This window comes from Glycine soja, chromosome 18, assembly GCF_004193775.1.
Source record: "Glycine soja cultivar W05 chromosome 18, ASM419377v2, whole genome shotgun sequence".
Taxonomy (NCBI): Eukaryota; Viridiplantae; Streptophyta; class Magnoliopsida; order Fabales; family Fabaceae; genus Glycine; species Glycine soja.
Window position 1 is genome coordinate 19,991,769 of NC_041019.1, and position 144,179 is coordinate 20,135,947.

The following is a 144,179-nucleotide window of genomic DNA, read 5'->3' on the forward strand; positions in this document are numbered from 1 at the left end:
AAAAGTGAGAAAACATTAAGGCATTGGACCATTAATGATTTCTTTTATTTTTGAAAGAGGTAACAAAGTTACATATCAATCTTAGGCTTTTTAGAAATCTACACTTAACCAATAAAAGCGGAAAAGACCATTTCAAGGCGTTGGACCTTTGAAAATGGCTTTTTTAGGCGATGATAAAAGTTTGGTTTATGAATTGATTTTAGCCTTAGTTTCACTTTGGTTATTAGTCGATTCGATTAAGAAAGAGAAATCCCAAAGAAAAACGTCCGATTGATTTTTTTGATTTATTTTACTAAAAGATATTTTTTATTATTATATTATTATTTTATCGCTTTTTGGTTTCCAACGTGGTTACGGCATGACCAAACGGTCGGATTTCATTTTAACAGAAATTAACGGATGTTACAATTCAAATGATCGGTGGAAATTTATTTATTTTTTGATTAGGCGAGAAAATGACTTAAGTAAATGACTAAAGCACGTCAAAAGGGGGTACGGAAAGTAAATGAAATGAAAATAAAAGCACGTGAAACAAACGAGGACCACTAAGGGTACATAGAATGAATTGAAAAGTTCGATTTCGGGAACTTACCGATTGAAGACCGAAGAACAACGAAGAACGAACGAAGAACGTCGAAGAACGGTTGAAAATCTTTGCGAAATCACCCACGAAAACATTACTGAAGCGCCTCGGCTTGGATTTTCTTCATGGAAACAATTTTTTTCACTAATTTCAAGTGATCTCGAAATACCAAGAGGGCTGAACATTTTTCTCCTTCACTCCTCCCTCTATTTATAGAAAAATAGGGGAGGAGCTTGCCACCCAGCTCGCCCAGGCGAGCTAGGTTGCTTCCTCTAGAAGCAACCGCCTTCTGGAGGAACATCTTGGAAGGCCCAAGTGGGCTTGGCTGCTATTTGCACCCCCATTTTTACTAAGTACACCCCTTGCCTTTTTTGGTGATTCTTTTTTCGTAAAGTTACGGAAACTTACGAATTTCGTAACGATACTTGTTTTCTTTCCGTAATGTTGCGGAACCTTACGGATTACGTAATCATCCCTTTTTTGCCTTCCGGAACGTTACGAAACTTTACGGATTGCGCACTAACACTTCCTTTTAATTTCCGGCATGTCACGGAACTTCACGGAGTGTGCAACAACGCTTTTCTTTTGGCTTCCGGCATGTCTCGAAACTTCACAAATTGCCTAACGATGGGTGCCAAATACCTCGAAGTGGTCAAACGAGGGTCGCATCCCAACAACGGATGGTCCCCGGACGAAATTAGGGTATGACACTAGTGAATGAAAATGTTTAGGAGTTGAATGATTTTGTGTTATGTGGTTGGAAATAAGAGTTACTTGAATTTCAGGTTTTTTATATATAATAATGAATCATCTTCTTGTCTTGACACCATCCATATTGAAAGTAAAATATAGTAATTCTTATGATGGGTTTTTATGTAATATAGAAGGATTGACTTTACGGTTTTTTTTATTTGTTTTAAGGTATGGACTATATAGAAAAAGAGGCAAATGCAAAGGGTCTTAATTTAACAATTGATTTACTTTTCAATATAAGTTTGACTTTACGGTTTTTTTTAATTGTTTTAAGGTATGATTTTCACTTCATTTTCTTACTCTATTCTCACTTGTAGTGCTGCTGTGTGGGCTGTTTTTATTGAATTTTTAACCTCAAAAATAATTTTGTTAGGTATGAAAATGTAGGGTAACACATATGGTATAGGAAAAACCGATTTTCAGAGTACCTAGAAAATCCAATTAAAGTTTAGGAATGAAATTTGGTGAACTTGGACAGCAAGGGAATTTTGAGTATTAGATTATTTAATTCAGTGATTTTAAGCTTAAAAGTGAACTTTGAACTTGGAAAAACCTTAGGGAAATAGTAAGAAGTGTTAAAATTGATTTATGGCAAAATTACAAGACAATAAATTTAGACCGATAAAATCACTAGAATTGAGCGCTTTGTATTTTGTATTTCTGAATAACATGATTGAGCATGCTCAACATTTATTTCTAAATTACTATTATTTTGAATGAATAAGACTCTGAGAGTGTAAACTATGACACTATTTATCTGTGGTGTGTGAGTTTTATTTTGGTCTGAAATCCTAAGATATCTACTGGATATGAGTAAGATCGGGAGAGTGTGAATTACGACAAATTATATCTACAATGTGTGAAATCTATATTCCGATATATATTGATTATCTTTTCTGTACACACTCTGGGTTGAGTCCAGGGGTGTTTGACCCTTGGCAAACTTTTTGCTATAATTTATGGATGATTGTATTTTAGTCATTATGTTGTTCATGAATAGACGTGTTCTTTTTATTACTTGAGAGATTGAGATTGATTTCTTGAGAGTAGTACATATGTTTGATCATTGCCTCAATTTCTTGTTGTGTGAATGTTTGATTATGTTTGTCATGCGCGACATGAGAGCTACGCACACGATGCGGTGGTAAGAGTGAAAGGATCAAAGGAAGAGTAAGGAATCGAAGGTTCTATGCCATTTGTGAATGGTGAGGTTGCATTGAGAAAGTGGATGATGGATATAGATACACTGGTGTGTAATGGGAAAAGAGGTTCAGAGGACCTAGGGAAATTAGTGAATGGTGACTGCACGACATTTGGTGCACTCATTTGGTGTGGTAAAGTTCACAGGCCTCACTTTGCTATTCCTGATTGGCTTTGAAAGTATACTTTTTGAGTTGGGAGTTGGGGATCGATGTACAATGTATCTATATGTGGCGATCACTCCCGACTAGCATCCACATAAAAATGTAAAACCATCATGACCTGGGAGGCTTAGTGGTAATAGTTGGGTCCTATTGTGAAATAAGTGGGATAGTTATGCGCTTAGGATGCAAAAGTGTTGTTTTCTTAGACAACCACACATAGCGATTAAGTAAATTGTATACTATGATTTTGTTTGTTGTTTGAGGCATGGAGGCCTCACCCCTACAACCAATAACTTTTTAGGAGCAGGTCATGGACTCATGTGGATCAGTAGATATCGCTATAGTTATATGATGGAGGAAAAGGCATGCCTCCACGCACACTTTGGTTACATCTGGTGCCACTTTTTGTTGTTAGATGGGCCCCATATACCACCGATCACTATAGAGGCACACACTACGTATTGCATTCCTTTGAGTGTATTCCTTGGCGCGACATTAACCATGTTATCACTTACCATGCCTACTTGGGATTTGAGCGGCCAAACAACCCATTGCGATTTGTGCGACACTTCTTTGGGCATGATGCAAATGGTAAGGCCACTAGATCTACCTTTTGTTAGGATACGACTTTTGAAGTCTATAAGGATGTGGGAGATTTTATCAATGATTATGATCTCACACCATCCAAGATCACTTTCTATCAAGGTGTCTATGGTGAAGAGATATCCAAGGGAGAGATGGTTTCGTTTGACGAGGAATAGGATTCCTCAGGAGATGAGAGTGACCCTTCTGAGGAATAGGTAGTTTGTGGGTCTTGGGTAGTGACTGCTCTGAGTGTAGGATTCCTTTTCCTTTTTTGATGTATATGTGAGGTGGAAAGATTTCTACACTCAATGTCATGAGATTTTGTTGTACTAATCCTTTTGGTGACACTGTGAAATATTTTAAGGGGCAATGAATATATTTTCTTTCTTGCAAATAGTAGTAATTATTTTAGTACATCTATGTTTAAATATTAAGGGCCAATAAGGCTCAATATGTATGATTATGTATTTCTTTCAGTTTATCATTATTTAATTTCATACAAGTAAATTCTTTATAAGTTGTACTTTATTATAGCATTGGTGAGGGTGGAAGAAAAATGACAATAACTTTCAAAATGACTTTTAAATGCAGAATGCATTTTGACAATACCATTTATTCATGAGCATTTTAATTATATGTGCATGCCTTAATCAAGCGCAATGTATATGTACATGTGTTCCTTCTTTTCCCAAAGAAAAAAAAACTTAAGATACTTTATCAATTTAGAAATATAAACTAAATTTAATGATGTGTATTCCACAAAATATATTATTTAAATGATTTTAAAGCAATATTTTAGAAAAAGTATTTGAGGTGTTACATAAGGGATTTAAGCCACCACCCTACAATGAAATTAGAGTCAAATATTCGAAGCAACAAGTTGAAAAGATTAATGAAACTTTGGAAGAACATGGACGCAGTTGGAAAACAACAAGATGCTATATAATGACGATGGATGAATAGATAGGAGAAGGAGGACTATAATCAAAATTTTGCGAAATAGTCTTAAGGGAACTGCCTTTTTGAAGACTATTGATGCTTTTGAAATATGTAAAACAACAGAAAAAATTGTCAAGATGATGGATGAAGTTGTTGAGGAGGTTAGGGAAGAGAATGCGGTCCAAATTGTATAAGATAATGCTGCAAATTACAAGGTAGCTAGAGATTTGTTGATGTAGAAGAGAAAGGACTTGTATTGGACACCTTGTGAATTGGATTGCATTGATTTGATGTTGGAAGATTTTGAAAAGAAATTACCACTCCATCAAGAGACAATTGCTAGTGGTAAGAAAGAAGATCGCAACCTACATTTATGGAAGAACTACTTTTATTTGCTTATTGCATAATTTTACTAAGAGGGCATATTTGATAAGACCATCAACCACTCATTTTTCAACTTCCTATTTGAGTCTGGGATGTTTGCATGACAACAAGTGATCACTTATTAGGATGTTCACATCCAAGGAGTGGCAATCTAGTCAATTTGTAAAGACTAGAGATGAAAAGCTTGTGAAAATTTTGATTTTAGATAAGGGATTTTGGAAAAATATTTTGCATTGCATGAGAGGTGTTTTCCCTCTAATGAAGGTGTTGCACGTGGTGGATTCAAACAACAAGTCAGCCATGGGATTCATTTAGGAAGAAACTAGCGTTTTGCCCGTGCCGATGCACGGGCTCATACTCCTATTTGAATATTAGCAACACATGAGCAAAGTTCAATAATGATGTTCATTTATATGATCATAATGTGGAGCTATGTTTAGAAAAAGTAACATAAAGTAAGAATTCAAACAAACCTAATGCTATTGTAGATTGTTGGATGGTGTTGTTGTAGTAATAAAAGAGAGGCTGCATAATAAAGAGAGATAAATGAGTTGATTAGATTTGTGGATATAGTTAGTGATCATTTAATAATCATAAGTACGGCAATGGTACTACATACACCAATATTCACCTGAAAAGTAGACATTTAAAATCAATATACTTTAGTGAAGGTGATATAATAACAAACATCCAACAATTGGTTTGGTTATGTGATGCTGCAACATAAAGAAATAAATGTATTATATATGGAAATTTTGTAAATTAAATAATGACATGTTGAAAATGATGTCAAAGGAAAATGTAGTAGGTTGAGAATGTAGGACTTGTAAGTATAACAATTTGGTAAGCATACTTGTTTATAAGTTTGCATGTACTTCTTTGTATACTACATTAATGGTAGTATTTTTTGCAATGCCTTGTTTATCATGAATAAGAATATGTAGTCCTTTTTTACTTTGCACTCGTGAAAGTGCAACATATAGTTGGCCATGACAAAATACTGGGTTTCGCAAATACAATCCAACATGTGCCAAAGATTGTCCTTGAGACTTGTTTATAGTAATATTTGAGATTTCTTAAATGTTAAATATTACTAATATTTAAGAATATATAAAAAAATTAACTTGTATATTTAAGCAAATAACAAATAACCATATAGTCTAGTAATATGGTTCAGATTACAAAGATGGAACATTGTCTGATAAGACTGGTTAATGGAATTACAATTCAAAGTACTATAATAGACACATAATATATTCACGAACAAACAATTATAAAAAAAAAAAAACGTATGAGAGGTCTCATGACGTCAACATGGAAAGTAGTATGTTTGTCCCGTGAGTCATCCATATTTATTGTTAATCATATAATGATAATTTTTTCACTTCCCATAATAATCTTTTGCACCTCAGCAAACATTTAGTCTATTAATCCATATATATACTCTAATAATGTACTTAGTATATTAAGCACTAACCTTTTATAGTTTTCATGCGTCATCCATATTTATTGTTGATCAGTATAATGATAATCTTTTTCACTTCCCGTGCTATAAGAAATATTATAAATATTGTCGTATATTTATTGCGAGGCTATTACACTTCCCATAATTTTTTATATTTATTTTCTTTATTAGAGGTCCCATGACGTCAACATGGAAAGTAGTATGTTTGTCCCGTGAGTCATCCATATTTATTGTTGATCATATAATGATAATCTTTTTCAGTTCCCATGATAATCTTTTGCACCTCAGCAAACATTTAGTCTATTAATCCATATATATACTCTAATAATGTACTTAGTATATTAAGTGCTAACCTTTTACGGTTTCCGTGTGTCATCCATATTTATTGTTGATTAGTATATGATAATCTTTTTCACTTCCCGTGGTAGAAGAAATATTATGAATATTGCTGTATATTTACTGCGAGGCTATGACACTTCCTGTAATCATTGATATTTATTTTCTTTATTAGAGGTTATGTAAAAAAATATTTGAAAGATTAAAAAGATAAACATAAAAAATACTATATAATATGTACCACCACAATTAAATTGTTCTTAGTAACGTATATTTATTTTATTAAATAATAAATATTTTCACACGAAGAAAAATGTTTAAAAATACTTACAGTTACTGTTAATATAAAAAAATAATAATTATATGTATCATAATCATTATCTTTTGCACTTCCCCATTTATGAGTAGACAGGTAGTATTTTGGCATTGGGAAATGGCACCTCAGCAAACATTTAGTCTATTAATCCATATATCTACTCTAATAATGTACTTAGTATATTAAGCGCTAGCCTTTTACACTTGTTGTGCGTCATCCATATTTATTGTTGATCAGTATAATGATAATCTCTTTTTCACTTCTAGAGCTAGAAGAAATATTATGAATATTGTTGTATATTTATTGCTAGGCTATTACACTTCTCGTAATCATTGATATTTATTTTCTTTCTTAGAGGCTATGTAAAAAATATTTGAAAGATTAAAAAGATAAACATAAAAATATACGAAAAGTCAATAAATCTTGTAATAACATATACCATAAGTGAAAAAATCATAAATCTTAATAACATATATTCTTTATCATGTCTATTGTCTTTACTATCTTTCTTTTTAAATCTCTATACTCATGCATTCAAAGAATAGTGCATGTCACGATTTTTCTAGTATTGACGGAGGTCATGAAATTAATCTATGCACATTATTGTTTTTATCATGTTTTTATTATGATATACTGATTTAATTTGAAATAAAAATTAACAAAAATACGAATAAAATATGTTTATTAATTAAACATTAATAAATTGACAATGATTATGCCAAAAACAAATACAAAATTGAAACTGGTTTTAATAATATATTAAAGTTGATAGTGTAATATTTAAAATTGATTGTTAATTATCTATTAATTAGAAATAAGTCAACATCTAAATTATATTTATTTCCATATCCTAACAGAATACTAAAAAATTGAAGTGAAAGCTCAACAAACACATAACACTTTGGGTGGCAATTCCTTTATTTTTTCATACGTGCGGCAGCTTCTTTGTCAACCAATCCAAACAGCCCAAGAAACATTCATTCAAGGGAAACTGAAGCAAATTAAACACAAAAGATAAAAATAATAATAAATGCGGATTGACATTGACGATTTTCAAAGCGAGATTCATTGGAAAATGAAGCAACGAAAACGCAAAAGACATCAAATAATCTCCAAATGAAACAAAGAAAAAGCAAAAGGCATAAAACAATAAATACACATTGACATTGACATTGACGAGAGCGACTCAATAAATGTTGTTGGAGAGATAAATTCATAGGTAAGCGTGCATGGTAAAGAAAGGACAAAAGCCATAAATGCAACGTGACAATAAATGCAATTATGGTTCTTAGAAACATCCATCAAAGGGAAAATGAAGCACATTTAATGCAAAAGAAAAATATAATAAATGTTGCTTGGAAAAAGAAGCAATGAAAACTTAAAAGGCAAAAAAAAAATTGGAAAATGAATAAAAAAATCACAAAAGGCAGAGAACAATAAATGTGAGTTGACAACGCTTGCCTAGGCCTTGTTTGTAGAAGGATAGTTGATAGTTGATTAATCCAATTGCTTCAAGGTTACTTGCTTATTTCAATTATCTTTAGATGTTCTAGTCTGATATAGTTGCTCCAGGAGTTAACATTCTAGTTGTTTGGTCTCCAATTTCTTCCATCAACACCTTAAACTAACCATAACAATACACAACATCAACAATACTTCAGCATAAACGATTGGGAAGCACAAAGATTTAAAAAGACATTTTGAAGACAAAAAATCTTCTGCATAAGTGATATGTGTACCATGAACAAATATGAAAAAAATAAACGAAAGCATACAAAGGTCAGCAGAGAAGATGCGAGAAGATGCGAGGTACATAAAACCACTTAAATAAAAATCGCACAGAGAAGGTAACACATATATACCCACACTACCAAAATCGCACCAACAACATGATAGAAGTGTATTTTTAATTAGTTCATAGAGCTATAAATCATGTAAGAAATTTAGAGTACACTCATAATTTTATAATTTTATTTTTCTTAAATTAAATAAAAGACACGTTATCAATATTTTTTTACCTTTTTTTGTATCATACAATATGTGCACATTTTTAATCATAAAAAAATATGGATGAGAATGGACACTTAATCATGACTTCTTGTTACCCCAAAAACGAAAATGAAGAAAATTAAGAAAAACATCAATAAATAATTGCAGCTTTGGTGTGTTTATGAATAGCTACTCATGGAGTTAAACCATAAAGTAAAGAAACAAAGAAAAAAACATATACTCATGGAGTTTGAGATAAAAATTGCAGTTTTGGTGTGTTTATGAACCGCTACTCATCGAGTTAAACTGTAAAGTAAAGAAATAAAGAAAACAAACCTGCACTCATGGAGTTTTGTGATAAAAATCGCAGCTTTGGTGTGTGTATCAATAACTACTCATCGAGTTAAACCGTAAAGTAAAGAAACAAAGAAAACAAACCTGTACTAATGGAGTTTTGTGATAAAAATCGCAGCTTTGGTGTTTTTATCAAGAACTGCTCATGGAGTTAAACCGTAAAGTAAAGAAACAAAGAAAAAAAAAACCTGTACTCATGGAGTTTGAGATAAAAATCGCAGCTTTGTACCTACACTCATGTAGTTTTGTGATAAAAATCGCCAGCTTTAGTGTGTTTATCAACAACTGCTCATGGAAGAACAATACTCAACCACAGGTAAAATAAGGCTGAGGAACACAAAAAAATTCAATTTTTTGTACTGACAGAACCCAAAAATCAAATACATCACAATGAGCATGTCGGAGAAGGCTCCGGAACACAAAATAAAGGCAGAAAACCCAAAAAAAATTAAGCTTTTATCTTGCAAAGGAAGAATAATACTCAGCCACGGTCAAATAAGGTCGAGGAACACAAAAAAAAAAAATCAATCTTTTGTACCGACAAAACCCAGAAATCAAAGGAGAAATCAAATACATCACAATGAGCACGTTGGAGAAGGCTCAGGAACACAAAATAAAGGCATAACACCCAAAAAAATTTAAGCTTTTGTCTTGCGAAATGTCATAAAACAAAAAAATTTAAACTTTTGTCTTGCGAAAAGTCATAAAACAAAAATTTATGAGTTGGTACTCATCATGGAGGTAAAAAGAAAACGCAAAAGATGGGGAGGGAAATGAAAAAATCTTCAGCCTCTAGGAAATGAAAAAACAAAGGGGGTAAAAAAATGGGGAGGGAAATGCACTGAAATAACAAAAAGCCACAAAAAAACGCTTCAATCATACAAATCATACACAATAGTACACAGAGAAACAAAGAAAACAAACCTGTTTGAGATAAAAATCGAAGCTTTAGTGTCTTCTTCCACCTTCTCTGCACACAATAGCGATTATATTGAGAGAAGTCAGAAAACAAAATAAAAAAATTTAAGCTTTTGTATCGTGAGAAGTCAGAAATGCAAACCTGGAGAGGAACACAAATACGATATCGTTGTTGTTCCGACCAACAAAAATGGAACCAAAACAAAAATGGAACTAAAATAGAATATGGAGAGGAACGAAAATGGAAGATGGAGAGGATGAAAATGTGAGTGTATCATGAAAACCCTTGGAGTTCACTCAGTTCAGAAGCAAATTCAAAATGCAAACTTATTTGGAAAATGCAAACAATTAATGGTGCCACAATTATTTGGAAAACGTATTTGGTGCATCGATAATGGGGCCACAATTAATGCACGGGCAGGTAGAAATGACAAAAATGAAAAAAATGGAAATGCACAAAATAATTAATGCACGTTGCATCGGTCAAAGTGAAATGGAGAAGCGTGAAATGGGCACGTCAACGTGAAATGGAGAAGCGTAAAATGCATCGGTATTCAAACCGCATTAATTATGTTTTTTAATTAAAAATAGGGAATATGGAGAAGCGTGGAATGGGTCATGTCAGCGTGAAACGGAGAAGTGTGAAATACATCGGTATTGGTACTGCATTAATTACGAAGGTACCGGATTAATTACGTTTTTTAATTTAAAAAAACAAAAAAAAAGTATAAACGTAAAAAACTACCACGTAAGCCGATATTGATGTTGACATTTTTGGGCGGGAAAATGGGTTAACCACATAACGACACGTAGGAAAGAGAAGATACAAACTCCATTCAATGGAGTTAGTAAAAGGTAATTAACTAATTATCTTCCATTTTCTAATTTATAATATTATACACATTATTTGGAGATTAATTTATTTATTTGTATCATTCTTAGCTATACTCCTATTTGGGAAATCATTGATGTAGGATGGGAACACCAATTGCATAGGCCTTTGCATGTTGCGGGTTATTATCTTAATCACATGTCGTATTATAATCCTGAATTTAAAGTTGATTATGAAGTGAAGCGTGGAATGTATGCTTGTACAAAAAGGATGGTGGCAGACATTGATGAGTTAGCTAATATTGATGCTTAAATTTAGGATTTCAAGAGCAAATCCAAGTTTTTTGGTAGTTTAGTAGCTCAACGTGCACTTCAAACCAAAGCTCTAGCACAATGGTGGGAGTCTTATGGTGATGATCATCCTAAACTACAAAGGTTCGATATTCGAATATTGAGTTTGACATGTAGTTCACCCGATTGCGAGAGTAATTGGAATACTTTTGAAAGGATGAGAATTTGAATTCATGAACTTTATTTTATAACTCTTTACCTATACCTAGGATAGGACCGATGTGTTAATTAATTTTATAATTATTTAGGTTCACACCAAGAAAAGGAATTGTTTACAGCAAAAGACAATGAATGATGTGGTGTTTGTGATGACTAATTCAAGATTGAACAAGAAGAAGGATGTTAGGAAAGCAAAAGACTTTAACATTGATGATGCTGCTTCTAATGATGAATGGATTGTGGAGAATGAAGAAAATTCAGACCTAAATGCTTTAGATGAAGACATCTTAGTTGAATTGGGAGAAGATGCTAGAGGTGAAGGTGTTGGTGGTGCACCTATGGATGATTTGGAGGTTCCTCCTATTGATGATGATGGTGGTGGAGGAGATGCTATTAATGAGGAGGAAGACTATCTTCATTTAACTTTGAATGATCTTCTAGGCCTAACCTAGTTTGTTTTATTAAGTAATTTCAACTTATTATGAGTTATGTTATGACTTATGAATCTATTTTGAATGACTTTTAACTAGTGATCTATCTAGTCACTAGTGTGTTAGTATTAGTTAATGTAGAAGCAAAGCTTCAAGAAGATTTTGATGATGCCAATAGTCAAGCACATCCAAGACCAACTCAAGAAGATTTTGATTTCAAGAAAGATTTGTCTTCATGGATAATTCAAGTAAACATCAAGCAATCCAAGATATTCAAGTAAGATTGACTAGATAGATTCTTAAGTTAGATTTATAAGTTAGATTTGAAAGCACACAGATTTGGCCAAGTTACTTTTCTTTCAAAACAAATGATTTTAAAGTATCCTCTCTAGTAATCGATTACCAGAGACTGTAATCGATTACCAGAAGTACAAAAGCTTTCTGAAAATCATTTCAAACATTTTTCAAAGGTTTTCAATGTAATCGATTACCAGAAGCTTAAAACATTTAAAATGCCTTCAAAAGATTTTTAAAAGATTTTTTTAACATGTAATCGATTACCAGTTCATGTAATCGATTACTAGTGTTTTAAAAATGTTTTAAAAATGTTTTAAAAGATTTTTGAAACCTTGTAATCGATTACACAAATATTGTAATCGATTACCAGTAACTCTGAACTTAGAAATTCAAATTTTGAATTAAGAGTCACAATTGTTCAAGAAAAATAATTGTGTAATTGATTACACTAAGATTGTAATCGATTACCAGTGAGTAGTTTCGAAAAATATTCCCAACAGTCACATCTTTTCATTTGAATTTTGAATGGCCATCAAAGGCCTATATATATGTGTGACTTGGGAATGAAATTATTTGAGAGTTTTGCTTGTCCAAAATGTTTTATCCTCTCAAGAGATTATGAGAATTTTTCTTGTGCAAAATGTTTTATCCTCTCAAAAGATGATGAGAGTTTTTCATTGCCCAAAATGTCTTATCCTCTCAAAAGATTAAGAGAGTTTTTGAATGCCCAAAAAGTCTTATCCTTTCAAATAATTAAGAGAGTTTTTCACCGAGTTTAAAGTTCTTATCCTCTCAAATACAAATCATCTTATCTTCACAATTCTTTGGCCAAACACTTGTGAAATTCAATAAGGAATTGAGTGCTTCATTGTAACATCTGTCTCTTTCAAGAGAGATCATTTCTTCTTCTTCCTCTTACTTCTGAAAAATGGCAAAGAGATTGAGAGTCTCTTGTTGTAAGGCATATGAACACAAAAGAAGGGATGTCCTTGTGTGTTTCAGAAGTTGTAAAGGATTTGCGAGATAGTGGAACTCCCAAGCGAATTTCTTGGGGACTGGACGTAGGCAACGGACTTTGCCGAACCAGTATAAAAATTGTGTTTGCACTTTCTCTTTCCTTAAATTCTTTTATTTATTGTTGTTTAACATTTACATTCAGATTAATTAATTTGAATCATCATTTAGAAATTCATCTTTAAGGGAACTTGGAACTTGCATTAGAATCAAAGTAGAATTTTTTTTATTTGAGTAAATAGTTTGTAATATCTTAATTCAACTTCCCCTTCTTAAGATATCTGAGGCCACATGTCTAACAGTTAATTTGAACTTATTATAAGTTTTGTTATGAGTTATGAATTTATGCTTTATTAATATTATGAGTTATTCATTTTTTTTCCTGTCTATATTATGTTTTATGTATGTATATGTTTGTAAATATAATTTTTTATATATGCATATAACTCTTATAGTCATGTTATGACCTTCGAGTTACGATCTTGTACTCTTCTTTCGTTTCTCTTACGAGTTACAAGCTTGACAACATTGATCCCCACTACTTTGTTGCGCATGTCGACTCAATACCCATCCCATAATCTCCTAACACACCAACATTACAAAGGTGTTTTCAACCACCAACAAAGGCCCCATGTACCAATTGGAATCCAGATGCAACCCTAATCTTCCATCTCCACTTCATTCCAGCAAAATTTACGGAAATAATATTGTAAAGCTATTTGTTAGGGACAATCTTGTAAATTTCTATACTGGACAGAGTGGTAATTTTCTTTTTCAATTTAAAAATCAATATTATATTCAAAGTATTACCTCCTGAGCATATTACTGATAAGGACTCAACCATCCATTTATTTAATATTATATCCAACGATCCTCATTCAATTTGACCACCATAATTCTTTTATGAACTTGATCACCGCAGAACTTGTCATGAATATATGGTATAAGATAGTATTCACTCTTGCTCTTTTATAGTTCCATGACTTTAAGCTAGACCTCGAGAAGTAAGTTTTTATTTATTAATTTGTAAGATATTCTAAGCACCTAGCTAGCTGAAAAACATTATACAATATTTTTATTAACTGAGACAAATACATATTATAAACAAAACTCTATATATCTTTTTCTTTCTCCTAAATAAGTTGATGCTAAAGAATTGAAAAAAGAAAAATGAACGATCCATGTTAATAAAATATAGCCATCCAGCAAGTTGTAAGGCTTATGTTTATTAGTACTGGCTCTGTGGCGAGTGTTGATTATAACACAGGATCTTTTAAAGTCAGACATTGTTTCCTTGTGTAGCTGTCCAGCTGACATATATTAATAATTCATAACAAAAAAATACGTAGCGCAACATACAATCCCTAGATGGGGCAACTTCCTGTGTTTCTCTGGGATAGAAATTATTAATGAAGAAGAACATGCGCTACATTATACGAATATTTTATAAGATATGATACCATAGAGGCACAGGCAGGTATAATTTTCAGAAAGTCTCCACATATTTACATAAAAATTCAAATTAAAATATATTTAGTTATAAAATCAAGTTACTTTAATTTTTCCTTTTAGACCATTAATTTCTGAGAAACCATTTGAATTTCAACTAGAGAGGGAGGCTAGAAGCAAAATTTAATAGATGACCCTCAAATATGTAATTGCAATTCTCGTACGCGTGTTTTAAAAATAAAAATTATTTTGACACTTTTTTACGCCAAAATAAAAAATAAATTATCCTATTGTATTTATCTAATGTACCCCAGCCACCCGCCTTATACAGATTGACATTAACATCACATTCATTTCATCAATTCGTTGTTCAGCTTCATATGAATTATGAGACATAGACACCAAACCCAAGACCAAATTTATAGGGAAAGTATATCCGATTCATCATGCATAGCAGACAACGGGACCAAATTCCTAGGGTTATTCCCTGTTACGGTTGTTCTAGGAAGGAAGGACCTCGAAGAATAACCAAGGAAGGAGTAGGGAATCCACAAGCAGAATGGATGTCGAACCAGGAACTTTATTGATTAGATTGGAATTTACAGAGAGAGTTTCTTACAAAAGCTGAATGAATACCCCTGCTGGAACTGCTATATATATATATAGCAATTCAGTTACAATGTAACTACTAATGGCTCAAGGTTTGCCACGTGTCTTAAGGCTAACAAACTACTTTTATGATCATGCATCAATCCTCCCTCCTTAAGCTAATCCTTGTCCTCAAGGATTAAAGTTAGGAAACTTCTTCAAATCAAAGAAGAATTCCCAAGTTGCATCCTCTGGCAGAAGATGCTTCCATTTGACAAGTACCTTAGTAACAACCTTGTTTCCTTGCTTGACTGTCATCCTGTCTATAATTACCTCTGGCTCCTTGATTCTTGTTTCTTCATCATTCCTCGGGCAATGAATGGATGTGCTAGCTTCTCCTACAAAACTTCTTCAACTGAGAAACATGAAACACACCGTGGATGAGTGATCCAGCTGGTAATTGGATCTTGTAGGCGACTGATCCAATCTTGTCGATTATAGCATAAGGTCCATAGTATTTTGGAGCTAATTTGGCACTGCTCCTAAACACTACAGAGACTTGTCTATAAGGGAGTAATTTCACAAACACCAAATCTCCAATTTCAAAGGCCTTATCTGGTCTCCTCTTGTCAGCCAGTTGCTTCATTCTTTCTTGTGCCATTTTCATGTGAAACTTGACCATCTTAAGTTGTTCCTCCCTCTTTTGCAGACTTCTATCAACAAGTTCAATCTTGGATTCTCCTAGTAAATAGGATAAGTAAGCTGGGGGTGCTTGACCATACATGATTTCATAGGGACTAGCCTTAATAGTGTTGTGATAGGTAGAGTTATACCACCACTCAGCTAAATGAAGCCATTTGGACCATTGTTTAGGACCATCTGAGCACATACACCTCAGATATGTCTCAATACACCTGTTCACTACCTTTTTCTGCCTATCTGTCTGAGGATGGTAAGCAGTAGAAAGTTGAACTTGAATTCCCTGGTAAGCCATGAAGTCCTTCCAGAATTGGTTGACAAAAATTGAGTCCCTGTCACTTGATATTGAAGTTGGGCAACCATGAAGCTTAAAGACATTATCCATAAATCATTGGGCCACATCAGAAGCATTATATGGGTGTTGTAATGCTATGGAATGAGCAGCCTTGCTCAGCCTGTCAACAACAACAAAGATTACTTGTTTTCCAAAGGAATTGGGAAGACCATCTATGAAGTCCATGGTAATGTGCTGCCAAATCAAATCAGGGACTGGGAGTGGTTGTAGCAACCCAGGAGAGGCAGAATTATCATGCTTACATTGCTGGCAGGTAGTACATTGATGGACAAACCTTTTAACGTCCTTAGACAATCCCTTCCAGTACACCATCGTCTTGACTTTTTTATAAGTGGCATCTTTCCCTGAATGCCCACCACAGGATGAAGAGTGCAACCAATTAAGTATTTCTTTTCTCAATTCAAGATTTTTACCAATGACTAGCTTAACTTTCCTCCTTAATTCTCCACCTAACCAAGAGAAATCCTTATGTGAAGAAGAATCTTTCGTAACTTCAGCAATCAGTTTTTGTAAGGCATCATCACCTTGCCAAGATGCCTTGATTCTCTCTAGTAGATCAGAATTGGGTTGGTGAGTGGAAATAGTAGCTCATTCAACTCTTGAAAGTGCATCAGCAGCTTGGTTCTCACTTCCCTGCTTATATTCAATAATGAAATCAAATTCCATAAGTTTTACAAACCATTTTTGTTGGAAGGCTATGGAAAGTCTATGGTCAAGAATATACTTAAGACTTTTGTGATCAGTTCTGATTACAAACTACTTAGGTAATAGGTAATGCCTCCACTTGTGTACAGCAAACACCACAGCTAGTAACTCCTTCTCATAGGTGGACAAGGAGTGTTGCTGAACATTCAAACTTCTGCTTATAAAGGCTATAGGATGATGATCTTGCATGAGAACAGCTCCTACCCCCGCTCCTGAGGCATCAACCTCCACTATAAAAGTCTTTGTAAAATCAGGTAAGGCCAATACAGGTGTCCGACTTAACTGATCCTTAAGACACTGAAATGCAAGCTTGGCTTCCTCAAACCAAGAAAAACTATCCTTTTTCAACATGTCATTTAGTGGTTTGGCTATGGTGCTATATCTCCGCACAAACCTTCTATAATAGCCTACCAATCCCAAAAACCCTTTCAACTGTTTGGGGGTCTGAGGAAGTGGCCAGTTCCTCACTGCTTCCACTTTAGTAGGGCTAGTAGAGACTCCCTCTCCCGTGATAAAATGTCCTAAGTATTCTACTAAAGTAACTCCAAAGTAGCACTTAGATTTTTTAGCCAACAAGGCATTTGCTCTCATGGTAGACAAGAAGGTTTGTAAATGATGCAAGTGATCCTTCATGCTCTTGCTGTAAATCAGAATGTCGTCAAAAAAGACCAGTAGGAACCTCCTCAAGTATTCTTGAAACACAAAATTCATTAAGCCCTAAAATGTGGCAGGGGCATTGGTTAAGCCAAAAGGCATAACCAAATACTCATAATGCCCTGAATGAGTTTTGAAAGTTGTTTTTATGTACATCTGCCTCTGCCATTCTGACTTGATTATAGCCAGACCTCAAGTCAATTTTGGAAAATACAGTAGAGCCATGTAGCTCATCCAATAGATCATCAACCAAGGGTATAGGGAACCCATCTTTTACTGTACCCTTGTTGAGGTCCCTGTAATCAATGCAAAGCCTCCAACTTCCATCCTTTTTACCAACCAACACTACAAAACTGCTGTAAGGACTACTGTTATTCTGGATAACACCACTATTTAAGTAATCTTGTACCAATTCATCTATTATGTCCTTCTATTGTTTAGAATACATGTATGGTATCTTATTCACAAGGTTAGTTCCTTGCACCAAAGGAATAGTGTGATCATGATCTGACCTTCTAGGTGATAGAGTAGTAGGTACTGCAAACACATCTTCATATTGAAGTAGCAACTTATCAATACTGTCAAGAATTGAGGAAGATGTGGCATGAGTGGACAGGGAATGGAGCAACAATCCTTCTTCAGACTCACATACTTGTAACATAGAAATGTGAACTCCTGCAGCTAGTGTCTTATGTATCCACTGCTTCCTAATTATCTTAATATTTATAGAAGAATTGCCTCTCAAGACATGTCTTTTTCCTTGAGCAGTGAACTCCATGGTTAACTTGTCAAAGTTCCATGTGATATTCCCCAATGTAATAAGCCATTTGATACCAAGAATCATATCACAGTAGCCTAAGGGTAATAGCAAGATATCTGAACTGAATGTAGTGTTCTGTACAAGCCAAGAGAACCCTTTCACCATAGTATTAATCTGCACTCTAGCCCCATGAGCCACAGTGACACTAACATGATCCATATCTTCAATTTTGCACCCTAGCTTCTTGGCTACATGAATATCTAAGAAATTATGGGTGCTCTCACTATCAATGAGAATGTGCAGGGGCTTCTTCCTTACCTGACCAGTGACTCTCAGGGTTTGAAACTTGGCTACTCCAGTTAGGGCATTTACTGAAATCAAGGGTTTCGGATTGGTTTCATGAGGAGGGTTTTCAGTAGGTCCTAGGTCTTCATCAGAGTCAGCATTCTCAGCTATTTCCATGGCATGGATTTGGAGTTTCTTATGAGTTTGGCTATGGACAGGGGTAAAGGGTTCATCACAAAAATAACAAAGACCCTTAGCCCTCCTTTCACTCATATAGGCAGGGGTGAGTTGTTTAGTGGTTTGTGTTGTCGGTTTTATAGGTTCTAAGGTTTTGGGAGGGTTTGGTAAGAGTGGTGGCTTTGTTACAGGGTTGGGTTTGAGGGTTTTAGAGAGTGGTTTGGCTTGCATGCTGATGGCATTGGCATTTTCATACATCTTAGCTAGGGAAAAGGCTTTCATAACAGAGGTTGGTTGGAACATTCTGACCATCATTTGAATCTCCATTTGCAATCCACCAAGAAAACAACTCAATTGATTAGCCTCAGATAAGTCAATTCTCGAAACAATTGCATCGAATTCAGTGTGATAATCAGTAACAGTGCCTTTCTGTCGAAGTCTCATCAACTCAGCCATTGGATCCTCGCAAACTTCACCAAATCTTTCAATCAAGATTTTCGTATAGTCAGTCCATGAGGGCAATTTATTGAGTCCCACATTCTTCACATACGCACTGTGCCATTGGAGAGCTTTGCCTTCAAAATGGACCACAGCCAAGCGCACCTTGTACTCTTCAGGGGTTTGATCCACCGAAAAGAAAGTGTCACACCGGATGATCCAATTCTTGACACCCTTGCCATTGAATCGGGGAAAATTCAAACGTGCGAGCCAAAACCTGATGAGCAAGAATTTTCATGGCATCAAAACATATCCTCGATCGTGCACTGCAATGAAGCTCCAATATCCATGAATCATTCTTCCATTCGCGTATTGAGACGTTCTTCAATTTCACGAATATGTGTTTGATTTCTGGTATTATCAACCATGGCGGAGTCGTAGTTGGAAGGTCGCTGTCTGATACCAATTGTTATGGTTGTTCTAGGAAGGAAGGACCTCGAAGAATAACCAAGGAAGGAGTAGGGAATCCACAAGCAGAATGGATGCCAAACCAGGAATTTTATTGATTAGATTGGAATTTACAGATAGAGAGTTTCTTACAAAAGCTAAATGAATACCCCTGTTTCTAATTCAACTTGAAGGCAGCACTCAAGGATAAATCATGTCTTTTCACAAACCGTCGCGATTGTGTGAAATCGGGAATGCTGCATGCTTAGCTGCCGAGTTGCATTTTTTGTGTTTTAGACTACATGCATATTTTACGAGAAATAATCATATTTAAGTGGGATATGAATAGTTAATTTCAACCACAAAACTTTTTTTATTATTTAAAACAAGTTGCATACCCCAAATTCGAAGTCCAGATTTCTAATTAAACTAAAATAATTCATATTAATTGATTCGCATGTTCTATGAATTTTTTTCTTCAATTTGAATTTATGAATGAAAAAAAGTCCCTCATAATTATCATATTCACATTGTCACCCGTCAAAAATATAATTCATTATTATTTTTTATCAACATTTATTAAAAATATCAAAATTATAAGTAATTTGACTCAATTAATTCTCTCTAATAGCAACAAAAATGTGTCTAGAAAGAACTTAATTTTCAACCGCACAAAAAAAAGACAAATTAGTTTGACGAAACACTAGACACTAGTGTATGAGTACAAAACTACGGGAGACGTAAATATGCAATGCTCCAATATTGTATATATGAAATGAAAATGTTACTCATCCATCTAATTTTTCTTTCATTTCACTTTTATCTCTCCTTTTTTTTCTTCTAATTCTCTCTTCCTTAATTTCTTACCACATCTATTACTTTCAGGGATGAATCCAAAAACCTTACAAGGGGCTGAAATTTTTTTTTCTTCCTTTATATTATTTAAATATTTAACTTTTAATAAATAGTAATTTTTAAAAAATTTATTATTTTTACACATAAAATTGAAACTAATTTTTATATTAAATAATGATAACCTCAATTATTATCTAATAATAACAAACACAAAACTAACTTTACACTAATTATCACTTTAATTATTGTAATAAAATAACAAACACAACTAATTTTACATAGATTTATACTAATTAATATTAGTCATTATTATAATAACAACATATAAAATTAATTTTATACTAATGTATATACACGAAAAGTTCCACAAGAGCAAAAAAGCTCCGGCCTATGTTTGCTCTCACTCTAGATCTATCTTTCATTACTTTGTATTTCTACTTCTTTTCTTTTCGTCTTATCTCTCTTACTTTAAACCTGAGTTCACCTCAAAATAAGAAGTATGAATATGATAACTCTATATGAAACCACCGTACTTAATAGGAGTGGGTAAGCGGGCTGACCCGCCCCGTGTAAGGCCCGTCCGCATAAGTCCGCATTGGCAGTGGACCGGGCCAATCCGCTCCCGCAGGCCTAGTTTTAAAAGAATTTCAATTTTAATAAAAATACAATATAATCAAATTAAGTTCAATACAAATGTAAATAAAATCTCAATAGTTAGTCAATTACATCAATAAAATAAATAAATCATACAAAAACTCAATTCATCATGTTTATAACTTGCAGATCAAGAGTTTCGTGGTTCATTCTCTTATCCCATGATTTTATCATATAATAATAGACAAGTGAAGTGTGATGGGTGTAGTAAGTTTATAAAAACAAAAGTATCTCTGCTACAGAATTGAGAAAAGAGGCATAGAATTTAAGAGTTTAATAACAATGAATCAATCCCAACAAAAATAGGATAAAAACAAATTCTAGAGAAAGAAGAGATATACTTTGCGTGGTGGCACGGTGTGGTGGGCCGAGGCTGTGCCGTTGTGGTGTGTCGTGTGACTGCGTGATTGTTAGTCGCATTTTGTCTTCTTTGTAAGAGAAAGACTCGTATGACATGCGAGTGTGCGTGACTACGTGGTGGAGAGAAACCGTGAGGAGAAAAAGTATTCTTAGTATGTTACAATGATAACTACTAAATATGATATGAGTTATTTTTTATAATAAAAATATATTGAAATATATTTAAAAATATTTATTTAATAATTATTTTTGGCTTAAATGATAACAATTGATATTTTTATTATTTATGACTTGGAGATATGAAAATGATAGATTAAAAGAGAAAAAGATCGAAAAAATATCAAAAAGAAAGATTTTTTTTATCACTTATCTTTTTTATAATAAAAATATATTGAAATATCTTTAAAAATATTTATTTAACAATTATTTTTGGATAAGAATTGATATTTTTATTATTTATGACTTGCAGATATGAACAGGATAGATTAAAAGAGAAAAAATCGAAAAAATATCAAAAAGGAAGATTTTTATTATTTATCACTTATCTTTTTTTATATTAATCTTTTATTTTTCTTATCTTATCTTTTTTATCTTTATCATCTTTTAATTTAAATCTTTTATTTTTATCTTTAAATATTTTATTTTTATCTAATATATATTTCTTTATCTATTATTTTAAAAAAAAGTTTAAAGTAAAAAAAAAGAGAAAATCAAATATAATATAACTGAGTCAGGATTACACAAATCAAACCTAATACAGGCTGCGGACAACCCGTGGAACCCGTGGAACCCGCATGCTAAACCCGCATAGTCCGCGGGTTAAACGGGACGGATCCAAAAATATGATATAACCATGAAACATTTAAAAAAATTGGTCTATAATCCACGCAGACCGCGGGTCCCGCGGACCAGTCCATAGACTTGGACCCGTTTACCCACCCCTAATACTTATTGATATACATTCATATTTCCAATGACTACCTCTTCGAATTTTGAATTGCAAGCATGCGCAGTGTTCTGGCTATATTTGGCATGCTACAGCCAAAACCAAATCAGATGCCTAAGTTAGGAATGGTAACTAAGCTCTTTTGACAAATAAGCAACCTAAATGCGTGTTGAATTATCTTTTTCTCGTTGGTGAGAGTAGAAAGGTATATTCAAAAGCACGATAAGCAAAAAGAAAAAAAAAAAAAAAGACTAGGACCTTTTTTATTTTGTTTTGTTTAGGCCCAGTTAAATATTTTATTGTGTTGAATTTATAGAGAGAAAAGGAGATAAAAAATAAGACCAAATAACTTATCTTTTTATTCATTTTCATCCTTTATTTTTTTAGAAAGTTTATATTAATCATTTATTTTTTAGAATTATTTCAAAATGATGTTTCTGTTAGTTTAAAAATAATGTTGTTAATAATATTTAGATACTAATGCATTTTTATCTTCCACAAAATGAAAAATTCTCAAATTAAAAATCTCAAACTCTAATTATGTTTTTTAATTCAAATCCCAATCAATTTGGGAACTTCTTCTCTGACTCTCACTCATTCAATTCAATTTTCTTCTCTGATGTGAGTTCAAACCAGGAATTGAAGCAATGCATAGAAGATCAAAGAGAGGGGATAGTTTTGTATGTGAACATCTTGCTATACAGCATGGAGGTGATGATGTTCATGACTACGGCGCACAGGTAGAGGTAGCAATGTTCACAACAATGGGCGGAGGGAACATGAAGAAGATCAAAATGAAGATTTGGGTGGTTCGAGAACAAAAAATTTGAAACCATGGGTGAAGGTGGTGACGCTCGCAACAACAACGTTTGCAGATTGTGAGGACCGAAGGAAGTGAAAGAAAGTGACAAATGTGTGAGAAAACTGGAGGAAGGGTGCGACATAAGGATAGGGGAGTTGGAAAAAATGATGGATGTCATGGTTGCGGAAAAGCACGGTGGTTTGGCTTCTAAAGGAGGAAGAAGAGAGAAATTAGGAAGTATACATTTTGTTGCATTTTTTAGCTATTCATATTTTTATATTTCCAATAGAGTCAATTTTAAGTGGATGAAATGATCATTTTGAATCAAATGTTGAAGATAAATGATTAAAGTAAACTTTTTAAAAGATAAAAGATTAAACTAAATCAAAAAAATAAGATAAAGGACAAAATAAGTCATTTAGCCAAAAAAATAAATAAAAATTAAACACACTAAAATTGATATACACAATATGATATAATGTTTTATAAGCATTAATCCTAAATTATAATAATATTAATATTAAATATTGTATTATAATCTTTAAAAAATAAAAAAAATAATAGCTATAAAAGCAAATTGTTTAAGAAATAGTAGAAAATATTTTAAATTTTGCCAAAAAAATCTACATATTATTTGATATTTTTCATATATTTTGCATCATCGTTTCTTGCTAATCACATCACCCTTCCCTTTTATGCACTTTCAAAAAAAAAAAAAATTTCAGAATGTATCAAACTCTTTCATTATTAGAAGGCTAAAATATAATTTTGGTTATCTATTTTTTTATTTCACAATTTTAACTCTCCTATTTTACAATAGAGACATTAGTCTCCCGATTTTTTAAAATTCACAATTTTTGTCCGGTCCTCTATTTAGCCTACATTTATTTCTTACATTTTAATTAATTAAATCATTTATTGATAATATCTTAAATGAATATGTCAAGAATTACCGATTTTTAAAAATTCGGAATAAATGTCTTTATTATAAAATAAAAGATCAAAATTAGAGATTGAACAAAATAAAACAATCAAAGTTGTATTTTAATCTAATTAAAATTCTGAAATATATTAAACACTATTATATAATTAACCAAAAAAGTGATACCAAAGGTAATTTCCCAAGGAGACTAGCACAACGTTAACTTTCGCTAGCTTGGCCTATATACGTTAATGTACATGAAAACCAATATTCTAATTTAAATCCCTTTTCAGATCACATCTTTATGAACTTGTACTTACATTATAGATTGAAAAATGAATCAATTCAAGTAAAACAATTTCATACATTAACCATGTTGGCTCCATCACTGTTGTAACAGGCAACACAAGCTGCGTGTTCTATTATGAGCCAAAATATACTACGAAATTTTATCAATCACAGTAGACAGAAAAAGAAAAATACCAATAACAATGTGTTTTCCAGAATGAGATTGATTGCATGATAATCAGAAAGAACATGGCTAAGTCAGACCATATATGTCATCCCAACTTGGATGATATTGGTGTGAGGTACTCTCATGTTTGCTGTACCTCCTCTGCAGTTCTTTCTGAGGAATGCATAGAAATAATTTATCATCAATTTCTTAAAGAAAAAAGAGTTCTTCTTTGCCCTCACATCCCCATGTCCAAGCAAATAGGTGAATCCTGATTCCATTGCTTCTCTAAGGGCTGAAAGCTCATATTCAAGAGCAGGATCTTCATCTGATGACATGTAACTAGATGGCAATGCTGATGCAACTTCTTGAGAGGTAGAAGAAATTTCTGTTTCTTCCAATTTCTGATCATCAATCAGGGGAATCCTAAGCTCCTCAGCCACGGTACCAACAGGAGCATCAGAATCTCTTGTATTCACTGAGACGTTGTCCATGTCATCACTTGAATTGCCCTCCAACTCCAAGGCTGTTTCTAGAGCTTCCCTTCTCAAGAATTTCTCAAGACTCTCAATAAGAAGCTGCTCAAATGCATGGTGATCTTCCTTCCTAACATCTTTGTAGCCATATCGGGCGACACAACGGAATATGTGGTAATCTTTGGGGCAAACTCGTCGAAATAGAAATCTTTCTTCTTGAGGAACCACACGGACTGAGACATATTTAATGCAGACAAAAACTATAGTAGAGTGAAGAGCTGGAAGGTTCAGCAGGAACTGTAGGAAAATGGAGGGAATGCCCTGGACAAGTTCATTGTATAGCAATCCTATTCCTGGCACTCTTACTGTTCCAAGATTAGAGCCAAGCTCAAGCATTGAGTCCACTGAAACCTTCTCTCTAACTTCACTTTTGTTCTTCAATACACTCCCATAGTTCCATGTGTACATCACTGAGAGGAAAAAGGTAGCAAAGGCAAGTGGAAGCCAGCCACCCTCAATGATTTTGGATAGGACAGAAGACAAGTAAATTAACTCCACTGAACCAAATACAAGAGCGAAAGAAAATGCCAAAAACAAGTTAGTCTGCCAAATTAAAACCATTACAAGGGTCACCAAGGTGGTGCTAACCTTGTTAGAACAAAGGATGAAAGTTTGGAAAAAAGAAAGGAAAAAAAAAAGGGCTTCAAGTCCCACATCGCTCAGGATAAACACTTGAATAGTGTTTCACTCCTTATATAGAGAGAGAGCTCATTTCTTCATTTTTCCTTGCCCCAGTTGAGAAGTATTTCCTCAACTTTTCTTTCTCCCTCCCATATTTCAGCCGATGCATTTCCGACAAACTTCTCCCTCTTTCTTTCTGTCGCTCTAAAACTTCAGTTGGCTATAAAGAGTGACTTTTTAAGTCATATTTTTTGGTTGGCTATAATAGTGACTTTTCAAGTCATATTTTTCGGTTGGCTATTAGAGTGACTTTTCAAGTCATATTTTCGGTTGGCTGTTAGAGTGACTTTTCAAGTCATACAAGAGGGTGTAATTCTAGAAAAGGTTCCCTCAGTGCAGTGAGAATCTTATACAGTGATCTGGGCTGTTTTATCCTGGGGATGTCGTGGTTGATAGTCTGCTTGCACAATTTTTTGGCAGTGTCACGAAACGTCTTAAAGAAAGCGACGTTGTCCGTGACTTAGCCAGTAATTTTTTTCGATTTGCCATAAACTATTGTTACAACAATTTTAAGACGTTTTCGGTTCTGCTATGGCTACCGTAGATATTACTGGCTCGAACAACAATGACCTCAACAAACCTTTTAGGTTTGAAGGGTATCATTTCAAACGTTGGCAACAAAAGATGATGTTTTATTTAACTATGAGAAAAGTTGTCTATGTTTTGAACACTGATATTCCGGTGGTACTTGAGGATGCTGAGAAGGAAGTGAAGGATAAAATGACTATGGAATTAGCTCTTTGGAATGAAAATGATTACCTATGCAAGAATTTCATTCTGAATGGGTTAGCTGATGATCTCTATGATTATTATAGCCCATATAAGTTTGTCAAATTAGTTTGGCTGGCTTTGGAAAAGAAGTATGATACTGAGGAAGCTGGGACTAAAAAGTATGTTGTTAGCCGCTACCTCAAGTATCAAATGACTGATGATAAATCAGTAGAGTCTCAATCCCATGAGATACAGAAAATTGCTCATGATATCATATCAAAGGGTATGGCATTGGATGAGCAATTTCAGGTTGCTGTCATCATAGACAAACTGCCTCCTGGCTGGAAGGATTTCAAAAACCTTCTCAGACACAAGACCAAAGAATTCTCTTTGGAGTCTCTGATCACACATCTGCGCATTGAGGAAGAGGCACGCAGACAAGATCAGAAAGATGAAGTGTTGGTTGTGTCTCACAACAACACTAAAAGGAAGAACACAGGTGCAGTTCTGAAGCCTATTGGCAAAAACTTTAAGAATCAGAACCGCAATGTGAGCAATACCTCCAACCGCAACATTGATGGCATGTTCAAATTTAATCTTGATATTAATAAAGTTTCTCCTTCTGCTTACATGCTGTGTGATTTTAATATCTGGCATTCTAGACTTTGTCATATAAATAGTCGTTGCATATCTAACATGAGTAACTTAGGTTTTATTCCAAAGCTATCTTCAAATCACTTTGAAAAATGTGTTTTTTGTAGTCAATCTAAAATAACTAAGAAATCACTAGTTAAAGAATCTGAGTCATTGGATTTAATACATTCTGGTATATGTGAATTTGATGGAACGTTGACCAGAAATGGAAAACGATATTTTATCACTTTTATTGATGACTGCTCTGATTATACATATGTATATCTTATGAAAGATAAAAGTGAAGCGCTTGACAAGTTTAAGTTATTTGTAATAGAAATTGAAAATCAATTCAATAAGAAAATTAAGAAACTTCGAAGTGATAGAGGCACAGAGTATGATTCCGTTTGTTTAATGAGTTTTATAATTTGCATGGAATCATACATGAGACGACTGCTCCATATTCACCTTAAATGAACGGTAAAGCTGAAAGAAAGAACAGAAATTTTACAGAATTAGTTGTAGCTACTATGTTGAGTTCTAGTGCAACATCTTTTTGGTGGGGCGAAATTTTGTTAACTGTTTGTTATGTGCTAAATAGAATCCCCAAATCAAAAAGCAAGACATCTCCTTATGAGATATTAAAGAAAAGACAACCAAATTTGTCTTATTTGAGAACTTGGGGATGTCTAGCCTATGTAAGGATCCCAGACCCTAAAAGGGTTAAACTTGCAAGTAGAGCCTATGAATGTGTGTTCATTGGTTATGCTATTAATAGCAAAGCGCATAGGTTTTATGACCTAAACGCAAAAGTGATCATAGAGTCAAATGATGCTGATTTTTATGAAAATATATTTCCTTTTAAATTAAGGGATAGTGGGGGTACTTCATCCAGTTATCTTCCTGCTATTAGTAGTGAAAATCTTGCATAACCAGAACCAGATATAGAGCCTCGAAGAAGTAAGAGAGCAAGAATTGCTAAAGATTATGGGCCCGATTATATGGCCTATACATTAGAGGAGGATCCATCAAACCTCCAAGAAGCTTTGTCTTCTTTGGATGCTGACTTGTGGCAAGAAGCCATTAATGGTGAGATGGATTCTTTAGAATCTAACAAGACATGGCATTTAGTAGACTTGCCTCCTGGTTGCAAACCAATTGGTTGTAAATGGATCTTGAAAAAGAAACTAAAACCTGATGGTACTGTGGATAAATACAAGGCTCGCCTTGTAGCCAAGGGTTTTAGGCAAAGAGAGAATGTGGATTTCTTCGACACCTTTTCACCAGTCACTAGAATAACATTTATTCAGGTGCTAATATCTCTTGCAGCTATTCACAGTCTAGTGGTACACCAAATGGATGTTAAAACTGCTTTTTTAAATGGTGAATTGGAAGAGGAAATCTATATGGAACAACCTGAAGGGTTTGTGATTCATGGACAAAAAGATAAAGTCTGCAAGTTAGATAAATCTTTGTATGGTCTAAAACAAGCACCTAAGCAGTGGCATGAAAAGTTTGATAACTTAATAGTCTCGAATGAGTTTAAGGTGAATGGAAGTGACAAATGCATTTACTACAAATCTGTAAATAATATTTGCACTATCATATGTGTATATGTCGATGACCTTCTCATATTTGGTTCAAATATTCATGTAGTGAACGATGTGAAATCATTGTTGTGTAACAACTTTGATATGAAAGACCTCGGAGAAGCAAGTGTAATCCTTGGTATTAAGATTACTAGGTCAAAAGAGGAAATTTCTCTGGATCAATCTCACTACATTGAGAAGATCTTAAAGAAATATGACTACTTTGATTGTAAACCTACTAGTACACCATATGTTCCAAGTGTAAAACTATTTAAGAATACTGGTGAAGGTATACGACAAACTGAGTACGCAAGTATCATTGGCGGCCTTAGGTATGCCACTGATTGTACTAGACCCGACATAACCTATGTTGTGGGATTATTATGCAGGTTTACCAGTAGACCTAGTATGAAGCACTAGCACACTATTGAAATGGTAATGAGGTACCTTAAAAGAACCATAAACCTTGGATTACATTATAAAAGGTTTCCCGTTGTACTTGAAGGATACAGCGATGCAGATTGGCTTTCAGATGATTCCAAAGCAACCAACGGCTATATATTTAGCATAGCTGGTGGGGCTGTTTCTTGGAAGTCAAAGAAACAAACTATCTTAGCTCAGTCCACTATGGAATCTGAGATGATAGCACTAGCAACTGCTAGTGAGGAAGCAAGTTGGCTGAGAAGCTTACTTGCAGAGATTCCTTTATGGGAAAGACCGATACCAACTGTGTTGATCCATTGTGATAGTACCGCGACTATTGCAAAAATTTAGAACCATTATTACAATGGTAAGAAACGACAGATACGTCGTAAGCACAACACTGTTAGAGAATTACTCTCAACAGGAGCTGTTAAAGTGGATCACGTACGCACTGATGATAATTTAGCAGATCCTTTGACAAAAGGATTAGCTAGAGAGAAAGTCCATAACACTTCTAAAAGAATGGGACTATTGACCTTACTATGATGATCATTCATGATGGTAACCCGACCTAAATGACTGGAGATCCTAAGAACTAGGTTCAATGGGTAATAACAAGTTATGAAGTGATATGTGATGAACATGCTGTTATAAGTGAAAGCGGCATGATTCCTGAAGTAACAAGAGGATGAATTATGAAAAAAATTCATAATTCTTAATGAGATCTATACTCTACGTTGAGTGGAGTACCTAGGCTACAGGAGTACTCTTGATAGACTCACCTATGTGAATGTTGAAGTGGGGGCCGCTTCATATGAAATTTTGGGCAAAAATTTCTAGAGCGTTCACTATACCGGGATAGACGTGCATGGCCTTTAACGCACGGACTTTATAGAATACACCTATGAAAAGGTTGTGTGTGGTTTGATGTCGGAGATAGAGTTCAAGACTTTGAGTCACTCTAGTAAAATCTGAATCTTACTCACTATGCAAAGGTTCAAGCTATATGACACCTTTGTTTATGCATAATTTTATGAAATCCTCGAAAATCTTCTTTTCAAATTTCAAGTGGGGGATTGTTAGAACAAAGGATGAAATTTTGGAAAAAAAGAAAGGAAAAAAAAAAGAAAAAAAAGGGCTTCAAGTCCCACATCGCTCAGGATAAACACTTGAATAGTGTTTCACTCCCTATATAGAGAGAGCTCATTTCTTCATTTTTCCTTGCCCCAGTTGAGAAGCATTTCCTCAACTTTTCTTTCTCCCTCCCATATTTCAGCCGATGCATTTCCGACAAACTTCCCCCTCTTTCTTTCTATCGCTCTAAAACTTCAGTTGGCTATAAAGAGTGACTTTTTAAGTCATATTTTTCGGTTGGCTATAATAGTGACTTTTTAATTCATATTTTTCGTCATATTTTTCGGTTGACTATAATAGTGACTTTTCAAGTCATATTTTTCGGTTGGCTATTAGAGTGACTTTTCAAGTCATATTTTCGGTTGGCTGTTAGAGTGACTTTTCAAGTCATATTTTCGGGTGGCTTTAGAGTGACTTTTCAAGTCATACAAGAGGGTGTAATTCTAGAAAAGGTTCCCTCGGTGCAGTGAGAATCTTATACAGTGATCTGGGCTGTTTTATCCTAGGGACATCGTGGTTGATAGTCTGCTTGCACAATTTTTTGGCAGTGCCACGAAACGTCTTAAAGAAAGCGACATTTTCCGTGACTCAGCCAGTAATTTTTTCAGTTTGCCATAAACTATTGTTACCACAAACCATCATGACACCAACTTCAGCAATGCCTGCAACAATGATAATGAAATGCATTTAGTACAGATATGCTACAAATGTTCTTCAGTATAAGGCGTATGTGATGTATGAAACTTTTTAGAAATATAATATAAAACCATTTATGTGTCTTCACCAAGCAACTTAAACTATTGAGATAGTTGGTTAGTACATTGTCCACACTCCAAGCCCAAAGGCATACATGAAGGGGCATGTTAGAAATGTAATATTAAACCATTCATGTGTCTTCACTTTAATTGCTTAAGCTTTTGGAATAGTTAATTCATAACTATATCCAACAACCATTTGGTTATAAATTCATGTCTTTGGATTATGGCCATCAAAATATTTGTGAAGAGTTGGGCTCTATCAAATTATCAATTATAAAAAAGCTCGCAATACTAAGAATCAAAATATTGATTTAAATATTTTTCAACGCATAATACAAATGGAGTGCAATTTGGTTTTTGATATGCAACAATAACCTTTCAAAGCTATTTTCAATCATACTTGTAGCGTATAAGTATTGATGATATTGATAGTCTCCCATACAAGCATTATCTTTCAAGATAAAAATCTTGTTCCCAATCATTTTTACATCCAACACATTTTCCTTCCCATTCTTGTCTACAATAATACTCACTCCATTCTTTCGTCGAACTTTCCATGCGTACTAAAATTTAAATCCGGTAATGTCTAGCTCTTTATTTTTTTTCTAACCTTCTTAGTTTCTTGAAGACATGTGATGCTAATCCTTCTTTGAATCATAGAGTCCACCGCCTCCAAGGACTTACCTGTCAAAGTCTTAAGTACCAAAGCTAACCTAATCAAGCACTCCCCATTTAATTGATGCCGTTCAATTTTACAGGTTAGTCAATGCACAAGGCATACACTGTTTAGTTGGTGTTGTTACATAATTTTTTGCCACATTAAAAATTGAAATCATGGACACCACACAAAAATGAAAATCCAGAATATAAAAATTTGATGAAATAAATCTTGATATAGTTTGATCATTTCATATAAAATGAGAAAAAGGAATACTGTAAGAAATAAATTGAGATGAGGGGCACTAACCATATGCATTTGCAATATCAGTTGTGTTTTGGAAGATGGAAATCACGACTATGCACATGATCATCAAAAACCAGTTGATTATGGGGATGTAAATTTGACCCACATACGGACAAAAATTGTCACTATAAATAAATAATTCGTAGGTAAATGTATGATAGACTTTGTCTTACGGACATTTCTTCCGTCAACTTTGAGGGGTGTATAATGATAGCTAATTGTCTGTCACTATAGGTTTTACCTACTATGTATAGTGTGTAGGTAAAAGTCATTAACTTCTACTTACATCTCCTAACTGTAGGTAAAAGTCTTTAATATGTACCTATCATCTTCAACTGTAGGTAAATATTTAGATCTTAGAGAGAGTTTAGAACATACATAACTGAATGTGGGCAGTGCAGCAATCCAACGATCCTTCCAGCTCCAACTCCAACTAGCTTTGCCTCGTATTAGAGTGACAAGACATCAAGGCCATAATCTAGTACAAGGACCATAAAGATGTCTACAATATCTTCTGCATATATACACAGAATTAGAGTGACAAGACATCAAAATAACTTCCACATATATTTCAGTTAGACATAATTTTATAGTTGTGCTCTTAATTTTATTGATTTATATTTATAAGAAATAAATTTAAATCTAGAAGTATTAGCTAATCGACATTTCCCTAATCAAATTAATCAAGAACAATTTTAGACCCATATAATTAGCATTCAAAATCCAAAATTAGACTACATAAACATAAAAGGAGATTCTACTGTGTGTGCATGTTCATACATAAACATAATTACAGTTCAGATCTGTCTTTCTTTTTGAGTTTTGAAAATAATAATAAACAGTTGTTAAACAAAATAGTTTAGTTTAATAGGCATAACTAAAATGGGAGTATTTACAATTTGTTTAATGACATGATTTTTAAAAAATGATAGCAAGGTGTAAGTCTGATTTTCATATTTAAAAAGAGTATACCATATCCTTGTAGGACATGAGCACAAGTAACCACCTGTAAGTAACCTTCCACATGTACAGATAAAGTTGCGGCTCCAGACAAAATAAGACGTACTCTACCCCCTAAACCTTGCTTTACCTGATCAAGTAGTAAAATCATGATTAGTAAAAAATCCTGTCATACCAAGGGGATGGGGAGTTCAAATTTATAAATTTTAAAACCTTGTCAAACACAATTTTATCTTATAGGAACACACATCAATCAATTTCACCTTGTAAGGTAATAAACAAACATTCAATCCAATCCAATGTGACATAACCTTGAAACTGCAGAAGAAACAGAACTAAAGTTTCAATTTCAATTCAGTCTAGAAAAAAAAAAGGAATAGAAAGCAGTAACCTAGGCCTAAAAATAGAATAAATAAATAAAAACATATATATTAGTATGAAGCTAACCGACAATGGAGTTATCGAAAAATGAAAAATCTGGAGAGAAATAATGCATCAATTTGGGCAATTCCCATCATTTTGGGTAGGCAGTTAATCACAAACAAAGAGATGAATTCACGTCAAAGGGACAAGGTCCCAAAATTAAAAAAATAAAAACAAATTTAATCGAAAATAGTATTAATAAAATAAAGGGGCAACGAGCGAGAAACTATCTTAGTTCATATGGATTTGTAAGTGAATTTAATATGAATTTTATCTTATATTAATTGTCAAACATAATTAATATTAATTTAATATGAATTTGTAAGTGAATTCATATGGGAACAACCTTAGTTCCCTAATATCTTATAGAGGATCCATAACGGTTCATTGCAGGTTTGTCATGATTTCACCTTTACTCAAGAAACTATCTACAAAACAACACTTATTATGAATAAGCAAAGTTGAATAATGTCTTCTTCAAGAAGCCCCCAGAAGAAATCTTTTGTGTCAAACCTGTGTATCAGATAGGGGTTGAGAGTCAATGCATTTTTTTCCCAATTGGGAAGGGGAAGGAAGAAAAATGAAAAAGAAAAGTAAGAAAAATGCTACTCCAATGATCAAGCAATAATTTGCAGAGTAGCTTTGTCCTACTGAAATAATAATTTTACCATCAAGATTATATGATTATGGAAAGATCATCAAAATGTCAACAATCATGAGAATTTTCAAGAGTTTACCTGAGTATACTCTATCAAGCACACGAGGAACAACACAGAAAATAGTTGGTTTTAGTTCCCCAACATCATCAATTAACAATTTGACATCCTACAGTTTAATTATTACATCAAATGTTCATTTCGTAATTATAGAAGGAGCACTTTCATTTCTATTATAAAACTTGTGGATAAAGCATAATAGTACATGAAATGAATAATCCACCACTAGTAAAAATTCATCCCATGAATATATTGCCAACCCAAAACTTTCAACTTCTTGCTTTTGTATAGGGTTAACCTTTCCGAAGCTTACAATTGTTGTAACAAAGACATAAAAATGAATGCTTCTTTATAAAGCACAAGCATTTTAGGAAAGAAAGGAGAGAATCAACAAAACTTACTCTTGAGATACTTTGTTGCATTTGAAAATGTCTTGAATAGCTGAAAAGTTTCAAAACAAATATTTGGGTGAGACTAACTGTTTACAAAAGATTATACACAACTCTAAAATCCTTCCTAACAATTAAACTGCTATAAAACAAAGGGTTTAGATAGGAGAACCTCATGTATCTTCTTCTCTTCTGCAAATGCAATTGAGACCTCTGAATGGCATATAATAAACTCTATAGCCCCAACACCTGTGTCATATGAATGAGAGTGTCAAAGCAACTGAAAATTATAAGTTTAATTTGAAAAATGAATATTTGTACAATGAGATATTCTCCCAGTACAATGCACCATTTGAATTTACTGCATGCAGTAAACTTCAAAAAACATATCATTGTTAGAAAAGTTATCACAATTTTAGGTACGGGACAGGTTTTAGTGTAAGTTCTTTACTTGCATTATTTTAAAAGGACTTTGTTCGTAAATAAGTGGAACTCTCTGCAGAGAGTAGACATTCAATATAAGAAACAAAGCTTCAATCTAGAAATACCTTATTCTCCATTAAGCTCAATAAGGACTACAAAAATCCAACTACCAAAGAAACAATACAGTAGAAATAGAAATAACAATAGATACTCAGCACAAAAAAGAAACAAAAATCAACATATCAACATCTAAATAATACAATAGAAACCTCCAACATATAGAGTGAGCAGAAAAATTAAGATGAAAAAAACTCAGAAGAAAACAAGGGAAGCAAATTCAAAAATAAAATGTACATGCATGCTCATAATCCATTCTGCAGAATTGGCACCATAAATACCACATTTTACACCCTGCAAGTCAGCAATATATGAATTAAGCTAAAATGAACAAATTGTTAGAAACTATAAATATAATCATATGCAAATATGAAATATCAAAATCATATAAAATAAGGATATCCATGTCAAAGAACCAAGCACTTGAACTCACATGACCATGGTTCTGATTCACTCTTGAGCTATTCATGCACATGCAGATAGCCACATTACCAAGAATATATGGTGTTTGAATTTTGTCAGTGGCATGAAAGCATGTAAATTACACGTAAATGTTGGCTGTAACTTGTAAACAATGAACACGTAAACAACCCAACATGTACTGTGAATCCAAGAATTTGGAATAACATAATAATACTACTGAAACAATTATGAAAAAAATGCTTCATTTTCTGGTAAGAAAGACACAACTGACTTACTTTTCCATAACCACAGCTGCGGATAGAATTCCCAATTTTATATGTGTTTATTTATGTGGCCTTTTGATATTGAGTAAGAGTGAGTAGATTTGGTGAGGCATGAAGTCCAACTTAATTTCTGAAACTAACAACTGACAATGACAACTTTACCTATGATCCACTTAATTGTTTTTATTGGCAAACAAAATTATTAATATAAATAGAAGGGTACCCGGGGTATCAATGAGAAGTACATGAACAAATAAATTATACAATCAACCCCATATATATGCATTGACATGGTCGATTCTGAATTTTTTTTGCCCTGAACAGACTAAAAAAATTATGTCCTCATAATCATTCAAATATTATCTACACGAAATTACTATAATAATGTAACCAGTTTCCCTGCACCATGTTATGCCTGCCAACACCCCGAGATAAATTTATTGCAACATATATAACTGTATTCAATCATTATTTTCCTCATTATATGATCCACTTAATTAAATGAATCAACATATGGAGGAGTTAATAACTTACTGTTTTCTTTTCTTTCTTTTTTTTTTTGTTCTGTTATGCCATATTAGTTAGAGTTTATGCTTGGCTAGATTCGGTTATTGATCTACCTACGGATAATGGACATTTTATATCATGTTGGATTCAACAGGGGCATGAAAGCCAAAGTGGTATGGCATATGTTATGGACTTATTTATGGTTTGATGTAAATATTGGATACTTATCAATGTACGAGACTAAAGCTTTCTGCTAGATTCAATCTCCATTAATTAGGGTTGCAATATCTGTATTCCTCTTAACTAGTTGACCAAAACAATTGATTATATATAGAGGCTTCCCAAAATTGATAAGTATCCCCCCTATTAATCCACGAATTTGATAATTTAAGTATGTTTCAGGTCTCACAACTTAAAACAATAAACTCTCGGTTTTACCATTTTTATCACCAAAATCACGAAAACAGAAGGTAAAATAAAAATAATGTGTTAATTATTAATCAAAACATATCATTTAAATAAAACAAACCAAAATTAATCTCCCCTGATTTTTCACTCTCCGTACTGTCAAACAAAAGCAGAGAACCTTCTTATTAACACAGTCAAATATTTTAAAGCGAGCTCCTTTATGCTTTATACCATGACATAATAAAGATTAGTATCAAACTACAACGAATCAAGCATTAAGTTAAGGGCGAAGAAGCTTAATATCTTGGTGATAATTGGCATACAGAATACTTTATAAGTTAACCAAATTAAAAAACTGATAATTTAAGTATGTTTCAACTACCTTGCAATTTTTGCTCATGATTGGCCAAGAGGTCTGCCTATCTACAACCTCTTCCTGGATGTAGTAGTCTAGTCTGGCATGATTTTGTTGGTGCCAGTAGTGTTTTGTTACTTGTTAGTGATGTTTTGGCCTCCAATGCAGTAAAAAATAAAAAATAAATAACAATGGAAGTATTCATGACAAGTATTCTCCCAAGCAAATACTGCATAATGATATCGAGAATGCATGACAACACGAGGAAGCACCACACGAGAATGCATGACAAGTATTCCCACTAGTTTTATATTATTAGTTTTTTCAATAATGTCATTTTTTATTAACTGTATTTAACTTCTATTTTTTATTATTTAAAAAATTTAGAGAGGCACAGACTTCCCCTAGTTTATACGAAAGTGACCACTAATAATTATTATTATCATACTAAGAATTTGGGGAAAATAATCATGACTCAAACTCATACTTTATGAGACTTACATCATTAAAAAAATAAAAATAAAAGTTGATCTTAAAGGACAAAAGGCAGTTCATACCTGATTATGCTGTCTTTTCCTTTTATCTCTAAAATGAGCAAAGGCATGTGGATCAAAACCAAGAACATGCATAACCTGAAAAAATGATCAAATATGATGAACAATGCCACATATTGCCTCTCATGCATCTCTATATATAATTATATATTACAAACCTCATGTATCAGAGTAGCTGAAAGCAAAGTCTCTGCCTCGACAGAATTTAGCACATATCCAATTTTAGAAACCACGGTGCCTAGATTGTTTTTTACTCTGATGGAGGGGATTTCATCATGTCCTGTTTCATCACATTTTACAATATTTCAGACCTCAAATTCTTTTTCACTTTTCAATAAGAATAAAATAAAGTCTGAGTCTCATATACAAACCAACAAACAACAACAAATTCTTATCTAACTAGGTCAGCTACATGGATCATAGGACACCATTGACACGGTTATAAACAAAAGTTTCAGGAATTAAATTAAACCTGAGTCTCATATAATTTAGCAAAATAAATTATACCTGAATTTCTACAAGGATGAGGGAGTATGAATAGGCAAAGGCTATGTCACCAAGAGCTTGCATGGTTCTCCAAACTTTTTCAGTTTGTGTCACGGTACCAACTGTTATCCCGGTTAGGCTTCCCCTGACTCCTCTATTTTCTGTTACATGGTTAATTCAAGTCAGATTTCTTACTAGTGATTGAAGATGAACAAATATCATCATGATGGACATGTGAATAGCATGAATTCATACCAATAACTTTTCCAATACCAAGGCCTAGCCCAATAGTGGAGTATGTGAAGGACATGACAGCAGCTACAATGGAGAGCCACCACAATTGATCGAAGCCCGGAATTTGTGAGAAAATAATTTCCACTATACCAAATGAAATCATGTACATGTTACTGTTCATATCGTCGATTCCATCTCTCCGCCATTTCCATCTCCGTCATCGTCGCCTCCGCCGCGCTCCTCTCCGATTCCGATGGCGACGGAGGAACGAATCCACTGTACGAGGGTGCGGAGCGCACCGCTCGCAAGGCGACGGACCCCTGCGACCGGATCTTCCAACACGCGAAGTGTACCGGTGTCGCCGCTGCGGTCGGTGCTGTCCTCGGTGAACCACGAGGTCCGCTCCGACTTCGAGATTCGTGTCACGGCACTACTTGCGGAAGTGAACACCCTTTCTAAAAATATGAGATTTTACCTATACTAAACATGGGAAATTATATATATTTAACATAGAATTAATTATATTCATAACTAAGAGTGCTCCGTAGGTATAAGTTATTAGAAATTTTACCTATAGTAAATATTGGTAAGTATAAGTTCTTTTATTTTTACTTACACCAAACATAGATAAGTATAAGTCATTTTGTTTTTACCTACATTAAACACATGTAGGTATAAGTTTATTTGAGTTCTACCTACACTAAATTATGTCTGTAGGTAAAAATGTTTGTAGCTACATGGAAAATTTCTTGTAGTGTTGAGGTGTGAATTATCTTGAGCCTGGGGAAGCATCCCAAAGCCATAGATTGCTTTATGCATGAAAATGTAGCAGATATCATTGCTTGGCTGGCAATCATAGCAGCAAGTGTGGCAATCACAAACATTGGCCAGAAGAGACTCTCTGATTCACACAGAGCACAAACAGCAGGTACCAACACAATTACTACAAGTTTGCTTCACACAAAGCACAAACTTAGGACTATAGTTTTAAGGACATTGACTTTAAGAATAAACACAAGCAGTCACAGTCATTGTGTCAGAAAATATCACCTGGAACAGACTTGTAGAATACACTTGCATAAGAACTTGGGTTCTTCGTCAAAAAAGCAGCTTGGCCCATATAAGCGAGTAGGAGATAGGGAAATACCACACAAGTGAAGGCAATTTGTTTAAGCGATTATACAAAGGTTCAAGAAAGGAACTTTAAATAATCATACTAAATTTATGTTTTTCTCTTTGAAAATAAACGATTTAAGGATTCACAAACTTGTATTGCTAGCCCAGATATGCAAACATTGCTTCTGCACCTATGAGGAATATACAAGAAAGTTATATAATTTTTTGACACCTAGTCCTAAAGGGATAAACTTCTCATTGAGATGACAAGAATATATTACTTGTATTCTGAATGACTATAAAAAGACACGTAGTTTCGGGATAGTTTCCTAATCATGTGTAAAAAGACAACGTAGAGCGAGCTAATTAGTTGAAGTGAGAAATCTTGCATTCACTCATTGTAAAAGAATTCGTATTTTGCAATTTTTTTATGGTTTATTAATTATGTATACTGTAAGTAGCTGAACCAACTCTTATCAAATGTCTCAAGTTCATTCTTGGAGATATGTGGAGACTTTGGTCATAAAAAGTTATATTTTTCCTGAAAGAAAGAAGCAGCCACCAAAAGAATATCCATCTAATGATCTAAAGCTAATATGTGAAAGAAGTTTTCCTGTATTTCCAATATCTGAAAGAAACAGAAAGTGACTTGTATTTCCAATATCTATTATTTCTTTTATTTGTCCAGAAAAAAAAAATCTTAAAAAACAAAGGAAAATATACCTACCTGTACCAAATTCATCTATTTGATCCTGCAGACCACTTATGGCAGGCATCACTACATCAAAGAAGCACCATGGTTATACAGAAGTTACGCCACAAGAAAAATTTTCTTCACATCAGCTCTACTTTAATAGGATAAACAAGAGGAATGTTTGTATGTTATCTGAGAGGGACTTCTATTATACATTAGCTCATACAATGAGTATGAAAAATTTAGCTCAAGTGACAAATGCTTGTGATCAAACTTCATTACAGCATTGATCATATGATAAAAATAAAAAAACTTACAACAGAAGTTCAGGTCAAAAAGTTGCTTGCTTATGTACCTGCTATTGCTGGGGTTAGAATACCATCTCCAATAACCATGGAGGCTGTTTTACTACTGTAGGCTCCTTTTGCAAACTATTTATTAAAAGGGGGTTGTTTTCAAACTATTTATCGGGGGGTCTATTTTTATTTGCATTGCGCCAAAGGCAGGGGCGCAATTCAACGGGGAGATAACATGTGACATTGAGTTGTTGTGCCAACAGTTTTGCGCAATGGGTTGCTACACTTGCAGTGGTGCAATCACTTTTGGTCAAACTTTTGACAGCGTGTGTACTTGACCAACTTTGCGCAAAGGGTTGTCAGTGCTTCTGCGTTGAATGTGAAAAATTTGCTATTATCATGTGGGAATAATATAGCTGTCAATGAATTAAAAGTTCAAAGATTTGCAACAAATTTAGATGAAGATTTTGGCGATGATGAATAGAGTTTTTTTTATAAAATAATAAAAATAAATAAATAGAATAAATAATAAGTTGTACGTACTCTAGCTATAAATAGAGACGTGTTAGGTCATTTTTCACACTGACGATGTCTCCCCTTACTCTCAATTTCGTTTATCTCTCTCCTCCTTCCAAAACCCTATCTTTTTCTCGCATACCACCAAACCTATCTCATAAAAATGATGATCTTGGACTCATTCACCGTTGGATGGTCGTGAAATTTAAGCACCAGGTTTGAAACTCAATTCCGAGCCTTCTCACCGTTGGGAATTATAAAACAATGTCGAAGCTAATAGAAATACCCTTCGCATTGTAACTTTTTCTTCCCCGCAGAAACCCAGAACTGTCTCGGTAAAACTATGATCCCGAACTCGTTAACTGTTGGATTGTGCTGAAATTTTGATATGTGGTTCGTGATTTAATTTCGCACACCTTCACCGTTGGAATTTACAAAAGAATGGTTATGAACAGAGAAAGATACATCGCATGTAGGACCATGAAATAGAGGCTTTAATCTCTTCTCCTTCTCTCTAACATTTGGGAATCCTAACAGAGCAATCGGAGGAAGAACTCTAGAGAGCACAAAAAATGTCACAATTGATAACGGAGAAAGCTTGAGTGACTACATCGAGGTAAGGGATGAGTTATTCACAATTGAGGATTAGTGAGAATATGTGTAAGAATCCTTAGAGTATCAATTGGAATGAGTTTTGGGGTGTTTCCGTAATTTTTTATTTTATCCTTATAATTATAACTGTGAATTATATATGTTTGATGAACCAGTTGATGTCCCAATGAGAAATTACTGTGTGAAATTGATGTGTTCTTGTGTTGAGTGTGAACCCTTAAAAAAATTGAGCTTTTTTTATTAATGTAAATTATATTTTAAATAATATTATTCAATGACTTATTTTATACAAATTATTATCTTGTTCTAATTTTTTCCACGACGATGATCAACATGTTATGTGTATATATTTATTGTAATACTAAAATAATAAATTAAAGAAAGTTGTAAGGTTAATGTCTAGTGATAATTTCTTTTCATGTAATATTAAATTAATTGTTATAAAAATTCTTTTGATTAAAAATAATATAGTTTGATTTACTAGTGTATATATATATATATGTTTTGTGTCATGCAAATATGATTACTATGTGATGTGTATATGAGTTATGAGGTGTAATAAATTATTATAATGACATTATAATATTATTATGGAGATTGAGTAGTACAAAGTGGAATGTGTCAATTTGCGATATACATGTAACCATGAGATGATTGATTGTCACATTATGAGATGTTAAATTGTGGGCATGATATTTGGTTGTGAATAAGTGTGTGTGTTTAACACTTATGTGACAATAATTATGTTGTGAGTTGTGAATTAGACAATAACCCGATCAGTGTTGATATTGAGAAAATATTTATGGTCAGTGTTAAAGAGAAAGTGTAGGTTTCCTATTTAGGAACCAGTGTTAAATTGTAGCGCAATGTGTTGAACGTGTTTAAAACACGAGTGTGAGGTTATGGGTATTGTATAATTCATGAACAGTTTCTATAAATTGAATTTGTGATGAATTGTGGAATAACATGTTGCTTTGAGATTATAATATTGTTATTGAGATTGAGTATAAGTACAAAGTTGAATTTGTGTTAATCTGTGATATACATGTAAACATGTAATGATGGATTATGATATTATGAGATGTGAAATTGTGAATAAGTTTTATTTGTGAATAAGTGTGTGGTTAACACTTGATGTGACATTACTTGTGGTGTGAGCTGTGAATTATACAATAACCTGACCAGTGTTATCTTGAGAAAAGTGTTGATGCACAGTGTTAAAGAAAAAATGTAGGTTTCCCATTTTGAAACCAACGTTAAAGAGAAAATGTAGGTTTTCTATTTAGGAACCAGTGTTAAATTGTAGCGCAATGTGTTAAGCATGTTTAAAACACTAGTGTGAGGTTGTGGGTATTTTATAATTCATGAGTAATGTCTGCATGCAAAAAATTATTTTAGGGGTTGGACCTGAATCAGGAGGGAGAGGCCCTGACGTACTCTTCGGAGTGTAGGCCGTGGGGTAAATACACCCAGTTTGAGTATTCCTTTAAGCTTGTATCGATCTCACTTGGTTGGAGCATTCTTGTAAAACAGCGTAACCCTGACTGGTCTCCCTATGATTTTACTTAGTGAGAGTAACCTGACATACTCATGTTGTGGTGTGTATCTTGTTGTGTACTCCTAAGCGCCCCAGGGTGGTTTTTCACTGACATGATACCACATTGTATATAGGGTTGAGTTTTAACATAACTGTTGCATACGCTTGCTAATTGTTTATTATGAAATTGATGTGTTATTATGTCTTAATCGGAGTGTGTGATTCATGTGTAATGTGATTGATGATTGAAAAGTGAATTTTAAATGACAAAGTGGTGGAATTACGTGAGTTATGTTTAAGTAAGTTGTATCTCATTTGTATGATATGTATATCTAGTTGTCTTGTTTCTTTATTAGTTAGGAATGTGATAACTCACTCCCTATGTGTTGTTTGTGTTTGGATCCTATGATGATCTTGAACTTTGTGGAACAGATGATTAGGTAAATTGCTTTAAGGAACCTTGTGCTGAAGGACGTCGGGACACAATGCTCTGATAGGATGTATTGGGATATAGATTTTTATATTAATTGTATGAAGTCTTAGGCGGCCTTATTTGAGTCGAGATGACTATATATATTTATTTGGACAAGTTTGAATATGATGTAAAAGAAAGTGAATGTGAATCTTTTACCCTGTTGAAAGGATTTTATTTAAATGTGTTTTAAAAACTTTTAATTAATTATGATTTCTTTTTCTTTTATTAGTACATATATGTATGGGGTAGAGGGTGCCATATCATTTATTTTTAAAGTCCCTTCCAATTCTGGAGTAGGCAGTTTGAGCGTAAAACTAGAGATATGTTCATCAGCTTGTTGACAATTTGGAAGCAGGCTCACATTTGCATACCTGCAAATCAGCGAGTATAGTGTAAACGTTCCTCCTACAGTTGAACCATTAATGTATGGAAATTGTGAATTACAGCAAGTATGAAATGAACCAAAGCAAAATAATTTTGAGGGGGAAAGTGAATCTCTTACCTTCTTCGCTGTCATTTGCTTTGAGGACTACAAAAACATATTTCGCTAATGGAATAAGTGATATTGTAGACATTACTAATGATAATGCCCCCAAGATATCATCATTTGATCCAATTGGAACCTTGCTGAAGACATCAACAAAAACATATAGAGGACTTGTTCCTATGTCACCATATACCACACCAAGAGTCTTAAATGCCAATGCAATAGTGGGCCAGAGGGAAAGGTCCTGATTCACATAAGCACAAAAGATTAAGAAGAGGGAAGTGGCCCTCTAGTATACCACACCATGGTGAAGTTGAAGTTAGTTCTGTTGAGTTCTTATTAAAAGTGATAATATTAAGATAGCAATAACAACATAAAACAAAACTCTTAACATCAATAAAAAAAATGACAAAACTTAGATGCAGTTTCATAAGTGTTTTTGGTGTTTTCCGATCAGAATTTGAATTTCACCTCGGTAATCAATATAAAAATGATTCCTTTAAAGGTCAATATAGATGAGGTAAAACTTCAGTCCTAATACCACCAAAAGCACCTAAAAATTGTATCTATATTTTGTCCTAATAAAAAAAAACCTCATCAGACCATGAATATTTGATAACACATTAAAAATTAAGAATTTAAGCAACACCTAGAACATTCAAAGTACCATTATTTCAGGCAAAAATGTAAAAAAGAAATGAAACCAAATGACAACAATTTACTAACCTTGGAGTGGTGAGCACGAGTTCCAGCAATCTCCATGGCTTCAACATCAAATGAGTCAATCCTATTGGGCTTCTTGGCAAGCCTTCTCCTGATTCAGCCATACCCTTCTCTACCATCATCATGCTTTGACCACATAGGAACCTCATCCCAGTCCATTTCACTTCCATCAACCCACCTTGACTTGTTGCTCCCACCACTGCTACTTCTACCCAACAACAACAATCTGTATGAGTTATAAGGATTGGTAATCCGTATAACTCATATAGATTGACAATCTGTATGTGTTTTACGGATTGTTAATCCATATATTTATGTTTTTATTTTTTTTATTTTATTGATTAATAAAATAATAATAGAATTAATTTTGTATAAATAAAAAGAAATAAATTATTTTGTTGTAAATTTTCTTTTTAATAAAGAAATATTGTTGTATATTTTTTATGTCTTTATATTCAATTAATTATATTTGTTTTTTGAAGTTGCTTTTTAAAAAAATTAACAATTTTTTTTATTTAAAAATGAATGTATAAATATTATTGTTATTTCTTTATTTGTAAAATGTAAGTCGTTTATTTATATTTGCTATGTAAATAGTTTATTTATATTTGCCATGTAAGTAAATTATTTTTTTTATTCATATAGTGGTGTATATTTTAGTACACTCATAGTATTAAATATTTATATAAATAGTGGTTGGAAGTATAAAATAATTTTTTTTTTGTTTTGTTTTTAAAAATAAAAAGATGTTGTGTTAGTAATTTGTTAAAAAATGAAATAGTCATTTGTTAGAAATCAAAACCAAAATCATACTTATATTTTGGTCATTATTTTAAATTTACTTCATTAGTGTTGTCAAATTTATATATTTGGAAAAAAAAAATCCATATTCATTTAGAATTTATAAAAGTGATAAAAAAAAAATTTAAAAATATTTTTTTATTTAAGAATTATAAAATAGTAATTGATTGTATTATTGTTTGAATGATGACTTAAGTTTTTATGATTGTTTAAATGTGCAAATTATGGTTAGAACTAAATGTTTGGGTCAGGGCTTTAAGCAGAGTTATAGGAAGAGCCCTAGGGAGAGAAGTAAGTCGTGATTCAGATGAAGCTGTCCAACGGCGAAGGCCCACAGCATCTGCACGTAGGCAACTGGAAGCTGCACCTGTTGCTGAGGATGTTCAGCTTGTGGATCATGCAGCTGACAAGGTACATGAACAGCTTGAAGAAGCAACTGATGATGATGTAGTTACTGATGTTGAGGGTTTTCTAGGCGAGTCCCACGACACATCAGTTTTGATTGGCTATGTTCATCATGTTGCAATAATTGTTTGGAATTGAGAGGTATTTATATTTTTAAATAAATAAATTTTTTCGTAAGTATTTGTTATTATTATTGAAATGATTTAAATTTTGATTTTCAGAAATGTCCTGAGTTGAAGTTATCCTTCCATGGAAGGAAGTTTGAGAAATTTGGCAGGCCTGCTCCAAAGATTGAAGGCTCAGTGGCTGCCACAGGATTAAGTCCTCTAATCGCATGTTCGTTAGACATTAGCGATCGGGGACTTATATCTGCTTTTGCAGAGAGGTGACATAAGGAAGCTAGTAATTTCTACCTTCATGTAAGAGAGGTGACTATCACCCTCAATGATGTGGCATCGTTGTTTCATTTTCCCATTACAGGTGTCTTCCATAGCTTCGAGGCTCTTCATATGGACGAAGCAGTGTTGTTGTTAGTTGAATTGCTTGAAGTTAGTTTAGAAGAAACAAGAGCTGAGACAGTACAATGCCATGGGGCATATCTACGGCTATCATGGTTGCGAGACATTTATCGTAACAAATGTGATGCAGCACAGTGAACTGTAACAGCTCGAGCATATTTCTTGCATCTAGTAAGTTACACACTCTTTGCTAACAAGAATGTCACACACGTGCATATGTTCTTGGATGTCTTTCATGACCTCAACCAGAGTGGAAACTATGCATAGGGGGTTTCCGCCCTAGTTCATATGTATGAGAATTTGAATGATGCGTCTAAGAGCAGTGCCAGGCAACTTGCAAGATATATCACACTTTTACAAATAATTATAATTTAATTTAATTTTTTATTTTTGTTATATATTTTATGTTGAGTATTGTTTTGATTTTTTTTGTTTTCAAAATATGTGCAGTGTTGGATTTATGAACATTTTCCTTTTGTACTTCGTGTATTGCTGCTGAAGATTATCATGAGAGGAAACCACATGTCTGTCGTTGGAAGTCTAGGAAGGCATTACTAGTGTCAACGTATCATAAGCGACTGGATAGAATGGTGTCTAATGTTGCGTACTGGATTCCTTATGGGGACCACCGTGCATTTAGAGAATTTGAACTGATTTCTTTGTTTTCCAAACATATCCAATGGGGTCCATCTATTGTCATACACCGACTAGAGAGGGTTGTGTCACAATTTGGGTATGTGCAGACCATTCCTCCACACCCTGCTGCTTCAACGTTATGCATATAAGATATTGATGATAGATGTATTCAGTTTTCTGAATACCTTGCACCGATGGGTCAGATATGTGTTGTGCCTGGACAGTGTGCAACAAATTACATGGAGTGATTCTACATGATTTCTCATCCCTTCATGAGTCTGGCACAGCCTGGGGATCCTCCTAGACATCCACCCATGTTGCACAATGACACATTTGTTGAACCAAATATTCCTCAGCACCTAGTGGCAACAACGACTATGGACAAATTACCTGCATATGTAGATGCACCTGTTCATGTAGAGCATCCTCGACATGTAGTGGTAAAATATATTTTGAATTGACTCTGTTACTCATTTTATTTGAACATGAATTAAGTATAAACCTTTTCCATTGTTGTCAATGTCATATGAGGCTTGCCAACCAATAGCTGAAGGTTAGAACGGTTGATCAACCTAAGGATAGTCACAGAAGGTACATAAGCATACACTATTACGGAAGACTGCCTAAGGATCGCTACAGGTGTGACTATGGAACACAATATATATGTGCAGTCGTGATGAAGGCGACGTATGGAAGACGCATGAAGATCTTTAGGATTTATTAGGTTTTATATGATTTTTGTATGCAATATAACTAGACAATGTTTATTATTTAATTTTATTCGAGAACCTTTTATTTATTTTTGTAACTAGATAATGTTTATTATTTAATAACTCTTGTAACCCTAGGTCGTGAATTAAACCATAAACCCTAATTAGTCGCTTACCATTAAACAATAAGTAAACCATAAACCCTAATCAATGACCTACAACTAAACTCAACGTATTGTAGTAATCGTAAACCCTCCTTAGTCAAATAATTTTTTCATTAAAACAAGAAAACATAAATAATTGTACACCATTTAAAAGTTAACTATAATAGATAATTATGTGAATGTCCAATGAAACATGTGTATATTATTGTATTACATGACAATTTTATAAGTAACTAAATGTTCAATCCTCACCTAAATCAACAAAGTTTATTTTCAACCTCGACAAATTTGTGTACTATTGCATTCTACTAATATATGGTGTAGGCCACTGCTTTGCCTCATGATGACAATGTGTAGACCATAACAAAACTACTGGTGGTAATGGACAACGGTCTCTTAGAAATGCCTATTACATATGGATATACACAGTAAAATTATCATAAGACTATTTAATACATAAATTACACAAACAAAATTATAACGCTTTTACTTGAACAAAATTATTACCATACACATGACCGATACATATTATGCGATGCACTGAACAATCTCTTGGTGGTTCACTTCTAAGAGGAAAAAAACGTCATGCTTTGTTGGAGAGACAGAGAAACAAGGATGACATTATACCTTGATATGATCATATATCCCATGTCGATTATATTCATCCATTTATTTATGGTAACCTGCACATAACAATTTTTATTAGATTTATTTAAAGCAAAATTATTCCATCAAAATGTAACAAAAAACTTATATATCATGAATAATCTATCAACAAGTAGCAACCGCTTTAATTTCTCAAATTTGTCTATGTCACCAAGCAGGTTGATATACTCATCAGACCATTTTGCAAGTTCTTTAAGCAAATGGTTGCGCACCAAAGACCATGAATCTTCACCCATACCTAACAAGGTAGCAATTGCACAATATCCACAGTTACCATCAACTTTGACATCAACAATGTTTTCAATGGAATCATGAATGCATGGATGAAATTGATCCAACATCGGCATGGTCCTTTTAGGTTTTGCTTGCTCAGATGATGATGCACTATGTTTGACTGAAGAATTACTATTTTACACAGAATATAAATCATTAACATACTCCCAGTAAGACGGATCATACTTTGTTGATCTTTGATGCTTGGTCATCGGTTTCTTATGAGCACCTTTTGTTTTGACCTTTTCTGGAGAAGCACACATAGAGTTTAGATTAGGGTAGGTAATTTCCCGAAGTTTACTCTTTAGAGTAACTTTTCCATATACATCAAATTCTTCAAACTGCTTGGATATGGTTTCCATCTCTTTGGTTATGCTTACTTCGGGCTCAGATAACCCTTGTCTGAAAAACTTAGCCTCCGCCAAAACATATGGATTACACCTAGAGGTATGCCACCAAAAACATATCTAGCTAGCTCGCATGCACAAGAAAGACCATGAATAGTTCTCATTACACATCCACAACAAGAACTGTCAATACCAACATAACTCACACGCTCATACTCAGCATCAATTTGGTTTAAAACATACCTTAATACCATGTCAAGTAATTTTTGTGTAAGGTAACTTTAAAAATATGTCCAACCACATGTCTACTTGTCTCAAAAGATGCCTTAATTTCAGTGTGTGTAGCGTGATCATGTTGTTCATGGCTTCCCAAACACTACATAGGTCTCCAAGGCTATTTTGTAGTAGTCTTTTTAAGACCCGATGACCAGATTCAACCTTGCATATGAAATACACAAAAAAAAAACAAAAACAACTATTTTTATCCATTAAATCCTAAACCATAAACAACAAAAAAACTTTACAATTTTCATACTTGTTGGTTGTTGTGTTTCCTAAATGCATGACCTTATTCGTCCAGGCTTTAACAAATCTTTCTTTGTGGGGAATTATCCATGTTTGGTTGACATAGTCAACAAACATTGATCATGGTGAACAAGCAATTTCAAACTTCTTAAGGCACTCATTGAACTCTTCCTCAGAAGAACAATTAACCAAACTCCCCCAGGCTTCCATGACATAATCCCATACATTTTTTTTTACCAAACAAGGATTTACATTTTGCCTTCACATTCTTATCAATGTGAAACCGACACAACAAGTTGGTACACTCAAGGAATACATTTTTCACTACATTCATCAATGCTAGATCTCTGTCGATAACAATAACTCCAAGGAGAGCATCATATATGAGAAAAAGACATCGAAACCATTCTAGAACCCAAACAACATTATTTAGATGTTCTCCCTTCAAATAGGCAAAAGTAGCAGAGAATGTCATCCCTGTTGGTGTAACACCATCAATGTTAAGTAATGAGAGTCTGTACCTGTTTGTTTTGTAAGTACTATCTATCAAAAATACCAAATTACAGGCATTGCATAGCTTAACTGCATCAGGATGACTCCAAAAGATATCACGTGCAACATCTTCATCCTTCAATCTATGGCAATCAATTTACTAATCTCGTTCAAGAAGCTTCATTAGTTGTTGTCTTTTAGTATTATTGTCTCTTATGGAAGAATGATATGCATTTCTTGCATTGTATACTTGTTTGATTGTTGTATAATTATTGACATTGTGCTCCTTCAACGTTAGCAGAATATTTCTTGGTTTCACCATTGACTTTGTCATATCAGTAATAATAATCTTTTCATCCTTAGTCAATCGACCAACGTATGGATGTCCAATTAATGACTTGACCAATTCATGATTGTGACTCCCACATATTAACTTCATCATCCATCATTCGCCTCCAACCACTGGTTTCCCGCGAAACTTAAAGGGACACCCTCATTTTCTACTACCAGTAATTGTTCTTACCAAATCTTTCTTCCTGACTCTATACTGACCACTCCTTTCACAACCAATTAAGACAAATAATGTCCTTTCTCTCATATTAGTATTTGTGTCTGACCTCATAATCACTGCTACAAAAGCAATTTCGTAAGCAACAACTCGAGCCCTATTCAAAATATTATCATAGGTAGCAAACACCTACAATGCAATCCAGACATCTTTAGTCTTCAAGGGACATTCATTAACTTACTTTAACAACAAAAATTAATTTTAATACCTTATAAGATTTGAAGACATCAGAACAATCAACATGTTCTAATTTCACACCAGGTTCGTCTTCATTTTCTACATTCATATCAACTTCTTCAGACATTATACTGTCAAGCATCCAGTGATCTTCATCCATCTTAACAAAATATTGAAAAATTTCAATGACAAATAAACGACACCTAACCACAATATACATATACTATCGCGCAATATTTTTTTTACTACATTTAATTATATAATACATTAAAATTAATAACCATATATATATTAAAAAACCAACAAAATCAAGTTCTTGTGTTGGATCGAGTGGCCTCAGAATAATTAAGAAGGGGGGTTGAATTAGTTATTCCTAAAACTTTACCAATTAAAAAATTACTCTTTTAAGGCTTTTACTAAATTGTTAAGAGAATATGGAGTAGAAGAGAAACTTAACAGAAAGTAAAAGCGAAAATTAAATGCACAGCGGAAAGTAAAAGAGTAAGGAAGAAGGAAACAAACACACAAGAGTTTTTATACTGATTCGGCAACAACTCGTGCCTACCTCCAGTCCCCAAGCGACCTGCGGTCCTTGAGATTTCTTTCAACCTTTTAAAAAACCTTTTACAAGCAAAGATCCACAAGGGATGTACCCTCCCTTGTTCTCTTTGAAACCCTAGTGGATGTACCCTCCACTAGAACTAATCCACAAGAGATGTACCCTCTCTTGTTCTCAGTCAAACCCAAGTAGATGTATCCTCTACTTGTACCACAAAGGATGTACCCTCCAATGTGTTAAGACAAAGATCTCAAGCTGTTAAACCTTTGATACTTTGTGAATAAGGATACAAAAGAATTCTCAGGCGGTTAAACCTTTGAACGCTTTTGTATTAGGGAATGAGAAGAATCAAAAGAATTCTCAGACTGTGTCGTTTTGAATTCTTTAACAAGGGAGAAGGGAGACACAAAAGAATTCAGGCGGTTAGTCCCTTGTTCTTTTGAAAAAGAGAGAAGAGAGACACAAAAAGAATTCAGGCGGTTAGTCCTTGGCAAATTCTTTTTGGCAAAGGGAGAAGAGAATGAAAAGATGAATAGCACAAGTTTTCAAGGTTTAGAAAACCAGAAAACTTCATAAAGCTTTTGGTATAAAGAAGAAGAAGTTCAAAGAGATTCAAGGCTTGTAAAGGATTGTAAGAGATTGATTGAAAATGCAAAACAAAGCCTTGCTTTTATAGACTCTTCATGTCTGGTCAAGAAGGCCATTCAGAAGAGTTATAATTTTTAGAAAAACTTAAAACCCATTTGAAAAAGTCAAAACCTTTTTGAAGAGTTACATCTTTAGATTTTTCAGAAACAAACACTGGTAATCGATTACCAAATAAGTGTAATCGATTACACGAAGCTTTTGAGTGAAAGGATGTGACTCTTCACATTTAAATTTGAATTTCAATGTTCAAGGGCACTGGTAATCGATTACCAAAACATTGTAATCGATTACAGCCTTTTGAAAATATTTGGAACGTTGTAAATTCAGTTTGAAAACTTTTTCAAACACATTTTGCTCTGGTAATCGATTACAACAATATGGTAATCGATTACCAGAGAGTAAAAACTCTTTGGTAAAGGTTTTGTCAAAAACTCATGTGCTATTCAAAGTTTTGAAAAACTTTTTAATACTTATCTTGATTGAGTCCTTTCTTTATTCTTGAATCTTGAGTCTTGAATCTTAATCTTGATTCTTGAGATCTTGAATCTTAAATCTTGATTCTTGATTGTAGACTTTCTTCTTGAGTCTTGAATTCTTCTTGATTCTTGAACTCTTGACTTGTTCTTTGATTCACTTGAGTTGGTCTTTGATCTTTGAGCTTTTTGTTCATCACCTTTGTCATCATCTTTTGTTGTTGTTATCATCAAAACATCTTTGAATCACATTCACCATGAAGCCTTGCTTCTACATCTTGAACTTAAAATTGATAACCATATAATACATAAAAATTGCTAAAATTATTGAACTTAATTGTAATTTATCAGATTATAAGCACTTATAACAACCAATTTTAAAGTATCACGACTCAAATAAATTATAAGTCTAAATTATTTTACAATATTTAATAACACTTCCAAAATATAAAAAAAAATATTTACAGATGGTTAATCAGTAAGTTATATAAAACTTACCAATTATTAATCCATATATATTATATAACTTATGGATTCATAATCCTTAATTTTTATACACAAAAATAAAAACTATATCGAATAGAAGTTGCAATTTACTTTCACCGTTAACAACCACATCAACCACCACCACAATCATTACTTGTCGATGTAGCTTTGTAAGACTTTCAGCTCGACTAAAGCAGACACAATGGACCTCTCCTCTCACGGGAATGAATGAATGCGACGAAACCAACATAATTAATTAGTGAAGAAGGTGAAAGAAAAAGGTAAAAAGGAAGAACTACCAGGGGTATTTATGGAATATGAAAATATTGCTGGCTGCACAAGCAGAATGCTGGGTGCACAATGCAATCAGCTCAAAATGCAAGCGTGAAGCGTTGAAGCGTAAGAGCAAATTATAAATAAAATAATAGAATTTCTAGGGCTTTAGAACTCTCCATTTTCTCTTCCGATCATCCAGAATCCTCGAGAATTCTTTTTGTTGAACTCACTTCTCTCTTGTTCGCCACGCACTCTTGTCTCTGCAAGTGTAAGGATTCAGGTTCATTCATTTCTCCAACACTCTTTTTCATCCATGCTATTAAAAAAAAAATTAAATCTTCAGAGGTTTTCCACGCTACTTCAACTGATTTTTCTTTCACTTATTGATTCAGTTTTTTTAATTTTTAGGTAGTTGATGATTTTTTTGGTTTTGTTTTAAATTTGTATAGAGTGATTCTGGTTCTGGAATTGATTTAAAAAAAAAACATTTTCAGTTTAGAAACAATTAAAATAACTGTTAAAATATTGGTTTTATGACTTGCAAGTTGCTGATTTCAATTAAGTGATTAATTGTTCGTAAATTGGACTTTTATAAACAATAACTCCTTTCTAGAAGAAAAAAAATCTTTCCTAAAAGCTAGATCATTTCACAGCCTTGAATATGAGATGAGGAGTTCATGTACTTCTGTGGATTGGCAATGATATGTTCTGTAGGTGCCAAGGTCCCTTCTTTTGTTATTTAGTCATTGGAATTTACAATATGTTGAATTTTGTTTGTGGTGTTTCTTTTTTCATGACTTGTTTTGTTCTATGTATGGTTTGTTGGTTGCATGTCTTATTTTGATGTTTGGTCATAAATGCAGTGTCTGGGTTGCTCGTAGACCACCAGGATATGCATTTATTGAGTTTGATGATCGGAGGGATGCACTTGATGCAATTCAGGCCTTGGATGGTAAGTATGCATTACTATTTTATCAATCTGTCATTATTTATCCGTGTTTGCCATCCATGTTAAGCAATTGCCCTTGTGCCTTTTTTTTTTTTGCATTTTCTAAATTTTGTATTAGCATTGATGTTTGGGTTTCGTATAGGAAAAAATGGTTGGCGTGTAGAGCTTTCTCATAATTCCAAGGGTGGTGGCCGAGGAGGGCGTGGGCGTGGAGGTGAAGACACAAAATGCTATGAATGTGGTGAACCTGGACACTTTGCTCGGGAGTGTCGATTGCGCATTGGATCACGTGGCCTTGGAAGTGGAAGGAGGCGAAGTCCAAGTCCTTATCGGCGTCGTAGAAGTCCAAGTTATGGGTATGATCGCAGGTGTGTTTGTTATATGCACATGCTATATACATGAATTAAAAAACTATGCATTTTAAATATCTTAGCCTTTTAGATTTTCCCTTTTTTTTATTGTTTGGACTTTGGATCGAATACCAGAATATAGAAATGTGCTTGGTATGTAAAGCAATGGAATCGGGACAGAAAGTCGTCCATTAAGTATTTGCATGACTCAACCTGCTAAACTAGCTCAAGGTTGAAGAATCAAATGGCATTGCATCATATCATTTTTTTCAAAATTTTCATATCCCTAGCTTTTGTTCTTATAAATTTGATCTTTGTTGAGATGCTTGTGATTGTTTTCCCGTTATGTGGACAACCATTCTCTCTTTGTGACTGTTGTAATGTGGATTGATATTCACCCTCTTTGTAGTCAATTTTTTAGCGTGTATATCTATCTCTCTATCTCTACCTCCTTCTCTCTATCTCTCTCTCTCTCTTTATATATATATATATATATATATATATATATATATATATATTGCCTAACTTAAAATTCTCTCTTCTTGGAGTTATCTAATTGTCTTCAGTATGTGTATATTATTGTTATTTTGTCATGGCGTTCTGACTGAAAAGTATATTCATAAGCTAAAGTAATTCAAACTAACTACTTAGTGACTAGAGATCTCAATCTGAATATGGATGTGACTGCTGATCAAATTGACTTTCATGGTATATAAAATTCCAGTCTTCATTTTTCAAAATGCATGCTGAGTCTTTTGGACATATGTCACTTTCTACTAGTAATTCCTTTGATAGTTTATTTATCTTCTCATGTTTTCTTTTGGATTTGCTTTATTTTATCAGGAGTTACAGCCCTCGTGGGAGAAGATCTCCAAGACGACGTAGCATATCGCTTCCCCGGGGTCGCAGCTATAGCAGGTCCCCTCCATATCGTCCTTCTCGCCATGATTCACCTTATGCCAATGTGTATGTTTATGTTCAACTCAGTTGTTCTTAACTATGAGTTAAATGAATGACATCATAACTTAGTACCCATATTAATTTAAATTCTTATTATTTCTTTTTTTTACCGTGATTAAAATCAGAATGTGAACGGAGCACGGGCTGATTGCTGAACAATTATTAGGAAGTTCTCTCTGCTATAAGTGTAGTTCCTCTGGGATTGGTTGAGCATACCACAGACATGTTAGTTCTGTTGATGTCATGACAATGGGTATTGTTAAGAACTTGGCTTTTGACAAAACTACATAGTGTTGTAGCTGCCAAAAGGGTGCGTTGGACACTGTTTTGTGTCAGCTGTGTCTTCAGCTTACTGAAACCTGAAGGTTGCTTCAGTCTTCCCTTCTTTATGTAGCAAGTTATGTTAATTGTTTGTTCTTAGTCATACTATTTCTAATCCACTAGGGTAATTTTGATATATTTGCATTAAAGGTGCCTAAAATGTTCATGTTTCTTTGTTTTGAGGTGTGATTATCGGCCAAAACAGCATCGTTTCACCACTTACTACATCTTGTCTGCTTCTCTGCTTCATGCCCCCACAATCGTCTCATCTTGTTGCTTCTGCATATAAGTTGACTAAAGGTTCGATGTCAACAAGTTGGTTGCATATGACCTTTTTGCTTACTGTTCAGGAAAGAATGCTACATATGCATCCTACTTATGATTTGGAGGAGTCTAAAGGTGGATGGATAAATGTAGTCATTGGCTTGCTGCATCTTTGTGAAATTAAGTTAAATTGGGGTTCCTTTAGCGAGTAACTGCGTGTAGTGTCTGCTTCACACCATTCTATATAGTTATATTGATGGTTGCTGCTTCTAATTGTCTGCATTTGATTAAAATGCTACTTGTTTCATCCGTGGTCTCTGGTATATGCTTGCCGTTTGGGAGCAATGGTCATCATCTTGGTTGTGTAGGACACTGTATTGTGTATCCTCCTTCGGCAAAATCACCTGTTGATCTATGATCTCTGAGGACTGGGACTAGAAAGAGTGATTCCATTTAACCAATTGAGTACTCGCCAAATGTTTTTCATTCTCCACTTGCTGCTCTTTGGTCTGTGTCCACAGTTTCCTCATGTGGCTGATTAACTTTTGCATGCTTCTGTATGGAATTGTGTGTCATCTTCAGCTACTGGAATCCGTGTCACTTTGTCTCCAATCTGAAGTTTTGTTTTGCTAAATATCGTCCGCTCCTAATCAAGTGTATTAACTCTGGTTGATTGGCAGCATTGGTTGCATTAGATATTTGAATTTGAGGAATTCATTGCTTCTTGCCCTTGTTTTAGAATGTGAGTTAAGTGTTGCCACTGGCATTTAGCTCCACTAAGATTAGTTGATTTTGATCTGGTTAATTATGTTTTAAGAATTAAGTACTGTTTTTTTTTGTGCAAAAGAAGTATTGACTTGGGATTGACTAAATGAGAAAACTAAAATGTGGAAATGATTTTTGTTTTTTCTATATATCAAATCTGGTTTATTTTTATTTTATTTTATTTGATATGAGGCCTCTTTGTCCTGCCTGAACTACATGTTCCACCTGTTAGGGTAAAAATTATAATTGTTAAATTACTGTTGTGAAGACTATCTTAATTCTGTTGAAGTGTTGATTTTTTAATTTTGGTATTTTTCTTTGCACCAAAAAGGTTTCGTTGAAGTGGTTTGATATAGGATTTAGGTGGGATGTTTTGGAGAATAAATGTCGCGATTTCGACGAATAGGATAGAGTATAAAATAAGTTCAACTTTACTGTCAAGCCTTTTTATTTTCTTTGATATTAGAGATACAGGAGGTGGGATTTACCTCATTTTTTGTCTAATCTATTAATCACACAAATGAGTTATAGTTATGCAACTTTACAAAGAGAATACTCCAAAGGTTTGATAGTAAAGTTGAGCTCATTCATGGTATTAGTTATGACTTATGAATTTTAGTTTGCAATTTAAATGAGGTAGCGTTTATAAACACGACGTGAATTTCTTACTGAAAGGTATATAAAATATGATTACAATTTGTCTACACCTATATTTTCATAATATTAATTATTTATAAAAAATATATTTGAAGTAAAATTTTAAATGCTTGTTAGCCTCATTTTAACACTTTGTTTTTATATTTTAATATTTAGTTATTGCACTTTAATTTTATGTATTTAATAATTGTAATTTGAATTATATTTACTGTAAATAATTTTAAAAAATAAAATTCAATACATTATACAACTTTAGATTTTTATGTATTAAACAAACTTCTTAAGTATTGTCTCATATGATAAATAGAGTAATAACGTTGAAAATATTTAATTTAAAAATTCTATATGCATTATTAGAAAATACATGCAGGTTTGGAAACACATGTGATTTTTGATTTAGGATAAAAGAAATGATTTAGATTCCGTTTTGAAATTTGATCCAATTCAATCTAAATAAAATTTCCATACAGATATATAAATCTATGATAAAACATATTTACTAAGATAATTTTTAACTCTTTGAGTAAAGATATATAAATGTAATTATTAAGTTGTGGAATTTATTTTTAATAATCTATTTTTATATCATGTTAATAGTCTATGTTTGAAGATTATACAACTATTAACTATATAATGACTTATAAATGAGATATATGACATTTTTAATTGTTTTCTCCATATTTATTATATATTTTATTATTTATTTGATACTTCAATAAATAAAATAAAAGTAAGATTACAACCAAAACATATCTAATCTAAATCACTTGAATTTGATTGGATTGGTTGATTATCATATTTAAATTTTAAACCTAATTGCTCAAATTATTAAATAAGAAAACTGAAATGATCCAATAAGATGAGTTTTCTTTTCAAATCTTGGGGACATTTGGTAGGGAAAAAAAATTTCATATATGAATCATGATACCTAGAAATGAAACAATATGTTTGGTTGGCCATAAATGGTCTTGGAAAAGTTTCTTGGAAATAAAAATATAAATGATATTTTTATCACATACTTTAATTATTTATCCTATTAAATAATCTAATAAGAGTGGCATGATATTTTTACTTGTAGTAAAAGAAAATTTTATCTTGAAAAATTAAGGGTGTGTTCGGTTTGTATTTTTATTTTCTGAAAATTGTTTTTATTTTTAAAAGATTAGAATTTTGAAAACATGTTTGGTTTGACTTTTTATTTCCTGCTTTCAGAAAATAAAAACATTCCTTGTCACCGCGTATGTGAAGGAAAGGTATTTTTAAATTTGATGAGGTTCCTATTTTCAACTGAAAACGAGATTTTATTATTTTCATTTTTTGGTTCGTTTAAGAAAATATTTTTATTGAAAATGTTTTTAAAAGTCCAACCAAACACATTTTCATCACCATTTTCTATTTCCAGTAAAAAAAATGAAAACAGAAAACAACCAAACCAAACACCCCCTAAGATTCCCACCTTCCTGCACAACAAAGTTTTCATGGGAGACTGCTTAGAAAACATTCTCAAGAATTTTATTTTTGAAAATAGATATCAAACATGAGAAAAAAAATTCCTAATTTAAGGTTCTCAGTAAACTGAAAATTTCTCCACTACCAACTGCCCCTTAATATGCTCTAAGGTAGTATTTTGTAAAAAAGGAAAATTTTTAAACAATAAATAATTTTTTATTTGGATATTTTAACATAATAGAAGATGGAGCTAAAGCGAAAAAGACACAAATAATTAGTATTTTTTTGTGTGAAGAAAATAATTAGTACGATTGATTATTTAACACATTAATCATACTTTTCTTCTCTTGTATTTTTATCTCTCCAGCTAGAGTATATCCTATTGTTCAAGAATAAGAGAAAATTCAAATAGGATAATTTTAGTAAAGGGGGATTTTTTTTTTCTTCTTTTCGGCATTACATTTCATTTCTACTTTCTTGACAATGTCAACATTCATAGGACAAAGTCAATGGAACGAAAGAATTGTCTTATGTCTGTTTACACATCTCACCATTCAATGTGTGTGTGTGTTTTTTATATTTTATATATTAAAATAAAATTATTAAATATTAAAATTAATAAATGGTCAAGTCTCATCCAGTTGGAGAGGATCTTTTTCCTATCTTCTATTGTCATAAGTCAACTCTTCTCCCTTCTTTATCTCCAATAGAGCACAAACATAAGAAAACACTGGTTTCTATAGATCTTTAGGGAGTGCCATAATCTTCACCTTGTAAATTTCACTGTTCTTAGAAGTGAAGAGACATGGAGAGTGAAAGCAATAAGTCTAAGCAGAAGCAGAAGCTAGAAGTATATGATATCCTCTGGGAATCTGTTGTGATCTATTTCAGAAACCTCAACTTCATCATCTTCACCTTTCTCACTTCTATTCCTCTCTTTTGTATCATGGTTTACTTTGAAATTTTCCTCCAAGAACTCCTGGTTGAAACCTCAAATATTGTTAACCTGCCACATGAATCACATGATGACTCCACAGTCTTCACTGACTACGACTTCATCGACTATCGCTACAGCTACAGGCCAGATCTTATCATAGACAGATTCAACAAGGACTATGTCCTGAAGTTGATTCTAACTGGATTCATTTACATGGTGCCACTCTATGTCTTAGAGTTTGTGTCAGCAATTGTTACTATAGCTTTGGCTTCAAAGTTGCATTCAAAAGAGAAGAAAATGACTCTTAAGGAGATGGTTCAGAAACCCTTTGACCTATCAAAATTGAGAGGCTCATTTGTCACTTCTGTCTATGTTCTCTTCTTGACAACTACTCACCAGCTTGGATTACTGTTTATAGTTCTAAATTACCATGTTTACTTGAAGGACTCGAGTTTTTACTTGTTGTTCGCGGTAATTTGCAGCGCAGCATTCGCAAAGGTTTTAAGGATGTATTTGGAGTGGAGTGCTATGTGGAACATGAGTCTTGTGATGTCGGTGTTGGAGGGGATATATGGTGTTGATGCATTAGCAGTGTCGGCTTATTTCAGCAGAGGATGCCACAGGAGGGGGCTCTTTTTGATGCTGATTTTCTTTGCTTGGGGACATCTTTTGAGGCTTTCATGCTACCATATTGGAGGCTATGAGCAAGGAAATGCAATTTTTGTACAAGTTGGCTTGTACTGCATGGTAAATCCGCTGAAATGGGTGGCCTGCATGATCTATGCCCATGATTGCAAGGAGAGGAAGTTGGAAAAGAAAGCTGATGAGGAATCAGGCAAAGATGTTAAGAATGGTTCGTGAATGAGAAGTGGTTGCTGTGCACAAAAATAAGGGAGTCACTATGAGTACAGAACAAGGATCAAGATAGCTAGCTGGTTAAGCAACCTTTTAAGATGATTAATCGATAAATGCTATCTTCTACTTTGTTATAACTGTATTATTTCAATCAGCTCAGCTTAACTATGAAAAATGTTTTCTTTTACATTGTGATTAGTCAGTTACGAAGTAGTATATATAGCATGCTTTTTTGTTGCTTCCCGGTGAATGAATGCAGAGATTATCCAGGCAATATGAAGAAACTAGATTATTCCAGAAAAGCAAGTTTTCCAAAGAATCCACTAAAATTACAATAGTTTATTTAGAAAGGGTATGTGATTTACACGATCCCCAAATTCCCATTTTCCCCTCATCATTCTTTAACGAGAAAAACTGGAAGTAAGCATAGATATATGGTATTCTAAGAAGAAAGGTTGCATCTATGGATGAAGTAGCAAAGCATTACCCTTGTTATTCTTATGTATGAAGCCTAGATACAGGATACAACACAGATACGGGGATACGACAATTTTTTTGTAATTATGAATACTACACCTCTTGGATACATTAATAAAAAATTATATATGGATGTAAAATAAAATGCAATAGTGTTGGTGTTAAGATGCAATTATGCAAATGCTCGAGTGTTGTTAAAACACTACAAATATGCAAATTCTGTTTTAGCAAACATTACAAACACTTATCGGAAAAATAAATCCCTTCATCAAAAGAATGCCCAGAACTGCTGAAAAGGAGTTGTCATGCTTGGAGAAGAGGGGTATGTCTGGTTTTTGTTTATATTTTGAGAAGAGAAAAAGAATTATGTTTTGTGTATGTCTCGACCTTTTTTTTTATTTTAAAAATCTTAAAGTTAAAACAATAAAATTAAGAAAAGACTCAAAAGTGGCTTAAGCCGTATCGGAAACAGCTTGAGCCATATCAGAATTGTGTCTAGTCATCTTGAGCTGTATAGGAGCCGTATTCCAAGCATGTCCTGCATTTTTCTTAAAATTTTTTTTTTTAAAAAAAATTGAATACCTTTTGTACACGGGTATGACACCCATATCAGTGTCTGACACGGGTATGACACCCATATGCTTCCATTTTTGAAGTATCGGGACTTCATAGTTCTTATCTATGCTACAGTGTTTATTTGTGCTTCCCAGGTTGATGATGTTTCCTTTAATCAATGAAGACAAAGGCTTTAAATTTCTGACATCAAATTGATAGTGATCAGCATTCAAAGTTGATTTAATCATGCCAAGGCCCCTCTCCAACTTATTAATAAGAATATAATGATAGATTACAAAACAAGTAATTTTTGGCTTGATAATGATAATTGCTATCACTTCTGAACCCCATTTAGGTTTGCCTAGACTTTTAATCCCATTGCTAATTTTAATCAAAGCACAGTCCAGTCAGCTGGTTTTTCGTATTGTTAGAACCAATCACGCCAAATGCATTCAAAACACAAGGCAGATCATAATAATGCATTTAAATTTCAAAACACACAAGAAACAACAATTTGCATTAAACAAAATTTTCCTAAACAGATATTCATAGTTCCACATTGTTAAATGTGTTTATGAGGAAAGTCACTGACAACTGAATCCATCAATTATACCTTTATCACCTAAAACTCATTTCCAGAAATAAACGTTAATATTCAATGCCAAATTTAATCTGACTTATTCCATAGCTCATTGATAGATGGACCAATACAGAAAGGATGAATGTTGGACTTCTACAACAGCCACATGAGCTCCTTCAAAGGTTTAGAAAATCTTCTTAATTTGCTTTAGAACCAATCTTCCTCTTTGCAAACGACGGCAAGCAGAAAGCTGCGGTATGAATCTGGAATTAAAGGAAAAGATAGACATTTAGATAGGAATTAATTGTCCAGTAAAGAAAGGGAAGAATGCAAAATCTCAAACAGAAGATGGTTGGGGCAGCACACCTCAGAGTTGTAAAATTTCAGCGGTCTTACTGACTTCTGACTCTCATTTTCATCTATGGGATTCACTGGATGCTTGAAATCAACAGGTGGTCCCTCAGTTGAGCAAAGCATAAAACCAATCATCCCACTGAAACGAAAAACAAAAGCAACGTAAACATGGATAATCATCATATACATTCAACATCCTTACAGAAAAGCACATTATACAATATTGTCATATGAAAAATGCTAGCAACACACTCTCTAACACACTATTTTAAACACACCCTTTACTATTGGTTGAAATTTATTGGAAATCACAAATTTTGACAGATCTCACTTCTATTTAATGACTACCTCTCATGATTTTTTTATTTTTTAATAAATTTAACCAATAGTAGGGTGTGTTAGAAGAGTATGTCCGAGAGTGTGTTGGTGGCTCTCCTTACTGTCATATACAATCAACAACCTTCCCTCCCGGAGTATGCAAAAAGAGAAAGTTAAACTGCCTTGTTTATGAGGGGATTTTAATTTCAAATAATCATTTTCTGGAAGAATTAATATAAACCTATAACATGTAATGAATTCATATAAGAAAACAGATTTAAAATAAATTGAAAAAACATACCTTGGGTATGTAGGAACAGTAGTCCAAGCATAGTTGACAGAGCCTTTAAAAATCTGGCAACAATTAGCCACAATGTCCTCAATTATATCCATATGAAGCCATATGCTTTCTGCCTGAGTGCACACAACTCCACCTGGACGAAGAGCCTTTGCAACTGACGAAAAGAAGGGCTTTTCAAAAAGCTCTTGAGCAGGACCTTAAGGATACCAAATGTAACATTCCTTTATCAAACAGTTTTATTTTTATATCACAGAAGAGAAGGAAACTATAAAATGGTATACCAATAGGATCGGATGAATCCACTATAACAGCATCATAAGTTCCTTCAGGAACTTCCTTCAGAAATGCAACTCCTAGACCATTGTGAGAAAACCCATCATGAGATAGCTTTTCCACAAAAAGCAAAATGTTTTAGGAAAAAAATATTAGAATGATTGATCATACCATCACCAATATGAAGTGTCACACGAGGATCATCATACCCAACAGCTACATCAGGGAAGTATTGTTTGGAGACCTGCAAGACTTAAATTTTGATATTGCTACTTGAAACCTCTGAGCACTAGAAAGTAGACCTTTTAGGCCAACTTAAAAAGAACAAAACATCTATAAGCAATTTACTTAAGTAGATAAAGAGAAGAATTGATTATATGAGTAACATAATAGCCTGTCAGCAATATAATCTAGCTTTGGTTAGAGAAGAGTAAAATTTGGTGTGCCTTACTCACATCAACAACCATCTTGTCAATTTCACAAATGTCTATCTTTTCAACTGAAGAATGGTGTGCTACTTCTCGTATGACCCCTCCATCACCTCCACCGATAACCAAAACCTAAAAAGGAAAATTACAGGGAGAAAAAGTATATAAACTTGAAGACTAAACATACAATCCAGACATATAACATGCAATCTAGACATATGGCAAAAGTAAAACCTTTTTGGGGTTTGGAATAGAGCAAAGAGGAAGATGAGTGATCATTTCTTGGTAGGCACATTCATCCCTTTCTGTTAGCTGAATTACTCCATCTAAAACAAGAACCTTGCCATATGTTGATGACTACAGAAGACATCACAGCAGAGGATTGACAATAAAGATAGGAAATGAAAAAGAGAAAATTGTAACAATAACTTCATAATTTACTGGGAGGGCGAGCCCTGGTGCAGCGGTAAAGTTGTGCCTTGGTGACTTATTGGTCATGGGTTTGAATCCGGAAACAGCCTCTTTGCATATGCAAGGGTAAGGCTGCGTACAATATCCCTCCCCCATACCTTCGCATAGCGAAGAGCCTCTGGGCAATGGGGTACGAAGTTTTTGAGGGCGAACCCTGGTGCAGCGGTAAAGTTGTGCCTTGGTGACTTGTTGGTCATGGGTTCGAATCCGGAAACAGCCTCTTTGCATATGCGAGGGTAAGGCTGCGTACAACATCCCTCCCCCATACCTTTGCATAGCGAAGAGCCTCTGGACAATGGGGTACGAAGTTTTTTTAACTTCATAATTTACTGGAACCTCACGTACCTGGAAGACCATGACATTCTGGTATTCAGACTTTCCTTGAAACAAAATCTTTTCCACCTTCAAGGAGTGAGCCTCTCCTGCAAAATTACAACCATATTTTAATTCGCATGCATTATTACAAAAGACAAACCCAGATATTCCGAGTTTATCCAACAAAGACAGATCATTGCTTTGGTTTTAGAAACCAATAATGCCATAAGATGTACTTAAAGATAATTTGATGAGCTACCTTCGTTACTAACAAACAAGATGCATCTTCAGCCAATGTGTAACAAGACTACTAGACCAAACACAATCGTCCCAAAGTTAGCATGACATCCAAGACAAAAGAATATAAGAAAAAGAAATGTCTTATACTGTTACTCATACAACGAAATTTTATGTTTCTATCTCTCTTCATCACATCATTTATTACATCTCATACTTCTCTCTCTTTTCTCTCTTAGTTGTATAATTAGTTGAACAAATAACATTTCATTAAGAAAAATAAGTTCTTTTTCTTTTCCTAGGTAGGCATGCACTTTACTAGCCGAAATAGGTAAGATAACAATTGCATCTAAGTTATTTAAAAGTAAGTTCTGACTTCTCATGAACTCAGAAGAGAAATTGGGACAGAGCAAAGAACTCGGAAGGATCAATCCCAAAAATGATAATTGGTGAAGTATGATTAAAAGAGGAAAAATGTCTTGAAAGGACTGAGATTAGATCTTTCCTGTGATGGCATATGGTACCTGCCCATTTAAATTTATGAAGTACTTGTTTTTGCTCATTCCTTTTCTATTTAGACACCCATTTATAAAAATAGCCAAGCATCAAAATAAAAATATCGGAATAAATATATATTTTTATATGAATGTAGCTTTTTAAAGCTAGAGATTCACTTTAGAAGATAAAGTATAAAGTTAAAAGTGTTGATTGGAAGAACAGATACAATGATAAAATTAAGGCAAGTAGGATAAACAATGAAATTGCTAAAATCAACTCCATTGATTTTTCAATGATGGTTACGACTTTTTGTACTTTACCAAGTGGATGCTTACTGCACTTTAGAGGAATCAATTCCCTTTAATCCAAACATCGTTCACTTTTGTTTTTAAACAAATACCTGAAGATCTCAGAGGATTGACATTAAGTAGAGCAATCCCGATGAGGCAACAACATTGACATATAGGAAGAAGATAAATAGCAACTCAACTTCCAAGGGGAATTCATTCCAACTGTGAATTTTCTTATATTCCCATAAATTTCATATAAGAACACTCTGGTTATCAACTTTTAGTCTTAAAATAGCGCCAGAACATCTAGCAGAATTTACTCAGCACCACAGTGAGCTAAGCTACGAAATTTCAGATGTAAAAGTAAAAAAAACAAAGAAAACCAAAACTCTACAAGTCAATTACAAATAACCATAAATAAAAAAAAATCATTGCTCCATGAGAGCAATTGTAAGAAGCTTGCAACAAATATATGTACACATCTGCTGGTAATGAACATGGCTATGGTAAAAACAGAACTCATCAGAGACCCAAATTTGAAAGAAATCAAGAAAAGACACGTGAACCATAAAAACCAAACAGATAATCAAATTCGAATCTCTTCACACAGAGACAAACCTCATAAGAGGAGGAAAACATACATAAATTAACACGAGTTTAGTTTTCTACACACACACACAAACTAACAAGTTAAAAAAATTGATTTCCTTTACCAGCAACAAGAACACAAGGAAAAGACACAACTTTTGGAAGCAACAAAAAAAAAAGGATAAGGTAAAAAGATAACTAACCAGGCCACATTGAACTAATTTCAGAGAACCACCCAGGAATCACAGATGATAAACCGTTACTAAGAGGGTCTTTGCCACCCTCCACATCCATGGAAACAGAGACCTCATTTTCTTCATCATCATCTCTCTGCCTCTTCACTGGGGACTCAACGACGCTCTCATCAGCCATAGCCTAACCTCTCTCTCTCTCTCTCTTTCTCTCTCTCTCTCTCTCACACACACACACACAACACACACACGGTGAGAACAATTTTTCAAGTAGCACTCTGTTTGGCTGTTCTCGGCTTCGTGAGATATTATTTGGGAAACGGAATAGCATAAAGGGCAAAAGGGTGTGGGCCACGTGGGAATATAGAAAGGAACCTGCTTTTTAGGGTGTGTGTTTTGTAGGGTGCTGTGGTTTGGGATTGGTGTTTTGAGAGAGTGTGATTGGGTTGCCAGACACGGCCTTAAGATATGCATGTTACGTGTTTTCTCGTCAAGTACAAGTGAAAGTGATGGGGGAATCACAATTTAGGTTTCTTTGGAATTAGGGGACTTCTTTTGTATGTCGTCCGGCAAATTTACGTGGGAGGGTTGGTTTTAGAAACTTTTTACTGAATAGGGTCTGATTTATAAGAAATTACGGGGGGGGGGGGGGGGTTTGTTTTTTACGTGGGTGCCGCCATTGACACCGACGGGAAGCTTGAACCGCCAGTGGCAATGGCGGGATAGGGGCTGACTAGGAGAGAGGGGGAGGGGTGCCGCCAGCAGCAATGGCGGGATGGGGTAAAACAGGAGAGAGAGAAGTGTCCCGCCCTTGGAGATGGCGGGATAGGAGAGATGCAGGCAGTACCGCCGCTGGTGGTTGCGGGACAGGGGGAGAGAGGATCCCGCCAGCTCGAAAGGCGGGATAGGCTCTGCACAAAACCAGCTATCTTCACGTGATATTTGAAGATACTATTTGAAGATTCAAAAGACTTATTGACTCACTCTTTTCACTTTTAAATAGTAAAGATGCAAAAGACTTTCTTAAGTTCCCCACCTGACTTAATTGCTGTCATCGCAGTCAACAATATTAATGGTGTTGGGTTTACGGTATGGAATGAGAGAATTGCGTTAATTAAACTGTACACGTTGCAATATATACTAACTTGGAGATATTTAAAACCTATTGCTTACGAAGGATGTGTTTGAATTTCTTGTAGAAATTTTTTAAAAGTTGGAGTTATGTTTAGTTGCTTTTGAAAAGTATGTTTGAGAGTAGATTTTTTTTTTGTTTAATTCAGTTTGTGAAAAGTAAGATTTATAATATTTTTATAAATTCAAGACAAATAAGACTTATAATACTTTTATAAAATTCAGTTTGTAAACTTAAATTTACTAATCCAAACATGCAAGACGATACTTAATTATTATGCTATGCTATGAGAGAAAAAAAAATGCTGAGTGTTAGAAAAATATTTTAAAAATTATTTGAATCTTCAAATATCATAGTATCTTCTTTGCCGACGTACCGTTATTTATTTATCTTCAAAGAACATGGAAAACAAAAAAAATATACTCTTTCATGCACAAATTAAATAATTTTTTTCTCATTTTGATTTATCTTTTTAGTTTTAATTTTTTTTATAATTTTGAACACATTTTTTATTCTTGTTTCTATACAACTAAACAAGAAGAGAACAATACTAATTTTCTTATCTTTTATTTCTTTCTTATCATACAATTTGAAAAAAAAAAGGATTTATATATTTTGCAGGCGGTACCGCCAACAGTGGTTGCGGGACAGGGGGAGAGAGAGGCTTGTGTTTGTGTGGGTTATGTGTGTGTGGGTTACGTGAATGAATGAAGGATTGCACCTTTTTCTGAAAAGCCTGCACACCTATGTTCACGTGAATGAATGAAGCACCTTGCAAGCAATAGCTTTCAGAGGTTCTGAAAAGGCTGCATATATAGCATGTTAACGTTAAAAAAAAATTTGAACGTTGGGGGTGGGGTTTAAGTTTTGGGCTATAAAAAAAATGTTGAAGTCATTATTCTTTACGTTTTACGTTTACACAGCTTCCTTAGTTTGCTTTCTCTTTCTTTCTTCTTCTGGAGTTTGAGAGATTATTGTGTTTGTGTTGTTGTGTGCATTCATCTTTCAAGTGTGCTTCAAGTGTGCTTCAAGTGTGATTCAAGTGTGCTTCAAGTGCCCTTAAATTCCTGGTATGTATTTTCAAAGTAAATATACTAATATATATTATAAGTTTAAGTTAGTTAGTATTATAAGTTAGTTAGTATGTAAATAGTAGGTTAGTTATTATTAACAAAAGTTCTAAGTTTAAATTAGTTTGTATGAGTAGCTATTGTGTTATTATTTTTTACTTATTAATAAATATTCCAATATTAGGTTAGTTAGTATGAAAATATTATTTGGTTAGTTAGAATTAAAATTTTATTTAGTTATTCTTATTGTATATATTGTTAGATGTTATTTGGTTATTGTGTATAATATTTTAGTATTAGTAGTAATTGTTATTTGGTTAGTTAGAATTAAAATTTTATTTAGTTATTGTTATTGTATATATTGTTAGATGTTATTTGATTATTGTATATAATATTTTAGTATTATTAGTAGTAATTACAGCATAGCATAGCATAGAATATTATTATTAATTTTTTTTATCAAAGAATGAGAATTTTATTATGAATTCTAGAAATATCTGTAAAATAAAATATATTCTAACTCAAGAAATATAAAATTTTTTAAAATAATTATTCTTTCTTATCAACTTGTTTCAATTATTTTTGTAAATTTATTTTATTTGTGTACTACATATATAATTAATTGTATTCTTAATTATTCGTAGAATTAAAATATATGATGCAGGGGTTGACAAACTAATTATTCTTATGAGTTTTAAATAAGAAATTATTTTATAACTTAATCTCTAGTAAAAAAAATTGTATGAGTAAGTATAATTGAAAATAATATTATATATTTGTTTAGTTAGTATAAAAATATTACGTGTATATATATTTAGTTGTTGTGTATACTCTTAAATTTTATACATGTGATATTAGTTTTGTAGTATTAGGTATATATTTAGACGGATGATAGTTTAGTCTAATAAATATATATACATGGATGATACTTTAGGATCAAATAAGTAATATTAGATTTTTTAGTATTAGGCACAAGTTAATATTATCTTTAGGTATATATTTATAAATTTTAGACACACCTAAATTTTTAGTTTTTGTAATATTAAATATTTGACACTTAAATAAATAATTGTAATATTAGACACTTCACACACGTAAATCTATCTTTTTAGTATTATAATTTTGTATTTTAAATAAATGAGATCATAATTTAATATTATTTGAGTTAATTATTATTTAGTTAGAATGATATATATATTATTTGTTAGTTTTAATTTGTACGTTATTATTATTTGTTTTAGAAAATTTAAGTGATTAAATATATGATACATTGTACATTATTATTATTATTTTTGTATATATATTATTGAAAAGATTTTTTGCATTTCAATATTTGTTTGTATTATAAATAATTTGTTAGTCTATATTTTATTCAATTATTTATTTGTTAATTGTAGAAAAAAAATTACTAATAAATTAAAGTTTTCTTCACATATATTTTAATTTATGTATAGAATATATTAAAAATTGCCGAGTTTGATTTTTTACAAATTTATTGTTATATATTTAAAGTTTACTAATAAATTAAAGTTTTCTTCACATGTATTATATTTTATTTTGCAGCAGCAATGGCATCTTCATCATCATCTTCATCACACATTAACATTAAATCTGGCCCCATCGATACTGATGTATTATGGATGCAACCTAAGCATGTTTCAGAACATGTTTGGAATGGGGAAGAAGAAAGGAAATTGCATATCAGACGAGCTGTCCCCACGTATCAAGGGGAAGAACAAATTCCAGAACAAATTTTTCCTTTTCTTCAACAATCTGGTTTCGGGTGGATTATCAAGATGGGTTTCTTAAAAATAAATGCCTCACTAATTAGTGCTCTGATAGAAAGATGGAGGCCGGAAACACATACGTTTCACATGAGATGCGGAGAGTGTACTATCACTCTACAAGACGTCTCTGTGTTGTTAGGTATAAGTGTGGATGGTTTACCATTAATCGGTCCAACAAATCTTGATTGGGCTGATTTATGTGAGGAATTATTGGGAGTCAGACCACAAGAAGGTGAAATTAAAGGTAGTGTAGTTAAATTAAGTTGGCTGGCTCACCATTTTGATCAAATTAATAATGACGACGACGAAGAACAAGTGCGAAGGTTTGCCCGTGCATGGATACTGAGATTTATTAGAGGTGTCTTGTTCGTTGACAAAACTAGTAACAGAGTTTCGGTAAGGTACCTTCAATTTTTACGTGACTTTGAAGAATGTGGTAGATATGCATGGGGAGCTGCCGTACTTAGTTTTCTATACAGAGAGATGTGCAGTGCCACCGATTATAAAACTAAATCAATCGGAGGTATGTGCATCTTACTACAATTGTGGGCATGGGAACGATGTCCCACCTTGGCTCCAAAGAGGACTCCTTCCCACATAGAAAATACACCACTAGGGCACAGGTCAGTCATTTTTAACAGCGTCTTTCATTTTAATAGAATAAATGGTTTTAGGGTATATTAAATTTTATTCTTTGTAGGTGGCTGCGACGTGGAAACCAACATATCGGCAATGATGATGTGAAAGTTTTTCGTCGCAAGTTCGATATTATGAAACGTCATGAGGTAAGAACCATGCTATTGTATTTGTAAAATAAAAAATTATATGTCTTATTTTACTACAATGTTCACAACTATGTTGTTATATGCAGTTTGTGTGGGAGCCTTACCCATCAACCGTTATGTCATTCTTGCCTCCCGTTTGTTTAGTCGGAAGTCTCGCGTGGTACGCGGTGGTGCCACTAATTTGTTTCCAAGTTATTGAGTGGCACCAACCGGACAGAGTCTTGAGACAATTTGGGATGCAACAACCAGTTCCAGAGTCTCCTTCACAACCCCTAAACATTCATGGCATAACATTAAAGGGGAAACATGACGAAAATTGGGGGCAATTGTTCGCCCCAATGATTCAGCAGTGGAATAATCGGCATGCATTTAGGGTCGACGCTTATCCCCGACAAGAAGGCCTATTGAGTTTTAACTCGGACTACATGGTCTGGTATAGGCGAAAGACAAAGATGTTTGTTGACCCAGAAAATGCAAAGACGGCTACATTGGTATTTTTTACTTTTTTTTCAAATTTTAAGTTGAACTTTTATTTAATGATGGCCATTAATTTTGTTACCGTTACAAATGCAGGGTGAAGTTGCAGAGGCATTACAATACATGGTGTCTCCTCAAGGGAGGAAAACATGCACATTTGATGATCTCGTGCCTTATGTGGAAAAAATTACAATTTTATCCGAAGAGCAAGAGAGAGTCACTGAGCCAGTGTCACATGGTCCCGCATCAGAGCGTCAATTTCCCGCACAACAGTTTCACATGCTTCAGTCAAGTATTGAAACTCAGGGGATAGACAGAAGAAGGGACACTGTTGAAGCGGAAGAATATTCCCAACAAATGGCGGAGCGTGGCCATGGAATGTATTACACGCCACAAACATTTGCTGAGTATCCGACACAGATGTATCAGTATCCTTTTCAGGGTCATGACACTGATACTTCTGCAACCCAGCAATCGTTCGGTGGTTTTGTGGAAACACAAGCTCAATTTTCATGGCCCACAATGACCCCTTCACAGCAATATCATGGGCCAATTCCAACACCTAATGCCCCGTTAGGAACACAATGGAATGTACCGGGACAAATACCTAATACAGGTGACTTATTCGGTGTTGATTTGCGTAACGCATTTTCTGCGGAGGCTGACGAAGAAGAAGCGAGGAGGCATCGGGGCAGAAGAAATCCTGATCGCCAAGCACGAAGATGGGATCGACCATGTGGCACATCCTCACGGCATCACGGACACCAAAATGAATGATTTGCATGTCTCTGTTGATTAAGGCTTTGTTGTATATTTGTAATTTGACATTCATGGCGTAATGTATGATATTCAGTTTATTAAGGCTTACTTATGGATAGAATTTATGTCGCGTATCAAACTATAATAATCAATGAACCCTAAACCAAATAACAAAGGTAGCCAAAGGGAAAAAACTAATGTTTCTAAGTAACGATGAATTTCAATGTGAACTAAACCCTAACCCATAAAACATAAAAAGTATCCCATAACCCTTAAATATGAAACACTAACCCTAACCTATAAAATATAACCACTTAGCCCTCAATTGTTCCGAACTAAACCCTAATCCTAAAATAAAAACATAACCCTAACCCCTAAACATTAGCACTAACCCAAAAATGTTCAGCACTAAACCCTAACCAAAAAATAAAAATAACATAAACCTCACCCATAAAAATTAGTCCAAAACCCTGCAATTTTCATAACTAAACCCTAACCCTAAAATAAAATAACTAAGCCTAACCCTATAAAATAAAAAGTAAACCCTAACAATAAAATACAAAACCTAACCCTAACCCCATAAACATTAGTCATAACCCTAAAATGTTCAGAACTAAACCCTAACGCTTAAACCAAAAAACTAACCCTATCCATAAAATATTAGAACTAAACCCTTACCCCTAACAAATAAGAAGTAACCCCTAACCACTAAAAAATAAGAAGTAACCCTAACCCTTCAAATTCAAAAACATAACCCTAGACCTAAACTAAAAAAAATAGCCCTAACCCATAACATATAAGAAGTAACCCCTAACCCCTAAAAAAAATAAGAACTAACCCTAACCCTTCAATTTTAAAAAACTTAGCCGTAATCCCATAGTTCTAAACACTAAAACCTAAGGCTTAGACCCTAAACACTAAACCAAAATACTTAGACACTAAACCATAATGACTAAGTCCATAGTTTGTCATTGTAGATAGTTAAAAAAACTAAGGTAGACAAAATACTTACACACTAACGTTTCTAACTAACGATCAACACCAATGTCACTCAACCTCGATTGATCCACTCCATTTATTTCAACTTCTAAATGTAATTTTATTTCATTAGAAGCACATATTCAACAAAAAGTAACTGACGATTTCATTGAAGACCAACAAGTAAATACATTGAACAAAACCTAAAGCAATACAAGATCTTCATGTAACATACATAAATCAATTAAATGAATTACTCCCACGGTCAGATTGCATTGGACATCGACGCCTATTGTGCCCTTCAGCTCCACATCTACTACATTTTTGTCGGTGGTCAGATGGTTCGACCCAATCCATCTCATTCCTTATCCTTGTTGATTTTGGCCGACCTTTCGCACGAATTGTAGTTGGGTCAGGGATTAGTGTCCATGCCTCATCAGAAGGAGGAATTGCCGCTTCATTCCCAAGAGGCCACCACTGTGCGGAGTATGCTTTTAAGATGTGTTCATTGGTGTAAACAACATCTATATATTGGTAGTAGTTCATGCTCACATAACCACAAGCTGCAATAATGTGTGAACATGGATAGTGAAGCACAGAATACCTTCCGCATTGACAATAATGGCCATTCAAGTTAACTGCCCATTTTTGTCCGCCACGTTGCGTGATAGGATTGAAGGTCTCCTCTACTTCAAACCTTGTCGAGTGGATATCGTACACACGAACGATGTGCGAACAAGCTTGTTCTTGATTTTTCCTAAGTTCTGTAACAAGCTTAGAACAATAAACTTGGCCTTCTCTTAATTGTCTTTGGGCTTGGCGACCACGATCAACAAAGTACTTTCGGCACCTACTATATGTTGACTTGACCAACGCTGTTATTGGAATGCTGCGACAATCTTTCAACACCTTATTGACACATTCTGATAGGTTGGTTGTCATGTGACCATATCGTCGTCCAGATGTATCGTAAGCCATGCTCCATTTTTCCTTTGAAATGCGATCAATCCATCTTGCTATGACTGGACTCAGTTGACGAAATTTTTCTAAGTTTTGATCAAACACATGCTTGCAAGGAGTGTACGCTGCATCAAATTTTTTATCATCAAAAGTTGTACGTAGACATCAAACTCAAATTAAATTAATGTATAAAATCAACCTTACCCAATTTCTTGAACATCTCTTTTTGTTTCGCGTTGTTGAATTTGCGATTGAAATTGCTGGCTATGTGTCGGACGCAGTACACATGATAACCGTGGGGAGGTTGCCAACCAAGATGTTCGTTAGCGACAGCAGACTTTATACTCGCGTGACGATCAGATATTAGACAAATTCCATTCTTATCTGTGACGTGTTCACGCAAGTGGGCCAAAAACCATGACCATGCTGTTAGCGTCTCGCCTTCGACCACGGCGAATGCTAGAGGAAGAACACCACCATTTCCATCTTGCGATGTGGCCATTAACAGGGTCCCACGGTATTTGCCGTATAAATGTGTGCCGTCAACTTGTATGATTGGCTTACAGTACTTAAAAGCCTCTTTGCATTGACCAAATGTCCAAAATACTCGTTGAAACTGACGATGTTCGCGACTTACCCTATTACCAACAATAAAATCGTCATGTAGTATTTGAAAGTAAGAGCCAGGAGAATGATTTTGCATGTGTGTTAGCCATGACGAGAGTTTCGCATACGACTCTTCCCAATCGCCATATTCAATTGCAATCGCCTTTTGTTTGGCCATCCAAGCTTTTCTGTATGAAACCTTATAGGAAAATTCACTATTTATCCTTTCTTGAATCAAAGAAATTTTTATTGATGGATCTTCTCTGATCATGCCTGTAATTCAAATACTAAAATAAAATTACAAATTAAAATAACAAATAACACAAAAGTAGGATAATATGAACATAAAAAACGTACCTACTATGCAAGTCGCAATTAAATTTGAATCAAGCTTCTCATGGTCTTGTGTCATAGTCATATTTAGACATGTGTGCGGTCCACCCCATTGTGTCACTTTCCATGCATCAGTTTTTTTGGATAAAATTGCCCTCATATAAAAAGGGCAAGGAGACTCTTCGGTGTTGTTGGGACAACAAACGATATATTTGTGTGATTTCGTTTCAACAACCTTAAAAGTTTGATGCACCTTCATCACATATTGTTTCAGTGCATTTTTTACCGCATCTTTACTGTCAAAATCCATGCCAACATACAATTCTTGTCCAACATTAAAAGTCGTTGGCATGTCCAGACCACAAATGTCCTCCTCGTCCGGATGACTCCAATTGATATTATTATAATGCATAGCATCATTCCAAAATGGATTTTGAATTTGTGGTACACCTAATAATTTAAAAAAAAAATCATGTCAACAAACTACTCCTATTTAGTTACCATTAAATACAATTCTCATAAAAAGATAGATGTATTCAACTAATTTTGTATTTCACAAACATTTACCTTCGGTTGGGTGAACAATTGAAACTGGTTCAACGATGTCAGTGACTTCATCGTCTGTATCAGATATTCCATCATCACTATCATCTTCATTGAACGACTCTTCAACGTATGAGTTAGATGCAAGGTAATCGTCATCATCATCATCTTCATCATCATGTAAATTACTTATATTTCTTGGCAGTTCCGATTCATGATGAGATACATTACGTCCACATGACGTAACAGAATTTGCAGCATGAAACATCGAACCACCAGCAACATCCTTTTCTACGTACAATTCTAAAACTGACATTTGTTGTTGTTGTTGAAAACTTTCGATCATAGTTTCAATATCTTCGTCATCACAAATTTGCAATGCAACATATTTTCCTGAAACTAAAAATCTACAACTTATAGTAGAAATAATTTCATTATTTTCTAACTTTACCTTATCTCCAATTTTTTTTTTCAAAGCATTGAAACTAATTCCGCGTTTAATCTGAATGGCCTTTTTACTGCCTTCAAATATTACACCATCACTGTCTTCATATACTCTTCCATTGAAATACAACACTGTAATAATTGAATCCATGATATACCTACATCATCAAAATTAATAATAATTAATCATAACAATAGGAGTTTTAAAATAAATAATTACTCATACTAATTTTATAATAAAAATTCTAATTAAAAAAATTAATTCACTTAAACTTTGCCTTCAAATATTAGTCTAACAAATAAAATCATTACTTCAATTAAATATCAAATATTTATTTGCTTCCTCTATTAAACTTAAACTTCACATTCATACTTTATTCTAAAAAAAAGTACTCTAATTAAATAATTTATGGAAAATTCCAATTTTTTTCAAAAAAATTCCAGACAAACACAAAATGGAAGGGTTATAAATGAAAGGATTACACTTAAAAAAAAATTTCAGACAAACACAAAATGGAAGGGTTATAAATGAAAGGATTACACTTAAAAAAATTTCAGACGAAACATGGCCAACACGCCTAGGCGCCCCCATATTTGTATCTTCGAAGTCGTTTTTCAGTACTAATTAACGAGAAGAACTTACTTAACTCAAATGACATATATTCGGTAATGAAGGATATATCATATATATATACATATGACAAAATTAGTAGGAAAGTATACTATCTATATATAGGAATGGAGGACACAGATAAATAAGGCGTAATTTTTCCTCCATCTCTACTTAATAGTCTCAATGGTTAATTAATTAAATTACATGCGTGTATATGTAAGGCAAAAAATACTCGGTGAACAACTAATTTAAAACTTAGTGAGACAAGGAGATAAAAGAAATATATACAATTCAAGTATAATAACTAATATGATATATGTGATAAAAACAAAGAGATACAAAATTAGTGAGTGTTAAAGAATTAATTCAACTATATTTTTTAATTTTCTGCACTAGTGATTGCTTGGAGAGAAAAAATATTCACCTACTATTTTTCGAAAATTGGACAAGTATTAGACCTGATCTAGTATAAAATAATCTAAAAATCCAAGTAAACTTCTTTTATGATTATTAAAAATCAATAAATTACTAATAAATATAGTCACGAAAAATTGTTATTCCCATGTTAGTAAATTTAAATGACGGGACTTTTAAAATTGGTAATATTTTTCTTATTGTTTTTATAATTAAAATTACAATTTCTTTTTGTTAACTTATATTAAATTTTATTACAAGTAAAATAATACTTCTTACTCAGACCAAACAACAAAATACTTAAGAAATAGCATGTAATTATTTTTTGTCTTAAATTAAATTATATGTCAAATAATAATTCAGACGCAAAAACCATTAACAAAAAGGCTTACAAATAATTACTACTAATATTTTTTAAATTTAAAATGTAATTTACAAAATTAATAGACTTAAATTTGAGCTTCAAATTTCATTCTAACCATAATATATGTTACTTCAAAATAAAAAATTTGTACATCATAGATAAACAAAATGATAGAAAACTTTAATTAAATAAATATAAAACATCCTTACTTACTATAGAATCAAACTTCAAAACTGCTTCTTCCTCTTTCACAATACTCTCTTCGGTCTCAAATCTATGCAAGTGCAGAGTGTGATTCAAGTTTGCTCTATTTAAAGAATTTTTTTAGCAAAAAGCAAGGTACACCATTATTAAAGTAACTCTGTATGGAAGTCACCTCCTACATGCGTAGCTGATGCGCAGCTGATTAAGCTGTCATGCATGCATGTCATTTATGATTTCTCTATCCAATACAGTGCCCTATTCTCCTCCCTAGTCTGCATAGAAAAAAAATTTCAATGCATGTGAACCGTAACTGCATCAGGCTTGAGTCTCCTCATTGAGCATCAATTCCAAGCTTCAGTCCCATCAAATTTAGTGGAGTGGTTTAAAATTATTATTATTATATAGAGAACTGTATGTTTGATTTATGGGAAAAAAAGTATAAGAAGAGAAAAATAAGGAAGGAAAAGGAATACAAAATATATAAATCCTTTTTTTTTTTCAAATTGTATGATAAGAAAGAAATAAAAGATAAGAAAATTAGTATTGTTCTCTTCTTGTTTAGTTGTATAGAAATAAGAATAAAAAATGTGTTCAAAATTATAAAAAAAATTAAAACTAAAAAGATAAATCAAAATGAGAAAAAAATTATTTAATTTGTGCATGAAAGAGTATATTTTTTTTGTTTTCCATGTTCTTTGAAGATAAATAAATAACGGTACGTCGGCAAAGAAGATACTATGATATTTGAAGATTCAAATAATTTTTAAAATATTTTTCTAATACTCAGCATTTTTTTTTCTCTCATAGCATAGCATAATAATTAAGTATCGTCTTGCATGTTTGGATTAGTAAATTTAAGTTTACAAACTGAATTTTATAAAAGTATTATAAGTCTTATTTGTCTTGAATTTATAAAAATATTATAAATCTTACTTTTCACAAACTGAATTAAACAAAAAAAAAAATCTACTCTCAAACATACTTTTCAAAAGCAACTAAACATAACTCCAACTTTTAAAAAATTTCTACAAGAAATTCAAACACATCCTTCGTAAGCAATAGGTTTTAAATATCTCCAAGTTAGTATATATTGCAACGTGTACAGTTTAATTAACGCAATTCTCTCATTCCATACCGTAAACCCAACACCATTAATATTGTTGACTGCGATGACAGCAATTAAGTCAGGTGGGGAACTTAAGAAAGTCTTTTGCATCTTTACTATTTAAAAGTGAAAAGAGTGAGTCAATAAGTCTTTTGAATCTTCAAATAGTATCTTCAAATATCACGTGAAGATAGCTGGTTTTGTGCAGAGCCTATCCCGCCTTTCGAGTTGGCGGGATCCTCTCTCCCCTGCATCTCTCCTATCCCGCCATCTCCAAGGGCGGGACACTTCTCTCTCTCCTGTTTTACCCCATCCCGCCATTGCTGCTGGCGGCACCCCTCCCCCTCTCTCCTAGTCAGCCCCTATCCCGCCATTGCCACTGGCGGTTCAAGCTTCCCGCCGGTGTCAATGGCGGCACCCACGTAGAAAACAAACCCCCCCCCCCCCCCGTAATTTCTTATAAATCAGACCCTATTCAGTAAAAAGTTTCTAAAACCAACCCTCCCACGTAAATTTGCCTATGTCTTCCCTTCTGTTTTGCTTAATGCTAGTTTCACCATATCTTTGTCTCCCTCCTTAGTGCTTATCCATTCATTTAAAAATAGGACAAAACTTAGAGAATACTTTTTATGGTTTTTGTCTGTTTAAATATATATTTTTCCATCAAATTTAGGTTATTTTTATTTTTGGATCTCCAAATTAATTATTTTTAGTCTTACAATTTTTAAAAAATATTCTTAGTTTCTAGTATGGTAAAAAAGATCACAAATTATACATTTAATTTGTCAAAAATTAGTCAGGGGACTAAAGACAACATTTTTCGAAATTGAAGTACTAAAAATAAATATATTTATATTTAAAGTTTTCAGTAAAACTTGAAGTTTTATGTATCCTCTTTTTATTTTACAAAAGTTGCCATTTGAAAAAATAATCACACTGTTTTCTTTCTCTGTTGATTTATAAATGAGATTAATTACTTTTTGATGGATTATGTTGAGACACGAAGAACTCTAATGTGTATGTATTGCCGAGTTCTCTTGATTTGTGTTTCATCAAATGTGTTCACAAATTGTTTGAATTGGAATTCGAGTTCTGTAGCAAGAACAATTACGATTAAGGGAGAGTTACTAGAAACTAACTTATCTAATGGTATTTATCAATTTTTAGTAAACTTTACATATGTAAGCTTTAGTTGTTTGAAAAATATTTAAATAATTTAAATTCCGCTTCTCTAAAAAAATTAGAGTCAACTTTAATTTCTTTTAAAAAAAGTCAATTCAGTTATGTAGAAACAAAAAAGTTATAAATGTATGATATTTTAAGAGTTTAATGATAATTAACTAGTCATCATCCAATCATAAATTATTATTAATCTAACTTTAAAAGTTAATTATTATAAAAGTTAACAAACTTAACCTATATAATAGATTAATAGATTGTGAATAATAGATTAATAGATTGTGAATGGATAATAGTATATAATTATTTTATACTTTCACCTGAACTTATTTAAGTTGATGTTTTAAAAGAATAATTTGGATCATTAATATATTATTTTAAGAAATTAAATTGTTACATATTTATTTTTTGTTAAATATATTTTTAGTTCTTGTAATTTAACTTATTTTTTAATTTTTGTAAATTATCTTTATTTTATTTTTTGTCTTTAAAGTGATTTAAATAGCATTTTAAATACTATCTAAATTGCCTTGAGTTCAAAAAATAAAACAAATATAACTTCTAACCACTATATTTTTTCAAAGATGAAAAGTGAAAAAGTGTTAAATTAGAACAACTAGAAAGATATTTAAGTCTTTATTTGTTTTAGAGATAATTAGTATTAAAAATAAACTAAATGACTAAAATATATTCCATATTTAAACTTTTAAGGGACGACTTAATAACTATTTTTTCTTTTCTTTAAATATTATATTAAATTGAGTAGTTTTTTTCAGAGAACATATTGTATGCTTACTTTAAAAGTTGTGAGTATAATTCTCCAGCTACAACATCAAGAGTTGTTTTGGGTATAGAAACAAAAAATTTCCCCCTTCAAAGAATCATACGTATGGAAATGTAATCTTATGATCTCATTCACCAGTATGTGTTGGTTACCTGGTTTGAGTGGATAGTTTAAATCTTTTAAACGGGTGATCTTAATTTATTATTATATTCGTGTATGTAAAATAAATACTGTTAAGATTTCACTTTAAACCTTTAGTCATATATATATATATTTTATAAATCAAATTGCACTTAACATTTCTGAGGTTTTTGAGATTGTACTCACACTCCATATTTTTTAAACATCTATAGTGACATTTCTTATAATTATTTAGGTATAAGGTATAATGCGCATCGTAGATAACAAAGGACATAAGTATAATACATTTTAAATAATTAAGGTGGTTTAATGTAAGAATAAAAAAAAGGAGGAATATCAGAAAAAGTTTGACAAAACCTCGTAAGATATTTCTCTATTTTATACATTAATTAGTTTTTCATGACGCATCCAAATTATCGCGATCTAAATGCCTCATCATCAATTCATTTTTAATGATTTATAACAGTAACAAAGCTTATAATTGAAGAAGTTGACTCTTTGGACAAAATAGATATTTTTAGATTTCTTTTCACTTTTAGGACAAAGAATAAATATTAATGTAAAGATAAAGTAACGCTTGTCCCAAAGAAGAATTTGCAATGTACCTATTAAAAATAAAGTAACTTAAAGCATGGATTGAAATTTTTTATTTAAATAAGTTTATTGGTAAATTAGTATTTAAACTCATGTTGGTAATTTTGATATTTTATAAATAATTTTAAAACAATAAAAAAATATAAAGCATGGATTGTAAAAAAATATAAAGTAACTTAAAGCATGGATTGAAAATGTTACAAGTAGAGAAGACGGGTTACAAGAAGTAAGCGCACAGCAAAGCGAGGAGAGACCCAAAAGGAAAACGAAGCCTCCAACGTACATTGAAGACTACGTATGAAGGCTGAAAGTGTGAAGGTTCATGCATGGGAATAGGAACGCGTAACTACTTCTGTTAGGGTATCGGGAATTTTCTAGATTCAGTTAGAAGGGGAGGGTAGTTACTAAAGTCTGTTAGAGCTCAACTAAAGGAAGTATAAAAGCTTGTAATTGTTCATACATAAAATAACAAGCAATTCAAACGCAATTTCCTTTCTCTTCTTATTTTCTTCTTCTATCGCGGAGGTCCTTGGTCCTCGAAGTCCAAGTCACAACATTGGTGCTTTCATTGAGCATCAATGGCGGAAGCTACACGCTCTAGGGTTTTAGCAGACAGATTGGAAGACGCCATTGCCAAGCTATCAGCATCTCAGCTAGCAATGAACGCGAAGATTGATGATCTCCTGCAAAGAATGACACATCTCAAAGCTACTCAGCAGCAACTGCAAGCTTCACCATCTTCTTCGGCAGGACAAACACCAACTGTGGCTGGTTCCACTCATCGTCTGAAGCTTGACGTTCCGAGATTTGATGGCTCAGACCCGACGGGTTGGACCTTCAAAATAACTCAATTTTTTGAGTATCACAACACACCAGATCATGAGAGGTTGACGATTGCATCGTTCTACATGGAAGGGGCCGTGTTGGCGTGGTTCCAATGGATGCACCGCAACGCTCAACTATCGTCGTGGTCAGCATTCTTACACGCGCTACACACTCGATTTGCTTCATCAACTTACGAAGATCCTACGGGATTGTTATGCAAGTTGCAACAACGATCATCGGTGAACGCTTACTTGACGGAATTCGAGTCATTAGCTAACCGCATCGTCGGAATACCTGCTCAATTTGTTTTAAGTTGTTCTGTTTCAGGGTTATTGCTGGCGATTCGCCGTGAGGTGCAGGTTTTGCAACCAGTATCACTGGTTCAGGCAGTAGCATACGCGAGACTACAGGAAGACAAATTGTTAGATGCGAGAAGATCATCTTCACAATGTTTCCCAGCCTCAACGGTAGCATCACGATCACCGTCAAGCACTTCGACGCCACCATTACTACCTACACCACATAAAATGCTAAGTCCCTCGATTCCGTTCAAACGCCTCTCACCGGAGGAACTGGAACGACGTCGAGAAAAAGGATTATGCTTCCATTGTGATGAGAAATTTTCACGAGGCCACAAGTGTTCATCATCACTATTCCTGTTGATAGCAGATAACGATGAATCGATACCTGACGAAGGGAGGAACCCAAAATTACCACCAGAATCACCAGAATTACCCCCTGAGTCACCTCCTGCTCAACTCAGTCTACATGCATTATCGGGGCACTCAGCCCCCGAGACTCTACGAATGAAAGGCACTATCAATGATCTCCATGTTAGCATCTTAATCGATGGAGGAAGTACTCACAATTTCCTCCATCATCGGGTAGTCGCAGCTCTGAAGCTTCCCACGCAAGACATAGTTCCACTATGGGTCACAGTAGGGAATGGTGATGAAATCAGATGCCAACAACGATGCGGCGAGGTCATGGTGCAAATCCAGCGACACTCATTTACGATAGATTTTCATATCCTTCCACTTTGCGGTGCTGACGTAGTATTGGGAGAACAGTGGTTGAAGACACTAGGCCCAATACTCACTGACTACACTTCATTAAACATGAAGTTCATCACGAGGAGGCAAGCTCATTGAACTAAAAGGATATCGTGAGAGGGATCTCGAACAGGTAACACCTTCGCAGCTTCGTCGTTTACTTCACACAAATCCAACTAGCTCATTCTTCCATATACGCCTGGAAAATCAAACTCCACTTCAACCCACAACTCATATGACTCCGGAAATTGCATCCTTGCTTACCAAGTATTCTTCATTGTTTCAACCCCCAACAACCTTACCTCCATCACGATCCACAGATCACTCCATAACTCAACTCCCAAACACAGTCCCCGTCAATGTTAAACCCTACAGATACCCCTACTTTCAGAAATAAGAAATAGAGGATCAGGTTAACGCCATGTTAGAAAAAGGGTTCATTCAACCAAGCTCAAGTCCCTTTTCATCTCCAGTGTTATTGGTAAAGAAAAAGGATGGAGGGTGGTGCTTTTGTGTGGATTATAGAGCACTGAATGCGGTTACGGTGAGGGATCGTTTTCCAATTCCCACGGTAGACGAACTGTTGGACGAGCTAGGAGGAGCGCGGTGGTTTTCGAAGCTTGATTTGATGCACGACTATCATCAAATCCTGATGCGAGAAGCAGACATTAGCTAAACAGCATTCCGGACACATCAAGGGCATTACGAGTTTCGAGTAATGCCCTTTGGCCTTTGTAATGCACCCTCATCGTTCCAATCAACAATGAACGAGCTGTTCCGGCCGTGCCTGTGAAAGTATATCATCGTTTTTTTCGATGATATATTAATCTATAGCAAAACTATCTCAGATCATCTTCTTCACTTGGAGAGCGCCTTTCGAATTCTAGTGGCAGGTCAGTTCTCATTAAAACTCTCCAAATGCATGTTTCCTCAAGAAAAGTTGGAGTATCTGGGACATGTGGTAGCTAGTGATGGAGTTCGACCGGTGCCGGAAAAGATTCAGACCATTCACGAATGGCCAATATCGAAGACCCCAAAAGCACTACGAGGGTTTTTGGGTCTCGCCGGATTTTATAGGCGATTCATCAAGGGATACTCAACCCTCGCAGCACCCCTTACGAAGCTACTATGCCATACGCAGTTTCAGTGGTCCACTGCAGCTACTGAAGCATTCCAGAAGCTTAAGGAGGCACTGATGGCAGCTCCCATTTTGGCATTGCCTAACTTTCACATACCATTTATTGTGGAGACCGACGCGTTAGGGTTAGGGATGGGAGTCGTGCTTACACAAGAAGGACATCCTATCTCCTTCTTCAGTAAGCAATTCTGCACAAAGTTGATGAACGCGTCTACCTATGTCCGTGAACTTGCCACCATAACCGCCGCCGTCAAGAAGTGGCAGCAGTATTTGCTGGGTCACAAGTTTATCATCGTAACGGATCACCGGAGTTTAAGGGAGCTCATGGACCAAACCGTGCAGATGCCGGAGCAGCACCGCTACTTGGCACGATTACTAGGATACGACTTTACGATCCAATATAGAGCAGGACGCGCCAACATAGTTGTAGATGCCTTGTCAAGAATCCATGAAGAATCACCTGCATCACTCTCTTTAATCTCGATGCCTCAATTCAAATTTCTCGAAGACCTGCATAAAGAAATAGCATCTAACCCAGCTTTCGTGGAGTTATCTCGTAAGATTCACGATGATCCTGAAGCACACCCAAAGTACACATTCACTAATGATCTCATCCTACACAAGGGTCGAATCTGGATTCCCTCGAACTCCTCCTTCACTAAGTTGTTACTCGAGGAATTCCACCAATCTCCAACAGGTGGTCACATGGGGGTTCAAAAAAACGCTTCATCGCTTACAAGAAAACTTTACATGGGATTCCATTAGAACGGATACTCGTGCCTTCATCGCAGGATGCTTAACATGCCAATGTACCAAATATGATAACAAGAAACCAACTGGATTGTTAAGCCCACTACTGATACCGGTGCAGCCATGGGAAGATTTGTCCATGGACTTTATCGTAGGCTTACCTACTTACAAGGGCCACACATGTATCTTTATCGTCGTCGATAGGTTTTCAAAAGGGTTGCGTCTGGGGATGTTGCCCACTCAACACAATGCAAGAACAGTAGCAAGCTTATTCATGGATATTGTAGGACGTTTACACGGGATGCCACGAAGCATTGTCTCGGATCGTGATCCCTTATTCGTGAGTAAATTCTGGAAGGAGCTCTTTTCTCTCAGTGGGACAAAGCTCTGCCTCAGCTCCGCTTATCACCCACAATTCGATGGGCAAACCGAGGTTGCAAACCGCATCATCGAACAATATTTGAGAGCATTTGTTCATCAAAACCCTTCGCAATGGGGGCACTATTTGCTGTGGGCCGAATGGTCCTACAATACATCTTGCCACTCAGCCACCGGCGTCACGCCGTTTGAAGTAACCTTCGGCAGGAAACCACCCAATTTCCCTCATTATGTCACAGGAACTGCCAAGGTCGACGCTGTTGACGATATGCTCAGTCAAAAGGAGAAAGTGTTTGCTTTGCTTCGTCGGAAGCTAACTAAAGCTCAGACACGTATGAAGGAAGTGGCAGATAAACATCGCCGTGAACTAGAGTTTGCTGTCGGTGATTGGGTATTGGTGAAGTTGCGGCCTCAGCGTCAGACTTTAGTTTCCGATACCACTTACTCGAAGCTCACCAAGAGGTATTATGGGCCTTTTCGAATCACGGCTAGAATGGGCAAGGTAGCTTACCAGTTACAGCTCCCCATTCATTCGCGCATCCACAATGTTTTCCACATTTCGCTCCTCAAACCCTATGTCACTGGAGAACCACCACATGTCTCTGCTGAACTTCCCCCGACAGCTATAGACAATGACCCAGTCGTTGCACCATTAGCTATCATCGCGTCCAAACTCATTCCGTCGGAACGGGGACCTACACGCATGGTCTTGGTGCAGTGGAAGGATTTACCACTCGAGGAAGCATCATGGGAGGAATGGTCCAGCTTCAAAGCCTTACACCACCTTGAGGACAAGGTGTTATTTGAAGGAGAGGGGAGTGTTACAAGTAGAGAAGAGGGGTTACAAGAAGTAAGCGCACAGCAGAGCGAGGAGAGGCCCAAAAGGAAAACAAAGCCTCCAACGTACATGAAAGACTATGTATGAAGGCTGAAAGTGTGAAGGTTCATGCATGGGAATAGGAACGCGTAACTACTTCTGTTAGGGTATCGGGAATGTTCTAGATTCAGTTAGAAGGGGAGGGTAGTTACTAAAGTGAGTTAGAGCTCAACTAAAGGAAATATAAAAGCTTGTAATTGTTCATACATAAAATAACAAGCAATTCAAACGCAATTTCCTTTCTCTTCTTATTTTCTTCTTCTATCGCGGAGGTCCTTGGTCCTCGAAGTCCAATGTGTAAATTAGTATTTAAACTCATACAATGTGTGTTGGTAATTTTGATATTTTATAAATAATTTTAAAACAATATAAAAATATAAAAATGATTTACGTTAAAATTCAAATAAAAATATTAAAAGCGATAAGGAGATTTTTTAATTTATTAAATAATTTTTGTATATTATTATTTTTTATAAATCACATTTGCTCATTGAACTTGAACTTGAGACTTCTAGTTAAGTTAGAATAGTCTCGTGTCAATTAAAAAATAGAGCCTGAAAACGGAAATACAAGAGAGAATGGGAGTGTGGTGGTAAACCAAGTGATACCACCAAAACCACTAGATTTTGATGGTGATGGGGACAAAGTGAAACTATCATTTAAGGATAAGGTTGTTAGCATTGCGTCTTTGACCATCAATCCGAGAGATCTATTGAAGGATGGGATGATGTAGTTGGAGCTTAAAGGAGGGGGATTGTCTGTTCCCAAAATTCACAATTACACCTACTGGTTTTGATCAACTTTGCACACCTTGGAAGAAATATTTGGTTATCAAATTGTTGGGAAAGAATATAGTGTTTATGTTGATGAAGGAGAAGTTACGTAATGTTTGGAAGCTTCAAAGAGGATTTGATTTGATTGATGTTTTGCATGTTTATTTTATGGTTAGATTTGATGTGGAAGCAGATAAGGAAAAGGTGATGAGTGGTGGTCCATGGAAGATTTTCAACCACTATTTGGCGGTCTGCCTCTGGTCCCTGGAGTTTGTTGCTTCAAAAGCATAGGTGGATAGGACATTGGTTTAGATTCACTTCCATGGTTTGGGTTTGGTGTACTATGATCCAAGTGTTTTATTAACTCTGGCCTCTGTTGTAGGGACACCTATTAGAGTGTATACGAACACTGTCAACATGGATGGTGGTAGATTCGCTTGCGTTTATGTTGAGATTGATTTGAGTGTTCCTGTGGTGGGCAAGTTCTTCTTGAATGGTGCTTGGTATCATGTGGAATACGAATGACTTCAATTGTTGAATGCATCATGTGGTTGTTATAAGCATGTCACTAGAGACTGGCCCAAAGTTGTTAGTGTTATCTCAGAGTGTCTACAACGAGGGAAGTGGTGGTGAATGCAATTGTTGCTCAACCGCAATCTTAGGGTTTTATTTTGGAGCCTTAATCTTTTGGATCTAATTTTGTGCCAGTGATAACGAATGTCGAATAGTTCTAAAACAAATAAAATTAGGATTAATTTCGTAGGACAAGAATAACCTAGGTTAACTCAGAGATACAATTCAATTTGATTCCAACTTCAATCCACTTATATACAACAGGGGAAATTAATTTCAACAAACAATTTGCAGACAATAAACGAAAATTGCAAAAACACAAATAGAAATGCAAAAAATGTAGAAACTGATAGAGTTTATGAATTAGGTCGTGAAATAGATTCAAGCATCAATCCAATTCACCAAACTAAACAATTTGAGTTATCATGGTTCTACATATAATGATCATATTGTGAAAATTTAGTCAATGTCATTAGAGGTAGTTTAGTCTTTAATCCCTAAATTCATTGAAATCACAAATTAGATTTAAATATCATCCAAACAATCTGTGATTAAATTTAAAATCAGGAAATAAATCCATAACCTAATTTATTTTCAATCCTAAGCACATTCATAATCATGAAAATCGAAAATAGGATTAAAGAAGAAGATGAACATTCACATAGAATTTGAAATACTAAACCAAAACTCAAATTCAACCTTGCTTGGACAAGATCCTTGGATTGATTGATTGTTTAGCCTTCCATGATTATCACCAGTGGAAGAGCAACAAAATTTGTGCAAGAAAGGAGAAGAGAAGAGTCGAAAGGAGGAAGAAAATGAAGAACAATTGAGAGAAAAAGAGAGAGAAGAGTTTGATCCTAAAACTTGCACAACAAGATTCTAAGTTCTATTTTTGTACAAAATAAAGTAACTGATTAACTAACTAACTACACTAATATATATAGTGAATAATCAGAAGGAAAGGATGGGCCTTGATTAGGTCCATCTAATCTATCTAATCAAACTAATTACACAAAGCAAAACCCAATTTCACAACCTAAAATTCTAGTGTAGAGGCTCTGACTTCCAAGCCTAATATGAACCTCAAAATGGCCGAACTGACCCAAGCTTATTTGTGCCAAAATTTTATATCTTTTTCTTATCTTTTGAGGGACTACTCATATGCTATATTTGGATTTCCATAGTTTCCTATAGGCCCCACACAAGGTAGATAGGTCAAGTAAGTATGAAATCCAAAAATAAGTAACAATTATCAATTTAGCCCAATTATTTGCCTAAGACCAAAACTGAGTTAAGGCAAGAAAATAAGAGTCAAAGAGATTTCAACTAAGCTAAGAAGAATATGAAAATACTAAACTAAAAAGGCTCAATCAGCCAGCTTATAGAGAGTGAATGATTGTGAAGCAAAGATCATAGATAAATAAGATAATAATTTTGACAAAAATCTTGAAGTATTCTTGATTCTATCTTGAATATCTTGAAGTATATGTGAACACATACATGGTAACTCATTACTTATCTCAATTATTTTAGCATATTAATATAATTTTGACAAAAATCTAATCATCTCAAATATATAAAAATGGATAAACATACAATAAATGTATTCATACAAGAGAGAAAAAACTTATAAAAATCAAACAAGATAATAAATCATCCTCACATTATAATAGAAGCATATGTGCATAAATAACAAATAAGTCATAAGTCATCAAAACACAAATCATTTGTCTAAGTTAGAAAGAGTCTTTGGTTAGTGGTTTTGTGAAGATGTCTGCAAGTTGGTTTTTAGTATCTACAAATTTTAAGAATACAATCACCTTTTTCCTAAGACTAAGTGCTAATTGACTATCAACACTTACCAAGATGAGTTCTTATTAACATAGATTGTTTCATCGCATCAAAATGATTTTATTTGAAATAAAATATAATAATTTTGAAAAACATAAAAATATTTTGAACAATCAATCAAGTAATTCAAACATATCAGACAAGAATTATACAAGGATTGAAGGATATAGATCACATGCATTATCAAACATTCAAATTTGTTATAGATAATTTAAAAAACTTAGAAAGTTCAAAGAACTCAATCAATCATGTAATCATTATTTTCTCTGAAACCTACATGTGCAATATCTTTATCATGCTCATGCTTGATAACACATTTTTTAGAATAAAAAAGATACTTTATATATGAAAATTCTTATATAAAAATAAATAAATATAATATAATGGATTTTGAAAAACTTTATGAATGAACCTTAAGCAAGTAATTCTCATGTCATATTAAAAAATATGCAAGAATCATACAAGAGATATAAAATCATACATAACCATTCATAAATGACTAATCACATATTACATAAAAAATAATGCATAATTATTTTAAAAATATATATTATCAAAATAATCAACATAACTTTTATATATAAAAAATCGTAATAGCTTTCAAGAACAATCAATCATCAATCATTTCAAATTAATTAAATTTAATTAACAATCAACTAACTATGCATAATACTTTAAAAAATTTCAAATTTTTTAAATTTCAATTTTAAATTTCAAATTTCAAATATCAAATTTTCAAATATTAAATTTTAAATTTCAAATTTTAACTTCCAACTTCCAATAACTTCCAAATTTTAATTTTGAAACTTCCAATAACTTCCTAATTTTAATTTTCAAATTCTAAAAAGTTGGACACAATTACAAAAAAAAAAAATCAATCATGTATATTAAAATTCTTTTAAATTAAATATAGTTAATTAATCATGATAAATTTTAACATAATCAAATAATTTTGGACTTATCTTCAATTCTGTTCTACTGTAATCAATTACACATAGTGGTAATTGATTACCAGAGAATTTAAATTCTAAATTTTAAGTATCAAATAACAATCATCATCACATATCATGGTAATTATTTACTTAATTCAATAATTCTATCATGTCAAAACAAACAAAACATAAGCAATTCAAGCATTAATCAATTCAAACAAAATTCAATTAATCATATATATTACAAATTAAAACTAAATATAATTAACTAAACATTGTAAACACAATCAAACAATTATTTTCAATTAGGCACAAAAATAACTTAACTGAAAATACTAATCATACCTTAATTCATAGAGATGGCTTAGATGTTACCTCTTTTGAGATTTTACTAATATTGTTGTCGCCTTATGTAACATGACCATTTTTCTGAACATCCACTGTCGATGTACCACTTCTTCCTTACAAATTCTTCTTTGTTGTTTTCATGAGATTTTGTCATGAGACAAAAGTTGACTTGGTCTTCACCATGATCTTGGAATAACCTGTTCCTGAAAACACTTTTGAAAAACAAAGAATCTAAAGAGGCCATTAATCTTGAAGTTGTTAGACTTTCTACAAGAAACCTGCTCTGATACCACTTGTTGGATCGAGTGGCCTCAGAATAATTAAAAGGGGGGGGGGGTTGAATTAATTATTCCTAAACCTTTACCAATTAAAAATTACTCTTTTAAGGCTTTTACTAAATTGTTAAGAGAATGAGAGTAGAAGAGAAACTTAACAGAAAGTAAAAGCGGAAATTAAATGCACAGCGGAAAGTAAAAGAGTAGGGAAGAAGGAAACAAACACACAAGAGTTTTTATATTGGTTCGGCAACAACCCGTGCCTACATCCAGTCCCCAAGCGACCTGCGGTCCTTGAGATTTCTTTCAACCTTGTAAAAATCCATTTACAAGCAAAGATCCACAAGGGATGTACCCTCCCTTGTTCTCTTTGAACCTAGTGGATGTACCCTCCACTAGAACTGATCCACAAGAGATGTACCCTCTCTTGTTCTCAGTCAAACCCAAGTAGATGTACCCTCTACTTGTACCACATAGGATGTACCCTCCAATGTGTTGAGACAAAGATCTCAGGCTGTTAAACCTTTGATACTTTGTGAATGCGGATACAAAAGAATTCTCAGGCGGTTAGTCCTTTGAATACTTTTGTATAAGGGAATGGGAAGAATCAAAAGAATTCTCAGACTGTGTCGTTTTGAATTCTTTGACAAGGGAGAAGGGAGACACAAAAGAATTCAGGCGGTTAGTCCTTTGTTCTTTTGGAAAAGGGAGAAGAGAGTCACAAAAAGAATTCAGGCGGTTAATCCTTGGCGAATTCTTTTTGGCAAAGGGAGAAGAGAATGAAAAGATGAATAGCACAAGTTTTCAAGGTTTAGAAAACCAGAAAACTTCAGAAAGCTTTTGGTACAAAGAAGAAGAAGAAGTTCAAAGAGATTCAAGGCTTGTAAAGGATTGTAAGAGATTGATTGGAAAAGTATTCAAGATTGAATGAATTAATTGAATTTGCAAAACAAAACCTTGCTTTTATAGACTCTTCGTGTCTGGTCAAGAAGACCATTTAGAAGAGTTATAACTTTTAGAAAAACTTAAAACCAATTTGAAAAAGTCAAAACCTTTTTGAAGAGTTACATCTTTTGATTTATTCAGAAACAGTCACTGGTAATCGATTACCAAATAAGTCTAATCGATTACACAAAGCTTTTGTGTGAAAGGATGTGACTCTTCACATTTGAATTTGAATTTCAACGTTCAAAGGCACTGGTAATCGATTACCAAAACATTGTAATCGATTACAACTTTTTGAAAATAATTGGAACGTTGTAAATTCAATTTGAAAACTTTTTCAAAACAATTTTGCTGCTGGTAATCGATTACAACAATCTGGTAATCGATTACCAGAGAGTAAAAACTCTTTGGTAAAGGGTTTTGTCAAAAACTCATGTGCTATTCAAAGTTTTGAAAAACTTTTTAATACTTATCTTGATTGAGTCTTCTCTTCATTCTTGAATCTTGAGTCTTGAATCTTGATCTTGATTCTTGAGATCTTGAACCTTGAATCTTGATTCTTGAGATCTTGAACCTTGAATCTTGATTCTTGATTCTAGGCTTTCTTCTTGAGTCTTGAATTCTTCTTGATTCTTTTCTTGAACTCTTGAATTGTTCTTGATTCACTTGAGTTGTTCTTTGATTGATCTTTGAGCTTTTTGTCATCACCTTTGTCATCATCTTTTGTTATCATCATTGTTATCATCAAAACACCTTTGAATCACTTTGATTCACCATGAAGCTTTGCTTCTACATGAGGTTCTCCACCACCTTGGCAAGCTCGCCTTTCTCCACCTCCATGCCCTCCACCTGGCCAACCAAGTCCTTTTTCTCCTTCTACAAATCCTTACAGCGTTTGAACAATTCATCACCATCCAACCTGTGTGCAACAACTTTGCCAAAACATTGCCAACCTTGGAAGACAGATGGTGGTTCGACTTTACAGTTAGGGCGCTCCACTCTCTAGACAATGTGAGCAGTAGCCTTCCATTTGGCGACCTATGCCTCCATGGATGCCACCTTGCCCAGAGCCTTTTGGTGCCTTAGTCCATTCTATTCAAGGATTGCCAGACTCCACTAAAGAAAAACCTTAGCAGAATTCATGGCATGTTGGACCCCAGCTGACCGAATCAAATTTTTATCAAAGGCCAACACAAAGCCAATCAAGGTCTTTTGTTCAGGCTTATACCTCATACCCCACAGAGAATAAGCATTGTTGGAGGAATAGATGTGATCCAACGACACATGAGGGTGAAAAGAGGAGGAAGGGGACTTCACAGTCAACATGGTCGTGGAAGGAACCGGTGGAGCTGAAGAGGGAGGAGGCGACATCTCTGGAGCACCCATGGTCATCACACCGACACTCAATAAGGGTGCTACGACAGTGGATGAAGGAGCCACAACATGACTAACTGAAGTGGTTGGTGTATCAACTCAAGCAATAGGAACAACCTCCTTAGTAGGGGCGGCAGAAGGAGGTAAAGGAGCAGAAATAGAAGCAACAAGAGGAGAAAAGGCAAAAGCAATAGAAGGAACGACAGGAGCAGTAACAGTAGGGGCACAAATTTCGATCAACTGGGGATGTGTCAACCCTACAACATGCCTCAGGGCACGAAGGCTTAAGGGGGCCCTCGACTTCTTACGGCCCGACACCCCAACATCGTTATCTCGTTTCCTCTTAGCCAAAATAAAGGAAGGGGCATTGAGGGTGACCTCAGGAGTAGCAACAACATGGCCAACCTCAACAACAAGTTGACCCCCTTCTCCAGCAGTAGGAGCAACAACAGATAGTGGCACGATCCCATTGGTAGGTCCGACCTGCTTCATAAGGGGCATCCAAAGGAAGTCACCCATAATACCAGCAAGACAAACAATAAAAATACAACAAAGGTAAATTCAAGCCACAATGCAATTCAGACACAAAGAAGGAAGACAAGGAAAAAATGTTCACCATCCAAGGCAAGGAGAGGATCACTCGCCAAAGGAAGAGATAAAATGGCCTGCGCATCCAGCGAGGCTGGCAGCTGCTCCAGAATAGCCTTATCAACCCTCTCCACATGAGTCAACAGATCCTCATCAAATGACTTGAACCTAGTGCCTCCACTAATACAACACAAAACCCCCCACCCTCTCCGAGGAAGAGGATTCGCTATAGAAGGAACCGTGGCGAGTATGCACTGAGAAGGAACTGCCAACGGAAATGACCTCTAGGCCGATCAAGGGTTACTGAATCTAACCCCTGGAATTGTTGCCACCCATGTTGATGACGGAGTCAGACAGAAAGGAAGACATGATCAGAGAAGGAATACCTTGAAGGATTGAAGAAGAAAAGGAATCGCAAGAAGCAAGCACAAAAGCAAAGAGATTTAAAGAAAGGAAAGACATAAATTCGAAGTGACGGTGGTGACAAATCAAACATCCACTCAATTTAAAGAAGGGACAAACTCTTAGGTAAGTGGCTGGAGCTGAAGTGATGCCCTATTTTTTTGCACCACACTGTAGCCCCATGCACTACATCTCTAGTACATGACCAATCCACGAGTTACACGTATGCAAGAGTATTGCGCGTTCATCGCACATGCCTGTAACAACAGACGGAACATAATGTTTTTCTTCAATGCACTCTCCAACGGTCAAAAGAGGGCAAAGTTGTCAAATACACAGACTTCCCTCACCTGACACGTCAGACCTCTCCTGCAAAACCAAAAGCATGTCCTCCCCGAACAATTAGAAAAAAGTAGCTTGGACAACACTTGTCCAGGCTCGGCGGCTTGGCAAGCCTGCCAGACCTACAATTCTCACACCTATCGAGGTTACCTCTCTCGACACCGGGCAACACTAATCCACAGTCAAGGGCCCAACAAACTCACGACCCTCCTACTTGTCAAGGCTACTACCCCAAACATTAGACAAACTCCCTCAACGCGGGATAATCTCCTTCGACATTGGACAACCTCTTTTGCCTGCAAGCATTCTCAAAGCTTGGGGGCTTATATACTGTCCACGGTACACCAAATACACGTGCCATGCTACGTGGCACTCCGAGACACACGTCAACCCTCCATGGCAGCCCTGGCATAGGAGCATGAACACCCAACCCTTAGCAGTCTGGCTCCCCAACCAATAGGTTATCTCTAACCTCTTATTATTTGAATATATTGTCATCGCTTTATCTCTTGGCAAGTATTCAATTATCTACAAGGCTACAAATTTTCGGTAACTAGCAATTATCTCTAAGCCACCATTATCTACTGGCTATTATCTACAAGCCAGTAATTATCTGCAACGGTTGTTACGTCACCGTAACAACCCTTATCAACAAGGACCTCTTGTCCAGCCAATGTGCGAAGTCTAAGAGCCCACCTTAGCGATGTCCACCATGACATGTGTCAACTTTGGATTTTGGTAAGTGCACATATAAATGCTAATATTTAAAAGAAAACTTAAAGATTTTAAGAAATCATCTTTTATATGTTTATTCTCGTCTTTAATTTGCTTTATCTCTGAAAAGAAAAAGAAAAAGAATTAGTCTATAGAAAAATTGAAAAAGAATTTGAATACGAAAACAAATCCATAAAAAGGATAAACTGTATCTATTAATCCCTCACCCTATTTGTGAAAAGCAATACAACATCATGAATTTTTTTATTTTTATAGAAGAAAAGGATAAAAGTAAAATGTTTTTACCAAAAATAAAAAAAAGTCTCACTAAAACACAAAGATTAACTAAAAATCCTAAATCATATATACTTTTTAAAAAAACCCACGACTCTAGTTTATGTAGAGGAAGACATCTCAATTGTTTCACTGAATTGATTATGCAAATGAAAAAAGAAATTTAAACGCCAAAAAAAGAATATAAAAGGTTTACGTGAGAAGAAATAACATACATAATTTGTGTTACTTTATCACGTATACATCATACATGTAAAAGTAGTTTCCAATCACTTTTTTTTATTGTTTCATCAATAATATAGAAGAAAAAAAGAAATCAATATAACAATAAAAAGTATAGAAGAGGATACAAGGAGAAGAAACATATCATACTTGTTTTTTCTTCTAAATTCTATATACAATCACTGTATAGTTTTTGTAGAGGAGAATAGCAATAAAGAATTGTTCAAAAAAATTACAAAAGCAAGAAAAATAACCTCACTTTGTACTGTCCAAGACCAACATAATCTATGTGGCATCCTACGTGTCACTTAGAGACACGTGTCCACCCTCCACGTCAGCCCTGAGCATGAACACCTGACCCTTAGCAGCCAGGCTCCCCGACCAACAGGTTATCTCTAACCTACTCATATTTGAATGTATTCAAATATATTATCTATTGGCAGGTATTAAATTATCTATAATGCTACATTATCTACAAGGTACGATTATCTTCTACCTTTATCTATAATTCAAATATTTACCTCTAACATTTTCTCTAAGCTCTTGGCTATTATCTATAAGTCGGGAATTATATACAGGGCTACAATAACCCTTATAAACAAGGATCAACATCCTCGCTCAACTACTATAAATACAGGTTCCATCAAACCCATTTACACGACCTGCTCACACACTCAACACACGGCAACAAGCATGCGCCTCTCTCTCTCTCTTTCGCTCATACGAGCACCATTATAGCATATACTTGCTTTACTCTCCTCACACATATTCTTAATTAAGCATTGGAGTCCTTTGTTTTGCAGGTTCCCCCTCCTATCAAAGGCACCTCTCCAAGCCGACGTGTGAAGTTCGGGATCTCACTTAACCACGTCCACCCTAACGTGTCATGGTTCCAGATTTTGGTAAAGAACATTTGGTGCACACCATGGGGTCGTGGTAAAACATATCCCGTGGCCTCTCATCAATCTTCTTACATCCATCCATGGTTAACACTCGGTCTGGCCTCATACGTGAACCCCCCTCACAGACTCCCATGCTCGTCCGACAACTATGATAGACACAGACACTCTACAGCAACTCCAAAACCACATCGCAGAGATGAGGTGACACCACTAGGAAAAGTTAACAAAGTTAAAAGCTAACCATGACTTGCTAGAGGCTGGTGTCAGATGTCCTCAAGTGGAGGAGCAGTCCGCTCACACCTTGCCTAAACGCATCCAAGGGGAATCACACCCCCAACCCATAGGCAACATTGCAGACGACCTAAGTCTCTCCCACATGCACTGTCCAATGGCGCAGACTGTCTGTTGACATCCTTTTGTCAACAACATTATGGAGGCAGACATACCCTTGGGGTGGAAACCACTCAACCTCGAGCGATATGATGGGACAACAAATCTAGACAAGCATTTGGACACCTTCCTGACACAGGTGAACCTCTACACTAATGACGATGCGATTCTATATCATGTCTTCTCCTACCTCCCTCAAGGGAGCAACATTGACCTGGTACGGTGGACTTCCACCTAGGTCCATAGACAGCTTTAACACCCTCGTCGAACGATTCAGTGCACAGTATGCCACTAGTTGGTCTCACCCTATGACCCCGACTGCCTTGGCCAGTCTGCGACAAGCAGGCGACGAGTCCTTCATAAAGTTCATGGATAGATTTGGATGCATAGTCGTCCAGATCAGAAATCTCAACCTTGAGGTAACATTGTATTCCATGCTCCTTTCCTTATGCCTCGACAAGTTCGCAGATAGTTTGTGCAAAAAACCACCCGGTAGCATGGATGAATTGCGGGAACAATCTAAGGGCTACATCTAGATGGAAGAAATGTACAAATTCTAGAATAAAGTCCACCAAGTTGGACAGAAGTGTGAAAACTGTGAAGCAAACGCCAAGGCCGGACAAGAGGCACAAGCCAAACAAGCGCCAGCCTCTCTCCAAAGGGATCGAGTACAAGCGTTAGACACCCCTAATGGCCAATCACACCATGATTCTAGAGGAAGCATTCAAAATAGAGGTACCCATCTGGCTACCCCAAACGAAACCTCCAAGGCTGGGGTCAAACACAACCAAGTATTGTAGGTATCACCGTGGTATCGAACACAACATTGAAGACTGTTGGGCCCTGAAGGACAAGATCGAAGAACATATACAAGCTGGGTGATGCAATCCTACCCCGCAAGGGCATTGGATAGAAGACTCCAAGTAGATTGGACCAGAGATGCAAGAGAAGGCCCTAGGGTTCTCATGAACCTTAGGGTAGATTTCGGGCCCATAGGCTAAGTATGAGCCCACTTATCTTTGTACATATTAGATTAAGGTTTCATTATTTTGGGCCTTGTATTTAGGGCTCCATAATGTAGGTAGGGTACCCTAGAAATGTAGGATTTTTCAACCCTTGTATTTTAGGGCACCTAGACTAGTTTTTGTATTAGGGGTAATTTTGTAATTTCACATGCATTAAGTGAATATTTGATGTGTGTGTTGGAAAATAAATTTAATTGAATTGGGAGAAGCCCAATCCAATTAAATTTTAGAGGGGGAGGTGAGAATTTGCTTGCTACACCCAATTGCCACATCATATAATCACACTTTGTGCATGTCCTTCATGCTTTACATGCTTCATGACACCTAAGCACACTTAGTGGAGAATCTTGGACTTGATCTTGGATTAGTGGGCTGAACCATAACTAAAATTCACTAATCATAATTTGAAATTTTGGCTCCAAAATTTGGCTCCACAAATTCAATTTCAAATCCATCTGAAATTTGAATAGAAATTCAAATTTCCCTCCATTTTCCAATCCCATTGAAGCTGAGACAACATTCTCAAACTTGTAAAACCAAGAGATTTCATTTTTAAAACTCTTGGTTGGAAGAGAGAGAGTTATCACAAGTTGTTCATGAAGCTTTGGAGTTTTCGGCCACCCAAGACATCACCACTAAACTTCATACTTGTGTGAACGAGATTGGCATTTGGGGTAGATAGATTCAATCACATTTTAGAAGGGACATCAATGCACGAAAATTGGAAATGGAAACATGGAGGCAGTGAGATGATCCTCCCTCAAGTGCATATTATTTGGAATTGGAAAATCATTTGGATTCTTTACTTGATCAAGAAGAGCAATTCTAGAAGCAAAGGGCCAAAGTATATTGGCTTCGTGATGGAGATTCCAATACTAGCTTTTTTCATATGACAACAAATGCAAGAAAGAAAAAGAATTTGATCACTCATCTCCTTGATTATGATATTGGAGATTTAGTTCACACTTTTGAAGGCCTTTGTGACGTTACCAGTTGTTATTTCACTACACTCTTCATTGGACAAAATATTGATATGGAAGCCACCATTTCTCACGCCGAGAAGAAAATTGGTGATGATGATAATTGCTCCTTGCTAGCTCTTTTTCTTATTGAAGAATTCAAATTTTTTATCTCCCATATGCGCAATGACAAGTCTCTCGATCCAAATGGACTTAATCCAACATTTTACAAGAAATTCTAGGATGATCTTGGTGATGATATTTTTTCAACAGCAACAATGTGGCTTAATCAAGGCATTTTCCCTTTAAATTTAAACAATACTGATATTGTTTTAATTCCTAAAAAAGCAATCCCTCATCTATGCTTGATTTAAGGCCTCTCTCCTTATGTAATGCCCTATATAAAATTGTCTCCAAAGTTCTTGCTAACACGCTCAATCTCCTTTTATCAAAATGGATATCCCAGGAACAAACTCCTTTAATTGAAAAGAGATCCAATCTAGATAATGTTCTGATTACCATGGAAATTGTCCATCACATGAAATGCAAAACACAAGGAAGATTTAGAGAACTTGCCATGAAGATAAACATTAGCAAGGCGTTTGACTAGGTAGAATGGAAATATTTGCTTGCTGTCTTACTGAAATTAGGCTTTGATCCTAAATGGTCAGATGAATGGTGATGTGCATTACAATGGTAGATTTTAACATTATGGTCAATGATGATGTTGTTGGTCCTATGACTCCTAAGAAAGGCTTAAAGCAGGGTGACCCACTATCATCCTACCTATTTATTCTATGTATGTAGGGCTTATCATCTCTCTTGAAGAAAGCTGGAACCAAATGAGACATCTATGGTACTGAGGTGCGCAGAGGAGCCCTAATCCTCTCACACCTTTTATTTGTTAATGATTGTTTTCTCTTTTGCATGGCTATTGAGGGTAAATTCAAGTGCTCCAAACCATTTTGTCATCTTTTGAAAAAGCTTTTGGCCTTGTAGTAAACTACACCTACTCAGAAGCCTTCTACAATAGACATACCCCCCCCAATCCATTAAAACCCATATTTCCAATTTTCTAAGTGTTTCTAAATGCTTGGGAACTGGAAAATACTTTGAGCTACCATCCGTGATTGAAAAAAGAAAGAAGGTCATTTTTGATTATCTGTAGGATTTAATATGCAAGAGAATCAATCACTGATCCACCAAACATCTATCCAAAGGAGAAAGAGAGGTCCTTATCAAATCTGTTGCTCAAGCAATCCCTTCCTATTGCATGAGTACCTTCCTTTTACCCTCTTCCTTGGGAGATGATAATAAGAAAATAACTAATTCTTTCTAGTGGGATTAAAAAAAATTGCGAAAGGTATCAACTGGAACAAATTATCTATGAGGAAAGAGTATGGTGGATTAGGATTTCATCATCGCTATGGCTTTAATTTGGCCATGCTAGGAAAGCAAGGTTGAAATTTTTTCACCAGTCAAGATGCTATAGTAACTAAATTATTTAAAGCTAAATGTTTTCCCAATGAGGATTTCTTGAAAGCTAAATTGGGTCATAACCCAAGCTTCACATGGTGAAGCATCTATTCTTCATAAGTGGTGGTTAAACAAGGGCTTAGGTGGAGAATGAAATGATTAATGCTTGGAATTAATCTTGGCTACGCTCTGGTGACAATCCTTATGCCCAAAGCACTCTAATTGAGGGCCTGAAAGATTTAAGAGTCAGTGAGCTCATTAATCCTACAACAAATTCTTGGAATCAAAGATCATAGAGGACATTTTTTATGACAGAAATGCTGAGATTATTTGTGGCATGCCTTTACACTTTACATCCAACGATGATGAGTTGATTTGGAACTCTAGTAGAAATGGAGATTACTTAGTTAAATCTGACTACTACCTCACCATGGAACATATCATTGATAGTGCTAATTTGCATGTTTTTGGGGATTGGAATTTAGTTTGGAAACTCAACATCTCATAAGATAAAGATATTTCCTTGGAGAGTTCTTAGAGATTGTATCCCTACTAGGACGATACTAGTTACCAAAGGTGTGCAATGCCCCATCACATATCCTCATTGCACAACTAATCCAGAATCTCCATGGCACATCTTCTTTGGTTATCCCTCACCATTCAAGTGTCGCATTCTTGTTGTTGGACCAACATCAACCTAATTATAACAAATTATGAAAGCCTCAATGATTTCATCTTCACAATCCTTCGAACTTTAGAGGTAGCACAAATTACAAATGTTGTGGTTACTCTTTGGTGCTTGTGGCAGCATAGAAATGACAGTTTCGAACAATAAGACTAAGCCTCCTCAACTATCCCTTACTTTGTCATATACCTACATTTGTCAATGGCAAGTAGCCCACAAAAAGCTTCCTTCCTCAAATGCTCATTACGCTCTGTATATTAGCTCCACCACTCCACACTAGACGAAGCCTGTGATTGTGTTCACAATGTGTAACATTGACACATTTGTCTTCATTGAAGCTCGATAATTCTTTCTGGGTGTTTGTATTTGAAACTCCAATGGATGTCAATTGGAACATCTCATGGGCGCGGCTCCATCTCTCCAGCAGAAGCAGAAGCCTTAAGTTTACTTACAACAATCCTTTGGGTCTTGCAAATGGGTCTCACGCATGTGATTTTTGAAGTGGATTGTAAACAATTGTTTAATAGCATTCACTCAAACCATATAGATAAGTTTGAGTTTGGTTGTATTGCCAATTCATATAAACATCACCTCAACCTTATTAGCAACTCTTCTTTGAGTTTGGTTAGCTAGCAAGCAAATCAAGTCACTCATCACCTCTCGCGGGGGTCTAGATTGTTTGCTAGTTCACATTTCTTTCATTTCATCCCTGATTGTATCAATCATTAGATTTTTAATGAAATGATATAAATCTTATCCTTTAAAAAACTCTTCAAAAATTACATTTGAAAACCAAAAACTAAAAAGTCGTAACCACCCCAAACAAGCCTAAGGCTTTGTGGGTTAAAGCTAAGAAGATAATATTTAATATTTAATATTTGATATCTTATTTCATAGCATTTGAGCTCTATGCAAACTTTAGAATTACCATTCCAACTCCTGTGGTTTCTTAAGACAATTAAATATTTCCAAAATTAGGGGCATATGTAGTTGCAACTTGCAAAGGACAACACGGGAGTAAAGAGTAGTAGAGACAAAATTTAAAAGTTTATAAAAAGTGAAGCGAATTGGAGAAGGTGAACCATAAGGAAAAATAATTAGGAGAAAGATAATAAAACATGGAAAAACTCTTGGATAGATGGGTATAATGGAAAAGAATTTCAGTGATAAAGTCTACTCATCAAACACAGGAACAGAAATGCCATTAACACTCCCTCATTACTAGCTATCCTAACCTCCTTACATGTTATTATGTGTTATGATGAAAATTTCTCATACAACAAAAAATTGTTTCTTTTATGTATGAGAAAGAAATACACAAGGAAAACTTATTTCCTTTGTTAAGATTTTATACACAATAAAACCTTATGGACTAGGATGTGTGAAATCATAATACACAATGAAAACAAATTTTCATTGTATTTAGGAGTCTATAAACACAATGGAAATTGATTTTCATTGTATATTATGATATTGAGCCCCCTAATCAGGGATGAAGCGAGGTTTGACTAATCAGGGGACCAATTATAAAACTAAAGTTTCCAATAAATATATAAAAACATCAAATTTCATAAAAAAATTACAATTACATATTTTTTAAAATAATCTGAAAATATAGAAGATACATTTATATGTAAGAAGATTTTTTCCTCGTAAAGATTGAATATTGCAAATGTTAATCATCATTTCATATGTCATAAGAATTTTCATGAATTTGTAATAAAAAGTGATATCTAATTTATCAATATATTTTATGACTTTTTAATAAAAATATAAATGACAATGAAATTTTTAATTAATATGTCATTAAAAATTACTTCATTAAATTCCCCTTTTTTCATAAGTAAAAAGGAACATTTAATGAAATAAATTTTGAAATAGTGGCATAATTTTGAAATGTGGACATATTGAAATATTTCTTAAGTAAAACTAACTGCATAAAAAGTTTGCAAATTTTTGCATCAAAACACCATTAATTTGAAAAAGATTACAATCAAAAATCATATTCTTCGGATATTTAAAATTGAAGAGAAATCATATCTAGGAAGAGTATGGCTTATTCGCTATTACAGTTTAAGCCAAATTTAGTCGTGGTAGTGATTTCCCCTGGGTTGTGGGTTTGACATTAGCAAGTTTGGCAGTTGCAATGATTCCATTGAATTTTAGATCTATGTCACTAAGCACAATGTAACATCCCAATTTTTCGTAAATAAATTTAAAAAGCTTTTTAGTAAAAATAAATAAATAAATAAATATAGAGCAAATAATAGGCTGAGTACCCTAGGTATAAAGAGTTATGTTAAGTCAGTTGTCTCCTTTTGGTCTCATTTTCGTTTTTCCCCTTCTCCTCTCAAAACTCTTTCTTTTTCCCGCAGCCCACCAAACCAGTCTCAGAAAAACGACGATCTCAAACCCGTTCACCGTTGGATCGTCGTGAAATTTGAGTATCATGTTCGCAACCCAATTCCGAACATATTAACCGTTGGGAATTTCAAAATCATATCTGATCTTAGAGGAAAACCCTTCGCATTGTAGCATTTTAATTTCCCGCAGAAACCCAAAAATTGTCTCGGTAAAACTACGATCCCGATTTCGTTAGCCGTTGGATTTCCATGAAATTTGGATATTTTGTTCGAAATTCAATTCCGCACGCTTCCACCGTTGGAATTTGCGAAATAATATTCGTGGAGGGAGAAAAAGGAATCGCATGAAGACAGTGCAAGTGGAGGTTTCAATCTCTTCTCCGTCTCTCTAACGTTTGGGAATTCTATCGGAGCAGTCGGAGGAATAATTGAAATAATTTCAGGGAACCACTAGAGATGTTGCTATCACTTGCTGAAGACACGTGAGTCCGCTCAGAGGTAAGGGATGAGTTATTCACAGTTGGGGATTAGTGAGAACATGTGTAGGGATCCTTAGAGGATTAAATTGGGATTTTATTTTGGGATGTTTGTTAAATTGCAATTTTTCCTTTATGATTATAAATAAAATATTGATGTCCTGATGAAAATTGCTTGATAAATTGTGCTCTTGATATTTGTATATTTGGACCTATGATTTGGATATAATTGTGTAATATTATTTGAGGGGTTTTAGTCCTCATGTTGTGATAGTCTTTTATATAAATTGTTATATTGAGGATATGAAATGATAATTCAAATTGTGAGTATGTGATGAATTGTAGAATAACATGTTGCTTTGAGATTATAATATTGTTATTGAGATTGAGTATAAGTGTAAAGTTGAACATGTGCTAATTTGTGAGATACGTGTAAACATGTGATGGTGGATTGTGACACTATGAGATGTGAAATTGTGAATGAGTTCTAGTTGTGGATAAGTGTGTAGTTAACACTTGATGTGAAATTACTTGTGTTGTAAGCTATGAATTGTACAATACCCGACCAGCGTTATCTTGAGAAAAGCGTTGATGCGCAGTGTTAAAGAGAAAATGTAGGTTTCCTATTTAGGAACCAGTGTTAAATCGTAGCGCAATTGTATTGAACGTGTTTAAAACACGAGTGTCAGGTCGTGGGTATTGTATAATTCATGAGCAGTGTCTGCATGCAAAAAATTATTTTAGGGGTTGGACCTGAATCAGGAGGGAGAGGCCCTGACGGACTCTTCGGAGTGTAGGCCTTGGGGGTCACTGGGTTTGAGTGCTCCTTTAAGCCTATGCTGATCTCATATGGTTGGAGCATTCTCGCAAAACATCGTGACCCTGACTGGTCTCCCTATGATCTTACTTAGTGAGAGTGGCCTGACAAACCCATTGTGTGGTGTGTCTTGTTATGTACTCCTAAGCGCCCCAGGGTGGTTTTTCACTGACATGGTACCACATTGCATATAGGATTGAGTCTTAGCATAACTATTGCATATGCTTGCTAATTGATGTGTTATTATATCTTGATCGAAGTATGGGATTCTTGTGTAATGTGATTGATAATTGAAAAGTGAATTTTGAATGACGAAGTGGTGAAGTTACGTGAGCTATGTTTAAGCAAGTGGTATCTCATTTATATAATATGTATATTTAATTGTCTTGTTTCTCTATTAGCTAGGAATGTGATAACTCACTCCCTGTGTGTTGTTGTGTTTGGATCCTGTGATGATCTTGAACTTATGTTCGGGGGAGCAGATGAATAGGTGGATGACTATGAAGAACCTCATGCTAGAGGACACGGGAACACAACGCTCTGATAGGATGTGACATTAGGATATAGGTTCTATATTAATTGTATGAAGCTTAGACGACCTTGTTGAGTCGAGCATACTTTATTATTTATTTGGACAAGTTTGAATATGATGCAGAAGAAAATGAATGTGAGCCTTTTTCCCCTTTGAAACACTTGTTTAAAAAAAATGTTTTAACAATACTTTTAATTAATATTTGAATTTTTTTTATTCCTTATTAGTATATATGTGAGGGGTAGAGGGTGTCACACACAACATCTTCACATGGTACATCATTACTACAAACCAGGACAACTCCTTCTTGAGTTGCAGAAGTTCCAATGATATTTTTGAATGTAACCTTTCTTATTTTAATTTTTTTTGGACTCTACAATCACAAAACATAAATGAAGAAGAAAAATAGTTAGAGGAATTTTTTAACAATAAATGATATATTGTTATTTATCTTTTCAGGCAAGCATTTTGTTTTACAATTATTGAGCTACCAAAATATCCATGTTTATTAACTTGTATTGAAATGGTCAAGAGTGATTTTAGTTAAATATTTGGTTGGTGCATTGATTCCATGGACAATACTCTTTATCTATAATAATAGGGTTCATAACATTAACCATTTTGATGTCCTTAAAATGCATATCAATCATTGTAGTAGTTCCTGGAGTACCATGCCAGATCTTGATCCTCACACCATTTCCTGTGTTGTTTAGTGTTCAATTTTTTACTATAAAACATTCAACAAGTTATTCATTTGGATACTTTCCAAATCTTCAAACACTAATACCATGTCGTGGGCCACATGTAACATTTAAGACATTGATTTTGTTTGCTACCATTACCCAAAGAGATGCAATCATCACCAATGGCAATATTAGTGTTAGTAATATTCACTTGAGTTGATCTTCCAATGTGAATTTCATTTCTGTTCAGGCTAGTTGCTGGTGCAATAATGTTGAAGTTTGTAAATGTAATATTATTGCATCCCAAAACATTGACATGAAATATTTTTACTATCCTTTGATGTTATGTCTTGGATAATCATACTATTAAGGAAGTCAAAACCAAAATTTTACAAAAAGAAATAAATAAATTATAAGAAATTCAATTTATACATTAAAACATTAGTTAAAATAAGTTGAAACACTTGTCTCTTTTTTTTTCCTCCCTTGTCATCTTATTTAAAATGACATATCTATAAAAATAACTCATAATTAGGAAAGGAAAATATTTTTTAAATTACGTGTCATTTTTTAATTGAAAGGTACAAGAAAAGATAGGAAAAAAGTATTAAGTAATTTCAAATCCTTGATAATAGTATTAATTGAAAAATTGAAAAATGGACACATTATTTACCATGGAAAGCTTCTTGCAATGCTTGTTTTTTCCATAATTATTCTAACTCCATGCAATTGCACCTTGACCATCAAAAGTTCCCCTACCAGACAAGGTAAAGAAATTAACATAAGTAAATTTAACCCATTGAGCATCTCCATTTAGGTGGCTTGGGTCTTGTGGCACTCGAATTATTCTATCAACTTAAACCTCAATATGAGGCACACAAGGCCCTTTAAGTTCTATTTGTTTTAACTTGTATATGCCTCTAGGAATCACAACTTTGCTTTAGATTGTTGATGCACATGCATCATGCCAAGCATTTTTCAAAGTCTAAAGGGAAACAACAAATTATACATGAAATTGTACAAGAATAAGAGCTTAACTAATTATAAATCCAATTTATTAATTATAATCTTAGATCTAAATTTTTATCCTTATAAATATATTTTATTTTTCAAGATAATAATTTTAGTTCTCATATATTTTAAATTTTAAAAAAAAATTATATGATGTGGTGTGTAATTAAAATTATGAAGACTAAAATTAAAAAATCAAAATCAAACAAAATCATGTTTACATGACTAAAGATATATTTATCTAATTTTACATCAAAAAAACATTTTAACATTATGAAAACTCTATATGTAAGGTATTACTTGAGTTATATTCCCATTAGGTGTTGCTCTATATTTTGATATATCAAATACCTGAGGTTGAGCTTTGAAAAAACAAGCAAGCAATAACAATAAAGCAAATGTGGTCATTTTCAATTGCAAATTCGTTTTGATGCTCTATGCTTTTTTGGCATTTTCCTAACTTGCTTGATAAAATGTATATAAATGATGAAATATTAGTTGGTATAACAATGCCAAAGCTTTAGGAGGTATGTGAATGGTATATAAAGATTTTTATCTAATTATAAACTTGGTTTTAGTTGGAACAAACTTTTTTTAAGGGTTTACCACGCGGATAATATATTCTACAAAATTAAACATCTAGTAGCTGTTATGTCTAAAAGCTTGTATTACAATCCCATGTAGCTATTAATGCAATCCTCCCAAGGAGGGGACCTATCACCAGAGCCATGGCTAAGAGACTCCAAGAAGATTGGGCCAGAGATGCAAGAGAAGACCCTAGGGTTCTCATGAGCCTTAGGGTAGATTTTAGGCCCATGGGCTAAGTATGAGCTTACTTATCTTTGTACATATTAGATTAGAGTTTCATTATTGTTGGACATTGTATTTAGAGCTCCATAGTGTAGGGAGGGTACCCTAGTAATGTAGGATTTTTCAATCCTTGTATTTTAGGGCACCTAGACTAGTTTTTGTATTAGGGGTAGTTTTGTAATTTCACATGCATTAAGTGCACTATTTGACGTGTGTGCGTGTTGGGAGAGAAATTTAATTGAATTGGGAGAAGCATAATCCAATTAAATTTTGGATCATCCTAAGGGGGAGGTGAACATTTGCTTGCTACACCTCATTGCCACATCATATAGTCACACTTTGTGAATGTCTTTCATGTTTTACATGTCTCATGACACCTAAGCACAATTAGTGGAGAATCTTGGATTAGTGGGCTGAACCATAGCTAAAATTCAGTAATCATAATTAGTGAAATTTTGGCTCCAAATTTGGCTCCACAAATTCAAATTCAAATTCCCTTCCAATTTTGTGACACTTAGGCTATAAATAGAGGTCTTGTGTGTGCATTTTTTCAACTTTAATCATTTGAGAAATTACACTTCAAAGTTCATACCTCAATTGAGGCACAAAATTTTGTGCTTCTTATCTCTTTCTTCCTCCACTCATCTTCTCATACCTTCAAGCTCTTATCCATGGCTTCCTATGGTGGTGAGCTTGTTCTTGACTCATCTTCTCCTTGAAGTAGCATCTCCAATCACCTTTCCTTCTTCTCCATTCTGTTGCCATTGATATTCAAGAAACAAAGGACCCCATTGATGAAGAAGATCCAAGGCCTACAAGCTCCAGATGGAGCTACATCAGCTATGCAAAAGAGTCTTCATTTGGTTGAACTTGACCTTTCATGCTATTTAAGTTTCCTACTTTGCTATTTACTAAAATTATTGATCAATTCTCAATGGATATTAATAAATAAAATAGATCCCTCTTATATATGGCTATTTTAATATTTTTTTTAAACTAAAAGTTATTTTAGTGTAAACTTATATATATATATATATGAGATTTGCTAATGCACTCACACTCCTTTTTTAAAAACCAACCTCTATTGTTTTTTTAAATTAATTTATTTTAAGGTTAATATAGTAAATCACACTTTTAAACTTTGTTGTTCTCTTCTTATTAACTGTAATTTTTCTCTCTCTGTCTTTGTATTTAGCCATTACAATTAATAATTTAAACTTCATCATTCTCTCTCTTCAAACTTGATAATCACCAAATCTCACCCATTAAAATTAATAAATCTAATGGTTATAATTATTTTACTTAAAAATTTAGAAAGTGGAATAAGTGGGTCGTGTGATTTTTTTTTCTTTCTCAATAGATTTTTCTTCTCTTTCATGGTTTTTCCCATAGTTTTTCATTGTTCTTCTTTTGCATAAATTAAAGGAATTTTTCTTTATAGTCATCTCATTAAATATGTTTGCACAATTTACAAATTATGTCAATGATTTGTTTGATCCTAATTCATGAATGAATAAAAATATACATGTTGATTGAATATGAATTTACAACACGTGCGACTTTAAGAACCCCAATGCACATAAAGACATGCTAAAATCCTCCTTCATTAGCTATGGACATCATCATGGATGATACTGATTTCCTTGACTTCTTCGACCATATTACAACACCATTACCTTTAACAAAAATGATGTTTGTGACTATAACATATGGCCCCCTTTTGTCAATCAGGAATCCCTCCTTGTTGGTGTTAACAAATCTTATTCAAACCATTCTTGAGAAGTTGTTGTTGGATGATTTGTCATTATGTTCCTCATCAGAAGCAGAGAATGAGCTAGATGGTTGTTGGATTTCCCCTGTAGTTACTTTTTGGTCCAATCTTTATACAAATATGTTCAAGGGAAATCCGATTCGCCGGAAAGCACACCGAATCGTCAAGTATTTAAAATTAAAACGGATGAATCCAAGTATCGAACTCAGGGAACTAGTATTAAACAGGGTTAAATTCAAAAATAAGGCATTCTTGAAAGAAACATTCATAATTGATGGTTTAGAACAAAATTAAACTAAGTCTAGGCTAAAAACAGTAAAATGCAAGCAGTAGGTAAAAGTGTTGGGTCTTTCTAACAAACAAGTTGATGTATATAAAGATGTTTCTCTAATCAATTATGCTTTGTGTTCTATGTTGTTGCCTAAATTACTAAACCTCGATCCCTAGTTAGGCTAAATCAATCCAAGCTTCGTCCTCAGATCCCTCTTGTTGGACTAGGCTTAATTTAGATAGCCCTTGTAGGTTTAGACTAACTTAAACTTAGCTTCATCCTCGGATCCCTCTTGTTGGACTAGGCTCAGCTTAAATAGCTTACGAAAGTTTAGCCTAATTTAACCTAAGCTTCGTCCTAAGATCCCTCTTGTTGGACTAGACTTAGACCAAACAACATTATTGTAACATCATATTTAAAACCAAAACTTAATCCGTAGATCCCTCATTTAAGACTAAGTTTCAATCCTACATCAATCAAGTTCTAAGGCAACAATACATTTTCCAATGCTAAAGTCACCTAACTATGCACACAAATGGGTGATCAGACCAAGAGCATATAGAATTTAAGCACTGAAAGAAGCATTGAACACAATAAACATAATCAATTAGATATTAAAGTAATTACATTAGTTGTTCTTTAGAAATCCCCAGCAAGGGTATTTAGCCAGCCATTACAGAAAAACCCTAATAATAATTATATTAAGAGTAGAGAATATCTGCTCCTTACGCAAGAAGGGGGATCCCTCCTCTTTTTCTCTGCATCTCACAATCACTCTGCAACTCACTAATCTCTCTCTAATTACAAAACCTAGGTTTCTCTGCAAAAGTTGTTCCTCTTTCGGCCTCTAGAGCTTTATTCCCGAAATAGGCACTGTTGTGTGCTCTGGGATCCTCTACAAAGGTTCTCTGTGTAAAAATGTACCCTAATTTTGCACAAGACAGGCTTTAAATAGGCTCTGAATCTGCGACGTTGCACTTAGCGCCACCCTCGCGCTTAGCGCGAGTAAATGGATTTGAGCTTAGCTCCAGTCGTGTGCTGAGCCTGGCTGAAGACACCCGCTGCGCTTAGCGCACTGATCTCGCGCTTAACGCGCGACCTTGATATTGATGCTCTACCAGATTCTTCTGCCACGCTAAGCACGTTGAAGCTGTGCTTAGCGATGGATGCGCGCTTAGCCCAACTGTTGAGCTGAGCTCAACTGTCACTTTTAGCACTTCATGACTTAACCTCTTTTTAACCTGAAATTGCACAGATTTCATCATTAAATCCAATGGAAATATTCTAGAGACGGCTCTAACAATAAAACAAGATTTATTTACAAACTCCTACAAAAATAACCATAAATGGGGAACTATACAAGTGTTGGAAAATGTTTTCTATACAGAAGTAAATCGCATAAGATGACTAACAAACTCCCCCAAATTTACAGTTTTGCTTGTCCTCAAGCAAAGAAAGAACAGTTCACTTGTCCTTAAGTGACAAACTACACTAGTCACTAAAAAAAATGGTGTTTGCTTCACAGAGAAATTCAACCATATGAACTGAATATTTTGGAATGCTTCAATCAATTGCTTTTCACAAACATGCGGCTTTTCAAAGATAGGAACATACGCATTAGAGTCGCAACTGAAATAAGCTAGTAAGAATGACAGAAATCAAGGAAGGATCATCAACCAAAACCTCACATTCATTGTTTCACTCAAGCTCAAGTGTTTAGGCTCATTCCATCATAAACAACTAACACAATTCCCAACCTTTGCATTTCATCTCATATCATACAACAATGAATCCGAAGGACTTTCTAGGCTTCTAATGGGGTTAGGCTGCCAACAATTCATGGGTTTTCTAGGATTCAAAAGCTTAAGTTCTAGGAGAGCATTCATCCTTAGAATAACCTTCACTTTTTCATTCATTCCTACCCCATACATGCCTTTTATTTAGGCACTCAGCTTTCATTCATCGAATTACAACATACACACTTATTAATTTCATTTGTACTTACAATTTTTTTTTAACACATATATAGAAACATTATGTGTCTATAAAGAAATAGTGTGTGTATGCTATTTACTTTGACCATTTCAATTCTTACCTAGAGTCTCCCCCAAATTTGGAACAAATTTACCTTGATAATTGCTCCCTCAAATTTGGGACAAATTTGCTTTGAACCAAGCTTCTGTGGATGATGCTCTCCTACAACTTAAGACAAGGTAGTAGGAGATAACACTGTATAGGCTCAGGGTTCAACAAATCAACAATTCATTCAGCTCAAACTAGGTGCAAGGGATAAATCATTCAAGCACGTGGTCAGATTTTTGGCTAAGTGGCTATCACAATCAAACATGGCCTTCATCATCCTCAATTTCTTGCATTCAGTCCATACTTCAGAGATTCACGCTAAAATTAGTACTAAATGATAGTCGTTTCTCTCAAAATTTAAGGATCACACTCTCACTGGGATACGGTTAATGCATTCCTTCACAATCAATTTGACAAATTGACTAACATTTTCAGTCATACTTCCAATCGCATGCTCATTCTCTTCTAATGACTGCAAGCTTGATCAAAACAAACATCTAATCATTCCAATCCACTCAATTCATACATTTGCTCAATCAAATCATTGTCAAACACTCATTTCATACAAAACAATCCACTGCATATCATTTTCAACCAGTTCACTATTCAACAAGCTTTTTGTACAAGTAATCAAACAACTACACTAGAACTGAAATTTAAATAACTGAAATTTAAAGAACTGAAACATAAAGACTGAAATTTAAATGACTGAACATAAATCATAAAATAACTGAAACAACCTAAATTGTTCAAAATGAAAAAATTTAAATGTCCTGCTCCTGTGATTGCTCCTGGGCATGCTCATTGAGATCTAACACTTGAGCAGTTGGTGAATCCTGAGAGATAAGCTGCTCTAGCTCAGATGCTGGTGCAGATGGCATGGAATCATCAGGTATGGGTGCTGGAGATGGCTCTGGAATCTGGTCTGTGGAAGTCCCCTTCTCCTGAGCCATGTGTACATCTGCTTCAAAAGGAGAAGGTTGGTCTCCTAGCCAAGCCATCTACGCATCAAACTCATCCATGCTCATGATGGATGGCAAGCCCAAGCCCTGAAGGCTCTGCATGATAATGGACTGCCCCCTGTGTAAGCTCTGGAGCATGGAATGAAACATCTGTGGTGTAAATAAAAAATCTGAAGGTCCTGCAGATAAAGGAGTTGGAAGTGGTATCTAAGTAGATGTAGGAGGAATAGTTGGAGTCTGAATGGGAGGTGCTGGAGCTGTGGAAGAAGAAGGAGTTGTTGTCTCTGGTGTTGCTGAAGTAGTGGGGACCTCTGATCTCTTACCCCTGGCCTTCCTTGGCCCTCTAAATGACATTGTTGGATCATCAAGATTCCAATAGTTCTTCTAGATGTATGCCAAGTTAATGGTGGAGCTCAAGCTCTCCAGGGATCTAGAATCTGATTGGACTCCTCTAGCCTTGCACAGAGCTGTGATCAAGGCAGGGAATCCAAGTCTGGATGAATCATGTTGTGCAGTAATAGAGATTTGGTGGGAGATGAGGTACCCCACATTCATATCCATCTTCATAATGATGCCATAAATTAATTTGGCTCTGTCTAAGGTGACATCAGATGTATGGGAGGTAGGAATCAGGTTAGAGAAGGAAAGAACGCTCCATGTCTGAGCTAAAGTGGTCATGTTCTTCCTTAATATCTTCAAAGTCTGACCATCAACGTTTAGCTTGAATCCCCTCCCTGGGATACAAAGCTTAGCAGCCAACTCCTGAGGATCAGGCCTCAGGAGTGCAAACCTGGAATAAGCACACAAATTTTCCCCCTCTTCCAGAATTACAAGGGTCTTCAGGAAGGTGTTCAAAGTATCCTCATCAAATTTCACCAAGTGACCTCTCACCCTCACCTGCTTAGGTGATTTATCCTCGGGGTCATAGAGGTTAGCATAAAATTCCTTCACAATAGCGACATCTATGTTGTCGTCAGTAAAACTAGTCAGCTCCTCATCCCAGTGTCTTCTCTCGAGTTCCTCCTTGAACTCATCAAACTTAGTGTAATATACTATGACATTCCTCTCTGGAAGCAATTTTCTAGGCACAATTATATCAGTGTATCACTCCCGAGCTTCTTGAGAGGTGAATCTAGATCGATCATATCTGACTTGGGAAGGTGTAGAGGGAGCCTTCCTTTTCTTAGATGCCATCTACAAAATATAAGGTAAAACACAAAAGATTAGCATAGGTTATTTTCAACAAAAACAGAAAAATAAAACTAAAATTTTGACTAGGCGCTTAGCGCAGCAGGCTGGGCTTAGCACGTCTTCTAAATTTTACTCATGGGCTAATCGTAGCAGACTCCCGCTTAGCCTAAAGACATAGAAAATATTTTTCTGCAGATTAGGCTTAGTGTGGCAAGCTAGGCTTAGCCTAAGTCTACAATTTTCAAAACATAAGAGAGTCTAGGCTTAGCGCAACATGGCGCGCTTAGCTCAGCCACACCAGAATAACACTCAGGCTTAGCGCACAGGGCACGGTTAGCCTAACTACAAAAACTCAAAAATAGTGAGAGAGTTGAGCTTAGCGCAGCATGGCGCGCTTAGCTCAACCTCCTCGACACACAACAAAGGCTTAGCGCAGCAGCTGTGCTTAGCCTTATTCAAAGGACTAACTACAAAAGCAAAGTGGTGCTTAGCCGAACAGGTCAAGCTTAGCACTGAACAAAAAGTTTCAAAAATCTTAATGTCTGAACACTAGGCCCGCTTAGTGGGATCATCATTTTCATTCATCAGTAGGGATGAATGCACTTAGCGCGACATGGTCCGCTTAGCGCAATCATCTAGAAATCCAAAATTTTAACAGTTGCGATGAATAGGCTTAGCGCAGTAGGCGCGCTTAGCGCGTTCATCGCAATTTCCAAATAGAACCATAGGGGTCTTCACCCCTTTCAGCTACATTGCCCCTAATGGGCTTCTAAGTTACCTAAAATCCTAGAATGCCTAACCCTAAAACTAAAAACCTTAACATCATTACTAACTAAGAAAGCAAGAAATCGTCTATCCTAAGGTTTGAAAAATCAGAATGCAAAGGAACAATGCAGGAGAACTTACTTGGATTATGTTTGTGCAAGGAAATGAGGCATGCAGATGAAATGTATTATTTGGAAGCAAGAAAACGCAGTAACAGAGGTAGAGGTAAATTTGGGGTATCACCCAAGGTACCTCAGCCTTTGGTTTTTAAAAACTGAAATTCGTATGGCGCGCTTAGTGCAGAGCTGCACTTAGCGTGCCCACATGACGTTTGAGTTTCAAACCCAAGCGCTTAGCCTAACCTTGCGCTATGCCCAACTTGAAGTTGTAAAGTCCAGTGAGCATCTGGGGCTTAGCGCAGCAGGCTGCGCTTAGCGTTTTCTGCAACACAAAATTTTCTGCAATATTCCCTTAGCCTAAGATGTGAGGCTTAGCGTGCCATCAGGCTTCAACTTACAGAGAGTAGTTCAGGCTTAGCGAAACAGGCGCGCTAAGCGCACTTCCAAGAATTCAAAAATAGTAAGAGATTAGTGCTTAGCGCATTCTGCTCCACTAAGCCCAACTTAAAAGCTCAAATTACAGAATAAATCTGGGGCTTAGCTCTAGATAGCGCGCTTAGCACTGCTACAATAAAATTTCTCCAAATAAAAAGTGGCGCTTAGCGCATCATCCACACTAAGCCCACTGATTAAGGTTCAATTACAATGAAGATGTTGGGCTTAGCGTAGTGATGTGCGCTTAGCTAAACTATTCAGCCAACCAATCAAGGGTCTCTGCACTTAGTGCAAGCATGTTCAGCTTAGCGCGTGAAGACTGAGCGCTTAGCACAAGGATTGCGCTTAGCGGATAGACAATTGCAAAAAAATTTCCAAGTCTTTTTCTGTCTAACTTTTCACACAAGCTTAAAACCCCTTGTTCATTACTAAACAAGCTGATAATTAATCACAATCACAAGCAAGGTATCCTAACTACATGCAAGAGATAACAATGAAAAATAGAAAAGGGAAAGAAAAGTTGGGTTGTCTCCCAGTAAGCACTTTTTTAACGTCACTAGCTTGACACATCATCCTGTTATCCAGGATCCAACAAAGTTCCTACTTCAAGGACCTTCTTCTCGAGCCTCCTTTCCTCCATCACATGCACTTTCAGACAGACATTTTGGCTAGGTGGATCTTTGTCTTCATGGAACAATTCAAAGTTGATCTTCTGATCTTCTATGACCATCTGTAGCATCTTCTTTCCCATGTCTACCACACAGCTTGCAGTAGACATGAATGGGAGGCCAAGAATGAGAGGAATGTCAACATCCTTTTCTATATCTATGACAACAAAATCAGCTGGAAATATAAGGTGATTAACCTTCACCAAAACATCTTCAATGACTCCATATGGCCTTGTGATGGAGCGGTCAGCTAACTAAAGGGTCATGCGTGTGGGCATTATTTCCAGCTCTCCAAGTCACCGACACATGGAGAGAGGCATTAAATTTATACTAGCTCCCAAGTCTATGAGAGCTTTGCCTATAGCAACCTCACCGGTAGAACACGATATTGTGACAACTCCAGGATCTTTGTGCTTGGGTGGAAGGATGCGTTGAATAACAACACTACAGTTACCTTCCACAACAGTTCTGTCACTATGGATGTACCGGTTCTTCTTGGTTACATATCCTTCAAAAATTTGGCAGAGGGGCATTTGCTGAAGTGCTTCTCCAAAAGGCAAAGTAATTTCCAATTTCTTGAAGATATCAAGAAATCTGGCCAAATGTCGCTCATTATCTTTTCGGGAGGGTACCAACGGATAAGGTACCTCCTTGCATTCAATAAGAGTTGCCTCTTCCTTCTTTTCTATGTTGGCATCACTCTTGCCTTTCTTCTTCTCAATCTCAACAACCTTCTCTTTTTGTTTTTCATTTTTCTACTTTTTTTCTTTTTCTTCTTCTTCTTTTATTTCTTCATCTTTTTCTTTTTCTTTTTCTTCCTTCTTCTTTATTCTATCTTGATAGTCTCTTATTGGTGTCTCTTCTTCTTCATCACCTTCTGCTTCCTCAACACTTTCTTCAAGCTCAACTAAATCATCAACTGGTTCCAGTGCCGGTTCATCAGCTAGCTATTGTTTAAATCCCTCCACCTTCTAATCAGCTCTATTTTCTCAACTTGAATAACCATTTTGCTTCTAGTCATCACAGCTTTGCACTCTTCCTTAGGATTTTTCTCTGTGTTTGCTGTAAAACTGCTGGATGGTCTTTCAGCTAACTACTTCACAAGCTGGCCCACCTGAACTTCTAGATTCTTAATTGCAGACTCCGTGCTCTTTTGGTTAGACATTGACACTTGCATAAATTGAGCTAGAGTCTCTTCCAACTTTGTGGTTCGGTCATAGAGACTTGGCATCTGCTGTTGTGGCCTTGTAGATGAACCGCCTTGGTCTCTGTTGAATTGGTTATCAGGGTGATTTTGTCACTGTCTCTATTGTTGATACTGCTGGTTGTTTTGAAATCCTAGAAATCCACTTGTATTGAAATTGCCTCTGGGCTGGTTGTTTTGAAATCCTAGAAATCCACTTGTTTTGAAACCCTAGCTACACACCCCCTATGATGCAAACTATGCAAGAAATAGAGTAGAACAAAAAAAACACAAGCAGAGGATGTATTACATTGGACCTTGTCTGATATCTTAGGCAAGTAAGAAGTGGAACTTCATTGCTTTATCTATAATTGAAGCTGAATATGTGTCTATTGCCTGTTATTGCTCACAATTTTTATGGGTAAAGTATCAGTTAGAAGATTACTCTAGTTTTGAAAACAATATTCTTGTATATTGCAACAATACTAGTGCAATCAATTTATCTAAAAATCCCATACAACATTCAAAGGCAAAGCATACTGAGATAAAATATCATTTCATTCGTGATTATGTGCAAAAAGGTGTTTTTGATATAAAGTTTGTAGACATAGATCATCCATGGGTTGATATCGTTACTAAGCCTTTGTTTAAAGATCGCTTTGTTTGTATTAGGGAACATTTAAATATGGTTAGTTTATCAAACAAATGATGTATGTCATATTGTCTAAGACAATGCCATCTCTTGATATTCTTTCATTAATTTGTTTGAACTAATGTGTGTTCAAGTGTATAGACAGAAGGGGAAACATGTTTGCAAAGGCAAAACCTTTTAGTTTCCTTTTGAAAACATGGTTCGCCATTCTTTTTCATTTCTCTCTTTTGTTTCAAAAGCCTATAAAAGGCAAAGGCGAGCAATCAGAAAGACTCTTTTGAAAACTTGAACTCTTATAAAACTCTTGTACTTTTTACTTGTGTTTAAGAATTTGATTATTCAAAAAATCTCTTTTCTCTCAAAAAGTTTGAATCTTTGTGAACAATGACCCCAAAGAAGAGTGAAAATGTTAGGATTCTTGCTATCAACAACATTGAAGAAACTATAAGACGGCCTAAAGGAGGGTTTGGTTTTTAACAAAGACTGGCAGAAGGATACAACCGAGGAAATGGTGGAAATCATACTATATGGAAAGCCACGTCCAAAAACCACTAACAAGAAAGCTTTAGTCAGCTTCTTGAGGATTGTGAACCTCATATATATGTGTAGACTCATCCATAGCTTTCTGTTTAACATAGTGATGCCCAGACTGGGATCAAGAGACTATGTTAGTGATAAGGACATATGTTGCATGTATAAGGTGATAGTGAATGGGAAGGTGAAACCTTCTACTCAGTCTGAACCTAGCCAACCCAGACTCAAACTACCAACCAAAAGAAAAGACGCACCTGCACATCATCTGACCCTAAACCCTTAGACCAAACCAAGAAACCCAAAAACAACCACCATCTAACCCCAAACGTATAGATCTTAAAACAACCTAAAAAATGAAAGAACCAGACTCTAAGTCTGAACCTAAATCTCTACCCCTACCAAAGAGACCAACCATAAAAATCAAACACCTTCATCCTTAACCTCAACCTACACCTATCTCGCCACCCAAACCTGCCTTACCATCCAATACACAAGAATCTTATGTTGAGATTCTTGATACCCTAACTCCCCAAACCTCACTCTATTTAGCACTTCCACCATAGACTCCCCAACATTCACCTAAACCATCTTCTCCCTCCAAGAGCAAGAAAGAAGTTTTTGCATTGGCTAAGGTGACGAAGAAGTCGTTTGCGAAGTCCAGGAAGAAGGCCAAGATAGACAAGACTCTTGAGCGAAAGGATGCTATAAAAGAGGAAAATGATATCATTGTTTTTGTGGAAGCTATATCTATGGAAGAACATAAGAAAAAGTAAGCTAAAGATGCAAGGTTGGGTGCCTTGGCAAGAAAGGTTTCTGAAGAAATTCCAGAAGATGTTTTTTTTTGGAGTCTCTAAAGGCATTGCCTATTTAGGAGGTTCAGAGGAAGCAACAGAAAAGGCTATCATGGTTGATGTTGATGGTGAGCTAGTGCCTGAGGAAGTGATTGTTGAATCAATCTAGGAACAATCTAAACTCGAATCCAAGCAAGCTAAAAGGGAAGAGCTTAAGAGAATTCAATTTTTTGTTGAGCATGGAGCCGAATTGATTGATGTGGATGTTGCTACAAGGCAAGTAAAGGTTGAAGTGGCTATCATTCCTGAAGACTCAGACCCAAAAGAGAAAAAAGTTCTCTAAGAAGCTATGGTCCGATCTGCTATAGAAGCTTCTCTTAATGAATACGAGGATAACATCATTGAGACAAACCCTAGTGTTGCACCTATTAGACCCAAACCAATATTTGAATATGATGAAAGGGTAGTCAAAGTTGTACTTTCTGAAGCCACATATGCATACAAGATCAAAACTTTTGAAGCTATTTATTGACCACCAATATTTGATAATGTAGAAGAAGTACAAATTAGTTTGGGACAAAGGAAACTATTGTACGCAATTGAAAAACCTATCAAACCAACAAATCTCTTTGCTAAACTTGATTGTCGCCTGATGAGGTGAGATCAGTAGCAAGCCACTGAGTAGCTACTTCCCTCAAGGTCTTTGCCTTTACCACCACCTCCAAGAGTTGTTCCTGTTGAGTCCGATGTGAATGTCAAATACTACCCTGGCTTCAGAGGACATAAAGTGCTTGAGTGGCAGACTTGTAACATAGTCTGGAAAAACAAGTTGATTTTGGGACTCATACTCTTTATCTAGAGATGCAACCATTGGAGCTTGAAAAGCTCAATCTCACCAAGCTATGGAAGGCAATTTTTTCAGGTATTGATCATTTCTTTTATCCATCTTATGATACCTTTCCTGAAGAAGAAGAGTACGCCTTTAGTGTCTATGGCGATAAGGAACTAGTAATCAAGGAGTTCCCTTCAAGACAAACTACTACTCCCAACCCTAATAGTCTGATCTTTTATAAACAAAAAGGTGTATTCTCTTGGTTCAAGCATCTGGAAAAGTAGAGAGGTTGCATCTACTGAAATGTTTTTCTCTACTCCCTTGGATCTACAACAGTTGATGAGACTCCTGTGTACCTTCAATGTTGTTCTTCCTTGGGATTGCACCAAGTCTGCAGAGACTTTTCAGATAGAGGAGATTCAGTTGGAGGCACCTGAAAAAAGTCTAAATTTTAAAGACTGAGAGCACTCAGACTATGACCCTGAGTTAAGAATGAAGTTGCCTACCTATAGAGAAAAGATCAAATCAAGGTAAACATATTTTCAAAGAATTTAAAGGCTCAACACTCGCATGCCTTTCTTGTTGGGGTCACAATTATCTTGCTTGACTACTTTAGAGACTTATTTTCAGATAGCCATTGATAAGCCTATTCTGCATCAAAAGGCCAATTTCTACAAAGGCAAAGAGTTGATGATTGAAGATGATGAAGATGTTTCACCAATCAAATTCGTAAAAGCTCAACCTAGTCATCTTTTCAAGCATGAGCTTGAAGCTTTTCAATAGAAGTCTGAGCTCACCAATCTAGGTTGGTATGCCATGAAGAGGTTTTACATACTCAGGGAATGTTGCTCTAGTTTGGAACCTATTGAGAAGCACCCTACAAATACATTTAACTATGAAGTTGGCAAAACTATCAGACCATGAATCATACGTGCTTTACTCAAGAAACTCTTTTCAACATGGCCTATACATGGAAAAGGAAATTATATGCTATGTCTAATCACACCTTCTTTTTTATGGTGTCTTGCCATCCTCCAAATTCTTCTTCATACACCATGTGGATCCTATCATTGAAGAAATTGAATATAAGGCTGAAGTTACTTCTCACTGAAGTTGCTTGAAGTTAAACTAGCAAGAACCTAAGAAGCCCTTGCTCAAGCCTTGTAGGATCGTGCTTATGCTGAGAAGGAAGCTCACAAATGGTTCCTAATTAGGGACTACTTCTATAAGAAGACAATTGGTTGGAAACCTCTTTGTCCTTTAACGCCACCTGGTAGCCATATTCATTTATCATCTGATACAGATGATTATGGTGATGAGTTTCATAGGAAGCTTGATGAAGAAGTTGCCAAACAAAAGACGAAGAAAAAGTAAAAGGCTAAAGCTTAACATCATTTAAGAGGGAGTAAGAAAGTATGAAGAAAACACTAGTTTTGGGGGAGTTCTTATGGTTATTTATGTTATTTCTTCCTTGAAACACATCTTCTTGATGTGAAAACCTTTACATGAATAAAATGAGATGTTTTATGTTATCTATTTAGACTTTATCTCAAAGGCCTATGATGCATTATGATATGCTTTTATTATATATTGTCTACATTTGATAAGACTAACTAGCGCTTTAATGCAATATCTTATAAATCTACCTTTATCTTTTAAATTTGTGTTTGTTTGACATCATCAAAAAGAGGGAGATTGTTAAGTCAAAATATATTTGTGTCATAAGACGAATCAAGACCCTAAATTATTTTGATTAGATGTAAAAAATACAAAGGTTAAAACCTAAGTCTTATGCACTATCACAACATGCCTTGCCAAATCTACGTCTGATGTTTCAGACGATAGCTGATAAATCACTTTTTGAGTTATATTTTGTGTCATTTTGCTTGCATTTTCTTGGAAGAACTCACATTTGGACACTAATTTTGAATTTCAAAAGTACACCCACTCAACTAAACGAAAGAGTTGGAAATTGCATGATTTTATGAAGATTTGAAGACTCTGAACTTGATCACCACTATCGTACATTTACCATGGCCATGGTAAAAAAACACGACCACAATAAGATGATAACAATCCTCTTGAACAACGTCAACAATCTGACAACAGTTGTGGTAAATTCACCATGGTCGGGATCAATTCATAAGGGTCGTGGTCAACCATGAGGGTCGTAGTCAATCCATGAGAGTCCATATCTTCAGTGTCACTTTTGACCATAGCCGTGGTAGATTTTACCACGACCATAGTGCGTCTTTTCAGACTAATATCTTTAGGAAGCTATATGCTATATATAGGTATCTCAACTTTGTAAAAAAATCTTTAGTTCACTTTTATCTTTTTATGAATTTGAAAGAACTTTGAGGGCTTTTGAGAATTGTGAAGCATGAACAACACCGTGAGGACGGATCGTGATCATTATTCTTGCCTTATTGGTATGTCTATATTTATTTTGTATAGGATTGCTAGTTTTGCTTTGATCATGAGTGGTTAGTCCCCTTAATTCGAGGGCTATAATGTAATTGTTCAATTTTACCCTTCTCTCTGTTCTTAATGGAATTCCTCATCATTTTATTTTAATTAATTCTCTTCCTTATCTTTATTGTTTATTTAGAACTGGTCATTCTAATACTTAATCGACTGCATAGTAGTGATCATCTTCATGTAATTTGTAGATCTAGGTAGAGAATATTTTACTCCAAATTGCATGATCAAACTGTTTAGGTAATCTCTGATAGATTAGTTAATATTTAATTGATCATCCCTAGAATTAATTATATCCTTTGACTTAAATTGATAGATCCATGATCATTGGGGTATTGATTTAAGAAAAAGAGCATCCTCTAACCTTGATCATAAGCTTTGGTTGATTTTGGAAATAGATAATTAACTGGGGAAGGAATTTCATTGGGATTGGGATTGAGGGAAAATTGGTACTAGTGAATCATAACCCCTAGTCACTCTTATCATCACTTAAATCTCTCTTTGCATTAGTTTATTTGTTTTTTTTTCAAAAAACCAAAATCCTAAAAATATTTAAATCCTCTTTTTAATATCCACAACTGTTAGTTTAATAAACTTGACTAATTAGGAATATTACTAGTCCTTTAGGTTCAATATTCGGACTTTCGAGTCCACTGTTATTGCTACGTAGGGTACATTTGCCCTTGTGCAAGTCTTATATATTTTACACAAGTTTCTAGCGTTGTTGCCAGGAAATATTTGTGGAATTTTGAATGAGTTTAATTTTGTTAAATCAAACAATTTTGTTTATAGAAATTATTTTATTATTTATTTAATTTTTTTTTATTTTTATTTTATTCTTTTATTTCTCGTTGCACTTGATCTTCTCCTCTGTTTTGTAGTGCATGCAAATCAGGTTCCAATATCCACCATTACAATTTGAACTTGATATTGACAAGTTAATCCATAAACTTCGTACAGAGATTCGTGAAGAGAGAGAAATAGAAATGGTAGCTAATGAGGCTCAAACACTTATGGACTACCCCACCCCTACCTTGAGGGAAACCAATACCATCTAACTGCTTGAGCTACCTATATATGTTGGAGAATAACATGTTTAGTGGTGCTACCCATGAAGATTCAATGTAGCACCTAAGGAAGTTCATCAAGTTGACCAACACGATGAGACAAAACCGTGTTCTGGCAGAATACATTAGACTTTATCCCTTTTCCTTCTCTCTTAGGCACAAGACTAGTTGTGTTCATTGCCAAAGAATAATATCACTACATGGAACCAGTGCATAATTACCTTTTTAAAGAGATATTTCTTTCCCATGAAGATGGATTAGTACATTAGGGACATTGAGAACTTTGTGCAAAAGGAGTAAGAGAGCTTACTTGAAATTTGGGAAAGATTGGAAGAGATGATTAGAAGCTGCCAACATCATGACTTTTCTCAACAAAGGTCAATTTACATTTTATTTGGTGGAGTATTTCACATAATATGACAAGTTTAGATGCTTCTTGTGGGGGTAACCTCATGTTAAAACCCCATGTTGATGCCATTAGGATCATTGAAGATATGTGTTCTAACCCCTATCGCAACTCAGGGGATATGAGGATTATGAAGAGAGGCATCAACCAAGTGGAGAAAAATGATTCTCAAACTGAATTGGGAAAGCAGATGTAATCTCTAACATTGAAGATTGAGACACTCATGAGAGCTCAAGCTCAAGTCCTCATCACTACATCTCCATTCCCAACCTAGGATAGATGTAGGATTATGCATTGGCCAAGAGAATACACTATTGATGACAAGCTAGCTACAACCATGGATGAGATCAACTTTGTTGGGGGAGGAAACATGTTTTATAATTAGTACCCCAACAATTTCAATCAAGGACAAGGCTTCAGACAGAATAAAGGAATGTATAGGTCTCAACCTATGCAAAATCAGAGGCCCGGACAAAAGGAGAAGACTACCCACTCTTCAAGAAACCATGCTTCAATATATGACCTAGAATGATCAAAGAATGAAGCAGATGGAGTCTCAACTGACCAACATACAATCTTTCTTGTCACAAAGGCAACTGGACAACCTCCCTTCACAACCTAAACCAAATCCTAAGAAGGAGGATGTCAATGTTGTGATGACTAGAAGCAAGAGGATTCAAGAGGACTTCGAGGAGAAGGAAGGTCTTTTCCAAAAGCTACAGATGACATCCTTACTGAGAAGAACCAAACACTTAAGAAAGTTGTGGTTCCTACTTATAGGAATCCAGAGCCAAAGAAGGAAGGGGATGAAAAGAAGGAGATACTGACATCTCCGTAGGTAAGTCTACCCTTTCCTCATAGAGTTATTAATGACTAGCAAGATGTGCAATTTAGAAAATTTCTTGAGGTTATGAGTAAAGTGCATATCAACCTCCCTTTTGTTGATAGTCTTAAATTTGAGTTTTGTCAAGTTTGGAGGGAGAACTTTTTTTTAGGAGGGGGGGAGGGGGAGTTTAATGTCACTTTTGGTCCATTATGTTTCATAGTTATTTTGCTTTGGTACATTAAGTTATAAAAATTATATTATGATCCTTTATGTTTTCGAAATGTATCATTTTGGTCCTTTTTTCAATTTTCCATTAGAAACGTCAGTATTCTGTTAACTTTTAAATTTTAAGATGATTTAATATCACTTTTGTTTCATTATGTTTCACAGTTGTTTTACTTTGGTACATTATGTTTTAAAATTTTCATTTTGATCATTTATATTTTCGAAATGTATCATTTTTGTCCTTTTTTTATTGTTGTCTCACCTAACGACAACAATTATCTCATCGTTGTTGCTGATAGCAGCATGTTGACGAATGCGAAGAAGAAGACTGACAACACTCAATTGTGGATGAGGCGACACTATGTAAAGTTAATTATTCTGTTTCACAAATGTTTCAACACTAAAGTTTGGTCCATTGTGTTTTGCATATGTTTCACTTTAATGCATTAAGTTTTAAAAGTTTTTTTTCTGTTCCTTTGTGTTTTTTGAAAAATATCATTTTGGTCCTTTTTAAAATTTAAAAGTTAACCAACCCTAACGTTTTTAATGAAAAATTTAAAAAAAAAGACCAAAATGATATATTTCGAAAATATAAAGGATCAAAATAAAAATTTTAAAACTTTACGTATCAAAACAAAATATCTACCAAACAAATGAATCAAAAATAACATTAAGTTTTTTTCTTTTTATAATAAAAAATTTAAGTAGTTGGATTCCAAATTCCAAGGATTATCATGGACACAATAGACCTATAGACTTTTCGAGCACTTATAATTTATAAATGATATTTACAAATTAAAATCTTCACATTATATTAATCTTGTCATTTATAATAATAAGATTGTTTATAATAGTTAAAGTTTAATTTTGGACTTGATCACATCTACGGGATTAAATATAATTAGAGGATTAAATGTGTTAATAATTTTAAAGAAAATCAAAATTAAAATTAAAGATAAATAAAAAGACTAAAAATATAATTTTATCTAAAAAATAAATAAATCATTCTTATCGCGTGGGCTGACAAACAGTAACACATGTTTGATCATGCGTTTTTATAAAATGGAAATGAGTTAGTGAAGAGAGAGAAGAGGAACACTGACATGGCTTCTTCACTCAGAATTTCAAGACTCATCTCTCGCTCCTTTTCTTCTACCTCCTTCTTTTCACGAGGTAGAGATGCATGTGTACTTTGAGATGGTGGTCTCATCATTTTCCTATGTTATAAAACAATAATTAAGTGATTTGTTTCTCTTTTTTGTTGATTTCCATTTTTTTTTCTTGAACCGATTTTTTTCTGGGTTTGGTTTCGTTGATGATTGCTTGAAATAAAAGGATGACCAATTGGAAAAAGGGTGGGATCCAGAAATTTTTTTGTGTACGGATTAGTTCATTCAATGCTTGGTAGCTGTCAACCACTACATGTCTGGTTGTCCTATGTTTTCTTAGTTGTACTTATAGATTCTCTCGTTTTTCACCTATTATTTTGTGTTTCTTGTTGAGTGTGACCATGTGAAAGCTATGTCTATGTAAATTAAACTCATGTTTGTATCACTTTGAAATTGATGTTTAATTGGGTATTTTGATTTGGACTTTTCACTGCCCTTTCAAGAATAATTAACTCTGTACATGGATCAAAATTAAAATAAATAAAAAACTTTCAGGTGGGAATGGTTTCCTTGGTTCAAGACACTGCAAATACAGCACTTCTTCTGCCATTGAAGAAGAACCCGTTAAACCATCAGTGCAAGTAGAACACACCCAACTCTTAATTGATGGAAAATTTGTAGATGCTGCTTCTGGTGAGTGTTTATTTATTTGTTTATTTTGTTAATCTTGTTTTGTTTTTGAATCCTTCGCCTTCACCCTTTTTGACATAAAGTTGAGTTTTGACTAAACAGAAAGATGGGGAAAAAAAAAGAAAGAAAAGAGAGGGATTTTTTTAAGGTTTCTTTTTTCTGGGTATCTTACTATTGGGATTCTTGGGGGATCAGGTAAAACTTTTCCAACTTTAGATCCTAGGACAGGTGAAGTAATTGCTCATGTTGCTGAGGGTCACTCTGAGGATGTTGATCGAGCAGTTGCAGCTGCACGAAAAGCATTTGATCATGGACCATGGCCTAAGATGACGGCTTATGTATTTGATCATAACCTCTCTATAATTTTACTTTTCCTGCTGTTCACAAAGATGTAAACTTTGGTCTCATGATTCTGAGTTGAAATCCCTTTTTTGCTTTCTTGTTACTATGATTTTATAGGAACGGCAAAGGATCTTGTTGCGTGCAGCTGATCTGCTTGAGAAGCATAATGATGAGCTTGCAGCACTTGAGACTTGGGATAATGGAAAGCCTTATGAACAAGCTGCTAAGATTGAAGTTCCAATGCTTGTTCGCCTGATTCGATACTATGCTGGTATGTGGGACACAAAGTGTGGAACTTTGAATATTCTTCTTTGTTTTGCAAAATTTTAGTGACACCTGTGTTTTCATGTTCCCCAGGTTGGGCAGATAAGATCCATGGTCTAACAGTTCCAGCTGATGGACCATATCATGTGCAAACATTGCATGAACCAATTGGTGTTGCCGGTCAGATCATTCCTTGGAACTTCCCTCTTCTCATGTTTGCCTGGAAGGTTGGACCGGCATTGGCCTGTGGCAACACCATTGTTCTCAAAACAGCTGAGCAGACACCGTTATCTGCTTTATATGCAGCAAAACTATTTCATGAGGTGTGTGATAGTGGTATAGACCAATCTTCATTTTGTTAGAAGCATGGTTTTTGTGGAGTTTAATTTACTCATGAATATCTTCAATCCTCATCATTCCCAATTTGTAATCTGTCTGGCAGGCTGGACTTCCTGCTGGTGTTTTAAATGTAGTATCTGGCTTTGGTCCAACTGCTGGTGCTGCTCTTGCTAGCCACATGGAAGTTGACAAGGTACTAAAATATTTAGCATCTGCAGTAGTGGAGAAGTGTAGTGATTTTATTGTTGGCATGCAATAGTTTCTGTAAATTCTATGGCAATTAATTTCAGTTTCCTTATCTTGTGAAGAAGTTTGAATGTTTGATATGATCATTTTCATTCTAATGGATTATTAGACATCTAGACTTGATAGTGTCTTAACAGCATGAATTTTTTACATTATCTCGCAGCTTGCTTTTACTGGTTCCACTGATACTGGGAAAGTTGTCCTTGAACTGGCAGCTAAAAGCAATCTTAAGCCTGTTACTTTGGAGCTTGGTGGGAAATCCCCCTTTATTGTGTGTGAAGATGCTGATGTAGATCAGGCTGTTGAGCTAGCCCATTTTGCTTTATTCTTTAATCAGGTATATAAACTATAAAGTATAGTGCTCTTGTTGTAAAACCATTAGATTCAGAAAATTTGATTGGTGTTGTTTGTGACATTCAGGGACAATGTTGCTGTGCTGGGTCTCGAACATTTGTACATGAAAGTGTATACGATGAGTTTGTTGAGAAAGCAAAGGCTCGTGCTTTGAAGCGTGTTGTTGGTGATCCATTCAAGGGGGGAATAGAGCAAGGTCCTCAGGTAAATTGCAAAGAATCCTTTACATTGCATCCTCATGTTTGATCTTTGAGCTTTGTTTTCCAAAGTTGTCTGAGGATATAATATGTCGGTCAATTTGGCATTACGTCTGTGCTCTCATTAATTCAATGCTGATTGCTGATGACTGGAGATATGTTACAACCCTTAATTCCTTATGAAGTTCTGGTTCTCGAGGCTTCACTATACTAAAATGCACAAAAAGAATGTCATATTGCTACTACTTTGACATTCCCATTTCTTAACGTATGATTCTTTTAAAATGTCTAAATACTCTGATTATTTCTTCTATGATCCAAACAATCAGATTGATTCAGATCAATTTGAGAAAATACTGAGGTACATCAGATCTGGTGTTGAAAGTGGGGCAACCCTTGAAACCGGAGGAGACAAGCTTGGCAACAAGGGCTTCTACATTCAACCTACAGTCTTCTCAAATGTTAAGGTATATCTTTTTAGTTTCATTTTTGCACTTTATCGAATGAGTCTGAAAAATGAAAATACAACTCCTAAAGAAGTGTTTTCTATTGAATTTGTAACAATCACCAGGATGGCATGCTGATTGCAAGGGATGAGATCTTTGGTCCAGTCCAATCCATATTAAAATTCAAGTAAGAAAACAATGAGTCTTAATTACCTTGCTGAGAATGGTATTATACTATTATGTATGTGTGAACTAATTTTTGTGATGATGACCCCAGGGACCTTGGCGAGGTAGTTCAAAGAGCAAATAACACACGTTACGGGCTTGCGGCCGGAGTGTTCACAACGAACATGGACACTGCCTACACTTTGACGCGGGCACTGAGAGTTGGAACAGTGTGGATAAACTGCTTTGACACATTTGATGCTGCAATTCCCTTTGGAGGGTACAAGATGAGTGGTCAAGGCAGAGAAAAAGGAGAGTATAGTCTCAAAAACTACTTGCAAGTGAAGGCTGTTGTTAATCCCCTGAAAAACCCAGCATGGCTTTGAGCAAACACTAGCCTTCTTTGGATAATCAATAACTATCAGTGCCTCAATGATAATGATGATAAAAATAAAATCCTGCTTTTTTTTTTTTTGGCGTTACACGAGTTATGAGTTATGACGTTGTTGATATTTTCCTGGTCTTCATCCTTTTATCTCTTTTGTCAATTTCTATTCCTTGCATTTGTATAAGTCAGAGTGACACACTTGTTACTCTTATGGTCTAAATTGAGTTTTTAATTATACGTGTTTGAATTGGATTATTTTAAAATTATATTTTTTTTTGTAAGTTTTTTCAAACGCGATCTAATGGCTAATTGTTTGTAGAAAGTCCAAGATAAGGTCATTAAGGTGGTCTTTAGACTATAATGCACAAAATTCAAATTCACGGGGGAATAGGAGAAACTCCAGCGTTGACCCGATCATGAGAAATACAAAACCAGCGGCAGAAAATCAATATTGCCCATGATCCATCAAATAAAAATTAGCCTTTGTTAGATGCAAGTTGATCTAATAAATTTTTTAGAAGAAATGATAGCATCCCTCCAACAAACTTTTCTTAACTTATGGTTTTTTAGGTTTTATTTTTTATTTAATGAGTCTTATTCATTATTTTATAATTTTTAATAAAAAATTTAACAAATAAATGAGAATATATTAAGATGAATGTGTTAGAGAATTTATTGCTAATATCTCTCTATTTCAAGTATAATCTTCAGATTGAATATATGCTTAATTGTATCTTTTGTTCTTCAAAGTTTCACAATATTGATTATGTTTGAAGATATTTTAATTAGTTTTTAATTTTTTTATTAGTTGAAAAACTTGTTTAGATTCAGTAAATAATTTTTTTTAATAATTTTCAGTACTTTTTAGTAGTATTGTATATTTTAAAATACTATCTTTTAGCCTTTGTATATTTTATTTTCTTTTTATTCTTAATATATTTATCAAATTATTTTGATTATTTTTTTAAAATAAATCATGATTTTTTATGTCATTTTACACTTTTCAATTATTTTAAAAATTATTCTCACCAAACACTTATAATTAATAACCTAACTTTTCAGTTTTAATTTTTTAATTAATTTTATCAAATATAATCATTATGAATTCTCTTTTCTTTTTTTCTTTTTACAAATTTTGTCCCTATGTAAAAAAATCACCGCAATGTGATGATTTTTCCTTTAAATTGCCACAATTAAGAGAATTTTGTGATGATTTTCATTAGTTACGTAGATTTTTATGTGGGAGTAAAATTCGCAGTGTATTGTAAATTGGGAGACAAATTTTGTGAAAAAAAAAATTGAGATGCAAAATTCACAACATTTTGAATCTTTAGAGGCAAAAATTGCAGTTAAACCTTAAATATGTAATTGGAGAAAGAAAAAGGATGAGTGAGTCGGTCAATTTTTTTTTTTATATTTTTACTTTTAATCATTATTTATTTTCTTTTAAAATGCTATATGAAAATAATAAATTAAATAACTTTTATTAATTTTTTTGCAAACTTTAAAAATAAAATATAAAATAAGAGTATAATCCAATTTATATATATGTAATATTTTTTACACATATTTAATAAAAATTTATCTGATTGTCATGTCATGTTAATCATTAATATAATGTGATGGTATATAAATTTTTAGTTTATGTTTGTATAAGAAACAAATTGTATTTTTTTAATTATAGGTAAAAGTAAAAATAAAAATATTTAATGAAATGAATTTTTTTATTATCATGATATACGTGTAGAAAATTTATCAATTTGTAACTAATATTTGTTTAATAAAATTTGTCGTCTGAATTATTTTTTTATTTATAAAACTTGAATATGATATCTTATTTAAAGAAATTAAATTTAATATTATTTAAACCAACAAAAGTGTTTAATGAAATTATTACATAACCTTATGATAACTTGTAAGGATAGAAATTATCTCTTAATTAATAGTACTTTATTTTCATGAAAAATTATTCTCATGATTTTGATTAAAGTTTCTTGCATTAAAAAAATAATTGTATCGAATGACAACCTTGACCATTAAACTTTTGAATTGAGATACTGATATTTTCGTTGATATAAATAAACCTAACCAAACAGTAAGGTTAAGCTACTTAATAGAATAATATGATAATCAAATTTTGAAAATTCATACTAAGCCTTTAAGATGATGATTTGACTTTTAAAGAATTTTCACTCGTCTTCAATTATCTTTAAAATCTTAAAACCCAAATAACTATAGTTATTTGATAACATAAAAATTTATATTATTAATCATGTTTCAAAATTGTTAGCGTTATTGTTTCGTATTGGCCAAAATTTACAATAAAATAATAACAAAAAAGAAACCCAGTTGAAAGGGAAAAGCAACATCATCAAGTTCAACCACTATGGGCCCCACCGTGTCCTGCCAGTGCGACTGCCACGCGTCTGTGGTTGTCAACAAGATGCAAACGGAATGGATCATCGACCTGCTTCCTGCAAAGTGCAAACTCTAGCTGTGATGTTATCACACTGCGGCTTGCCGCTTGCATCAATTCTTCATCATTGGGCGGTGGAGCGGTGTACATCAAGTATCTTTTAATAAAAAAGTTGCTGCAACTTTTTTTTGCTTTTTTATTTTAGTTAAACTCAATTTTAGTATGTTAGAATGATGCTTGTTATGTTAAATATATTCTACAGATGATTTTTAAAACTGTAATATCAATTTGACTAATTTTTTTTGTCATATGCAAAGAAATGTTTTCGAGACGAAGAGAGGGACTATGCTCTTCGCCCCGCAGGATCCCCGTATTCTCACGTATATAGAATATTTATAATATGTGTAACATAAATATAAGGGTTAATATAATATTTTATTAATAAAAAAAATATAAAATAAAATTATCATATATATAAGTAATATCTCACAAGTCACAAAGACACAAACATTATCCAAATTCTAAAACGTCGCATCAAACATTTAGATTTCATTCCTTGACTTCTTTCTTCACCTTTGTTCCTTCTTCACTGCTTCACTTGGTTCCTTCTTCATTGTTTATTTCACCATTTCACACTGTCTTCATCCTCTTCACTTCTTTGCTTATTCACCGTTCGTTTCACCGTTCCTTTTTCACTATTCGTTTCAGTCGTGAACTCGCGGAAGCCTTTGTTGCACCTTTTTCTTCTTTGAGTCGCACCGTGCATTTTTAGGTTTCGCAACTTCGAATTGTTCTTCCTCTGTTGTATGTTCTTCCTTTGTTTTATTTATTTATTTCTGTTGTATTTTCAATTCTTTGTTCTGCTACTAGCTTATTGTGATGTTTTGGTTTGGCTGATTCATTGAGTTTAAAATTTATAATCTAACAATAAGAGTCTGATTTGTGCATTTACAATTTTACATGACTCATATTTATAAATTTTGTTACTTGTTTGTTGTACAGAAAATGGGTATGCCTATTAATCCATCCGTTAATAGTATTGCTCTATTAGAAACACAACAAGTTACTAATGACACACAAAACAATCCGGTGGAAGAAGCAAAAAATTCTCCAAATATAGAATAAGTTGAAGATGTTGAAAGAAGTCCAAATAAAAGAGGATTAACTTTCGCTGCTTGGACCCACTTCAAAAGAAAGAAAATAGAGGGAAAATAGAAAGCTATATGTAAATATTGTGAAACGAAACTTGGTGGTGATACAAGATCAGGTACGAAGCATTTGCACGACCACATTAGAACCTGTAAGCTTCGAACAGTGAGGGGCCCAAAGCAATCAATACTAAAAACTCTTCAACAATCATCATCTTCAGTAGAAGATAGAGGCGAATCTATTTTAGTAGGAAACTATACCTTTAATCAAGATGCTGCTAGGATGGAATTGACAAAGATGATTATATTGCATAAATACCCTCTTGCTATGATTGATCACATTGGGTTTCGAAGGTTTTGTAATGCTGTTCAACCTTTGTTCAAAGTAATATCCCGTAATACATTGAAGCTGGATATACTAAAGTTCTATGAAAGTGAAAGGGCCAAAACTATGAAGTTAATTCAAAAAAATTCAAGTCGCATAGCTATAACAACGGGCATGTGGACTGCATTGAATCAAAACAAAGGCTATATGACTATTACAGCCTATTTCATTGATAACAATTGGAATTTGCAAAGTCGACTTATGAGGTAAATAATCATTCACTTGAAAGTTTTATGATTTTAATTTTATATAATTGGTAATATGTGTAGTTATAGTAACATGTATTCATAGAACTTGGTTTTAAGATGAATAATTATTTTATTTTAGGTTTATGTATATTCCTGCACCGCATACTGCTGAAGTTCTTGTAGAGATTATAATTGAACATTTTTTTTAATGAAATCTAGATAGAAAGGTATCTACAATAACTGTTGATAATTATAGTACTAATGATGCAATGATTCCTAAAATTCTTAGCAAGTTTGGACGTAGTTCATTTATTTTGGGAGGGACTTACTTACATATGCGGTGTTGTGCCCATATTTTAAACTTGATTGTGAAGGATGGAATGTCAATTATCAATGATTCCATTGAGAAGATTAGGGATAATGTTTCCTTTTGGGTTGGAACACCTAAGAGGGAAGAAAAATTTATTGAGGCTTGTGAACAATTGGAAATTCCTTATTCAAAGAAACTTAGGATGGATTGTAGAACTAGATGGAATTCAACTTATTTAATGCTTGTTTCTGCATTGCCATATCTTGAAGTTTTCAAGCGTTTGACTCAACGAGAGCCTCAATATAAGTCATTGCCAAGTGATGATGATTGGAAAATGGCAACCGAGATTTGTGAGAAGTTGGAAATCTTTTATGAAGTTATTGAGTTATTTTCGGGTACACAACATCCAACTTCAAATGTTTATTTTCCAAAAGTGTGTGAAATTTGAGTGGCTTTGAATGAATGAATTTTTTCTTCTAATAACACCATTCAAGGTATGACTGACAGTATGATTCCCAAGTTTGAGAAGTATTGGGGCATGATCAATGGGGTGATGGCAATAGGGGTTATTTTGGACCCTAGGTTGAAAATGAAGTTGCTAAATTATTTTTTCCCTCTCATGTATGGAAATGAAAGCACAAATCAATTGAATAAGGTGACAAAATTATTAGAAGATTTGGTTTCTGAATATCAATCTAGGGAAAAGAGGACTACTTCTATTTCCACTTCATCTTCAATAGTGCCTAGTTTGGATAATAATGGTGGAAAGGTTGATTGGAGTTCTGACTTTTTAAAATATGTTCAAGAAACTTCTTCTGGTGATTGTGTTAAATTTGAATTGGATTTATACTTGGAGGAGTCTGTATTGTTTAATAAATCAAATATTAGTAACTTTGACATTTTGGGATATTGGAAAAACATTGAAGTCAAGTATCCTACTTTGCAAAGGATTGCTAAAGACTTTCTAGCTATTCCAATCTCAACGGTTGCTTCAGAGTCTGCATTTAGCATTGGTGGACAATTTCTGACTCCACATCGTAGCAAATTAAATGAAGACACTGTTGAGGCATTGATGTGCTCTCAAGATTGGTTGCGTAATGAGATTGAAGCTAATAAATTTAATTTTACTTGTAAATTTTTATTTTAAGCAATTAATTTATTTTAATGATTGTATAATTGTGTCATTAGGTTCCTTAAAATCAAAGATGAAATTTTGCTCAATAATTGACGATGCAGACACAACAATGCCAACGGTATGAAAATTTTATTATATTAATTTATTTTAATGATTTGACGCAGATCCAATGATGAGTCCTGTGAAAGTAGTGATACCAAGGACCTGGATGTTGACTTTGAGCAACTAATAAATTAAGTCGAGGAGGGAGAAAATGAGGATTGGGGACTTCCCCCGAATTTGAGAAGAATGTTGGAGCAAGAAGAAAGAGAGGTGAAGCTGCACCAAGAAGAGACAGGGGTTTTGAAATTAGGCTTTGGCAGAGAGAAAAAGGAGGTCAAGGTCGACACTTGTATGTCCGCGAAGGTCCGAGATGAGTTGGTGACTCTACTACGAGACTACCAAGACATCTTCGCTTGGTCTTGCCAAGATATGCCTGGTTTGAGTTTAGAAATCGTGCAGCACAAGCTACCTCTGAATCCTGAGTGCTCCCTGGTAAAGCAAAAATTGAGAAGAATGAAACCCAAGATGTCCCTAGAGATAAAGGAAGAGGTAAAGAAGCAATTCGATGCCGATTTCTTGGCCATTGCTTGGTACCCAGAATGGGTCGCCAATATCATGCCAATCCCTAAAAAGGATGGGAAGGTGAGAATGTGCGTGAACTATCGGGATCCAAACCAAGCCAGTCCAAAGGATAACTTTCCTTTACCGCACATCGATGTTCTTGTAGACAACACGACCAGTTTTGCCCTATTCTCTTTCATGGATGGTTTTTCGGGTTACAATCAGATAAAATTGGCACCGGAGGATATGGAAAAGACAACCTTTATCACTCTATGGGGAACCTTCTGCTACAAGGTGATGTCATTTGGGCTGAAGAATGCTAGGGCAACATACCAGCGGGCCATGGTGGCGTTATTCCACGACATGATGCATAAAGAGATCGAGGTCTACGTGGATGACATGATCGCCAAATCAAGGACAAAGGAGGAACACCTGGTCAATTTGCGGAAGTTGTTCGGGCAACTGCGTAAATATAGGTTAAGGCTGAATCCCGCAAAGTGTACGTTCGGGGTAAAATCCAGAAAATTACTCAGCTTTGTCGTTAGCCAGAAAGGAATAGAGGTGGATCCAGACAAGGTAAAAACAATCCTTGAAATGCCCGAGCCACGTACCGAGAAGCAGGTCTGAGGTTTCTTGGGAAGGTTGAACTACATAGTGAGATTCATATCATAGTTAACCGCCACTTGCAAGCCTCTTTTCAAATTATTGCGCAAAAATCAGTTTGTCCAATGGGACGATGATTGTCAAATGGCATTTGAAAGGATTAAACGGTGTTTGATGATTCCTCCTGTGTTCATGCCACCGGTGCCCGGAAGACCTCTTATTCGATACATGACAGTATTAGATGAGTCGATGGGGTATGTGTTGGGACAGCACGACAAATCCGGAAAAAGGGAATGGGCCATCTATTACTTGAGCAAAAAGTTCACAGCATGCGAGATGAACTACTCTTTGCTAGAGAAGACGTGTTGTGCCATGGTGTGGGCAACTCACCGTTTGAGGCAGTATATGCTGAGTTACATTACTTGGTTGGTGTCCAAAATGGATCCCGTCAAGTACATCTTTGAAAAGCCCGCTCTCACTGGAAGGATAGCTCGGTGGCAGGTTCTGTTGTCAAAATTCAATATTGTCTACGTCACTCAGAAAACAATAAAGGGGAGGGCCTTGGCGGATTATCTAGCTCAACAACCCATCAATGATTATCAGCCTATGCATCCAGAATTCCCTGATGAGGATATCATGACCTTGTTTGAGGAGGAGGTCAAAGATGAGGACAGGGATAAATGGATTGTGTGGTTTGATGGTGTGTCTAATGCACTAGGCCATGGGATTGGGGCAATATTGGTTTCCCTATATAAACAATATATACCTTTCACGACTAGATTGTGCTTCGACTGCACAAACAACATAGCGGATTACGAGGCATGTGCCCTTGGGATCCGAGCAACAATCGACTTTAGGGTCAAGTCACTCAAGGTATACGAGGACTCGACATTGGTAATTCATCTGTTGAAAGGTGAATGGGAGACCAAAGTCCACAAATTGGAGCCTTACCAGGCTTACATCAGGAAGTTGATGGAACTCTTTAATGACATATCATTTCATCACATTCCTAGAGAGGAAAATCAAATGGCTGATGCCCTTGCCACTCTAGTGTCTATGTTCAAAGTGAGCCTGCACGGAGATTTATCATACATCGAATTCAAATGTCGGTGAGCATGCACATTTCTATTTGATAGAAGAAGAGAAGGATGGTAAGCCTTGGTACTTCGATATCAAACAATACATTGAAGACAGGGAATACCTGCCTGAGGCCTCTGACAATGACAAGAGGACGTTACTAAGGTTGGCGGCTGGTTTCCTTATGAGTGGAAATATCTTGTACAAAAGAAACCATGACATGGTGTTGCTTCGGTGTGTGGATGCAAGAGAGATCGAACAAATGCTAGTGGAGGTGCATGAGGGATCCTTTGGTATGCATGCCAATGGACATGCCATGGCTCGAAAGATTTTGAGGACGGGGTATTACTGGCTCACTATGGAGAACAATTGTTGCATTCATGTGAGGAAATGTCATAAATGCCAAACCTTTGTTGATAATTTTAATGTTCCACTTGTACCATTGAACGTATTGGCAGCCTTGTGGCCATTCTCAATGTAGGGCATAGACGTGATCGGGGCCATCGAACCCAAGGCTTCAAACGAGCATCGTTTCATCTTAGTCGCCATTGATTACTTCACCAAATGGGTGGAAGTAGCTTCATATGCTAGCGTGACTAGGAATGTGGTGATCAGATTCGTTAAGAAGGAGATAATTTGCATATATGAGTTGCCCAGGAAGATCATCACCGATAATGCAACCAATTTAAACAACAAGATGATGACGGAAATGTGTGAGGATTTCAACATCCAACACCATAATTCCACGCCTTATCGGCCAAAGATGAATGGGGCAGTAGAGGCTGCCAATAAGAACATAAAGAAGATCGTTCAGAAGATGACCGTATCATACAAGGATTGGCACGAGATGCCTCCCTTCGCACTGCATGGTTATCAGACTTCTGTACACACATCTACTGGGGCAACCCCTTTCTCTTTGGTGTATGGGATGGAAGCTATGCTCCTGTTTGATGTGGAGATTCCTTCTTTAAGAATCCTAGCAGAGTCAAGATTGGAAGAAGCAAAATGGGTCCAGGCACGCTTTGATCAATTAAATCGTATCAAGGGTAAGAGATTGGCTGCCATGAGCCATGGGCGACTATATCAGAGCAAAGTGAAAAATGCTTTTGACAGAAGAGTGTGCCCGCGTAAGTTCAGTGAAGGGGGTCTTGTTCTGAAGAAGGTGTCGTAGGTTCAAAAGGATCACCGAGGTAAATGGGCCCCAAACTATAAAGGACCATTTGTTGTGAAGAAGGCTTTCTCAAGAGGAGCATTATTGCTTATGAACATGGACGATGAAGAGTTGCCTTCGCCTATGAATTCTGACATCGTCAAGCGATATTACGCGTAATAATTGGGGAAATTCAAAGGCTCAATGTTGGACCTCCTCAAGGACTCATTAGGATCTCCAAGTTTTAAGTTTTTTGTAAACAATAGTCGCAATGTTAATAAATATGGATTAATGATTTGCATCTCTTCCTCTAGTGTTGTGTCCTTTACACTTTTTATTGCCTTTGAGCATGAACGTACACTTTTGTTCTTGCTCACTCACACAAATGGTATTCTGGAGCCATTCGGCACGTTTAGCAGGGGTGTTGTAAGCGTTAAGTAAAATTTGAATACCACAACGGAAAAATCACAACACCTATAATTATTACATTTTAACGTTCGATCATAAACATGCATGCATCTGCATCTTATCATTGAGTATTTCGCAACGCCCAAAATGAATGAAGGATCGCTTTGGGTGATGGTCAGCACCACACCGATTTGGGTAAACCTAGGAGCAAATGGAAAGGTGATGCGAGCATCTCGTGGTATTTTTCACATTTGCATGTTAACACTTTCTTTCTCAAAGCATTAGGGCAAGTGCCAACAGGTGCTAGGTCCATGATTAGATCTGCTCGCAATCAAGGAAGGGAGTTAGGGAAGATGGGATGGCGAAGCCTCGACCGTCACCCCGAGTCCAGCTAAAGACGTTAAAGAAGCGCTCTAGGAGGCAACCTAGTATCTCTAACTCTGCTATTTAATTTCATGTTTCATGCTTGTTCATTTTCTTGAATTATTTCATGAATTCACCTAAGTTTATACATAATTAATAACAATGATAAAAAAGTTTGTAAAAAAAGTTTTTGGAAAAAAAAAATTCAACTTACCTAGGCGAGCAGAGGCTGAGGAAAAATAAAAGGAGGAGGGGTGAAATCAGATTTCACCCCATCTTCCCCCAAAATTCAAAAGCCATTGCCCAAGACCCACGGGAACCACCATTTTTGCAGCAACTTCAAGTTTTTTTCTGCATCTTTGTGTTATTTTTCTTGCATTGCTTTCATCCCACTCAAGTAAGTGCCATCTCCATATAATTGCACCTTTTTCGTGTGATTTTTGGTGCTTTTTTTGTTGTTTGCTTTGCAATATTTGTAAGATGAGTTATATGCGAACCCATGATCAAAATGCTTGGATTGGTGGCTGTAATGGAAGGCTCTAGGCCTATCCTTGGTTCTTTTGTGAATTTGTATGTCATGTTGCTCCTTATCCCCCGTTTTTACATGTTTTAACATGCGCACACCAACTGTTCGATGAAATGTCACAATGACCATTCTATGTGTTATTTTGAAGCTTGAATGGATAATGATCTTTACGCATGTCCAGCCATCATTTTAGATGTATGATCAACTTAGGTTGATAGATTAAATGTCAAAAGCATGGACTAAGCTTGGAATTTTAGACATTTGCTTTAGATGCAAATACATGAGTTATATGAATGCTTAAAATTGTTTGGTTTGAATTGGTCTAATTGTTCGTTAAACTTGTTGCACTGTGGTGGGTACATTGCACCTAAATTGCTGTAGAATGTCGAACTCTTTCTTTCAAAAATAATGCGCACTGAGTTGTGATTTGTTTTTGTTGGATCAAGTGGTCTCGAAATAATTAAGAAGGGGGGGGTTGAATTAATTATTAATGTGTCTTAACTAATTAAAAATTTATCCTTCTTAATGTTACTAGATTCAACTAGGCTTTTACTACTAAGTTAAGAAAGTAAAGAACAGAAACAATAACTTAACCAAAAGTAAAAGCAGCAATTAAAAGTACACAACGGAAAAATTAAAGAGTGTAGGGAAGAAGAAGACAAACACAAGATATATACTGGTTCCGCCACAACCCGTGCCTATATCCAGTCCCCAAGCAACCAACGGTTCTTGAGATTTCTTTCAACCTTGTAAAATCCTTTACAAGCCAAAGATCCACAAGGGATGTACCCTCCCTTGTTATCTTTGAACAACCAAGTGGATGTACCCTCCACTTGAACTGGTCCACAAGAGATGTATCCTATCTTGTTCTCAGTATAACAACTTAAGTAGATGTACCCTTTACTTGTGGCACAAATGATGTACCCTCCAATGTGTTAGGACAAAGAATTCTTAGGCGGTTAGTCCCTTGAATCTTTGTAAGGGGGATAAAAAAGATATATCAGGCGGTTAGTCTTTTGAAATCTTTTGTATAAAGGGAAAGGGAAAAAGATATCTCAAGCGGTTAGTCCTTTGAAATCTTTTGTAAGAAACAGAAGATATCTCAGGCGGTTAGTCCTTTAAAATCTTTTGTCAAGAGGGAGAAGGGAAGAAACAAAAGAATTCTCAGGCGGTTAGTCCTTTGAATCTTTTGACAAGAGAAAGAAATGAATGAAGAAAAAGAATAGCACAAGTTTTTGGTCAATGAAATTTTCTTGAAAGAGAAAGTATTGAACAAAACTCTTAGAAAGATGAAGAGAAATGAATGAAAGAAATCTTATCATGAAGTTTTAGATGCTTGGCCTGGTTCTGTCGTACTCTTCTAGTTGATCTAATATTATTTTAAAATTGAATCAGTAGTAATTGAATCACTAAAAGCACTTCATAATTTATTAGTTCAACAACAATTACATTTGGGTCTAATGGGAAAAATAATTAAATTTATTTTTAATATTATATAATATTTTAAGTAAGAAAAATATAAGAAATCAAAATATAAAAATATTAGTTAATATAAATAACTAAATTATATACTAATAATTACATGTCTGATAAAAAATGGTATAAAGCACTAATGGAAGACGATTGTTTTAGAACACTTATATCAAACCATTGTAAAAACAATTTAATGAGTTATTTGAAACACAATGGTTAGATACAAAAAGAGATAAAAGAATAAAAGCACATAGATTTTTATATTAATTTGTTTTACCCTAGAGACTAAGTGAGTTCTTGGTTTATCATCAAATTCTAATATAACTTATCAAAGTTTCAAATATTTTTTCCCAAGCCACTTTTGACTCATCCCCAAGCGGCCTTTACTCTTGTCTCTTTAAGCAAGCAACTCAAATATTCTTTATAACAAAGCCTGTTCAGGCTTCCACCGAAAATGCAAAGTATTTGGTTAATGATAAGTCTTGCAATTATCTTATTAGATGGATATACAAATGAAGTACAAGAGTTTCTTGACAAAGAATTTTCACTCAAGGCACAAGGTTTGCGGAACTTAAGAAATTCAAGAGATAAGGCTGCAACTACTCCTTGTTGTATGTCAAACTTGTGCAAATATGTCTCTAGTATTTAGAGGAAGGCTTCAACAAGTATATGTTATCTCATAGCTTTGGTACTTCATTTGTCTAATATCTCAAAAGAGGGAAAATCATTGTTGGAAACATTAAATATAGCATTAAATGTCTTTTAATAACTGGTCATATTTGATAAGATAAAACATATAACTTATCTCTCCTTTTTTGTACAAGATCTTGTATGGCGATGAACATATATGCTCTATGGTTAGAAACCCTAAACCCAAAAATCCCATTTGGTCCTAAAAATTATCATTGTGCACAAGGTTCTCTTCAACTTGTAAATTTTCGTTTAATTGATAAAAAAGATTTGAGTCACTAGTTGCAAGTAGTTCTAGTTTTGTGATGTTTTCAATTGATTGGTGATTGATGTTTTGTGGAGATATTTTGATTTCAAATTTTGTGGTTCATATAAATTTCTTTGTTCTTATCATGTAGACCTTGGACAACAGAACAAAAGAGTAATATAAATGCAAATTTTTGTTCATTGTATGATAGTAATGAGTGTTCTTAGGTATACGTTTTGGTAATTGGTAAGTTAATAAGTCACTTAGTGACCTTAATTTGAATTATCAGAAGCCACGCCATAGTCTATTAATTATTTGAAATTGTGGGATTATGGTGTGGCAATTAGTAGTTGACTCAATGAAGATTATGTCTCAAAGAAAAGAGGAGAAGTTTTGGATATGCATTGAATTCTTGGCATGTTTAGGTGCCATATGCTAATGTGGATGTTGCGTTGTAGAAGGGTAATGTGGAGGTGGGTGCTGTTGAATTGATTGGAGGGATTGGATTAGATAGACAAAACACAAGTATTTCTTGACGAGTCTAGCCCATTGTTTGTTTTGTATTTTTGTACCACAGTGAAGGAGATGCACAAGTTGCCTTATATTTGCCTACCCTAGGAAATGTGGACATTTTGGTACACTATATGGAGCTTCCCGATGAACTCGTTAGTGTGAATGAAATTGAGAAAGAACCTATTATTTGTATTTTAATGAACATGGTGAGCTTGGG

General features: G+C 34.7%; 7 protein-coding genes and 3 pseudogenes across 7 annotated transcripts; 6 read left to right on the forward strand and 4 right to left on the reverse strand.

The window, feature by feature from the left end:
* Positions 1–3,065: 3,065 nt before the first annotated feature.
* On the forward strand, positions 3,066–4,923 carry LOC114397061 (annotated as a pseudogene).
* An 11,825-nt stretch (positions 4,924–16,748) lies between these two features.
* LOC114397062 lies at positions 16,749–20,498 on the reverse strand. The gene is made up of 5 exons (XM_028359190.1): positions 20,494–20,498; positions 17,986–19,456; positions 17,674–17,895; positions 16,953–17,582; positions 16,749–16,793 (listed from the first exon to the last, which is right to left on the reverse strand). The coding sequence occupies exons 1-5, from the start codon at positions 20,496–20,498 to the stop codon at positions 16,749–16,751; spliced, it is 2,373 nt and encodes a 790-aa protein (XP_028214991.1).
* Positions 20,499–24,711: 4,213 nt separating this feature from the next.
* LOC114397063 lies at positions 24,712–45,609 on the reverse strand (annotated as a pseudogene).
* A 7,918-nt stretch (positions 45,610–53,527) lies between these two features.
* Positions 53,528–57,244, forward strand: LOC114397064 (serine/arginine-rich splicing factor RSZ21-like). Its single transcript, XM_028359191.1, has 6 exons — positions 53,528–53,609; positions 53,709–53,754; positions 54,350–54,438; positions 54,578–54,803; positions 55,629–55,751; positions 55,871–57,244. Exons 1-6 carry the CDS (start codon positions 53,528–53,530, stop codon positions 55,875–55,877), a joined length of 573 nt encoding a protein of 190 aa, XP_028214992.1. The 3' UTR covers positions 55,878–57,244.
* Positions 57,245–59,861: 2,617 nt separating this feature from the next.
* LOC114395120 lies at positions 59,862–61,213 on the forward strand. The gene has a single exon (XM_028356827.1). It carries the CDS (start codon positions 60,007–60,009, stop codon positions 60,997–60,999), a length of 993 nt encoding a protein of 330 aa, XP_028212628.1. The 5' UTR covers positions 59,862–60,006; the 3' UTR covers positions 61,000–61,213.
* A 1,294-nt stretch (positions 61,214–62,507) lies between these two features.
* LOC114397734 (spermidine synthase 2) lies at positions 62,508–67,310 on the reverse strand. The gene is made up of 9 exons (XM_028359920.1): positions 66,882–67,310; positions 65,096–65,172; positions 64,514–64,636; positions 64,307–64,411; positions 64,023–64,095; positions 63,860–63,931; positions 63,579–63,774; positions 62,972–63,098; positions 62,508–62,868 (listed from the first exon to the last, which is right to left on the reverse strand). The coding sequence occupies exons 1-9, from the start codon at positions 67,048–67,050 to the stop codon at positions 62,803–62,805; spliced, it is 1,008 nt and encodes a 335-aa protein (XP_028215721.1). The 5' UTR covers positions 67,051–67,310; the 3' UTR covers positions 62,508–62,802.
* A 4,286-nt stretch (positions 67,311–71,596) lies between these two features.
* LOC114397065 lies at positions 71,597–79,798 on the forward strand. Its single transcript, XM_028359192.1, has 4 exons — positions 71,597–71,643; positions 71,730–72,134; positions 72,217–72,803; positions 79,612–79,798. The coding sequence occupies exons 1-4, from the start codon at positions 71,629–71,631 to the stop codon at positions 79,796–79,798; spliced, it is 1,194 nt and encodes a 397-aa protein (XP_028214993.1). The 5' UTR covers positions 71,597–71,628.
* Positions 79,799–98,866: 19,068 nt separating this feature from the next.
* On the reverse strand, positions 98,867–107,494 carry LOC114397066 (annotated as a pseudogene).
* Positions 107,495–127,215: 19,721 nt separating this feature from the next.
* Positions 127,216–130,974, forward strand: LOC114396613 (aldehyde dehydrogenase family 2 member B7, mitochondrial-like). The gene is made up of 11 exons (XM_028358686.1): positions 127,216–127,360; positions 127,852–127,989; positions 128,182–128,324; positions 128,446–128,599; positions 128,686–128,915; positions 129,035–129,124; positions 129,341–129,514; positions 129,598–129,735; positions 130,058–130,195; positions 130,300–130,361; positions 130,452–130,974. The coding sequence occupies exons 1-11, from the start codon at positions 127,291–127,293 to the stop codon at positions 130,723–130,725; spliced, it is 1,611 nt and encodes a 536-aa protein (XP_028214487.1). The 5' UTR covers positions 127,216–127,290; the 3' UTR covers positions 130,726–130,974.
* A 4,270-nt stretch (positions 130,975–135,244) lies between these two features.
* Positions 135,245–136,546, forward strand: LOC114397068 (zinc finger BED domain-containing protein DAYSLEEPER-like). The gene is made up of 3 exons (XM_028359193.1): positions 135,245–135,569; positions 135,669–136,248; positions 136,474–136,546. Exons 1-3 carry the CDS (start codon positions 135,245–135,247, stop codon positions 136,544–136,546), a joined length of 978 nt encoding a protein of 325 aa, XP_028214994.1.
* Positions 136,547–144,179: the final 7,633 nt, after the last annotated feature.

Excerpts from the sequence above, each read along its gene's own strand:
- LOC114397064 (XM_028359191.1), top strand. The coding sequence starts at position 53,528 with ATGAAAATATTGCTGGCTGCACAAGCAGAATGCTGGGTGCACAATGCA. Across the intron at positions 53,755-54,349 it reads GCACTCTTGTCTCTGCAAGT|TGTCTGGGTTGCTCGTAGAC; the intron begins GTAAGGATTCAG and ends TCATAAATGCAG. Across the intron at positions 54,804-55,628 it reads AGTTATGGGTATGATCGCAG|GAGTTACAGCCCTCGTGGGA; the intron begins GTGTGTTTGTTA and ends TTATTTTATCAG.
- LOC114395120 (XM_028356827.1), top strand. The coding sequence starts at position 60,007 with ATGGAGAGTGAAAGCAATAAGTCTAAGCAGAAGCAGAAGCTAGAAGTA.
- LOC114397068 (XM_028359193.1), top strand. The coding sequence starts at position 135,245 with ATGTCAATTATCAATGATTCCATTGAGAAGATTAGGGATAATGTTTCC. Across the intron at positions 135,570-135,668 it reads AGTTATTGAGTTATTTTCGG|GTATGACTGACAGTATGATT; the intron begins GTACACAACATC and ends ACACCATTCAAG. Across the intron at positions 136,249-136,473 it reads GACACTGTTGAGGCATTGAT|ATCCAATGATGAGTCCTGTG; the intron begins GTGCTCTCAAGA and ends GATTTGACGCAG.
- LOC114397065 (XM_028359192.1), top strand. Across the intron at positions 72,135-72,216 it reads ATGCAAAGACGGCTACATTG|GGTGAAGTTGCAGAGGCATT; the intron begins GTATTTTTTACT and ends TTACAAATGCAG. Across the intron at positions 72,804-79,611 it reads GACGAAGAAGAAGCGAGGAG|TATCTTCAAATATCACGTGA; the intron begins GCATCGGGGCAG and ends ATCTTCAAATAG.
- LOC114397062 (XM_028359190.1), bottom strand. Across the intron at positions 17,896-17,985 it reads TGGTGCAAGGAACTAACCTT|AATAACAGTAGTCCTTACAG; the intron begins GTGAATAAGATA and ends GGTGTTATCCAG. Across the intron at positions 17,583-17,673 it reads TCAGAATGGCAGAGGCAGAT|GGCTTAATGAATTTTGTGTT; the intron begins GTACATAAAAAC and ends GCCACATTTTAG.
- LOC114396613 (XM_028358686.1), top strand. The coding sequence starts at position 127,291 with ATGGCTTCTTCACTCAGAATTTCAAGACTCATCTCTCGCTCCTTTTCT. Across the intron at positions 128,600-128,685 it reads CCTGATTCGATACTATGCTG|GTTGGGCAGATAAGATCCAT; the intron begins GTATGTGGGACA and ends CATGTTCCCCAG. Across the intron at positions 130,196-130,299 it reads CAGTCTTCTCAAATGTTAAG|GATGGCATGCTGATTGCAAG; the intron begins GTATATCTTTTT and ends AACAATCACCAG.
- LOC114397734 (XM_028359920.1), bottom strand. The coding sequence starts at position 67,050 with ATGGCTGATGAGAGCGTCGTTGAGTCCCCAGTGAAGAGGCAGAGAGAT. Across the intron at positions 64,412-64,513 it reads CTATTCCAAACCCCAAAAAG|GTTTTGGTTATCGGTGGAGG; the intron begins GTTTTACTTTTG and ends TTTCCTTTTTAG. Across the intron at positions 63,775-63,859 it reads GGATTCATCCGATCCTATTG|GTCCTGCTCAAGAGCTTTTT; the intron begins GTATACCATTTT and ends GGTATCCTTAAG.